We start from the raw sequence: 144,179 nt of genomic DNA, 5'->3' as shown, positions 1-144,179 counted from the left end.
TATCTTGTGTATATTTTTCACCTTGTGCAGAGCTAGGGGTTGGAAGTGCATGTTGGTGGAATCAGATGCTGTACCACCTACAACAAAATACAGAACAATACACAACTTAACCACCCCAATAATTGTATTGATCTATATAAGACTGGGTAGCTAAGCATACCTAACATTGCATTTCAATATTGTCAGCTTGCTGTTAGCTAACTAGCGTCACTAAATTGGCAGCAAGATTGCTAGCCAGCTAACACTGGCTGAGAACCAACTATAGACGATTTATACACATCATTGCTACCAACACAGTGTGAGTTAGCTATATCGACAATTCTATTTTTAGTAACGGAGGGTTTTCCAGACAAGGGTGGAATAGATGTCTACCAAATTGAGATAGCAAATATGAGTAACATTAGCTAGATGACCTGTCGACGTCAGTTTAACGTTACTCTGCTGAATGTTGCTATAATACCAGTCTAGCAGTGACTACCATGGCATAAGGGAAATTGATTGACAGTGTGTATACCAAAAGAAAGCTAACTTATGATTTAACTGATGGTTTTCAGAGTTCAATACAGGACTGTAACGTTAGATAGATAACTTACCCAGCTAGTCCAACTAGGCTAGCTATTAGGTTACCTCTAATTGAGAATCTTCCCTTTTGTCGTGAAGGAAAACATTCGATGGTATCGCATAACTTCTCACTATCACTATTGACTCCCGAGTGGCGCAGTGGTATAAGGCACTGCATCGCAGTGCTAGCTGTGCCACTAGAGATCCAGGCTTTGTCGTAGGCGGCCGCCACCGGGAGACCCATGGGGCGGCGCACAATTGGCCCGGCGTTGTCCAGGGTAGGGGAGGGAATGGCCGGCAGGGATGTAGCTCAGTTGGTAGAGCATGGCGTTTGCAACGCCAGGGTTGTGGGTTCATTTCCCACGGGGGGCCAGTATGAAAAAAATAAAATAATGTATGCACTCACTAACTGTAAGTTGCTCTGGATAAAAGCGTCTGCTAAATGACTAAAATGTAAAAATGTATCGCAAACCGGCACTAGCAGAATCGGGGTGAATCTCTGGTAAGTTAAGTTGAACGGTAACACATTTTCGCGCTTGTTTGTAATTAGCACAGCCAGGCACATAACACCACAAGGGCATGATGACAAACATTAGAGAAAAACAAAACGTAAAAAAAACTATTGCCTAGAGAAGATCTGAGATTACTGTGGTGGTCGTTCTTCTTCGATGAGGTTTATCGGCTATTGGCATCCAATAAATGTTGCATTACCGCCACCTACTAGACTGGAATACAACTCCCATATATTTTGCTTGAAAATATATAATACCCTACCATCTAACACTTCACTCACAAAAAATAAAATAATAATAATAAAATAATACCACCCTACTCAACTATTTAAATCTATTTAGTCCTACCTCAGACCAACAACTTGAAAGGATGGGACACCACCACTTAAAGATCAGCAGTAAAATAACAGTAGCGAGGCTATATACAGGGGGTACCGATACAGAGTCAATGTGCGGGGGCACAGGTTAGTCGGGGTAATTGAGGTAATATGTACATGTGGGTAGCGGTAAAGTGACTATATATAGATAATAAACAGAGGGTAGCAGCAGTGTAAAAAGGGGGGGGACAACAATGCAAATAGTCTGGGTAGCCATTTGATTAGCTGTTCAGGAGTCTTAATGCTTGGGGTTGGAAGCTGTTAAGAAGCCTGTTGGACCTAGACTTGGTGCACCGGTACCGCTTGCCGTGCGTTAGCAGAGAGAACAGTCTATGACTAGGGTGGCTGGAGTCTTTGGCAATTTTTAGGGACTTTGACACCGCCTGGTATAGAGGTCCTGGATGGCAGGAAGCTTGGCCCCAGTGATGTACTGGGCCGTACGCACTACCCTCTTGCGGTCGGAGGCCGAGCAGTTGCCATACCAGGTGGTGATGCAACCAGTCAGGATGCTCATGATGGTGCAGCTGTATAACTTTTTGAGGATCTGAGGACCCATGCCAAATCTTTTCAGTCTCCTGAGGGGGAATAGGCTTTGTCGTGCCCTCTTCACGACTGTCTTGGTGTGTTTGGACCATGATAGTTTGTTGGTGATGTGGACACCAAGGAACTTGAAGCTCTCAACCTGCTCTACTACAGCCCCGTTGATGAGAACAATCTACCATTTCCAATGAACCGAGCTAATTTCACTTCACCTACGTCTTTCTCTACGGCATTAGTTAGTCAGATAGGGTGTAAGTGAGGCCCTGTGGTCTCAAACACTATCACCACTTTCCACTCCAACACATCACTACTCTTGCTTCCTACCTTGGCCCTCTTTATGCTTTCTTTACTAGATGCTCCACTGCTTTCTGTATCATGATCTCTCTTCTTCCTATGTCTTTCCACTACCGACCATTCCGGTCCTTGACCGTCATCTTCCCGCTCCATACCATCAGAACTGACACCCATATTGTTTGCATTCCAGCACAGCTTTTGCTTCACCAACTTTTTCTCAATTTCGTCCACACTACTCGCCACCTTTTCCCATCCTCATCCAACCCGCCCCACGCTCTAGTACTGGCAGCCAGTTTTCAATGGAGCCTGTGTTGGTCGTTCAAAGTAAACAATGCTATTATTCCAGTTTGTGGCCACGCCCCCACTACCTAGCAGGCGGTATCAGCATTCACTATGATTGCCGGACTATGAGCAGACAAACACACAGGGAGTCGAAACTTCACGATTCTAGCAGTGAAATTAAAATGTGCGAGTTCTAGCTTGTGGTTTGGATAATTGTGATGTTTATGATAAAAACGTAATGTTGTTAACATAGTTATGACTATATGCCATTGCAGAGCCAGGGTGAAATTCCCATTTAATAGACTAATAAGAAAGAGAGTTCCAAAGCTCTCTGCCAATAACAGCACATGTTCAGTTTTCCCCTTCCCATTCAGACGACTCCCAGACAGCCTTAGCTAAATTCTTGCTTGAGAAAAGGCTCTCTGCTAAGAAGCTATTTGTTTCGTTTTTACAATTTTAATCGAAAACAATCACAGTAAGGTACTTACTTAATTCTTACCCAGAAATGATTTGATATTGAGATAAAAATGGCTGCATGGTCCTTTAAGCCAGCAGCATACCACCCTGCATCCCACAGCTAGCTTGCCTCTGAAGCTAAGTAGGGTTGGTCCTGGATGGGAGACCAGATGCTGCTGGAAGTGGTGTTGGAGGGCCAGCAGGAGGCACTTTTTCCTCTGGTCTAAAAAAATTATACCAATGCCCCAGGGCAGTGATTAGGCATTGCCCTGTGTAGGATGGGACGTTAATTGGTGCCCTGACTCTCTGTGGTCACTAAAGATCCCATGGCACTTATCGTAAGAGTAGGGGTGTTAACCTCGGTGTCCTGGCTAAATTCTCAATCTGGCCCTCATACCATCATGGCCACCTAATCATCCCCAGCTTCCGATTGGCTCATTCCTCTCCTTACCTGGTAAAATAAGGGTTAAAAAACATTATTTTAAATGTTCTGTTCCTCATGAGGGACGATAATGAAAGTTCACAGAATTAACAAGTAAAGGTATACCTACCAATCAGTTAGTGTTTTCAATGAATTATTAAGTGATTAAAACTCGTAATGCTCTTACCAAATCTAATCTACACTATACAGTATATACAAAAGTATGTGGACACCCCTTCAAATTAGTGGATTCGGTTATTTCAGCCAAACCCGTTGCTGACAGGTGTATAAAATCGAGCACACAGTTATGCAATCTCCATAGACAAACATTTGCAGTAGAATGGCCTTACTGAAGAGCTTAGTGACTTTCAACATGGCACCGTCATAGGATGCCACCTTTCCAACAAGTCCGTTTTCAAATGTCTGCCCTGCTAGAGCTGCCCCGGTCAACTGTAAGTGCTGTTATTGTGAAGTGGAAACGTCTAGGAGCAACAACGGCTCAGCAGGGAAGTGGTAGGCCACACAAGCTCACAGAATGGGACCGCCGAGTGCTGAAACGCGTGTCCTTGGTTGCAACATTCACTACCGAACTCCAAACTGCCTCTGGAAGCAATGTCAGCACAAGAACTGTTCGTCTGGAGTTTCATGAAATGGGTTTCCATGGCTGTAGAGCCGCACACAAGCATAAGATCAACATGCGCAATGCCAAGCGTTGGCTGAAGTGGTGTAAAGCTCACCGCCATTGGACTCTGGTGCAGTGGAAACGCGTTCTCTGGAGTGATGAATCACGCTTCACGATCTGGCAGTCCGACGGACGAATCTGGGTTTGGCGGATGCCAGGAGAACACCACCTGCCCCAATGCATAGCGCCAACTGTAAAGTTTGGTGGAGGAGGAATAATGGTCTGGGGTTATTTTTCATGGTTCGGGCTAGGCCCCTTAGTTCCAATGAAGGGAAATCTTAACGCTACAGCATACAATGATATTCTAGATGATTCTGTGCTTCCAACTTTGTGGCAAAAGTTTGGGGAAGGCCCTTTCCTGTTTCAGCATGACAATGCCCCCGTGCACAAAGCGAGGTCCATACAGAAATGGTTTGTTGAGATCGGTGTGGAAAAACTTGACTGGCCTGCATAGATCCCTGACCTCAACCCCATCAAACACCTTTGGGATTAATTGGAACGCTGACTGCGAGCCAGGCCTAATCGCCCAACATCAGTGCCCAACCTCACTAATGCTCTTGTAGCTGAATGGAAGCAAGTCCCTGCAGCAATGTTCCAACATCTAGTGGAAAGCCTTCCCAGAAGAGTGGAGGCTGTTATAGCAGCAAAGGGGGGACCACCTCCATATTGATGCCCATGATTTTGGAATGAGATGTTCGACAAGCAGGTGTCCATGTACTTTTGGTTGTGTATCTGTAACAGAATTACTGCAATTGAATTGGCTACAATGGAAAAGCATAGTAGTTACAAACCACAGTACTGGGTCACCTGTTACTGTCCTCCATTCCACTGGTACACAGTACAGTTATGTTCAGCTCATAACTGTTTTCTTTCTCTTTCTGTGGTCTGGTGGTCAAAGTGTGAAAACAGTCTGGACAACCCCTCCCTCTCTTTCCCTCTCTCTCTTTGCCCCCTTCTCGCTCTCAAGTTAATGTCACCTCTCCCGGCTCTTAATTACACTTCCCCATGATCCCCCTCTCTTCCCATTTACAATAACCAGCATCCTCACCCACTGAGCACCGACCGACACCGGACGTCCATGGACTTCGAAAAGTATTACAACTTTGGTCAGTCCTTGAGTTCAACTTCCACAGATGTTGATTTTGGTCTGGTCCAGACCGGCCTTGATTTGGCCCTAACATAGATGTCCAGGACCAAATCTGAACCAATCATAGATGTCTATGTTTCAAAGTTTGGACAGCACATTAGAGTACAGTACAGTAAAGAAAAGTAGAGGATAGTTCAGTACAGTAAATGTGGTCTTGTTTTTTGGGGCGGAGCTCCCTACATTAATATCCAGTGTGTAGAATAATACCCAAATATGCAGAGGAGGATATTGCATATTTCTACATTTGTGTACTTATTTAGGATACGTCACCATGAAGAGAATGCCATTCATATCCATAATTATGCATTTCTGTGTAGTACTAATCAGGGACCCATGACGTAATTCCGTCACCATAATTATGTTACCGGGTGTAAATCCACTTAACTTACTGTAGTTTAATAACCAAAATAGATTTTTTCAAGCTCAAGGTGTCATGTCATAGCTGACACCCCATTCTTTCTACATCTTTGAATCTTAATTCAGAGCAAATATATAAGAGTTTTTGGAAAATGTTATGTGGTTGGGATAAAAAACTGAGGGAGATTTTACCGTAATTCTGATACCAAACTTTGAATCTGCACAGTTCTTCAAGTAAATGTGTTTTTGTTAAAAATACATATTTTAAATTGTTGTGCATAGAGATGTACGGTTTGTTAAACTTTGAAATCAATGATTTGTTTGGCATACATTTTAAAGTGAAAAGAGTCTCAGCATAATTCCTTACCATGGAATTGCCCTGTAGTTCTAGAACAAAGATTCACAATTATTGGACCTGTGGCTGTGGGTCAGGGTGTTGCACACATTCCATTGAGAGCCATAGATGACATCGGAACAACTTGAAGTGGCTTCCTCTCCTTGTCTCCTTGTCACGTTCGTTGTGTAAAGGATCGGACCAAGGTGCAGCGTTGTATGCGTACATAGTCGTTTATTTTAATAAACACAGACAAAATAACAAAATCCAACACACCGTGACGTTCAAGCGGCTACCCATCAAACAAACCCAACAGAAACAAGATCCCACAACTAAGGTAGGCAACATGGCTGCCTAAGTATGATCCCCAATCAGAGACAACGACCGACAGCTGCCTCTGTTTGGGAACCACACCCGGCCAACATAGAAATATATAAATTAGATTTCACACCCTGACCAACTCAACTAGAGATCTCAATGTCAGGGTGTGACACTCCTCTTCTTCTTCTGCATAAGATAGATAACAAGCAACATGGTGGATGCCCTCTGAAAATGTATATTCTATTGCCCAGTTCTTTCATTTCAGAGCAGATGAAAGAAAGGAGACTAGTAGAATAAGCCTCTTTCAACCATTGAGATGCAATCTTAACCTCTGCATGACTGGTACAGCATCTGACAGCCTGTCACTTTAATAAAGGAGAGTGGAGTAATGGCAAAACACTAAACCATCCCTAGATGGTGCTGAATGATTGCCTGGCTACCCAGACTCATTGCTTCGGCCAAACGCTGCGCCCACAAACCGTTTCTTCTCTGCAATGAGTCTGCATTTGACTCCCTGACCATTTCTAGAATGCAAACACATTCTAACTGTTCTGATTGCTCCCAGAAACCAATGGGTTGGGCCAGAGCCAGAACACACGTGGGTAAAGCAGCATCTTGAAAATGTGTCATTGGCTTTACTCTGATTGGTTAGAGACGATCCAATTGCTGATTACTTTGTTTTGTACAACACCCCTCATTTTGACGTCCCCTCAAACGACTTCAACGATGGCAGTCTCAGAGTGAAGTATGCAGTGAATGATAGAGCACCAAGCAGAAGAATTCAGTTTAAATCGTCAGGCAAGCTGAATGAACGTAGTCTATGGTATCTTTTCATTAATGTTGTGGGGGTGTTCTTCAGATTGTCCTGGATTTCACATGAAGATTGCAGAAGGGTTATCACCAGATACTGGTCTATGAATGGTAAAATACAGTATATGTATATATGTATATATAAAATATAGTCTCATCACACTCTGTTGTTTGCAGCCACAGGTGACTTCATGCTTCAGTTCACAGGTTAGTATTTCCCCCTGTAATGGTTGAGGTTTAGATTGGAGAGAGATGGTAGCCCAACTGATCCTAGATCTGTGCCTAACAGCTATTTCTACTCTGTGTGAGTTCTAGACCCATCTTAGTAAAAATCTACAGTCCATCTATAGCTCTCCACAACCCTCTTAGAATTTGAAAAGGTGAACAATTTGTCCACAGATTTGATATACTCCAAACAGTGATTCAATGGTTTCACCAATCTTTAGCAATTGTTCACTCTAGTGTGTGTTTTCTGTCCAGTGCCTGAACCAGTGTCATGTGTGTAGCCTGCATTTTATCTTTCATTGAAAACCTCTGTCTACTCTCCTAGTGCCCTCAATACGGTGAACTGTACAGGTAAAACACACTTGCAGACGTACACTAACCATAACATTACTACAGTATCACATTACTTACACAGGTTGGTATTATATTACTACTAGCCTGTGTGTCTCATACAAGTTTCCTTTATTTACATTATGCTTGTTATGAGCAGACAATATACTTTGTTTGGGGCATAGATCATTGTAATCATGAAAAATATCCACTGTGTGGAAATAGCTGAATTTCAGTTCACCACTGCCACTGAATCATCTGATCAATAGAGGTATGACTCTCCAATACCACACCCCAGATGCCTCCACTGTACAGAAAAGGAGGGCTGTTCTGTCCCCATATTTCATAAGATCCATAGGTTTCTGAGCATGATCTATAGGGGCAGCATACAATCCATCTCGACAGTAGACACTGGGTACTCTGTCTCTGGACATTCTTTGCCCTTTGAAAACCTGATTAAAATCTCTATTTTGTGCAAGGCTGCCACCGGGTGGTCAGATGGGGTATTTGTTGAGCAGGTTGTCCTGATTTTATTTTGACTTCTCTGATTTGTTAGTACTGCTCTGAACAGTAATGTCAAAAGCAGAATATGTGACATAAATCAAATTTACACCTGGAAAAAACATATTGACAGACAACACATTCTATAAGCTCTAAATATGCTTCTAGTTGTTTTAGGATAGCCGTCAGAGGTGGGTGGTTGCAGCAACATTTCTCACACTCCACGTCTCCCACGCATGAATGCTTCATGCGAGGCGAGCATCAGAGGCATGACAATAGCGAATCGCTAATTTCTTAGCAAACTTGCCTTTTAAATTGTAATTTGCGAAATGACATTATAATGTAGGCCTACACAATATGATTTGGGGTCAACAGCGACAGTGAACTTATTATTTTAGCTTGCAGCATCGTTGAATATATATATATATATATATATATATATATGTGTGTGTTTTTTGTCAAGACAGAAACATAACTAGATGAAAGTAAAATTGGTTGGCGTGACGACACTTCAAACCACAGTAGCCACGGCGGTGACAGAAAACAACGCGCATATGGAACGCAAACAAAAAAGGAAGTGATCTCAACATGGTTTTAATTTCCTGTTGTTAAATATTCGCACTGTAGTTTTATCGCCAAAAACGTATACGGCAATTTATAGTTTTTACTTAAAGGACGTAGTTACCCATTTGCTACTCTGCTTGCTGAAGATAGCAAGCTCGTTTTCTGTCATGTTTTGGAGCTTTTATCCACACTTCTGGGCGGCTCAATTTTTAAACGAGCTATACTAGCAAGGTAAGCTACCGACGTACCGTAACTAACGCTAGATAAGTTAGCTAGTTACTATGCTGTAAACCAGCTAGCTAGGTGACAAAGGGTAGGACAATAAATTCTAGTTAGCTAATTGCAATCTGGGTAAATGCATTGTTACGTCCAAAATCTCAGCGTTAGGCTAGCTAACAAGTGGCTGTTTTCGTGCAACTAGATAGCTAGTTAGCGTTGGTTAACGTTACATAGCTAGCTGTTGGCTACAACATGGCCATTTCACTGAATTTCAAGCTAGTTAATTTAGTTGTTGACATTTTAGCTACTATCACATTTGAACACCATATCTTCGTAGTGCTTTTTGTTATACGATATATTGTTTTGATGGACAAACGACAACTAAAACATCACATTAACCTATATTGCAAGTGACATCTCACTCTTTGTTTTGTGGGTCCTAGCTGTGTGTGTGAGTGCCGTGTCGTCGTTACATAATCTGATAAACTCTGATCATATATATAATCTTGTCTCTTGGCGGCAGCACTTGGAGCCAGTTGGTCCCGTTTTGACCCCTTTTACACAGACAGATTGTGAGTAGGGGGTGTGTCCCTGTCCCAGCTGGGCTGGATGAGTCAAGGCAGATTTACTTTTCATCTAAGCCTCTTACACACGCACAAACACACACGTTAGGTAGGCAGTGTTCAATACACAACCATATGAGACCTGCTTGACTCTTTCAAACCAATTTTTCCTATGCAGAGAGAGAGAGAGTGCAGAGAGCAATCAGTCAGATGTACCACATCAAACTGAGGTAAAATTCGTTTTATATAGTGCATTCGGAAAGTATTCAGACCCCTTGACTTTTTCCACATTTTGCTATGTTACAGCCTTATTCTAAAATGGATTAAATTGTTCCCCCCCCACTCAATCTACACACAATACACCATAATAACAAAGCAAAAACTGTTTTTTAGGAATTCATGCAAATTTATAAAAAATAAAAAACGGAAATATCACATTTACATAAGTATTCAGACCCTTTACTCAGTACTTTGTTGAAGCACCTTTGGCAACGATTACAGCCTCGAGACTTCTTGGGTATGACGCTACAAGCTTGGCACACCTGTATTTGAGGAGTTTCTCCCAATCTTCTCTGCAGATCCTCTCAAGCTCTGTCAAGGTTGGATGGGGAGCATCACTGCACAGCTATTTTCAAGTCTCTACAGAGATGTTTGATCGGGTTCAAGTCCGGGCTCTGGCTGGGCCACTCAAGGACATTCAGAGGCTTGTCCCGAAGCCACTCCTGCATTGTCTTGGCTGTGTGTTTAGGGTCATTGTCCTGTTGGAAGGTGAACCTTCGCCCCAGTCTGAGGTCAGGAGCGCTCTGGAGCAGGTTTTTTTTCAAGAATCTCTCTGTACTTTGCTCCGTTCATCTTTCCCTTGATCCTGACTAGTCTCCCAGTCCCTGCCGCTAAAAAACATCCCCACAGCATGATGCTGCTGCCACCACCATGCTTCACCGTAGGGATGGTGTCAGGTTTCCTCCAGACGTGGCACTTGGCATTCAGGCTAAAGATTTCAATCTTGGTTTCATCAGACCAGAGAATCTTGTTTCTCATGGTCAGAGAGTCTTTCGGTGTCTTTTGGCAAACTCCAAGCAGGCTGTCATGTGCCTTTTACTGAGGAGTGGCTTCCGTCTGGTCACTCTACCATAAGTGGTGGTGGTTCCAAACTTCTTCCATTTAAGAATGATGGAGGCCTCTGTGTTCTTAGGGACCTTCAATGCTGCAAAAAAAAAGTGGTACCCTAGATCTGTGCCTCAACACAATCCTGTCTCGGAGCTCTACGGACAATTCCTTCGACCTCATGGCTTAGTTTTTGCTCTGACATGCACTGTCAAATGTGGGAGCTTATATAAACAGGTGTGTGCCTTTCCAAATCATGTCCAATCAATTGAATTTACCACAGGTGGACTCCAATCAAGTTGTAGAAACATCTCAAGGATGATCAATGGAAACAGGGTGCACCTGAGCTCAATTCTGAGTCTCATAGCAAAGGGTCTGAATACTTATGTAAATAGGGTATTTCTGTTCTTTTATTTTTAATACATTTGCAAACATTTCTTTAAAACCTGTTTTCACTTTGTCATTATGGGGAATTGTTTGTAAATTGATGGGAACATTTTTTTTATATAAATATATTTTTATATATACAGTATATATATATATATATATATATATATATATATATATACTGCTCAAAAAAATAAAGGGAACACTTAAACAACACAATGTAACTCAAAGTCAATCACACTTCTGTGAAATCAAACTGTCCACTTAGGAAGCAACACTGATTGACAATACATTTCACATGCTTTTGTGCAAATGGTATAGACAACAGGTGGAAATTATAGGCAATTAGCAAGACACACCCAATAAAGGACTGGTTTTGCAGGTTGTGACCACAGACCACTTCTCAGTTCCTATGCTTCCTGGCTGATGTTTTGGTCACTTTTGAATGCTGGCGGTGCTTTCACTCTAGTGGTAGCATGAGACGGAGTCTACAACCCACACAAGTGGCTCAAGTAGTGCAGCTCATCCAGGATGGCACATCAATGCGAGCTGTGGCAAGAAGGTTTGCTGTGTCTGTCAGCGTAGTGTCCAGAGCATGGAGGCGCTACCAGGAGACAGGCCAGTACATCAGGAGACGTGGAGGAGGCCGTAGGAGGGCAACAACCCAGCAGCTGGACTGCTACCTCCGCCTTTGTGCAAGGAGGAGCAGGAGGAGCACTGCCAGAGCCCTGCAAAATGACCTCCAGCAGGCCACAAATGTGCATGTGTCTGCTCAAACGGTCAGAAACAGACTCCATGAGGGTGGTATGAGGGCCCGACGTCCACAGGTGGGGGTTGGGCTTACAGCCCAACACCGTGCAGGACGTTTGGCATTTGCCAGAGAACACCAAGATTGGCAAATTCGCCACTGGCGCCCTGTGCTCTTCACAGATGAAAGCAGGTTCACGCTGAGCACGTGACAGACGTGACAGAGTCTGGAGACGCCGTGGAGAATGTTCTGCTGCCTGCAACATCCTCCAGCATGACCGGTTTGGCGGTGGGTCAGTCATGGTGTGGGGTGGCATTTCTTTGGGGGGCCGCACAGCCCTCCATGTGCTCGCCAGAGGTAGCCTGACTGCCATTAGGTACCGAGATGAGATCCTCAGACCCCTTGTGAGACCATATGCTGGTGCGGTTGGCCCTGGGTTCCTCCTAATGCAAGACAATGCTAGACCTCATGTGGCTGGAGTGTGTCAGCAGTTCCTGCAAGAGGAAGGCATTGATGCTATGGACTGGGCCGCCCGTTCCCCAGACCTGAATCCAATTGAGCACATCTGGGACATCATGTCTCGCCCATCCACCAACGCCACGTTGCACCACAGACTGTCCAGGAGTTGGCGGATGCTTTAGTCCAGGTCTGGGAGGAGATCCCTCAGGAGACCATCCGCCACCTCATCAGGAGCATGCCCAGGCGTTGTAGGGAGGTCATACAGGCACGTGGAGGCCACACACACTACTGAGCCTCATTTTGACTTGTTTTAAGGACATTACATCAAAGTTGGATCAGCCTGTAGTGTGGTTTACCACTTTAATTTTGAGGGTGACTCCAAATCCAGACCTCCATGGGTTGATAAATTTGATTTCCATTGATAATTTTTGTGTGATTTTGTTGTCAGCACATTCAACTATGTAAAGAAAAAAGTATTTAATAAGATTATTTCATTCATTCAGATCTAGGATGTGTTATTTTAGTGTTCCCTTTATTTTTTTGAGCAGTGTATATATATTTAATCAAGTTTAGAATAAGGCTGTAACGTAACAAAACGGGAAGGGGTCTGAATACTTTCTGAATATACTGTATATTCTGAATCGGGGGAGGATGGACATAAATACACAACTTTTTGTATTTTATTAGAATTGTATTAGTATTTTTTCAGCTTTCAATCTTCAATAGCTCTTACACATCGTGCCATGACTATGAAAATGATATTTTGTGAATCGGGGGAGGATGGACAAATATCCACAGGTTTTTTATTTTATTTATTTTATTTTAGAATTTGTTTGGGGTGCTTTCAATCTTCAATAGCTTTTACACAAAGCGTGCCATGACTACAGAATGAGCCCCAAAACATGCTTTGATTTATTGATTTAGATTAGATAACTGAAATCTTAAAAATACATTTGTCATGCCTACTAAATGGAATTCAAGTAATTGAACCGACGTTGGTCAATTAGTTGTTTAATAATCGAGGGGGGGGGGGGGAAATAATTCTGGGTAATCGCTCAGCACTGACAGCCGCTCATCTCTGTAATGCACCGCCCCTATTACACTCTCCTTTCACGCAAAATTTCAGCAGGTGTAGTTCACTCCACCAAAAAATTATCAATAACAATAAACCTTAAAGGGATGGTCCAGCCTATTTAGGTTTAGGTAAAATATTATTGTCCTCATAGGCCAGTAGTGACACCTCCCATTGTCAGCTTGGAGAGATGCGTGTGCAGGCTGTTTTACGGACGTGACATCACGCATTGATACTGACCCAAATATGTTTGATTTCAGTATGGAGTGTGTTTTAGATATCCATGTAGAATTAATTAATTCATATAAGCTATTGAAGATTAAAAGCCACAAAAAAAAGCAGTGGATTTTTGTCCATCCTCCCCTCATTCCGAATATATTATTTTCATAGTCATGGCATGCTTTGTATAAGAGCTATTCACAATTCCTGACATTTGATCCTAGTAAAAATTCCCTGTCTTAGGTCAGTTAGGATCACCACTTTATTTTAAGAATGTGAAATGTCAGAATAATAGTAGCGAGAATGATGTATTTCAGCTTTTATTTCTTTCATCACATTCCCAGTGGGTCAGAAGTTTACATACACTCAATTTAGTATTTGGTAGCACTGCCTTTAAATTGTTTAACTTGGGTCAAACGTTTCGGGTAGCCTTCCACAATAAGTTGGGTGAATTCTGGCCAATTCCTCCTGACAGAGCTGGTGTAACTGAGTCAGGTTTGTAGGCCTCCTTGCTCGCACACGCTTTTTCAGTTCTGCCCACACATTTTCTATAGGATTGTGGTCAGGGCTTTGTGATGGCCGCTCCAATACCTTGACTTTGTTGTCCTTAAGCCATTTTGCCACAACTTTGGAAGTATGCTTGGGGTCATTGTCCATTTGGAAGATCCATTTGCGACCAAGCTTTAACTTCCTGACTGATGTCTTGAGATGTTGCTTCAATATATCCACATAATTTTCCTTCCTAATGATTCCATCTATTTTGTGAAGTGCACCAGTCCCTCCTGCAGCAAAGCACCCCCACAGCATGGGGCGGCGCACAATTGGCCCAGCGTCGTCCAGGGTAGGGGAGGGAATGGCCGGCAGGGATGTAGCTCAGTTGGTAGAGCATGGCGTTTGCAACGCCAGGGTTGTGGGTTCGATTCCCACGGGGGGCCAGTATGAAAAATTAAAAAATTATGTATGCGCTCACTAACTGTAAGTCGCTCTGGATAAGAGCGTCTACTAAAATGTAAAATGTAATGATGCTGCCACCCCCGGGCTTCACGGTTGGGATGGTGTTCTTCGGCTTGCAAGCCTTCCCCTTTTTCCTCCAAACATAAGGATGGTCATTATGGCCAAACAGTTCTATTTTTGTTTCATCAGACCAGAGGACATTTCTCCAAAAAGTATGATCTTTGTCCCCATATGCATTTGCAAACTGTAAACTGCCTTTTTTTATGGCGATTTTGGAGCTGCGTAGTCCCATGGTGTTTATACTTGCGTACTATTGTTTGTACAGATGACCGTTGTACCTTCAGGCGTTTGGAAATTGCTCCCAAGGATGAACCAGACTTGTGGAGGTCTACAATTTTTTGGCTGATTTCTTTTGATTTTCCCATGATGTCAAGCAAAGAGGCACTGAGTTTGAAGGTAGGCCTTGAAATACATCCACAGGTACACCTCCAATTGACTCAAATGATGTCAATTAGCCTATCAGAAGCTTCTAAAGCCATGACATCATTTTTTGGAATTTTCCAAGCTGTTTAAAGGCACAGTCAACTTTAGTGTATGTAAACTTCTGACCCACTGGAATTGTGATACAGTGAATTATAAGTGAAATAATCTGTCTGTAAACAATTGTTACAAAAATTACTTGTGTCATGCACAAAGTAGATGTCCTAACCGACTTGCCAAAACTATAGTTTGTTAACAAGAAATTTGTGGAGTGGTTGAAAAACTAGTTTTAATGGCTCCAACCTAAGTGTATGTAAACTTCTGAATTCAACTGTATGTAAGGCTTAATAGCTTACTTTGATGTTTAGGGTATTTATTTACATTTTAGTCATTTAGCAGACGCTCTTATCCAGAGCATACATTTTCATACTGGCCCCCCGTGGGAAACGAACCCACAACCCTGGCGTTGTAAGCGCCATGCTCTACCAACTGAGCTACATTTAGTGTAATTTTCTTGTTTAGCATTCATACTCAACCAACTGAAGTCAGTTTTTAGCTTTACTAGCCTATTTACCTTTTGTCATTTTAAAAACGAATGCTGTTCCTCAGTTTGAAAACAACCCAAGTCTTGTTTATGGCCCTATCCTTGTTGTATTTAAAGATCTAAAGGGACAGGATAGGTGTGGGCTCCACCTAGCCATTTAATGGGCCTGGACTGGAGTAAAATCTGCCTTATTTCCTCCATACGCCAGGCTCATACAGCAGAGCTCTCCTCTGAGCCCCTCTGTGTGTGTGTTCTCTCACTGCCGAGTTCACAGCCGAGTTATATAGCACGAAGCTCCCTGCTCCTTTGTTGTTGTCCATGAAGTGTTGCATGATGGGGGTTATTCAGAGTTATATGAAAGGCAGTTTTTTCCCCTGCACCCCCTCTAGTCCAAACAACACCAATGTCCCCTGCAGCTTTACAATTTAGAAATATGTTTCTGTCTCTCTCACGGCCTTATGAATGAATGTACAGCATTTCTACAAACCAGGTGAAAAGGTTTTTAAAACATATTTTCTTCATGACGATATGCCTGACCAAGGAGCTGGGCTGATCATCAAATCATCTTACATTTTAGTCATTTAGCAGACACTCTTATCCAGAGCGACTTACAGTTAGTGAGTGCATACATTATTTTGTTTTTCATACTGGCCCCCCGTGGGAATTGAACCCACAACCCTGGCGTTGCAAACGCCATGCTCTACCAACTGAGCTACATCCCTGCCGGCCATTCCCTCCCCTACCCTGGACGACGCAGGGCCAGTTATGCGCCGCCCCATGGGTCTCCCGAGCCTGGATTCGAGCCAGGATCTCTAGTGGCACAGCTAGCGCTGCGATGCAGTTCCTTAGACCACTGCACCACTCAGGAGGCTTGAATTCCAAACAATAACTCATTATTAGGTAATCAAGATTAGCAAATGCTGCAACTGAAATTGACATCTTATAGTGCCTTAGCATTGTTGAGTGCAGAAAAAGGCAGATACTCTAGGCTTGTTGACTGAGGCTGTAGATTCTGAATGGGGGACTTTACAACGCTATGAGTAGGAGCAGTTCACCAGTTTGATAAGGGCGATTCCAGCATTATGGACATTACAATTGCATGCAAAATCACAACTTTAATGTCTCACAGAATTAAAATATAGGCTAAATTAAACTTTTAATGTGTGTGTCTATGGTACCCCGTGGGGGGAGTGTATACCTCAAAAAGCAGACTGTTAAATAGTGGCATGTTGAAGAAATAAAGAAAATAAGAAGCGTTATGGATGGTACATGACATGAACAAGCTTTTTGGGGAGATTGAACATAAAAGCAAACGTCTGAGGTTGTAAGTCTCGGGTCAAAACAGTCATTTTGAAGGAAATGCTTGGCTGAACACAAAAACATTTATTTTTAATATTGTCATTTCCATTATTACTTTAGAGACCATTATGGATGTTACGGAGTCTGAAATAGACATTCAAATCTGAAAGATTTCTTGATAAAAATCTGCCACAACACATTTGTTAGCATTTGGAATGTTTAAAAAATGTCAGCAAAAGGCATAGTGCCTTAGGATTGCGTAATTACAGGTAACCTGAATAGTATACAAGGCCAGGCACCACACCCTGAAAGGTATTTTTTTTAATCTTTATATATATATATATATATCAAAATTAGCCCCTACCAGGTGAATGTAGACACAAAAATATTTTTCGGTATTGCAATTTTTCTGAAATATTGTAACCAAATATGCAAATGAGACCATATGCATGTGCCTATACTGCCAATCCACTTTTCTGGACACCGGATGAAGTCAGTATATTTTGAAGGGCTTTCATTTTAAACTATTCATAGATTATCTAAAATACAGTACTGTCATGTATGAGAAATGCATTTCAGCATATATTTTCCAAGATAATCTTACCTAGAACACAATTTTCGAGATATCAAAAATTGCTTCAGTAAAAGTCTAAAGGATACATCTTGGAACAAGCACACAAAATCTGGTGAATGCACAAGTCTCTGAAGCTACGATTTGATAAATCAATATTAATCACATTCACAACTGTTATCGACTGTTACGGATATCATCATGCTGAAAAAGGGTTTTGACAATGAAAAGAAAGGACCCATTTATTGACCATATAAAACCTTTATGAAAGTTAGCTTTACAGAGAAAGTTTAAATAATCCAATGTAAGGTGCATGTTTTACAAAACTTTTTCTAAAAAACTTTATGGATTATACATTGCCTGTCCCAGTCAGCCCCCTACATTTACAAGACTGTAGAACATGCAAACAAAACAAGGCACTCAATTTGCTCTGTATTGCTTCATTAACATCTCATATTCCTCACTAACACTGGGGGAAGGTGTGAGTGGAAAAACAAGCAGTTTCTAAAAGCAATGAAATATGATTGACTGAAAGCCTTATTTGAGATTTGGCCTCCTACACTGTAATATAAAAAAATCATGCAATTCCTGCTTTAACTGGTAAAATAATGTCTGAACTCCAACATTTGGAAATTATTAACTTTATTTTTACATGCTCAGGTTGACTTTAGCATTGAATCACTGCCTTTTGGTGACACTGCATGTCTGGTCTGTCATCCCCTTTCTCTCTCTCTCTGTAGCGGGGAGCATGGACAGCTCCGTGACCCTGTGGCAGTTCCTTCTCCAGCTCCTATTGGACCCCACCAATGATCAGCTGATCTGCTGGACCAATGAGGAGGGCGAGTTCAAGCTGCTGCAGGCGGAGGAGGTAGCCAAGCTGTGGGGCACCAGGAAGAACAAACCCAGCATGAACTATGACAAGCTCAGCAGAGCCCTGAGATACTACTACGACAAGGTACACACACATGCATGCATAGACCCCTATAAAACCTGTAGTATTTTTTGCCCAATTCCATTTAGTTTTTTCCCCAAATTCTGTTTTCTCCGTTTTTGTTTTTCAGGGTTTCTGATTTGTCCAAGATTTCTTCAGGTTTTCGCTCTCAAAATCAGTTTTTAGTAGAAAAAAGAAAATAGGATGTTCTAAGTCCACAACAATGCTTAAACAACATCAGCAGACCACTTTTGAGGTCTGGGAAAAATCTAAGACGTTTTCATTTTTTAAATTTGTATAGATACCCTTTAATTCAAGTGCACACCAGCAAATGCACACCGTGTGGCTCAGTTGGTAGAGCATGGTGCTTGCAACGCCAGGGTTGTGGGTTCGATTCCCACAGGGGACCAGTATGAAAATGTATGCACTCATTACTGTAAGTCGCTCTGGATAAGAGCGTCTGCTAAATGACAAAAATGTAAATGTAAGAGACTTGTTTGGCTAGCGCTGTTTATGTAGTGCACATGTGATTGCAGAGTTTGCTAAACAAATACCCACTGGAATGGTGAAAATAATCATGATATAATTCTGCCAGGTAGGCATAGGCTACTTTGTAGTTAACATTTAATTGAGAAGGTTTTTTGGAAAGCCTTCCCATCTATCAGAATACACGAAGTGGGAGACAAACGTGCACCAAGACGGGCATTCCCGCGTTACCTCTTCAGAGAGTTGAAGGAAAGTAACAATCACTGATGAATTTTGTTCATGTCCTATGATAATCTTGGGCAAGTTAATACATTTTGAAATAAGTTCAATACATTTTTTTTACATTGTTGAATTCCATTTTGTCTGGATTCCGTGATCCCATCCAGTTCTCCGCATCACAGATTTTATAGGGCCCTACACACACACACACATACACACACACACACACACACACACAGCATGAATTACAACAAACTCAGCAGAATACTAATACTATGACAAGGTACACACACACACACTCCCACACAACGCATTAACTTTGACAAGGAGCCCCTTGATGAGACTTGTTGAAAATGAGTGCAGGGTTTAGTTTAATGCTGGGCTGGGTAGAGCTATGGCCAGGGAAGTTTCTGTTATGCCCTCCTGTGATGTCACCACACCACCCAGTCTCTCAAGAGTACTGCTGGGTTCATGTGTTGCTGTGTGTCTTGTCCACTCTGCCTGTGGTTTAGCCTAAAGACAGCCTGCCTCTGTCAGTGGGTGGGGTGGTGAGCTGTGTTTAGTTTGGGACAGACAGGAAGAATGGAACAGTCCCACGCAGTGGTTACTCTGTGGGCTGTTTTTGGAAGAGGGAGAGGGGGGAGGAGAGGGGGGAGAGAGTAGAGTGTCTGTCTTGTGTACATCTTTTTCCACATAGCGTAACATTTCTCGCTCTCCCCTACTCTCTTCTAGAACATAATTAAGAAGGTGAACGGGCAGAAGTTTGTGTACCGTTTCGTCTCCTACCCAGACATCCTGAAAGGGGATGCCTCTGCTCGGCTGGAGGGGGAGGGGGGTGCAGGGGGTAGCCTGCCGCTGTCCGAGAGGGGGGACAACACCTCCCAAGATGGTGAATGTGGGGACAGGGGTGAAGGTATGACAGCAACACAGGGGTCCAGTACTAAGCCGTCCAGCCGTAATGACTACATCCACTCTGGCCTGTACACCTCCTTCACCCTCACGTCGCTGCAAAATGGACGCCAGCTCTTCAAGTCCATCAAGATGGAGAACCCTGCAGACAAGATGGCCGACAGGAAGTCCAATACCCAGGCTCAAGACCCGCCCTCCCAGCAGCCAATGCTGTCGCCGTCAGTTATCAAGTTTGGGACCACCCCTCCCAAGAGAAGCCCTCCCCCTCCTCTGGTTACCATAGAAACACCTAATCCGCCATTGTGCTCTCTCCAAGTCCCGCCTCCCATGGGTGATGTCGTGATGACACACTCCGTCCTCCTGCCTCAGGCTGTGTGTGCGTTTGAGCAAGCCAAGCCCATGGAATCCTCGAGTCCTAGAATCCTGAATAGTTTCAGCCTATCAGAGTTGCCCTCTCGGAGCCCCTCCCCCACTATGGTGCCTGATTCCACCCAGGAGCTTGTGATTGACAGCGACATCGAGTCCATCTCCTCCCAGCCCACAGAGACGCAGATACAGGGGGTAAGGAAAACACACACACACACACACAACCTACTGCGACATGGAGACCATCTCCTTACAGTCCACAGAGATGCAGATTACTCAACATGAAGATGGATTTAGCATTCCTGTTTTTGCTTTCTGTGATTCAACTGCTTTCCCCTCCCCATCTCTCAGGTGCAGAGTTCTGGCCAAGTGTCAGGTGGTGAGGCGTGTGTAGAGAACAGGGACAAGGGAGGGAATAGGGAGATGAGTTTGTCTCCGTTGTGTGTAAGTGCCCATATCACAGGGGGCAAGGCCCGCAAGCCTCCTAAAGTCCTGGAGCTGTCCACTCCTACACTGGTGGTCACCACCTCTGACCTCTCACCTATGAACCTCTACAGCCCCTCCCTACCTACCGCCTCTCTCACACCAGCACTGCTACAGGTGAGACACACACACATTCATTTTTACGCAATCTTATACACTCCACACTCACTCAGAATTATTGTTTGAGATGTGTTCTTGATTAGGAGAAGAGACATTTACAATTCGGGACAAGGCTAAGTGAAATGTAAACACAGTTCATTGCTAATTTTCCCCCAGCAGATGGCAGCAGTGTTGTAGTTTTATTGAACACCCATTCTCCCAGTCTGAACAGAGTTACCATGACAATTACTATTTTCATTCATTTGGCCTGTCAATGGGATGTTGACTGTTTGACCACATGACCATGTGTTCCTGTTGTGATTGTAAGATTAGATCGACCTGACAATGGTCTCATTATTCTCTCAGATTCTCCCTCTATAGTTTAACATCTGTGTTACTTTGGTCATGAGACAGCACTGTTTGAGCCAGCCCCAGGCCAGCTTCTCCTCTGGGTTGACTTTGCCTTGGCCTGCTGGGAAACCATCAAAGCCTCCATTATGGATACAGAAGAGCACATATTTTTTCTTCTGGTCTTTATCAAGTCTGCACGAATACTTGCACTTAAAGCTGTAATTCCAGTTTTGAGAACAATTTTGTGCCATAATTTGAGATATTCCCAAATGACTATTTATGTGTCCAAATCTGTTGCTGACTAGCTCCTTGTGTGTTTTGTGTGTGTATTTACAGACACCCACTCTGTTGCTGACCCCCAGTCCCCTTCTATCTAACATCCACTTCTGGAGCACGCTCAGCCCGGTGGCTCCCCTCAGCCCTGCCACCCGGCGCCAGCAGGGAGCACACACCCTGTTCCAGGTCAGAACACACCCCCTCTCTCATCACTCTATCCCACTCATCCATGTCTCAGGGAACCCTTCAATCTCCACTGCACTTCACTGTCTTTCTCTTATTCCTCTTTCTGTCCTTGTCCTCTCTGTCAGTTCCTGCTCTAGCCTGTTCTGTGTTTCAGTGGGTATTTCTCAATATACATACTACTGTGCTCCGAGCATGGAACGGTAATCGGCGTACGAGTCCAAATCAAAGTATACGAAAGGAGCACGGATGGCTGTTCTCATATGCATACTTTGTTTGTACACATTTCTAAGTATTAATCGATTCAAGCTTCAATTGAAATATTCCCAGGATTGTTGGCGTAATAAGACGAGCCAAGTAAAAAACGACTCAATATTTCTTGAAAACAATGGCGGCGGGTTTTGAGCTGAAGTGAGAGAAAATTAACTCCGACTTCGGAATGAAAAGTTGCCCAATCACATCTCATGTTGCCTTGATACATTAAAAATGAATACGTACTGTGTTAATTTTGGCATGTTTAACTGCCTAGAATATCCACTGTAGTGTGCGTAGACCGCAGGCTAACTGACAGAATTGGTAGTTAACGTTGGCTATCTACATTACCTTTCATTACAACATTCGTTTTAGGTCGTTTTTTACATGTAAAACTAGCTGGCTGGCTAGATTAATACGTTTCACAAATAGCTGGCTGATAATTATGAAGTTACATGCTTGCATTTGCTTTATGTAGTTATCTTGTTTCGTCTGTATTGGTGAAAGGTAATGCAGTAGCAGGGGAGTGCGCAGTGCTTCTCAAAATGTTAATTTTTATGCATTCTCCTCACTCGAGAACGTCCTCGGAGAACGAAGGAGGAGCATGAGTGTAGAGCACGGTAGTATGCATATTGAGAAACACCCTGTGTTTCTACTCCATACTGCGTCTTCTGTTTCTGTCCTCTATTCTATGGACCCAAATTCTGCTCTTTATTTGAAGCGGTACTGTGTTCTCATGTGTTCTCTTATGTGTTCTCTTCCAGTTCCCCTCGGTGCTCACCCCTCATTTCCATATACCCACACACAGCCTGGATGGGACCAACACCCCCGGACCCCTCACCCCAGACCCTCATAAGACATAAGAGACCTTACCCTTGGAACCTGTGGAGCCCCCAGACACTCAGATGCCCTACTTCTGCTCCCCCCGCACCCCCCAAACAGACACAATACATGGGGGGGGGGGACAACTCCCCTAAAGAGGGCTTAGCCAGACTTTTTAGAATTGCCATGGTAACGGGTGCTGCAAAGTTCACGGATTGGATGCTGAGCAGTCATAAAATGAGCATCTCTACCTGGAACAGCCAATTGTGTCTCCACTCTGAGACCAATGGGATTACAGATTTTTTTTTAAATTTAATATGTGAACCTTCATCTTATTTCCTTGTTCTATTCTGTTTGATGCTGTGTTGTCAATTCCAACTAAGTTTTTAGATGTTTTTATGGATCATTTTCCTGTTATTTGTTGTATGTTTTAAACCAGGGGTCTCCAACAGGTCGATCACTAGCTACCAGTAGCTCGCAGACCACATATGAGTAGCTCGCCAAACAATTCTGAAAGTACATGCATTGACATTATCCCACCCCTGGTTAGCCACTATTGGCTTAAAAAGCCAAACCCAACACAATATCTGCCAATTAATTTCCAGCAATATTGCTCCTTTTCTGTCTGTGTGGTACGGGCGTTTGTCTATTACTCCGTGTGTAGCCAGTAGTGATGGGTCCTCAGTGCAGGAACAATATAATGAGGAGAGAGCGTCATTAAGTCTTACTTTTTTGGGGGGGCAGGGCATCTAATAATATAGTCAAAAAAAATAAATGGAACTCACATTTCACAATCTGATAAGCAACGTTTTAGGATTTAAATGATGGTTTTAGGTCAATTTCTAAGCATTACTGAGCGAAGAGTCGTTTGGGAGCTAAATTAACGGCTATTTCAGGTGAACGGCGCCAAATGATCCGGCTCACAGAAAAGACTCGGAATGTCCATCACTAGTAGGCAGTTGATGTGATAACCGTCTTGTGGGTTGACAGAAATACTTTCCCCAAAACCTTCTCAGTTAAATGTTAACTGCAAAATAGGCTTATCTGGCAGAAGTATATCATGAGTAAGTATAGCATTTGTATCTATTATTTGTTATTTGCAAAGGTTGCTATGAAATGAGCAGCAGCACTACAGAACCCTCGCTAGACTGGCACATTAGCCGGCACACTAGATGCGCAATTAAAGGGCCAGATGCGCAATTAAAAAAGGGGAATTACACTCAAATCTAAATTCTTCCAGACCTAAAACAAATTGTCTTCTGCTGTGATTTAAGCGTTGCATGGATTCAGAACATCCTATTTCGTTGTTTCTCTATGAACAAGTGTAATTTTGAGTGACAAACAAAATAATCTAAAACCAGGAAAAATGTAACTGAGAAAACTGAATTTGGGAAAATATGAAACCGAATTTGGGGAAAATGTTTTGGTTTTATAGGGGCCCTAGAGTTTTTTATTTAACATTATTTTACCAGGTATATTGACAGAAAACAGTACTCTTGTACACTAAAGATCTGCAGAAGAGTTGCAGGAAAAAAATGATTAGCTCTCATGCAACAAAATAAAGTTGGAGACCCCCTCAGATGGGAAATGCTTCAACTGACCTCTCCGCTTGCCAACACCAACTCTACCCTTACCATAACCCTCATCTGAAAGTTTACCCTCACGTAAACTGACAGAGAAAATGACAGAGAAAATAGTGATCTGAACTTCATGCTAGTATATATGAAGCAGTGTGAGGTCTGTCAGAAACATGTCCCTGCTCTCTGAAGTGTGTAACTGTTTCCATAATAGATTAATTCCTTACTGTAATACCCTCAGACCAGTAGGGAGGCCACATCAGAACAGAACCAAACCACCTCACACCCACCATTTATACTAGAGACAAACAGGCATATGTGACCTATGGGTTTGTAATGCTTGAATTTGTGTGAAAAAGCCCCTATCCCTCTGTGGGTCAATTTATGAGAAGCCATAACCCTTACCTTTACCCCAACCTTAAACCTAGCCTTAACCATATTCCAAACCCTAACCTACAAACTAAATCTAAACAAACCTGTGGCCTCAGGTAGGACAATGGACCGATTTATTATCACCTCCTTTGACAAATAGCCACTAACCTTGTGGAGATTGAGCAAATAAGGATCCTCACCCTAAACTAACCCTAAGGCTGTGCACTTCTGTTGATGTAAAGCCATAAGGAAAACATTAAATGTGTGAAGGAAAATCACATCTTGACTCCGAAGATAGAATTGATAAGTGAGGAGTACTTTCGCTGGCGCTAGTGTTGGATGGCAGGTTGTCCCTCTAACCTGCAGCGTTGCTCCATAAGACTCAGTCATGCTAATGTGGTGCCTTAACCCCAAGCCCAAGCCAAACATGAAGAGGAGGAACAACTATCCCTCCTCTCTCCACCGTATCCTACTCCCCTCTGCCCTGGTCTCCAGTGCCTATACGCTCTCCCTGGGAGGCAACTTCAACAGAGCACTAACCGTATTTGGTTTATAAAGTGAATTGAATACATAATGTAAGTATTATAGATTTCTACCGGTCCTTTACTCGTCTGTCTTATGTCTTTCCTCTCCCAGGTGTGGGTAAAATGACCCTTGCCTTGACATGGCCAGTGAATAGCCTGGGTGGTGCCAGTGTTTCTGCTTTGCAAACATGTCACCTTGCTAATACTGTTTGGGAATGGCAATGATGTGGCACAGTTGAAGGCAGAAGCAGGCTACTGTCAGAATACCCATACAGGGTGTTCACAAAGCCTGTCACAATAATGTTTTGTTACTTATTCTCATGACATTGTAATGTGACTTAACATTTACATTTTGGTTTGTATGATTCATGTTAGTCATTTAGCAGACGCTCTTATCCAGAGCGATTTACAGTTAGTGCATACATTTTTTTTTTTTTTTCATACTGGCCCCCCCGTGGGAATCGAACCCACAACCCTGGCGTTGCAAGCGCCATGCTCTACCAACAGATTTGCTTAGGTATTATGATTTGAATGACAGTCATCCTAAGTATGGAATATCTTCACCCACATTTGCAAGTCCTGTGAATGAGGAACATCATTAAGTTTTAATGTACCACAAATCATTTCTAGGGAGATTCTGCTAATCTCAATTTTTCACAAGAACTAAAACATGTACAGTACACATGTGTATGATTTATCAGTACACCATCAAAACTGTCTTAATCCCTCTCTTTGTGTCTATTTTATATGCTTATGAGGTGTCATACAATCATATGACAGAGAAAATAGTGATGTGAACTTCAGCTGACATGTATTTTCAATTAATTCCATCTACTCCTCCCCTATCACCCATCACCCTAACATTCTGAATTGTAATCTGTGTTTTTGTTACATGGCCAGATGCGAGGCTCCATGCTGTTCTGTAGTCTGTTTTTAATGCTGATGTCTGTGGATTTTACACAGATTTCTATACTCAGTGTTGGAAAGTGATGATGGCATTGACTATTTGAGCATCGAAGCCTTAAGGAGTGAAACTTAAATCCATGTCTTTGTTAAGTATTTTGATATTGTTAATATTGTCTATGTAGTTGTGTGTGTCTTAATGTTGGCACTTAGAACAATGGGGTGCCTGTAGTATCGGATTTTACAGCATCACTTTTCTGTTTTAAATTTGACTTTTTCCCAGTGTTCTTTGAAAAAGCTATATTGACCTAATTATAGCTGTAAATTAATATTCTGTACATTTCTATTTCTCAATCAACAGCAAATCTATGCACAAAGTACTTTATAATGCAAATCTAAGGTTTGAATCTTAAATGTTTATGTTCTAAGGAAGTGTGTCTAAAATGCATGACTTTAAATGAAGCAGAGTCCCTTTGTTTAGTTTGGCCTTATAACAGATGTGTATTTTCTCTTAACTAAAGAGTTAGATTTATTAACTTGATACAGTAGTCAGAAAGAGTTTTTTTTAAATATACAGTGGGGGAAAAAAGTTTTTAGTCAGCCACCAATTGTGCAAGTTCTCCCACTTAAAAGGATGAGAGAGGCCTGTAATTTTCATCATAGGTACACGTCAACTATGACAGACAAATTGAGAATTTTTTTCTCCAGAATATCACATTGTAGGATTTTTAATGAATTTATTTGCAAATTATGGTGGAAAATAAGTATTTGGCCACCTACAAACAAGCAAGATTTCTGGCTCTCACAGACCTGTAACTTCTTCTTTAAGAGGCTCCTCTGTCCTCCACTCGTTACCTGTATTAATGGCACGTGTTTGAACTTGTTATCAGTATAAAAGACACCTGTCCACAACCTCAAACAGTCACACTCCAAACTCCACTATGGCCAAGACCAAAGAGCTGTCAAAGGACACCAGAAACAAAATTGTAGACCTGCACCAGGCTGGGAAGACTGAATCTGCAATAGGTAAGCAGCTTGGTTTGAATAAATCAACTGTGGGAGCAATTATTAGGAAATGGAAGACATACAAGACCACTGATAATCTCCCTCGATCTGGGGCTCCACGCAAGATCTCACCCCGTAGGGTCAAAATGATCACAAGAACGGTGAGCAACAATCCCAGAACCACACGGGGGGACCTAGTGAATGACCTGCAGAGAGCTGGGACCAAAGTAACAAAGCCTACCATCAGTAACACACTACGCCGCTAGGGACTCAAATCCTGCAGTTCCAGACGTGTCCCCCTGCTTAAGCCAGTACATGTCCTGGCCCGTCTGAAGTTTGCTAGAGTGCATTTGGATGATCCAGAAGAGGATTGGGAGAATGTCATATGGTCAGATGAAACCAAAATAGAACTTTTTGGTAAAAACTCAACTCGTCGTGTTTGGAGGACAAAGAATGCTGAGTTGCATCCAAATAAATTATTTTTTTTTTCTCCAGAAAATCACATTGTAGGATTTTTAATGAATTTATTTGCAAATTATGGTGGAAAATAAGTATTTGGTCAATAACAAAAGTTTCTCATTACTTTGTTATATACCCTTTGTTGGCAATGACACAGGTCAAACGTTTTCTGTAAGTCTTCACAAGGTTTTCACACACTGTTGCTGCTATTTTGGCCCATTCCTCCATGCAGATCTCCTCTAGAGCAGTGATGTTTTGGGGCTGTCGCTGGGCAACACGGACTTTCAACTCCCTCCAAAGATTTTCTATGGGGTTGAGATCTGGAGACTGGCTAGGCCACTCCAGGACCTTAAAATGCTTCTTACGAAGCCACTCCTTCGTTGCCCGGGCGGTGTGTTTGGGATCATTGTCATGCTGAAAGACCCAGCCACGTTTCATCTTCAATGCCCTTGCTGATGGAAGGAGGTTTTCACTCAAAATCTCACGATACATGGCCCCATTCATTCTTTCCTTTACACGGATCAGTCGTCCTGGTCCCTTTGCAGAAAAACAGCCCCAAAGCATGACGTTTCCACCCCCATGCTTCACAGTAGGTATGGTGTTCTTTGGATGTAACTCAGAACTCTTTGTCCTCCAAACACGACGAGTTGAGTTTTTACCAAAAAGTTCTATTTTGGTTTCATCTGACCATATGACATTCTCCCAATCCTCTTCTGGATCATCCAAATGCACTCTAGCAAACTTCAGATGGGCCTGGACATGTACTGGCTTAAGCAGGGGGACACGTCTGGAACTGCAGGATTTGAGTCCCTGGCGGCGTAGTGTGTTACTGATGGTAGGCTTTGTTACTTTGGTCCCAGCTCTCTGCAGGTCATTCACTAGGTCCCCCTGTGTGGTTCTGGGATTTTTGCTCACCGTTCTTGTGATCATTTTGACCCTACGGGGTGAGATCTTGCGTGGAGCCCCAGATCGAGGGAGATTATCAGTGGTCTTGTATGTCTTCCATTTCCTAATAATTGCTCCCACAGTTGATTTCTTCAAACCAAGCTGCTTACCTACTGCAGATTCAGTCTTCCCAGCCTGGTGCATGTCTACAATTATGTTTCTGGTGTCCTTTGACAGCTCTTTGGTCTTGGCCATAGTGGAGTTTGGAGTGTGACTGTTTGAGGTTGTGGACAGGTGTCTTTTATACTGATAAGAAGTTCAAACAGGTGCCATTAATACAGGTAACGAGTGGAGGACAGAGGAGCCTCTTAAAGAAGAAGTTACAGGTCTGTGAGAGCCAGAAATCTTGCTTGTCTGTAGGTGACCAAATACTTATTTTCCACCATAATTTGCAAATAAATTCATAAAAAATCCTACAATGTGATTTTCTGGATTTTTTTCCCTCATTTTGTCTGTCATAGTTGACGTGTACCTATGATGAAAATTACAGGCCTCTCTCATCTTTTTAAGTGGGAGAACTTGCACAATTGGTGGCTGACTAAATACTTTTTTCCCCCACTGTACATAAGATATACTTAAACCCAAAATGGTTCTCCAGTAGATTGTTAAGAAAGGCTCATCCTTTGTTCAAAAATGGCATTTTTGCCTTTATACAGATTACAACTTCTCATTTCCGACTAATTGAAAATGAAATTATTTTTAAAGTATCGCCCTTTCTTAAACAAGCAATACAAAGCTGGTTACAATTTCAGTTTTATCCTTCAGAAAAGATAGAACAAATATTACAACAAATGTTATGGTTAAACTCAAATATACTGATTAATAAATAAACATTATTTATGGCAAAAATGTTTAAAATGTGTATTATATTTATTAATGATAGTATGAATAGAAACAGTGGAGTTATGTCACATATGCAGCTATCATGTTGGGCGATTTGGAAAGCCATAGTCAGTCAATCAATAATATAATAATACTTGTAGGAAAGGTTTTTATCTTTAGCTCACAATCTGTGGATACTATATGATTAGAAAGGTAAAAAAAATATATGTAAAACCTTGCATTGAAAAGTAAATGGCACATGGAAACCAAACGAGGGTGGTCTATGGTGATAGGTGGGATGGGCTGAGAGTGGCTGAGGGGTGCGATTAACCTCTTAAGGATATACACTCACTTTCACACATCTATATGCCGGGGCAGGGTGGGTGTGGAGCCAGAGACAGCAGGGGTTCAAACTGTAGAACCCAGTTCCTACATTTGAATATAAAAATTGATTTTATCAAACAACTCCTCCCTGCTGAATCCTCCTCCCCCTCCCTCCTCCCTCTCTGTGGATGACTTCGTCAACCATTTTGAAAAGAAGGTTGACAACATCCGATCCTCATTTACTAAGTCAAATGAGACCGCTGGTCCTGCTCACACTGCCCTACCCTATGCTTTGACTTCTTTCTCCCCTCTCTCTCCAGATGAAATCTTGCGACTTGTGATGGCCGGCCGCCCAACAACCTGCCCGCTTGACCCTATCCCCTCCTCTCTTCTCCAGACCATTTCCGGAGACCTTCTCCCTTACCTCACCTCGCTCATCAACTCATCCTTGACCACTGGCTATGTCCCTTCCGTCTTCAAGAGAGCGAGAGTTGCACCCCTTCTCAAAAAACCTACACTCGATCCCTCCGATGTCAACAACTACAGACCAGTATCCCTTCTTTCTTTTCTCTCCAAACCTCTTGAGTGTGCCGTCTTTAGCCAACTCTCTTGCTATCTCTCTCAGAATTACCTTCTTGATCCAAACCAGTCAGGTTTCAAGACTGGTCATTCAACTGAGACTGCTCTTCTCTGTGTCACGGAGGCTCTCCGCACTGCTAAAGCTAACTCTCTCTCCTCTGCTCACATGGTGGTGTGGCGAGAATCTGTCTCCGCACCACGTGCTCTCACCACTGGTGTCCCCCAGGGCTCAGTTCTAGGCCCTCTCCTATTCTCTCTATACACCAAGTCACTTGGCTCTGTCATATCCTCACATGGTCTCTCCTATCATTGCTACGCAGACGACACACAATTAATCTTCTCCTTTCTCCCTTCTGATAACCAGGTGGCGAATCGCATCTCTGCATGTCTGGCAGACATATCAGTGTGGATGACGGATCACCACCTCAAGCTGAACCTCGGCAAGACGGAGCTGCTCTTCCTCCCGGGGAAGGACTGCCTGCTCCATGATCTCGCCATCACGGTTGACAACTCCGTTGTGTCCTCCTCCCAGAGTGCAAAGAACCTTGGCGTGACCCTGGACAACACCCTGTCGTTCTCCGCTAACATCAAAGTGGTGACCCGATCCTGTAGGTTCATGCTCTACAACATTCGCAGAGTACGACCCTACCTTACACAGGAAGCGCCACAGGTCCTAATCCAGGCACTTGTCATCTCCCATCTGGATTACTGCAACTTGCTGTTGGCTGGGCTCCCTGCCTGTGCCATTAAACCCCTACAACTCATCCAGAACGCTGCAGCCCGTCTGGTGTTCAACCTTCCCAAGTTCTCTCACGTCACCCCGCTCCTCCGCACACTCCACTGGCTTCCAGTTGAAGCCCACATCTGCTACAAGACCATGGTGCTTGCCTACGGAGCTGTGAGGGGAACGGCACCTCTGTACCTTCAGGCTCTGATCAGTCCCTACACCCAAACGAGGGCATTGCATTCATCCACCTCTGGCCTGCTGGCCCCCCTACCTCTGCGGAAGTACAGTTCCCGCTCAGCCCAGTCAAAACTATTCGCTGCTCTGGCACCCCAATGATGGAACAAGCTCCCTCACAATGCCAGGACAGCGGAGTCACTCACCACCTTCCGGAGAGACTTGAAACCCCACCTCTTTAAGGAATACCTGGGATAGGATAAAAGTAATCCTTCTACCCTCCCCCTACCCCCCCCCCCAAAAAAAAAATTATATATATATTTTAGATATATTTTAAAGTGGTTGTCCCACTGGCTATCATAAGGTGAATGCACCAATTTGTAAGTCGCTCTGGATAAGAGCGTCTGCTAAATGACGAAAATGTAAGGTAAATGTAAAACTATGCTACATTTTATCTCTGGGACCCTTAGGATGACAAATCAGAGCAAGATTACTGAATGTAAGTACATTATTTACCTTCAGAGGTAAATGTATCAAACCAGTTGCGTGATAATTTTTGTTGTTGTTGTACAATCTCCTCAAACAATTATAGCTACTGTAAATTGGACAGTGCAGTTAGATTAACAATAATTTAAGCTTTCTGCCCATATAAGACATGTCTATGTCCTGGAAAGTTTGCTGTTACTTACAACAGTCATGCTAATCACATTAGCGCACGTTAGCTCCAAACTGGCACTATCTGGCCAGCAGGCCGACGGGTCCTATCTGGCCAGCAGGTAGACGGGTCCAACCGGTCAAACCTGGCCGGCCGACCGGTCCTATCTTGCTGGCCGACTACTATCTGGCCGGCCGGCTGACTGGTCCAAACTGGCTGGCCGACTGGCACTATTTGACCAGTAGGCCGACGGGCCCTATCTGGCCAGCAGGCCGGCCGGTCCTATCTGGCCAGCAGGCCGACCGGTCCTATCTGGCCGGCTGACTGTTCCTATCTGGCTGACTGATCCTTTCTGGTCAGAGGAGAAAGGGAGAGCGAGAGAGAGAGAAACATAGGAAAAAGAGAGAGACAGGAGAAAGGAAGAGTCAGAGGAGAGGGAGAGACAAATTAACATCAACATGACCTTTCATGATGTGATGGGGAAGATGGCATTGGTATGGCGCAACAACACCCATGTGTACACACGTTCCCCTTCGATGGAAATGTGAATCTCATATCTAATTCAATACATTTGAATTTGTCTGTTCATAGAAAGTTGATTTTTTCCCATTTTGCCGGCTGACTGGACCTATCTGGCCAGCCAACTGGACCCTCTCTGGACCTATCGGTCGACTAATCCTATCTGGCCGTCCGGCCGACTGGTCCAATATGGCCGGCCGACTGGTCACATCTGAAGTCCGACCGGTCCCATCTGGCTGGCCGGCAAACTGGTCCTATTTGGCTGGCCAACTGGTCCCTATCTGGACCTATCGGTCGGCTGGTCCTTTCAGGCCGGTCAACTGGTCCGGCCTACTTGTCCTATCTGGCTGGCCGGCCGACCGGTCCCATCTGTCCGTCCGACCGGACCCATCTGGCCGGCTGACCGGACCCATCTGGCCGGCCGACCGGTACTATCTGGCCGGCTGACTGGTCCGGCCGACTGGTCCTATATGGTCAGCTGACTGGTCCCATCTGGCCGTCCGACCGGTCTCATCTGGCCGGCCGACCGTTCCCATCTTGCCGGCTGACTGGACCTATCTGGCCAGCCAACTGGACCCGCTCTGGACCTATCGGTCAACTAGTCCTATCTGGCCGTCCGGCCGACTGGTCCAATATGGCCGACCGACTGGTCACATCTGGAAGTCCAACCGGCCCTATCTGGCCGGCCGGCAAACTGGTCCTATCTGGCAAGCCGACCGGTCCCATCAAACCGGTCAACTGGTACTATCTGGCCGGCCATCTGGCCCTATATGGCTGGCCAACTGGACCTTATCTGGACCTATCGGTTGGCTGATCCTTTCAGGCCGGGCAACTGGTCCGGCCGACTTTTCCCACCTGACCTAACTGGCCAGCCGACTGGTTCCATCTGGCCGGTCGACTGGTCCTTTCAGGCCGGTGGAATGGTCCGACCGACCGGTCCCATCTGGCAGACTGGGCCGGCCAACTGGTTCTATATGGCCAGCTGACTGGTCCCATCTGTCCGTCCGACCGGTCCCATCTGGCCGGCCGACCCGTCCCATCTGGCAGACTGGCCCGGCCAACTGGTTCTATATGGCCAGCTGACTGGTCCCATTTGGCCATCCGACCGTTCCCATCTGGCCAGCCGACTGGTACTATCTGGCCGACCGGTCCAATCTGGCCGGTCGACTGGACCTATCTAGCCGGCCGTCTGGTTCTATCTGACCGGCCAACTGGCCGGACGACTTTTCAAAATTCTTCAAGCTCTGTCAAATTGTTTGTTGATCATTGCTAGACAACTAGTTTCAAGTCTTGCCATAGATTTTCAAACAGATTTAAGTCAAAACTGTAACCCGGCCACTCAGGAACATTCACTGTCTTCTTGGTAAGCAACTCAAGTGTAGATTTGGACTTTGTTTTTGGATTATTGTCTTGCTGAAAGGTGAATTCATCTCCCAGTGTCTGGTGGAAATCAGACTGAACCAGGTTTTCCTCAAAAATTTTGCCTGTGCTTAGCTCCATTCCGTTTCTTTTTAGCCTGGAAAACTCCACAGTCCTTAACAATTACATGCATACCCATAACATGATGCAGCCACCACTATGCTTGAAAATATGAAGAGTGGTACTCAGTAATGTGTTGTATTGGATTTGCCCTTTCAAGACAGAAAGTTAATTGTTTTGGCACATTTTGTGCAGTGTTACTTTAGTGCAGGGTTCTTCAGTTCCTGTCCTGTAGGGCCGAAACACCTCTGTTTTTCATCCTCTCCTTCTAATCAGGGGCTAATTCAGACCTGGGACACCAGGTGAGTGCAATTAACTACCAGGTAGAAAAAAAAACAGAAGTGTTTCGGCCCTCCAGGACCGGAATTGAAGAACCCTGCTTTAGTGCCTTGTTGCAAACAGGACGCATGTTTTGGAATGTTTTTATTCTGTACAAGCTTCCTTCTTTTCACTCTATCAAACAGGCTAGTATTGTGGAGTAACTAGGTCATTGCCATTGTTATCAACGTTCCACAGACGCCGCAGCCACATTGATGTCCAAAAGTAGAACGGGAGCTAATAACTGTTTCGCCCAGTGATGTAGTCGAGTCACTAAACCTCGAGTTCGAATCGAGTCCCAAGTCCCCTGTGTCCGAGTCCAAATCAGAGTCAACAATTATCGAGTCACGAGTTGAGTTACATGTCCCTATGGCTGAAGTCACAGTGCTCAAATCCTGGTCCGAGTGCTCAAATCTGAGTCACTTGGTCCACATTAACTCAAAATGAAGATATAGTGTAGTGGCAAGAGGGATTTAGTTAATAAATTGTTTGCTATCAATTTTCCTTTCTTTCTGTGCCACAAAATGTTTGCATATAGGCTACTGGTAATGTTACCAGGGCCGCGCTCAGTTGTAAAATGTTCTTGAATGTTGCAGATAGAAATACCATGAATAGAGCCTGCTGAATGCACAACATTGTTGTTAGCTGGAGCTAGCTTATGAGGTGCGGTCTGCAAATAGCCTAGTTTTAGAACGGCCCGCGATATGCTTTGTGAATGTAAAATGCGGCCCACCAATGCACGATAGAAAGAAAAAAAATTCGCGCCGGTATTATGGCTAGAATCTCAGAGGAAAAGAGGGAGAGTTGGCTAGTTCGTTGGCTACAGAACCTGGCTATGACAAGCAGTGGGGAAAGTGCGAGGGTTGATAGAGACTACAAATTCTAAAACGTTTCTACACTCAAGGGACAGAAACATAGCTAGATTAAGTTTAAGAGTAAAACAACAATGCTGCTATTGTTTTTAATTTCTTAAAGCAACTTGTGTTTCTTAACCAGGCTGCTGGTGACTGGTTAGCTACGGGGAAGTACGAGAGTCGCCTAAGCGATGTGTATAATAGGAGGCGGAGGCGGACCCTGTCTGGTCACGCTCATCGCTTGCTTCCCAGCAGCTCACCAGCTGATGTAGGCTGTGTGTGCCAGGTTTGGCGCTTCCTTCCCACTGCTGAACAGAACTGCGTTGCGCATCTGTGCTGCAAATAATAATTGTGCTTATTACTGAAAAGCTCTCAATCGCTCCAAAAACTATTGTCCAGTCCACTCAGTAGTCAGATTTTAGTCACAGATAATTTAGTCTCCTCCAGTTTTAGTGAACAGAAAGGAAAAATAATTTTCGTTTATTTATAGGTTTTTCTGGATCTATTTAGTCAGTTATAGTCTCCTCAATTGCCACTGAAAAATAGATGTTTGACAAATATTTTAGTCACTATTATGTTTAAGAAATTAACACTGCCCATAGACCTGGGCATAGCCATATGACACGCCATCATCCTGGGCATGGGGCTGCCATACAACACTGTGAGAAAGAAGGGAAAATAGCATTGGTTACAAACAAAGGTACAGAACACATTTATGGATAAACACTGGACATTTTACACATGCAACACAGCTGGAAAACTGCAGCTCGCAGTTACCGCTTTGCGCTGGGATAGAAACAAGAGGTGGGGGAGAGGTAGATGGTAAGGTAGGAGAAAGGAGAGAAAGAGGTTGAAGGAGTGGGAGCGAAGTAGCAGGTAGGGTGGGGGAGAGGAGAAAGAGAGGGGATGAACATGGAGTAAGGGAGAGGTAGAGGGTAGGATGGGGGAGAGAGAGAGGTTTAGACGGTGGAGTGGAGGGTCGATGATGGGATGGGGGTACCTACTAAATGTATCAAATCATACTACATGGCTGAAATGCATTTAGAAGTGAAGGCACAGTTTCTGTTAAGTTGGAGTGTCATGACAGCCTTGCCTGTAAGTGGTGGCACATTCCCTAAATGCATCTGACCAAGGCCTGCACAGTGTAAACATAGTTTATTTTACCCAGTGTCCTCTGCAGGCTTGAGACTGAAGCTCAGCTGGTTCTCAACAGGCTGCTTGCCAGTTCACTAAGCTCTCTGTGTCCCCTGAGCTCTGAGAGAGGAAGAGAGAGAGAGACCGATGGACATACAGACAGACAGAGAGATACAGTGGGGAAAAAAAGTATTTAGTCAGCCACCAATTGTGCAAGTTCTCCCACTTAAAAATATGAGAGAGGCCTGTAATTTTCATTTTTTGGTCAATAACAAAAGTTTCTCAATACTTTGTTATATACCCTTTGTTGGCAATGACACAGGTCAAACGTTTTCTGTAAGTCTTCACAAGGTTTTCACACACTGTTGCTGGTATTTTGGCCCATTCCTCCATGCAGATCTCCTCTAGAGCAATGATGTTTTGGGGCTGTCGCTGGGCAACACAGACTTTCAACTCCCTCCAAAGATTTTCTATGGGGTTGAGATCTGGAGACTGGCTAGGCAACTCCAGGACCTTGAAATGCGTCTTACGAAGCCACTCCTTCGTTGCCCGGGCGGTGTGTTTGGGATCATTGTCATGCTGAAAGACCCAGCCACGTTTCATCTTCAATGCCCTTGTTGATGGAAGGAGGTTTTCACTCAAAATCTCACGATACATGGCCCCATTCATTTTTTCCTTTACACGGATCAGTCGTCCTGGTCCCTTTGCAGAAAAACAGCCCCAAAGCATGATGTTTCCACCCCCATGCTTCACAGTAGGTATGGTGTTCTTTGGATGCAACTCAGCATTCTTTGTCCTCCAAACACGACGAGTTGAGTGTTTACCAAAAAGTTCTATTTTGGTTTCATCTGACCATATGACATTCTCCCAATCCTCTTCTGGATCATCCAAATGCACTCTAGCAAACTTCAGACGGGCCTGGACATGTACTGGCTTAAGCAGGGGGACACGTCTGGCACTGCAGGATTTGAGTCCCTGGCGGCGTAGTGTGTTACTGATGGTAGACTTTGGTCCCAGCTCTCTGCAGGTCATTCACTAGGTCCCCCCGTGTGGTTCTGGGATTTTTGCTCACCGTTCTTGTGATCATTTTGACCCCACGGGGTGAGATCTTGCGTGGAGCCCCAGATCGAGGGAGATTATCAGTGTCTTCCATTTCCTAACAATTGCTCCCACAGTTGATTTCTTCAAACCAAGCTGCTTACCTATTGCAGATTCAGTCTTCCCAGCCTGGTGCAGGTCTACAATTTTGTTTCTGGTGTCCTTTGACAGCTCTTTGGTCTTGGCCATAGTGGAGTTTGGAGTGTGACTGTTTGAGGTTGTGGGCAGGTGTCTTTTATACTGATAACAAGTTCAAACAGGTGCCATTAATACAGGTAACGAGTGGAGGACAGAGGAGCCTCTTAAAGAAGAAGTTACAGGTCTGTGAGAGCCAGAAATCTTGCTTGTTTGTAGGTGACCAAATACTTATTTTCCACCATAATTTGGAAAATTGTATACAGTCGTGGTCAAAAGTTTTGAGAATGACACAAGTATTGGTCTTCACAAAGTTCGCTGCTTCAGTGTTATGAGATATTTTTGTCAGATGTTACTATGGTATACTGAAGTGTAATTACAAGCATTCCATAAGTGTCAAAGGCTTTTATTGACAATTACATTAAGTTTATGCAAAGAGTCAATATTTGCAGTGTTAACCCTTCTTTTTCAAGACCTCTGCAATCCACCATGGCATGCTGTCAATTAACTTCTGGGCCACATCCTGACTGATGGCAGCCAATTCTTGCATAATCAATGCTTGGGGTTTGTCAGAATATGTGGGTTTTTGTTTGTCCACCCACCTCTTGATGATCGACCACAAGTTCTCAATGGCATTAAGGTCTGGGGAGTTTCCTGGCCATGGACCCAAAATGTCGATGTTTTGTTCCCCGAGCCACTTAGTTATCACTTTTTCCTTATGGCAAGGTGCTCCATCATGCTGGAAAAGGCATTGTTCGTCACCAAACTGTTCTTGGATGGTTGGGAGAAGTTGCTCTCGGAGGATGTGTTGGTACCATTCTTTATTCATGGCTGTGTTCTTAGGCAAAATTGTGAGTGAGCCCACTCCCTTGGCTGAGAAGCAACCCCACACATGAATGGTCTCAGGTTGCTTTACTGTTGGCATGACACAGGACTGATGGTAGCGCTCACCTTGTCTTCTCCGGACAAGGTGTTTTCGGATGCCCCAAACAATCGGAAAGGGGATTCATCAGAGAAAATGATTTTACCCCAGTCCTCAGCAGTCCAATCCCTGTACCTTTTGCAGAATATCAGTCTGTCCCTGATATTTTTCCTGGAGAGAAGTTGCTTCTTTGCTGCCCTTCTTTACACCAGGACATCCTCCAAATGTCTTCGCCTCACTATGCGTGCAGATGCACTCACACCTGCCTGCTGCCATTCCTGAGCAAGCTCTGCACTGGTGGTGCCCCGATCCCGCAGCTGAATCAACTTTAGGAGACGGTCCTGGTGCTTGCTGGACTTTCTTGGGCGCCCTGACACCTTCTTCACAATTGAACCTCTCTCCTTGAAGTTCTTGATGATCCGATAAATGGTTGATTAAGGTGCAATCTTACTAGCAGCAATATTCTTGCCTTTGAAGCCCTTTTTGTGCAAAGCAATGACGACGGCACATGTTTTCTTGCAGATAACCATGGTTAACAGAGGAAGAACAATGATTTCAAGCACCACCCTCCTTTTAAAGCTTCCAGTCTGTTATTCTAACTCAATCAGCATGACAGAGTGATCTCCAGCCTTGTCCTCGTCAACGCTCTCACCTGTGTTAACGAGAGAATCACTGACATGATGTCAGCTGGTCCTTTTGTGGCAGGGCTGAAATGTAGTGGAAATGTTTTTGGGGGATTAAGTTCATTTTCATGGCACATAGGGACTTTGCAATTAATTCCAATTCATCTGATCACTCTTCATGACATTCTGGAGTATATGCAAATTACCATCATAAAACTGAGGCAGCAGACTTTGTGAAAATTTATATTTGTGTCATTCTCAGAAATGTTGACCACGACTGTAGTCTGAGGGAGAGAAAGAGATAAGAGGAAATACAGGGTTTTGAGAGAAACATGTGGACCGTAACTTAAGAATACCGGTAGTTGTCTTGCAAATACGTTAGGACCTTAACAGTGTCCTTTGGGGCACTCTGCTTAGAACATTGACATGCTGTATGTTAAACAATATTAAAAATGGATGGCGCTGGAGGGGATAGCTGCCGTTTTACGGGTTCCTGATTTAATTGTGCTATTTTGTGTGTTTTTTAGCATTGATTTTAACTTTATTGGTACGTAATGTTTCCACCATTGTTTCCTATGAAATATCTTCTGGACATCAGAACAGCAAGTACTCACCTCGATCTGGACGAGAATGTATTCCTCAATGTGAAGGACATACTGCTCTCCCCGGACCAGGCCCAAATCCCCGTCATTTGTAAGAAGAGGCCGGCGAGTGGGATACCTGACGAGTGGATAATCTGCCTTTGCCCTCTATTCCACTGGCAAACATGCAATCACTGGAGAGTAAACTGGATGAGCTCCATTCGAGAGTATCCTATAAACGGGGCATTAAAAACGGTAATATCCTATGTTTCACAGAGTCGTGGCTGAACAAGAACATGGATAATATATAATTTGCTGGGTTTTCCGTATATCTGCAATACAGAACAGCAGCCTCTGGTAAAATCAGGGGGGTGGGGTGTGTCTCTTTGTCAACAGCAGCTGGTGTGCGAATATTAAGGAAGTCTCAAGGTTTTGCTCGCCTGAGATAGAGTAACTCATCGATAAGCTGTAGACTACACTTTTTTACCAAGAGAGTTTTCATCTATATCTTTCGTAGCTGTCTATTTAACAACACAAACCGATGCTGGCATTAAGACTACACTCAACGAGCTGTATAGGGCCATAAGCAAACAAGAAAATGCTCCTAGTGGCTTGGGATTTTAACGCAGGAAAACTGAAATCTGTTTGACCTCATTTCTACAACTGTGCAACTACAGGGAAAAAAAACTCTAGATCACCTTTACACAGAGACGCATACAAAGCTCCATTTGGCAAATCTGACCATAACGCTATCCTCCTGATTCCTGCATAAAAGCAAAAACTCAAACAGGAAGTATCAGTGACACGCTCAATATGAAAGTGGTCAGATGAAGCGAATGCTAAGCTACAGGACTGTTTTTCTAGCACAGACTGGAACACACACACATGCATATGTTCCGGGATTCATCCGATGGCATTGAGGAGTTTACCACATCCGTCACCAGCTTCATTAATAAGTACATCGACGATGTCGTACCCACAGTAACTGTACGTACATATCCCAACCAGACGTCCAGCCACACAGGCAACATCTGCACTGAGCTAAAGGCTAGAGCTACTGCTTTCAAGGAGTGGTTATAAGAAATCCCACTTCGCCCTCCAACGAACCATCAAACAGGCAAAGCGTCAATACAGGACTAAGATCGAATCCTACTACACCGGCTCTGACGCTCGTCGGATGTGGCAGGGCTTGCAAACTATCAGGGGTTACAAAGGGAAACCCAGTCGTGAGCTGCCCAGAGACGCGAGCCAACCAAACAAGCTAAATGCCTTCTATACTCACTTCGAGGCAATTAACACAGCACCAGCTTTTCTGGACGACTGTGTGATTACGCTCTCCGTAGCCGATGTGAGTAAGACAGGTTAACATTCACAGGGCCAGACGGATTACCAGGACACGTACAGTTGAAGTCGGAAGTTTACATACACTTAGGTTGGAGTCATTAAAACTCGTTTTTCAACCACTCCACACATTTCTTGTTAACAAACTATAGTTTTGGCAAGTCGGTTAGGACATCTACTTTGTGCATGACACAAGTAATTTTTCCAACAATTGTTTACAGACAGATTATTTCACTTATAATTCACTGTATCACAATTCCAGTGGGTCAGAAGTTTACATACACTAAGTTGACTGTGCCTTTAAACAGCTTGGAAAATTACAGAAAATGATGTCATGGCTTTAGGAGCTTCTGATAGGCTAATTGACATCATTTGAGTCAATTGGAGGTGTACCTGTGGATGTATTTCAAGGCCTACCTTCAAACTCAGTGCCTCTTTGCTGGACATCATGGGAAAATGAAAAGAAATCCACAAGTCTGGTTCATCATTGGAAGCAATTTCCAAACGCCTGAAGGTACCACGTTCATCTGTACAAACAATAGTACGCAAGTATAAACACCATGGGGCCACACAGCCATCATACCGCTCAGGAAGGAGACACGTTCTGTCTCCTAGAGATGAACGTACTTTGGTGCAAAAAGTGCAAATCAATCCCAGAACAACAGCAAAGGACCTTGTGAAGATGCTGGAGGAAACAGGTACAAAAGTATCTATATCCACAGTAAAACAAGTCCTATATCGACATAACCTGAAAGGCCGCTCAGCAAGGAAGAAGCCACTGCTCCAAAACCGCCAGAAAAAAAGCCAGACTACGGTTTGCAACTGCACATTGGGACAAAGATCGTACTTTTTGGAGAAATGTCCTCTGGTCTGATGAAACAAAAATAGAACTGTTTGGCCATAATGACCATCGTTATGTTTGGAGGAAAAAGGGGGTTGCTTGCAAGCCAAAGAACACCATCCCAACTGTGAAGCACGGGGGTGGCAGCATCATGCTGTGGGGGTTCTTTGCTGCAGGAGGAACTGGTGCACTTCACAAAATAGATGGCATCATGAGGAAGGAAAATTATGTGGATATATTGAAGCAATATATCAAGACATCAGTCAGGAAGTTAAAGCTTGGTATCAAATGGATCTTCCAAATGGTCAATGACCCCAAGCATACTTCCAAAGTTGTGGCAAAATGGCTTAAGGACAACAAAGTCAAGGTATTGGAGTGGCCATCACAATCCTATAGAAAATGTGTGGGCAGAATTGAAAAAGCGTGTGCGAGCAAGGAGGCCTACAAACCTGACTCCGTTACACCAGCTCTGTCAGGAGGAATGGGCCAAAATTCACCCAACTTGTTGTGAAAAGCTTGTGGAAGGCTACCCGAAAAGTTTGACCCAAGTTAAACAATTTAAAGGCAATGCTACTAAACACTAATTGAGTGTATGTAAACTTCTGACCCACTGGGAATGTGATGAAAGAAATAAAAGCTGAAATAAATCATTCTCTCTACTATTATTCTGACATTTCACATTCTTAAAATAAAGTGGTGATCCTAACTGACCTAAGACATGGAATCTTTACTAGGATTAAATGTCAGGAATTGTGAAAAACTGAGTTTAAATGTATTTGGATAAGGTGTATGTAAACTTCCGACTTCAACTGTACTCAGAGCACACGCAGACCAGCTGCCAAGTATCTCTCCGACCCAGTCTGTAATACCTACGTTTCAAGCAGACCACCATAGTCCCTGTGCCCAAGAAAGCTAAGGTAATCTGCCTACCGTTCCGTAGCACTTGTTGTGTCGAGAAAACGTTGCTAATTATGCTGTGAGACCAAGGAGAACCGCTGACGCTGTATTTTCATCATAAAGGTTTATTCATAACAAAGGGTTACAGCGTCGATTTACAGATACCTGCAGATATCTGGAGAATAATCGCCCCATCTCAAATATGATTATTCTGTCCTCCTTTGTTCAAAACATGGTATTTATATCCTATGCCCTATGTAATATAATATGGGTGGTTTTTCCCTACCAACCAATCCCAGGAGGCCACCTAACAGACTTCCTCAGCTTTATGGTGCCCCTATAGAACTACTCCCCAGATGCTCCCTTTAAGCTGAGTCAACATCCTCTAAAACAATTTGAAACCATTAGCAAAGTCATAAATTCCTCAGATACTACATATTCCCCCATTCGAGACAAATTAAGTCTCGAAAACAAAAAGAATAGGATTATGACAAGTAACAATCTCTCTTATTGAGTATTTTTAACAATAAACCAAAAACACATTTTTCTATGGAGTGTAAATACATTTCTATGAAATATGAACAAATCTTTATGGAGTGTGAATACATTTCTATGAAATATGAACAAATCTCTATGGAGTGTGAGAGCGAAAAACCTGTCTGGCAGCTTTCTTTCCAAATATCCCTCCATCAATCAAGACAGTAAAATTCTATCAAGGCCCCTCTGCCCCAGGCAACCACTTAAGTACTCCAGATCAATTCATAAATCTTTATCAATGCATCTTAACCTATGATGCAATTTGAATACACATGAAAGCCTCAGCAAACAAAATACAATCCAAAACGTCCACACTCAGGCTGGTCGACCCATCGGACCCTCCTGTGGATTCTCTCTATCCCTGCCTAGACCCAATATCCCTAAGCATTCACGAAATAAACAAAAACATCTGAGATGCCCACATGTACCCAATAACAGCAAATATCATTCTACAAAAATTAATACAGAAAGAATATGACACAAATTATGTATTACACATGCAAATATGTCTATATATCATTGCAGACACTGGAATGTAGTCCACTACACTTCATCTCCTCAGCAGTGTCGACTTCCAATGCAACGTCGATGATGGAATCGGAACATTTCCACACCTTCCTTGTTCCACTTCCTCCAGTCCATTCATATTCTCCTTTCATTTTGTCCCTTCATATTGTCCTTGTTTGAGTATTTGAATCCCCTCTACATATTCCCCCATATGCTTCTGGAAGAAAAGAAAATACCAAACAGTATCTTTTGCAAAACAACACATTCAAATTAAAACATCAATATCAACTAAAAATATAAAAATGATATATAAAATGAATCACATTCTATTTCCCCCCTTTGATTCATAACAAAATACTAAAATCACACTAATATTTAAACCTCTGAAAAATTATCAGATATTCAAAATTGATATCTATCTATCAATACTCCTTTGAGTCTTGACAGAAGGTTAAACCCTCTTATCGTTTCATTTGCAAAACCCTTCAAATTATAGGTAATATTATCTATATGATCTTCTCAAAATTTTACACCATACCATGGAAAAATCCCTACTACTCTCCTAGACTTATCCTCCAATGGTAGGCTTCCCAGACTATGAAACTTCTCTCTTTCAGAATCAGATTTATCTCTTTCCCCTTGCTACCCCTCTTTTAATTTTAAAACCTCATATGGAAGCTTCAACATCAACATGTAACAACATCCTATCCATCCATAGGGTAAGAATATATTCTCTCACCACAAACCCCAGATGTTTCTAAAATCCCCCAATAGTCACATTACTATGCAAAAACTTCTCTCCTTACTAAATGAAACCTCAAAAGTTACATTATATTTCTCATTACTAACCTTATGTTCATGCTTACCCCAAATCATCATATAATCATCACAATCTGATATTCCCCTAAACATCCCCTTTCCATCATATGTTTAATTAGAACAAAAACAGCTTTTAGCCCTCACTGGTTTCACCTCCAATGCTTCATGAAGCGCTATTAACTGATTTTCCTTCCTATCTAACAAATTCACATAGGGTAATTCATTTAACCAATAACACTTAAACCTAGGCCTAAACAAATGTTTCGACAACTACATTATTTTCTCTCTTAATGATTGCTGCTGATACAACATCCCTTATAAAACATAAGATTTACACATACTTGATAGAAGTTTAGCTACCTTCTAAGATTCAACCCCATTTTCTTTATGCTGAAATTCTCAACAGACATTTACCCTCAAGATTCCTCACCGATCTTACAGAATGAGGTAACTCCTTGAACTAAAGATTCCTACCTGCCCATCCATCTTTAATTTCCAAACAGAAGAATTAAATCCATATGCCTTCCATTTAGTTTCTCTCTTCCCTAACGAGCGGTACTGATCAAATATATCTTCTTGTCTTTCATTAAAATCAAAGAACTCATCCTGTACCTCCATGATAGTATCCTGCACTATTTCAGATGAATCTGCATAATTCTCTACTACCATCTGCTCTCCTATCTCAACACTATCCTTACTACCATTGACAGCACTCTCCATCCGTATCATAAACTCCTGAGTCACTTGCTACATCCTTTAGTTTCAGAAAAGTTGTTGTTGGTGTCTGTGTCATATTTCCTACATTTGTTATTGCCGTCGTACCATTAACCTCTTTCAAAGTTACTATTAAAATAGTTGCTTTAGTTGATTTATTAACACCCTTAACTATTTCCAGTGGAAAAGTTACAGATATCCTCTGTGTAGTATTTACTGTTGGAGTGGCTACTGTAATATACTTATCTTGAACTCCCTTGGTGACTGTGGAAGCTTCAACAGACTTCAAATCTTCCATCATGAGCGTCACCTTACGAGTTACATAGCCTTTTAACCAATAATTCTTAACCGGAACAAATTTTAATGCTTGCACTAGATAAGTACACATAAATTCTCCCTGATCTTTCCATGTAACATTACTCAAAATAAGTCAGCAATCACTCATAACCCTCTTCCACTTCATATCGTTGTACAAAATATACTCCCTTTGACTATGGGGCACAGCTTCTACTTCTGGTCCTGATAACAACACTTCTTCTCCATAATTATCTCTCCACATGAGAGGAATCTCACCTCTACACATTCCTTCTCTCACATCTACAAGGAAGATGAGCTGTATCACCCATCCTAACCCTAATGACAGTCTTTTCCTCTAAAATTGGTGCTGGAGCGATTGGCTCCCTTGTAATCAAATGTGATATATTTATAGCTTTAATAACTGTCAATGTTGAAAGAGTTAAATTGCTGTTATAATATGCTGAAGTGTTGATGTCATTGTTGTTGATTCATCTATTTTCCCTAAGGCTTTGAACTCTTTACTTGTATTTCCATCTATCACCACTAGTGTCACTACATTAACTCTCAGTCCCACCTCTAATCCCTCACTTTCAAAATGTTGATTATAAAAAATACACTTATAATCACCTTGATCTTCCTGCTGGGAATTGTAAACATAGATACTACAATCACCCTCAATCTTCTCTTATCATTCAGCAACGCATACTTTCTCAATGCAACTGCTCCTAACAGATCTAAACTCCTACCATATCTATCTTCCCACTGAACTCTAAATTTCCCTTCACCACTGTTCTCTCTCTCTCTTACTACTAACATTGAAGCTTAGCTGACTGTCCTAGAGTTCCTTCAACCCTAGTTTTCTTAACTTTTTAAATCTGACTTTTCTCCTAACTTTTTCAAAAACCATTTCACTGATTTATCCACAAATTCCTTTCCCACTAATTTTAGAAAAACCATTTCACTGATTTATTCACAAAATCCTTTCCCACTAATTTTAGGACATGTGATCGGGTAATCCCCACCTGCTTATGACTTCTTTACACACAGACTTGGCAAACAATTGAGCATCTTTTAGCCTAGTTTGACATCTTATTCACCTCTTGGTGTAGGAATGTAACCAAGAATAACAGTCACCCCCTGTAAACATTATTTTTCAGACAGATTGTCCTCCTTCCTATGATATAATCAACCCTTTCAAGCAAATATGATTCCCAAAAACCATACTCCTTTGTAATCTTTCTCCTAACCTTAGCCTTCTTTCAACATTAGCTAACCCCTAGCTTCCTAAATCATCAGACCTAATAGGTCCAGAGGCGCTACTATCAACCCCTCATGGTTTCTCCCCAAAACAACAATTGATTCCTACTCTAACGATTTTTTCTATTGTCTTCAAAACACCTGCTTTTGAAAGTCCTTCCATTTCTGGTTCAATCCCTTGAATTGCTTCATCTTTCAAATGATACTCATTCTTCCAAGGAGGTCTTCCTCCTCAAAATCTTCACTGAGATTTCCCATCCAGAATACTGTAGACAAATCCATCTCTGTCATCATCAACCATTGGTAAACATTTTCCTTTGGCACTTCTACCAGACAGCCGTCTGGTGTACATCTTATTGTACAGTTCAACTTACACAATGCATCTCTTCCCAACAATGCAATAGGTATATGTTCTGATACCAGTATGGGTATTGTAATATTTTTTTTTTTATAGCAGAGATCAATTGGTTCCTTAAGAGTAATCAACTGTTTCACTCCCTCGAATCCCTATCCTAATTAGTTGATTTTACATAGTGAGATGTGTAGCCTCTTCAGGCCGAACACAGATAAAAGCAGTTCCACTATTCACCATCACTTCCCATAGTCCATTGTTTATTTTCACCTCAATTGTTGGATATTTTTCCCCTAACTGGTGCTACCAGCTGACACCCCCCTTTCCGATCTTCTGGGCACCCCTAGAATCCATGCTCCTTGTCCCTATAAGGGTTCACCTGTCCTCCAGATGATCTTCACTTGCTCCTGTATCTTCCTCTGAAATTCTTTCTTTCCAGAAACTATCTATGGATATGAAACAACTTGTACCACTAGTTGTGGCTAGTACAATTGCATTTGACCTTGTTCAGTTGAAGCTGTGGCAGTGATTGTTGATTTGGTGCACACTGATTCTTCATAACCAAAGCTTTTCTTCTCCTTCTTCTTCTCCCCGAGTTGTATTTCATCAAGTTTTCTGAGAGTTTCTTGGTCCTGTTCTTTCTAGTTCTAGGCTCTGTCCTCGAAATATCATCTTCCATCATCTTCTTACTGGTGCCCTTTTTCCTTGGCCTCAATGTATACTTCTCCAATTCTTGGGATCCTTTTCTCAGCAGTTTTTTCCTCTTCTCTTCTGTATCTTCAGCTTCTTGAGTTGTTCTTCCAGTTCTCTTTGTCTCTTCTAAATTATTCCCCTTATCCAGGCATAATACGCATCAGTCTATATCTCTTTCTATTTCTTCTTTGCTAATCATTGTAGAATAAAATCCTCTTGAATATGAAGCACCTTTAATCTCCAAATCTTTATCGCTGTCTTCATCTTCGCTTTCATCAGAACTGGAATAACTTGTATTCTTCTTCTTCAAACATCCATCACCCCTTCTTTCCGCTCTGGCCAACCTCCGTCTGATCACAGGGTCATATCCACCCATGATCTCTTCTCATCATCATCATCTTCTTCTTCTTCATCTTCAAGTTCCATCTTCCTGAACCTTATTCCACCCTTAGTTTCCAGACATCTCGGTTTTCTTCCTACTTTTGGAGTTTTGGATTCATCTTTATGGTCGTTTCTGCTTGTCCTCTCTCTATTATTCAATCACTTTCATCATGTTGATGACGTCAGGGTTAAGATTCCCTTCCACTAGCTATGGTTGTTCAATGTCAGGCCAACGTTTATTCCCTTTTCCAGATAACCTTTAGTTAATGGTATTGCAAGGTTTACTATTTTCAACTATATCAACAGGTGTATTTACTTTCATAGTTCTGATGTCCTTTTTCCCCATTGTAACAACAATTTTTTTATATTCCTTTATTGTGAATTATTTTTATTTTAGACTATATAGCTTATAGTTCCCTTTTTTTTCTTCTCCCCCCCCCCCCCCAATTAATTAATTAATCAATTAATTTATTCATCAATTTATTAATTTTTTCATTTTATTTTATTTTACCAAATTATTGATTAGTGGCAATCTTACCACATCCAATCAAGAAATTAAATGAAAGTAGTCAACTTCAGAGCAATCCAAAAAATAAAGACATATAATCCTGCAACACTACAGTACTCACAAAACAATTGCTTAATAAGCACCCAATTACCTTAATTGTACAGAATAATGTCAGTACTCGATTCCCCCACTCAACTCTAATCAAACCCACTCATGCACAAAAACTCCAATATGCAATTCTTATTTTCATCAATTGATCAGTCTTTTGCCAATTCCTTGTCAAATTGTCATAACATCAATTATGCTAGGCACACAAAATATCCTGTATGGGAAGGTACGTTTTGTAAATAGAACAGTACTGGCCTTGATTTGACTGGATCCTGTTGCAGCAGACTCTGTCGCGTCACACCCTGTCGCGTGATGCACTTCCTCTCTCTCTCTCTCTCTCTCTCTCTCTCTCTCTCTCTCTCTCTCTCTCTCTCTCTCTCTCTCTCTCTCTCTCTCTCTCTCTCTCTCTCTCTCTCTCTCTCTCCCTCTCTCTCTCTCTCTCTCTCTCTCTCTCTCTCTCTCTCTCTCTCTCTCTCTCTCTCTCTCTCTCTCTCTCTCTCTCTTTCCTCTTATCATCTCTCATATGACAGAATAACAAAGAAACAGACAAGACTTTAGTATTTTATGCACACACTGAGTTATTTCAACCATTCAATATTTCTCTAGTCACATTCGCGCTAAGAATTAACTCAGGAATAGTATAAATAGCTCAATAACATTTAAAAAAATATATATTTTATTTTATCCGTCAACATATCTCTAGTTTATCAATTCGATAGGTCTCAAGAAAACAGTTTCATCATTAAACAACAGCCTATTTAACAAACAGAATACACTATTAGTCTCCAAATCTTCTCTCTCTTCGTTCGTCTGCGTCTCCCCGCAGCTCAGTGTAGGCAGGGGAGTGGCACATTTACCCCTAAGTAACTCTAAAGTCATAAAATCACGCGCATGCGTAGTCCATACACCAATACGATTTCACAGTGGATGGAGCTCTCTCCCAGCTCTCTCCAATCCAGACAACAGAAAGTTAACAGTCCCGCTGTACTTCCTCTCTTTTACCCCTCATAGACAAACAATAACACTTAACAGAGCTCACAAACCATAGGACACAAATCCTACACTATTCTACACAGTTTAAGAGGCTTAATCCATTCATATTGACCTCTAAGGTAGCATGCAGCATGTATCATGTATCATGTAGCATGTTACCTCCACTGCGCCGTATAATTCCTTTGTTCTAAATTTGTGCTACCACGAGGTCCGCGGAAATTCAATGAGCGGTCACATCAATCATATAATTCGTCAACCACATGTTGAGCGGTAACTTGCAACCGAATATATATACCACAGCCTCAAGTCTCCTGGACTCACCTAAATACACCTAACGTGTTTTTAGGATTTTCGGCCCATCCTAGTGATCGCCTCATTAAGAGGGCTAACATAGATTCGCAATGGCTCTAATTTGTACACATTTACCGTAGTTCCTGGCCTTATTCCTTCTATTCTTCAATAGTTATAGACACTCCCCCCTTTTTGCGTTGTTTACCAGCGCAAACAAATTTAGAACGGACTCCTATCCCACAGCAAATCAGCAAAGCACACACGCAAGTTCTTAACGGTGCATTCATTCAACGTACACACACAGACACACGAACTAACCAGAGCCCAAAGTGGTGACAAAACTCACCCTTATCTGCCGGACTCCGGAGCGAAAGTCAGCTCGGCGCCCATGAATGAAACGCTGAGAAAAAAACGCAATACCGTCCCAAATTCCTCGTCGCCATTTTGTTGTGTCGAGAAAATGTTGCTAATTATGCTGTGAGACCAAGGAGAACCGCTGACGCTGTATTTTCATCATAAAGGTTTATTCATAACAAAGGGTTACAGCGTCGATTTACAGATACCTGCAGATATCTGGAGAATAATCGCCCCATCTCAAATATGATTATTCTGTCCTCCTTTGTTCAAAACATGGTATTTATATCCTATGCCATATGTAATATAATATGGGTGGTTTTTCCCTACCAACCAATCCCAGGAGGCCACCTAACAGACTTCCTGAGCTTTATGGTGCCCCTATAGAACTACTCCCCAGATGCTCCCTTTAAGCTGAGTCAACATCCTCTAAAACAATTTGAAACCATTTGCAAAGTCATAAATTCCTCAGATACTACACACTCACATCTGTAGCCATGAAATGCTTTGAAAGGCTGGTCATAGCTCACATCAACACCATCATCCCAGAAACCCTGGACCACTCCTATTCACATACTACCCCAACAGATCCACATATGATGCAATATCTTTTGCACTCCACAACTGCCCTTTCCCACCTGGACAAAAGACCTATGTAAGAATGCTGTTCATTCATTACAGCTCAGCGTTTAACACCATAGTGCCCTCCAAGCTCATCACTGAGCTAAAGACCCTGGGACTGAACACCTCCCTCTGCAACTAGATCTTGGACTTCCTGACGGGCTGCCCCCAGGTGGTGAGGGTAGGCAACAATACATCCGCCTCGCTGACCCTCAACACAGGGGCCCCTCCTGTACTCCCTCTTCACCCACAACTGCGTAGCCGCGCCAGCCTCCAACACCATCATTAAGTTTGCAGACGACACGACGGTGGTAGGCTTGATCACCGACAACGATGAGACAGCCTATAGGGAGGAGGTCAGAGACCTGGCAGTGTGATGGCAAGACCACAACCTCTCCCTCAACCTGAGCAAGACAAATTAGCTGATCGTGGACTACAGGAAACAGAGGGCCGAGCACGCCCACATTCACATTGAGGCCCCCCCCCCCTTATAGGTTAAATGACACAAACTGACCGTTTGCTTCTACACTTCTGTTCTTGTTTTGTTCACTTCTGTAAATTGTATTAGTTCAAAATGCTTTTTATATGTTTACAAGCTACTTGTCTTGGAGTGGCACAGCCGTGTGTGTATGTTTGAGAAGTAGGAAGTGTTTATAACACAAGAGACTATAAAATAAAACAAATATCTCTAGTCACCCTGTCTGTGTTTGCTTAGCCCTGGAAGGCTAAGCTTCTCATAAATCAACAAGATATTTGGAAGGATGCAGCCACAAGACTAGTATTTGAGGTAACAGGGCCGGCCCTAGCCTTTTGGGGGCCCTAAGCAAGACTTGGTTGGCTAATTGAGTGACTGACATAAGAGAAACTGCTGATGCACAACCAAATCTCAAAAGTGCACCATTCTACTAATCTAACTCAACAGTACGTTGAGACCCTGATGGAGTTCCCCAAAAAATTCATACACTTTTAGTTTTTGTCTAGGGCCAGCCCTGTGAGGTAACCTAACCCCCACACCTTGCTCACACAGCAACACCATCTGTCCTCATGTCATTGCTCCACCTGAGTCACACGGGTCATTGTCTACATTAAAGCTCTTTATAAGACACTGGGAGCAGTCACGGATCCAGCAGGATACCAGCTGACGTGAGTTTATATAAGCAGCATGACTCCTGAGTGGCGCAGTGGTCTAAGGCACTGCATCGCAGTGCTAACTGTGCCACTAGAGATCCTGGTTCGAATCCAGGCTCTGTCACAGCCGGCCACGACCGGGAGACTCATGGGCGGCGCACAATTGGCCCAGCGTCGTCTAGGGTAGGGGAGGGAATGGCCGGCAGGGATGTAGCTCAGTTGATAGAGCATGGCGTTTGCAACGCCAGGGTTGTGGGTTCGATTCCCACGGGGGGCCAGTATAAAAAAAATATGTAATCACTAACTGTAAGTCACTCTGGATAAGAGCGTCTGCTAAATGACTAAAATGTAATGTAAAATGTAAATGGAGGAGGCTTTAGTCTCAGCCTGTTCATGGCTTTACACTGTCATGGTCAGACAGCATTTAGAAAGACAAAGACATGAACAAGCAATGCTTTATCAAGACACAAACAAGCAAAGTTAACATCTACTCTCCAACTCCTGCTTTATGAATGCCTCAGTCAGTCAGACAGCTACTGCATAACACATAACATTTCCCAGTTCTAACATACAAAAATAAATCTTAAATTCATAATTCCAAACAGACGATTTCTGAGTGGCTAGATTATTGTAAGTATCTATAGCCAGCTAAATCTGAATAATCCGTCTAAGTTTGTGTTTGATCTGAGGGTGGATACTGGGTAACAAGGGATTGTCTTTGGGTTGAACTTGATTGTCTCTGGGTGTTGAGGAGAAAGTCTGGTTGAATTCCAGTAGTTGCTGCCTCTCCTCCAGGCATTTTAAACAGTTGGGTCATCGCTGTGCTTTCCCTTTACTCTGTCTTCATCTCTCTGTCCCTTGTTTCATCCTCATGGCCTCTCTCCATCACTCGCTCAAAGGCTTCTCCGTCATGGCGATTTCCTTACTAGCACGTTTGGCTGTGGATAAATAAATAAGACAGTTTAAGTTTACTAAAATAGTTTCCTCATAACCTGTGTGTGTGTGTCTACCTGCTTGGGAGCTCCTGTGTAGGTGTTGAATGTAGAGTAGGCCGAGGAACACAGTGAATCCGATGCAGGATGAGATCATACCAACCAACAGGAAACTATAACTGCCTTTACTGTGGATCAACTGAAGTGAGAAACACATTACACCTACAGTAAACACAGTCTATTCATATAAAGCAGTCACACACACACACACACCCTCCTGTGTTCCTTACCTGTCCTGTGAGAAGCTGCAGCACCATCTCTCCTGTCCCAGCACTGGTCACCAGGACAGTAGTGACACAACCTGAGGGAGGGAGAGGAGACTATCTATATCAACTCAAATACAAGCATTCTTACTGTGTGTGTTTGTACCTTTATAGTTGACCATATCTTCTGTGAGGGCCACCATGCAGGGGAACACACTGCTGATGAAGAGGCCTAACATACACGTTCCCATGAAGATGAACACATGGCTGGAGTACAGGATCAACAGCAGACACTGCACCACTATCACCCCCACCTGAAACACAGAGAGACCAAGAGAAAGAGAGGGAGAGCAGGAGAGAGGTAAGATTATTTATTTTGGCATAGTTATCATATGTCCATGCCCTTCTCACTAAATAAAGTTGTAAGGAGGACATCAGCATATTTACCACCTGTAATCTACCTGTAAATGCTTGGTTTTGCTGTAACATTCTAATGCATATATTTATAACTTTATTTGAATTATTTATTTGAATTCAAACTGGGTTTCGTGCTCTTCACATTGTATGTGTGTGTGTTGTACAAGTGTGCAAAAGACATCCATGCAGCCACCTGACTGTTTTAAAACACACCAATCTCAAATATCTGATCATCTCCAATAATGTCTGTTTCTCAGACGCGTCATCTTAGGCAGTTTCACTTCTCACTTCAACACTCACACGCTACTAGTATGTAAAAACCAAGTGTGTGTCTGTACCAGGCTGACATTGATTAGTCGTTGTTGTGTGTATCTGTATGACAGATATATAGATGCCAGTCTGCCCGTAGTAACAGATGCCCAGAACACACTGGTCAGATAGCCAGCCATCTTGTGAGGCAGAGAGAGTGGAGGAGACACTGCGTAGGTGTAGATGAATCCTGTGTAGGAACCCTGGGTTAAACAAACAACAGGAATTAGTAGGTTGACAGTGAGCAGTCGTGTCTATGTGGGTGTGTGTGTGGCAAAGTTCAGTCTCACAATGATGCCATCGGTGATGAAGAGCACGGCTCCGCCCAGAATGTAAAGGAGGAAGTAGGAGGCGGGGCGATCCTTCACATCACCATAGTTACAGCAGCCAAGCAAACCCCCGCGACCTGGATTTATAGTACAGAATGACATGTTTAGTTCAGGGTTCTTCAACCCCAGGCCTGGACAGCTACAGAGTGTTCAAGCTTTTATTCAAGCCCCGCACTAGTGATGTTTTAGTTGGTGAGAAGTTTGGAGATTGGGCTGTAGTGTCTATGGGGTTCCACCCTGGCAGCTGTTGTGGATATTTTAGGGGGGTCTTACATTGGGTTGGGTGAATGTGTGAGGTGTCTTACCCTGTGAGGTGTGAGGGGACTATTGTTAGACTTACCCTGGGTTGGGTGAGAGGTGTCTTACCCTGGATGTTGTGGTCCTGTTGGTTCTTCTCTGAGTTTTTCTCCTTGTCCAGCAGACGAGGGCTCTGGTTGGAGCAGGGGAACAGCCGCTCACGGTACATCAACAAATACACTGCTAAAGGCACAGGCAGCTAGAGAAAGAACATACACAATTGAAAAAATAAAATACAAAATCTCTCTGTGACTCCCTGGTTACTGTCTATGCAAAAGGGCCATCTTTCTCAGTGATCTCGAGGAAGCTTGCCCTGTGGTACAATCTCCCTTTTGTTTTGTTATTCAAATCAACCAGCCACTACTGCTAACCTGCAGCTACTGTATCAACCACAGCTACAACACCACAATCTAACTGCTAACAAAGTGCTTATACACTTACATTGATAAAAGACATGATCCAGAATGCGTAGGAGATGTTGGTGGTGATGATGCCCTCTGTGTGGAGGTGGTAGTGGTTGGATACGTTGTGCAGGGGGGTTGTCCCTTTGCCTGCCAGGGAGCTGCGAAGGTGATGGAGGTCAGTGGAGGAGTTGGCTGTCATGTTCCCCCCCAGAACACAACTCTCCTCAGACAGGAACGGGTCTGCTACCAGGGGACTCACCAACGCACCGAGCCCTGTGAATAAATGCAGGACCTGAGGAGGAGATGGGAGGGGAGAATCATTTTTGTGCAATTTGTGATTAAAATACCCCTGACCCCTCTCACTTTCTCCTCCCCTCCATCCCTCCTCCTTCCCCCTCCCTTACTCCCTCCTCCCTCCCTCTCTCTCTGACCTGTAGGAACACTGCTGAATCTTTCTGGTAGAGCTTCACCAGCTGCTGGTTGGCGATGGTGTCAATCACCCCCATTGCCGTGCCAGATATTGCCATGGCAACGGCAAGCATCAGCACATGGTGGCATAGTGGGATTATGGCAAAAACCACAGAGATGACAAGACTAGAGACGAAGAGAGCTGAGAGGGCGCAGCGGAGCCTGGAAAGAGGAGGGAGGGGGACAGATATTAGAGCACTCTTTTGGGTAACAGTGGCTTTGGTAAAGAGAGAAATTAAAACAGTTAACAACAATTTATAGCTCCCTCTGTTTAAGGTAATTGAGCCCCCTTGCTGGCCCTCTCGCTCCACTTCCAGTCACATCTGGCCTGCTTAGCTCTCCCCTCTCTGGTCTTAACCCATGGCTAGAGGCAGCTCCAGGTAGGTAGGGTAGCTGAGGGGCTGTTTCTCCAGCTCTACTAGCATGGGCAGTATTGTAGCAGGAATGTCACCTTGACCCAATCCCCATTGATTAGTGCTACGGTCGTATTTACCCTGTTTGTCAGAGTTTATCAGACCCCCTGAGGCACCTAGTGTACAGCGAGCCCCGCCTTATCTCTACCTCCATTCCGCCAACTTCCCACTCCCTCGCTCTGAGCTGGTTTGAGAACTAACATTCCATTAGACTGGGTCCCTAATAAACACGGCAAGTTGCAGATAACACCAGAATACGTCCATCTCTCTTTTTCTCTCTCTCACTCTCCCTACCTCTCAATCTCTCTCTCTTCCCATCGCTCTCACTCTCTCTCCCTTCCTGTTTCTGCCAAGGAGTATCACAGTTTTAAACAAAAGCAAAGCACTTTAAGCCTTGTCTGGTCTGTCAAGTCTGTGGTATAACTGTATATTCTTGACTTGGGCAATTCCACAGCAGCAGACATTTTTTTGTTATCTCAGATTGCTCTGGCAATTCTCACATAGAAACTTAATTGGGAGGAAAGTTGTTTAACATGCTTTTAACGTGTCACAAACCTGTTTTGAGAAAATCATGATGGAATTGGCAATTTTAGGCCCTTTTTAGACCTATACATGCCTCCTGTAAGACCCTATGATCTGTGAACTGTACATGACACAGATAATATGTTGGTGTCATTATACTCCTTATAGTGTTCTCTCAAATATGCAGTATGTCTAGATTCTGATATACACATTTTCACAGTCATTTATTCAACATAAAAAACATTTATATCTCATTGGACAAGGTATGACAACAACCCATGCTTTGGTTTGTTTACCTGGCTGCTGTTACCTTTTTTGCATTTGTCACACAAATCCAATGCAAGTCAATGGTACCTAGATTTGCATTTTCACGCTTCATATCCAAATCATCTCAAGTAACATAATTGAGTTACAAGATACTTTAGGATGATTTGAACACAAAATGCTAATATAGGTACCACTGACTTGCATTGGACTTGCGCCACAAATGCTAAAAAGTTAGCATTTGAAACAGTGGCCAGGTAAACAAAACCAAAGCACAGGTTGCTGTCATACCTTGTCCACAGACTGGTTACAGGGTAAGGAAACCAAAATGTAATTTAATAATTTGGGTGAACTATCCCTTTAACATTGAGGGGGGGTTCTTAAAAAAAAAAGACGAGCAGGAACAGCACCATCTAGGGGTCAGAACCTGGTAATACCAGGATGTAGGATAAGACATAAACCTAACAACTTCAATGACTAATTTCTCTGAACACGGGAAAGAACCATCACCAAATTCACTGGGAATGCATTACATAGGATGAGGAAACAATAGTCCGAGCCGCAGCTCCATACCACTCGTCAAACATAGAGAACTGATAATGTATACTCGTTGTTGGGATTGGCGTGGGGTGTGGGGGGTCCGTGGGTGACTTTTGTCAATTTCTTTGGAATCCTCATGTCTTACTCATTAGCTAGGTTTCCATCCAATTGGCAACAGATTTTCATGCAAATATTCGAAAATCTGCATAAAGAAAATATGCAAATTTTTCCACCCGTGGTGCATTTCCACCAAACTGACTTGTTGCGGATAAAAATTAGTGCGTGATGATGTAGTGCACACAACATTTTATTTTTCGCTTAAGTTTTCAAGTGTTTCCATCACATTTTCAACTCTACCGATAGTTTTGTCACAAATATGTTGCATTAAATAGCAAATGTGCCTTCTCTGGTCTTGGCACGTGCTAGGTATGCTAGTCTACATGATGAGATTATTGTGGATATTTTTATTTGTCAAATGGCAGTCAGGCATCGATCATCATGTCACCAGAATAAGACCCTTGATATTTATTAGAAAGGAGCATCAAGATCACTGTGCACGTTCACCACCCTGTGAAGTTCATCATAACATATTTCATCTGTAGCCTAATAAACTGCTTGGTTTCCAGAGTTGTAGAGGGAGGACCACACACCATATCATTGCGTGACTCCAAGTCTACTTCGATATGATGGTTATTATGTCAATATTTGTGCATAAATGAGTTTTTTTACAGACCCCAAAAGATCCCAGCACCTTGTATAGCGTATTTTGCTTTGTTGACATTTGGAAAGTTTACAGACAAATTTGCATCAGGCCTGTCATGACATTTTTTATCAGACATGTGGTTGGTTGCACAACCTGGTCTCCGAGCATTTCGTATTATTCTGCACTTCTATCTGAGACAATCCATTAAGTATGATACATTACATTTCGTATGTTTTTTTTTTAAATTTATGGCTGTCCATCACCTATTCCGTATGATATGTTACGAATTTGCAAAATGTATGATATATTAGGAATTCTAGCTAGGTGGCTAATGTTAGCTAGCTCGCTAACGTTAGCTAGGCTAGGGGTTAGGAGTTAAGGTTAGGGGAAAGGTTAGCTAAAAGGGTTGAGGTTAGGGGAATGGTTAGCTAAAAGGGTTAAGGTTAGGTGAAAGGTTAGCTAAAAGGGTTAAGGTTAGGTGAAGAGTTAGCTAAATGGTTAGGAGAAGGGTTATCTAACATGTTAAGTAGTTGCAAAGTAGCTAAAAAGTAGTAAGTAGTTGAAAAGTTGCTAAAATGCTAAAGTTGTCCGTGATGAGATTTAAACTCGCTACCTTTGGGTTGCTGGACCTTCATGTTATACGCCTACCCAACCACCCTACTTTTGATTTTGCCTTAAGTAACCATCTGTCTTATGTAACCATACCAAATGTAAGATACTGTATCATACTTAATGCAGTGTCTCGGATTTAGGTACAGAATAATATGAAACCAGGTTGGTACTTTACACACATAAAAATGTTGGATGGAAACCTGGTTATTGAAACGTGCATGTCGTTTTAGTGACGCTGTCAGCTAACCCGACTATGGTCATTGTCATTTCAATTCATGATATACCCATTAGTTCTTGAATAATATTGCTAATATACAGGGGCGCAACTTTGGCTTTAGAAGTGGGGGGACAATCATTATTTTTATTTTTTCTCAGTCAGATAAACACTCCAAACAGCCTATCCGACCGCTCGGAGGCGTCCGCATGGTTCTAAAGCACACCATCGCCTCGTTTTGTATCCCATTCCAATGACAAAACTGGTGGGGACAAAAATGCAATTTCAGAATGTGGGGGGGACATGTGAAATTTGCACCCCTGCTAAAATATGCCTCAAGAGCTTAGCACAACTGTCTTACCCCATATCATAAACCACAATATAAAGCGTTATTACTCCATCCTTTGTTCACAAATAACAGGAACTTAAAGGACACAAATATATAGTTTCAAAACTATAAATGATGTTTAAAACTAGTCTACCATGTGGATGTTATGACTGTCAGTCCTTTGCATCTAGGGCACTGTCAATGAATTAGAAAGGTTACATCTCCTCAATCCCTCAGCTGCACACCAAAACAAGTGGAGGGGCTGCTGTTAATTGCTGTTGCTGAAAAACAAATCCCAGGTTGTAGTTTCAAAATCACTTGAAACTAAATTTACCCCAACCCTGACACACATTGGCCACACCAGTAGCCAGACATCTGACACTCACGTCTTCTTGAAGAGTCCCCCTAGGGCGCTCCCCAGCATGAGGAAGAATTGTTGGGCGAAGAAGACCCAGGTGATCTCCTGCAGAGTGGACTGGGTCTGACACCTCAGGTCCAGGATGGTCGGCCCCAGGAACGCGATACAGAGCCCGAAACTGAAGAACACGCTCCAGTAGGTCAGTGTGTGCCGCCAGTGGCGCTTGAACAAAGCCCAGACCAGATCATCTACAAACATCATCTCGTAGTCGCCGTGACAAGCCCTGGAGCTGTTTAAGAGAGGGAAACCATCTAATTTAATTGAGACGAAGGTTATAAGGAGACCTCGACGTGCACCGACAACAAAACCCCTGAAGTTATTTATAGTTGGCTGGCGAAGTTGGGATGCCTGCATATGGTTGGTAGGTTGAGTTAATAAACTGTTGTTTGCCTCCCAGTCACGTCACACTGATAGACCTGTCAAACTCGCAGTGCCCTCCTCTTTCCCCTGGAGACTGATGTCCATCATTGAACTCAACAGTGCTGCTCGGTAGGAGAGAAGGGCATCTTCCAAGGCTAGATTTTCCTGTTTAGCTATAATCTATGTTATGTGAAGTGCCATTGTCGTTATTTTCCGTGTAATGCATTTTAATGGAGGGTTTTCCATTTTCTGGATCTGTCCATTGAATAGGTCTATTTGGTCTGTGTTGCGCCTCCTGTCGGTCTTCCTCAATCTCATTATGAGCACGAGATTCATGATATTAATAAATAGGTTATGGTCAATATCATACAGCGGATCATGAGTGACAAAATATGGATGATTAGATGTCCAAGGTAGTATGAAAGGCCAGATTTGGAAGTGTGACACCTATTGAACACTTTACATTTTCTTGCTTTCTATTTAATTTCAGTATAAGTACTGAATGAGAGCCGGTCATTGTGCTACAGAGTGATGTAATTTATTCATTTATCAGTTATTTATTATTTGATCACTTTTGGCTTCTTGGCAGTCACAATACATTCAGTTTCTAGTTTTAATAATAGCGCAGTAGACAAATCACACAAAATATTGAATATCACATTTTATACAAAATCTAAATATACTTTATATCTTTTATAAAACATTTAGACATCATCTACAGTCATTTAATACAGTCATGTCTTGTATCATCTGGCATAAAATTCACTGAGAAAGAAGAAAAACATCTCTTAAAGGTCCAATGCAGCAGTTTCTATCTCAATATCAAATCATTTCTGGGTTACAATTAAGTACTTTACTGTGATTGTTGTCAATTAAAATGGTAAAAAAGAAACAAATATCTAAATAACCAGATAGCTTCTTAGCAAAGAGCAATTTCTCAAGCAAGAATTTTGCTAAGACTGTATGGGAGTGGTCTGAGTGAGGGGAAAACTGAAAACTAGCTGTTATTGGCAGAGAGGATTGGAACGCTCTTTCTAATTGGTCTATTAACTTATTTACCGCCGGACAGTAAACAGGTAGTATTTTCAAACAGCTCTTATACTAAAAGGGCATTATCATTTTTTTTTTTTTTTTATGTGACTGCACTGGGCCTTTAAAGTACATATATATTATTTATTTTCATTACAGTACAGTATTTAAAATATCTTAATTTACCACAGCAAAACATATACAGTAGGCTAATACTTCTGCCCCAGAGGTTGCTAAAATAAACAGAGGGGAAGTTTAAATGTGTAACACACAGATCGCCATCTCTCCCAGTGGGTCCCAATGCTTTTGGCTTCCCTTCCTTACCTTATTTCCGTCATGGCCACTGATAGGACTGGATAAGTGTCCACCATATTGCTTTTACCTGTCCGTTTTTTCAGTTTGGTGGTGAGGAAGTAAAGGAGACAAGGAAAGTTAGCTCTATAAGATTATTGGCTTTGTCTCCAGTGTGGGGTAGAGAGAACAGCATCTGAGTAGTCTATAGTGGCTCCCTCTCCTTGTTCCCTTTCCTTCATCAGATGTGAATGTGCTGGACACACAGAGGTGTAAGCAGCTTGATTCCCAGTAGGCTTACCCAAAATTGCTTTTCAGTGACCCTGTCTTTTTATAACAGTTTATATGAATGAGAGGAGAAGAGGAAGCCCCTCAAGACTAGATGCACCCTAGGTTAGGAGAGAGGTAGGTGAGAGGAGGTTAGGTGAGAGGTAGGGGAGAGGACATGAGATGAGGACAGATTAGACAGTGATGTCGTACATGTCCAGATTATTCAGGAAGTAGCCTATATCTGCTCTGGGAGCCAAATGGAATTCCCAAGCCCATTTCCCAGGGGGAGGGAACAAGTGCACACTTCAGAGAGAAGTGGGGGAAATCAGAATTTGTGTTCCAGTGAATGGAAGTGAATAAACCAATTGGAATAGTCGGTTCCAATATGCAATTCCAGGTTCATTATGTAATGGTCTTTGTCTAATCATTCTTCATCTTAATCTAGAGCCAGTCCAGGAACACTCTTCAGATGTGACTTCAGGTTTGTGCAAATAGGAGACTCAGAGATACGATCACTAAACTTGTGTTATTCACTAATGCAAAGTAAATGCCCACAACACATACTGTAGGTTTCTATATATCATATTTTGAAGAAAGAAATCTCTAGCACATTTTACTAAGGCAATTTCAAAAACGTGAGAAATGTACTGTAATACTGATTTTAATGAAATCCCCACTAGGTGAAATCATGGGGTGGTTATGTAGAGGCAGGTTTGTCGGAAATGGACTCTTCCCCAACTGTTCAGATTTAGTTTGGATTTAGAGTTTTGGTCTCAGATGGTGGTTGTGTTGCAAGGTGCTAACTCTGTGTTATTTTATTACAAGGGGACATGAACAGAAGGAGAGGAGGAAGGGAAAGCGAGAAGTGGAGATCAGTGAAACATGCAGAGTGATTGGTTAGCTTGAGTGTCTGCAGGGGACTGAGTGTGAAGGGGATTGGGTAAGAGAATGGGAGATAGTTCCTAGTCAGTCCCCAGAATCATGAGAGTAGAATGCTCATATAGAAGGACCTCGGCTCTAAGCCGTTTGAGGTGCAGTGCTAGTTCATTCTCAGAAACCCTGTCTGTATCCATCCTCTGTTGTGTGGAGGGAGAGGGTTAGATGTGTGTTTGTGTAAATTTAACTTTAACCTTTATTTAACCAGGAAAGACCTTTGAGGTTAGACTGATGTAACCTGGATGTTTGTGTTTGCATTTGTATTTCTGTTTGTATGAGGGATTGGAGTGCGTTTGTCTTCAAAGCCGATTCCTCCTTGAGGCTTTCTCTCCCTGTCTGCACTCCTTCGGCTGGTCTTCCTTTAGAATATGCTCTGCCTTCTGTTCTTCCCCCGACCTGGATTTGGTAAAGAGAACAGGAGGATTACATTTACATTTTAGTCATTTAGCAGACGCTCTTATCCAGAGCGACTTACAGTTAGTGAGTGCATACATTTTTATTTTTTTATTTTTTTGTTTTTTTTCATACTGGCCCCCCGTGGGAATCGAACCCACAACCCTGGCGTTGCAAACGCCATGCTCTACCAACTGAGCTACATCCCTGCTGGCCATTCCCTCCCCTACCCTGGACGACGCTGGGCCAATTGTGCGCCGCCCCATGGGTCTCCCGGTCACGGCCAGCTACGACAGAGCCTGGATCACATGAATGAACTGAACATGTTTCATGGTTTATTTGCAGTAGTTGTTTTTTGTGTTATTTGATGGTTTATGGGATTAGTAAATAAAGGTAAAAATATATATGTATATATATATATATATATATATATATATATATATATATATACTGTATTTGTTGTATTGTACCTGGAGGCTGGAACACTGAGCTGCGGTGGCCTGGGTCTTTCTGCAGTTTAATTTCTCTGAGGGAAAACACTGATGAGGCTAGAGAGGGGGGTGGTGGTGAGAGAGAGAGAGAGAGAGAAAGAAAGTGAGAAGGAGTGAGAGAGAACAATGAGAGAGAGAGAGGGAGTGAGAGAGAACAGAGAGAGACGAGAGAGAGAGAGAGAGAGAGAGAGAGAGAGAGAGAGAGAGAGAGAGAGAGAGAGAGAGAGAGAGCATAAAGCACAACACATAAATTGCCACTTAATACATCATCCTCACCACATGATTGAAGTCAAATACATTTCATGTGTGTGTCTTACTGTCTGCGAGGCTGTGGATGTTCTCTCCCAGACTGAGGAAGTAGGGGTGTCTAAGAGATGCTTCAGCTGAGACTCTGGTCCTAGTGTCATACTGAAATAACACAGGGAAATACACACAACACCAGAATAAAGGTTTGGTATTTAACCTCTACGGGATCGGTGTCTCGTATATACGAGACGGTTGAGCTAACGTGCGCTAATGTAATTAGCATGACTGTTGTAAGTAACAGCAATCCTTCCAGGACATAAACATGTCTTATATGGGCAGAAAGCTTAAATTCTTGTTAATCTAACTGCACTGTCCAATTTACAGTAGCTATTACAGTGGAAACATACCATGCTATTGTTTGAGGAGAGTGCACAACAACAAAAAACTTATCACGGCAACTGGTTTGATACATTCACCTCTGAAGGTAAATAATGTACTTATATTCAGTAATCGTGCTCTGAGTTGTCATCCTAAGGTCCCAGAGATAAAATGTAGCATAGTTTTGTTTGATAAAATCAATTTTTATATTTAAATGTAGGAACTGGGTTCTACAGTTTGAACCCCTGCTGTCTCTGGCTCCACACCCACCCCGCCCGGCCATCTAGATGTGTGAAAGTTAGTGTATAAGCTAATGATCCATCATGTATGACATTCCTGGGAGTGTGTAAACTTACATTTGGTATTACCATATAATTTTTGTATGTTCTCTATAGTTATGTACTTGAAAATGTATCAATTGATGAATTCGGCACATTTGGCCAGACTTGATACATAATAGTCCAGTATTGCAACGCTTCACTGGATCAATCTGAAACTTTGCACACACACTAATACCATCTAGTGGCCAAAATCTAAATTGCACCTAAACTGTTATATTATATTGTGGCCTTTCGCTTGCATTTCAAAGATGATGGAACAAAAAAACAAAACATTTATATATTTTTTACAAGATCTAATGTGTTATATTCTCCTACATTAATTTCACATTTCCACAAACTTCAAAGTGTTTCCTTTAAAATGGTATCAAGAATATGCATATCCTTGCTTCAGGTCCTGAGCTACAGGCAGTTAGATTTGGGTATGTCATTTTAGGCTAAAATGGAAAAAAAAGGGTCAGATCCTTAAGAGGTTAACACTAGTGGTTACAGGTTGGTGTGGATGTGTTTCTTACCAGGAGTAGAGCAGTTAGCATGTCAATCCCCTCAGTATCCAGCCTGGAGAGGACAGTAGACTGTGGTTATGTTACTGGGTTGTGGTTTGTGTTACCTGAGCTAGTGGTTGGTGAGTGGTCTTATTGCAGTAATGCTGTGGTTGTGTTACCTAGGCACGTGGTTGATGAGTGGCTGAGGTCTGTACTCAGGGAACATGTAGGATCTGAACTCATCATTATTGGAGATACCTGGCCAGCTGTCCTCTTTTGGGGTACCTGAGAAAGAGAGAGAGAGAGAGAGAGAGAGGGGAGAGGTTAATGTAAATGCTTCATATTCTATGTCTGTATGGGGGGTTGTATCTGGTTACCCCAGCAAGATTGCCCCCTGTGCTATAAATGAAAGAGTAGAATTACCAATGAGTCTGAAGACTAAGTGCAGCTCCTCCTTCACTGAGGAGCCGGGGAACATGGGACGACCCGTCGCCATCTCAAATAGAATACAGCCCACGCCCCTTTACCACACACACAGGAAGCACAGACACACAGGATTGCAATGAAAAGTGAAAGGGCGTGTTCGACATAGCAGATTATTTGTAGATCAGTCAGTCACAATTGACCCATGATACATCACAGTATTGATGCTCTGGAACACGTCCAACGTGATCTTTGGAGACTAATGCCTGAAAGGAGGTGGTAATGCCTCACAGTGTGTATGGAAATAACAAACCCCTGGAGCCGCACACACACTCACACTCTTATGGACTCACATCACATTGTCCAGACCATCATGCACACACACACACACACACACACACACACACACACACACACACACGGGTAAACATTTCACTTTTAGTCTACACAGCATGTGACAAATAACATTTGATTTGATTTGACATATAGCGGGAGGTTTGTCAGTAGAACAGAGACACACACACAAATCAAAGAGCAGGCCTGTGTACGAGCCAGGGTGTAATAGAGTACAATGATTTCCTTTGTTTATCACTAGGGGTCTCTGCTCCGATGGAGCATTTTTCCGATTTTGTTGCCTTACAACCTGGAATTAAAATTGATTTTTGGGGGTTTGTATCATTTAATTTACACAACATGCCTACCACTTTGAAGATGCAAAATACTTTTTATTGTGAAACAAACAAGAAAGAAGACAAAAAATGGAAAACTTGAGCATGCATAACTATTCACCCCCCCCAAAGTCAATACTTTGTACAGCCACCTTTTGCAGCAATTACAGCTGCAAGTCTCTTGGGGGTATGTCTCTATAAGCCTGGCACATCTAGCCACTGGGATTTTTGCCCATTCTTCAAGGCAAAACTGCTCCAGCTCCTTCAAGTTGGATGGGTTCCGCTGGTGTACAGCAGTTTTTAAGTCATACCACAGATTCTCAATTGGATTGAGGTCTGGGCTTTGACTAGGCCATTCCAAGACATTTAAATGTTTCCCCTTAAACCACTCGAGTGTTGCTTTAGCAGTATGCTTAGGGTCATTGTCCTGCTGGAAGGTGAACCTCCATCCCAGTCTCAAATATCTGGAAGACTGAAACAGGTTTCCCTCAAGAATGTCCCTGTATTTAGCGCCATCCATCATTCCTTCAATTCTGACCAGTTTCCCAGTCCCTGCCGATGAAAAACATCTCGTTTGGTGTTCTCGGGGTGATGAGAGGTGTTGGGTTTGCGCCAGACATAGCGTTTTCCTTGATGGCCAAAAAGCTCAATTTTAGTCTCATCTGACCAGAGTACCTTCCTCCATATGTTTGGGGAGTCTCCCACATGCCTTTTGGCGAACACCAAACGTGTTTGCTTATTTTTTTCTTTAAGCAATGGCTTTTTTTCTGGCCACTCTTCCGTAAAGCCCAGCTCTGTGGAGTGTACGGCTTAAAGTGGTCCTATGGACAGATACTCCAATCTCCGCTGTGGAGCTTTGCAGCTCCTTCAGGGTTATCTTTGGTCTCTTTGTTGCCTCTCTGATTAATGCCCTCCTTGCCTGGTCCGTGAGTTTTGGTGGGCGGCCCTCTCTTGGCAGCTTTGTTGTGGTGCCATATTCTTTCAATTTTTTAATAATGGATTTAGTGGTGTTCCGTGGGATGTTCAAAGTTTCAGATATTTTTTTATAACCCAACCCCTACAACTTTGTCCCTGATCTGTTTGGAGAGCTCCTTGGTCTTCATGGTGCCGCTTGCTTGGTGGTGCCCCTTGCTTAGTGGTGTTGCAGACTCTGGGGCCTTTCAGAACAGGTGTATATATACTGAGATCATGTGACAGATCATGTGACACTTAGATTGCACACAGGTGGACACAACTAATTATGTGACTTCTGAAGGTAATTGGTTGCACCAGATCTTATTTAGGGGCTTCATAGCAAAGGGGGTGAATACATATGCACGCACCACTTTTCCGTTAAGTAATCTTTTTCATTTCACTTCACCAATTTGGACTGTTTTGTGTATGTACATTATCCAAATAAAAATAAATTTAAATTACAGGTTGTAATGCAACAAAATAGGAAAAATGCCAACTGGGAAGAATACTTTTGCAAGGCACTGTATGTTGCTGTGATGATGTATAGTGTGGACAACACATCTAATCAAAACATGGTTTCCCTCATTTAGGTTTCCACTGTTGTTAATGAAGGTTAATCAATGTGACAGACACGTAGAGGAGGTTTGCTAAAATGCCTCTGTCTCTGTGAGTCAGAATGGAGGTGTGTGCGTGTGTGTCTGTGTGTGTGTGTGTGTAGTGTACTACTCACCACATGTCGATGGGTGTAGAGTACTCTGTGGTACCCAGAAGTACTTCAGGGGGGCGGTACCATAGAGTCACCACCTCGTTGGAGTAGGTCTTAGTGGGCACAGACTTGGCCCGTGCCAGACCTGACCAATCAAACAAACAGTCATGAGCTGGATCTCCGAGAGGGAATATTATCTACTGATCTGGTCTACTATCTACATGCAGGATGGGTGTTGAAAAGGTTAGGGATAATATAGAGGGAGACCTGTTGCTAAGTTACCAATGTCTGTGTATCCATCTTTATGGGGAGACTATCTGATGTATGTGCGTGTGTGCATGTCATACCAAAGTCAGCTAGTTTGAGCTCTCCCTTGTCGTTGATGAGCAGGTTCTGAGGTTTGAGGTCTCTGTGAAGGATCTTCCTCTTATGGCAGTAGGACAGACCACGTAACAACTGGAACATAAAGATCTACAGAGACAGAGAGAGAGAGAAGAAGAGAAGATGATGATGATGAACTGTGTTCAGTAGGGGTGACCAGAGCCATATATTTCGAGAGTTAGGACATTGAGGGTTCTGCATTATGATGCATTTACATGACACAGTACAATCAAATAATTCCATACGGCAACCATGTTAGCTCCCCATGGGCAGTATTGACCAATAGCAATTCATGGATTTTTTCTTAATTTTAAACAATGCTATGTTACTGAACTTCTAAAATTAGAATCCAAATACTTGTCATGAATGGATAAATGGAATGCTCAATGGCAGCAACATGGCGTCCATTCTAAAAGGTGGCCGAACTCTATATATATACAGTGGGGAGAACAAGTATTTGATACACTGCCGATTTTGCAGGTTTTCCTACTTACAAAGCATGTAGAGGTCTGTAATTGTTATCATAGGTACACTTCAACTGTGAGAGACGGAATCTAAAACAAAAATCCAGAAAATCACATTGTATGATTTTTAAGTAATTAATTTGCATTTTATTGCATGACATAAGTATTTGATACATCAGAAAAGCAGAACTTCATATTTGGTACAGAAACCTTTGTTTGCAATTACAGAGATCATACGTTTCCTGTAGGTCTTGACCAGGTTTGCACACACTGCAGCAGGGATTTTGGCCCACTCCTCCATACAGACCTTCTTCAGATCCTTCAGGTTTCGGGGCTGTCGCTGGGCAAAACGGACTTTCAGCTCCCTCCAAAGATTTTCTATTGGGTTCAGGTCTGGAGACTGGCTAGGCCACTCCAGGACCTTGAGATGCTTCTTACGGAGCCACTCCTTAGTTGCCCTGGCTGTGTGTTTCGGGTCGTTGTCATGCTGGAAGACCCAGCCACGACCCATCTTCAATGCTCTTACTGAGGGAAGGAGGTTGTTGGCCAAGATCTCGCAATACATGGACCCATCCATCCTCCCCTCAATACGGTGCAGTCGTCCTGTCCTCTTTGCAGAAAAGCATCCCCAAAGAATGATGTTTCCACTTCCATGCTTCACGGTTGAGATGGTGTTCTTGGGGTTGTACTCATCCTTCTTCTTCCTCCAAACACGGCGAGTGGAGTTTAGACCAAAAAGCTCAATTTTTGTCTCATCAGACCACATGACCTTCTCCCATTCCTTCTCTGGATCATCCAGATGGTCATTGGCAAACTTCAGACGGGCCTGGACATGCGCTGGCTTGAGCAGGGGGACCTTGCGTGCGCTGCAGGATTTTAATCCATGACGGCATAGTGTGTTACTAATGGTTTTCTTTGAGACTGTGGTCCCAGGTCTCTTCAGGTCATTGACCAGGTCCTGCCGTGTAGTTCTGGGCTGATCCCTCACCTTCCTCATGATCATTGATGCCCCACGAGGTGAGATCTTGCATGGAGCCCCAGACCGAGGGTGGTTGACCGTCATCTTGAACTTCTTCCATTTTCTAATAATTGCACCAACAATTGTTGCCTTCTCACCAAGCTGCTTGCCTATTGTCCTGTAGCTCATCCCAGCCTTGTGCAGGTCTACAATTTTATCCCTGATGTCCTTACACAGCTCTCTGGTCTTGGCCATTGTGGAGAGGTTGGAGTCTGTTTGATTGAGTGTGTGGACAGATGTCTTTTATACAGGTAACGAGTTCAAACAGGTGCAGTTAATACAGGTAATGAGTGGAGAACAGGAGGGCTTCTTAAAGAAAAACTAACAGGTCTGTGAGAGCCGGAATTCTTACTGGTTGGTAGGTGATCAAATACTTATGTCATGCAATAAAATGCTAATTAATTACTTAAAAATCATACAATGTGATTTTCTGGATTTTTGTTTTAGATTCTGTCTCTCACAGTTGAAGTGTACCTATGATAAAAATTACAGACCTCTACATGCTTTGTAAGTAGGAAAACCTGCAAAATCACTTGTTCTCCCCACTGTATGGCTCTGGGGGACTAACCTTGACATTGTTCATGCTCATCAGGTTTCCACAGTTGTCCAGGTACTGTTTCAGATCACTGTCCTGAGAGACACACAGACAAACACAAACACACACACTATTTCAGAACTTTAACATGAACATGAAGCTATATAAAAAAGCAGATATAACACTGGTTATTAAACTGCTCATAAAGTATTTGAAAGATGTTTGAACTACTCACCAGGTACTCAAAGACCAGAGTGAGGGAGCGTTCTGTGTGTATGATGTCATGCAGTGTGACAATGTTGCTGTGTTTTAGGTTCTTCAGTAGAGACACTGCAGAGACACAGAGAAAATGGTTGGATGCAGCTCTGGCTGCATGGAGGACATGGTAATGACATTTTAGCTCCACTGGGTGGCGTCACGCCCATTTCTATGGGCATAAGCACTGTTCCTGACACAAACTGTTCACACCCCTCTTGTTGGCAGAGCGAAAATGTTGCATGTTTAAAGCTATTTTCTGCAATTCTACACATTTTGCCATGTCTTATGTGTGTTCATGTGATATTTGAGTAACTCAAACATTATATCAAATTCTATGGGCTAAAAAACCTAGCTAAAAAACATTAGCTGACATGGGCTAGTTGAGCTGGACATTTCTGACAAGTTATAAATAGCTCTCTAAAGTATGCAGTGACTGACATGATGATGCACTACCCAATTAAAAAATTGCACCTTGTGCATTCTACTATTCCAACTTTCTAGAGTAAGTAGAAAGCCGGACTGAGTTTCTTACATTTGTATTTATTTATTTGGGGGGACCACTGAGCTACTGTAGTAAATCTCAGCCCTGTTGGAACACTTTTTTGGGTATGTGTGGTGTGAGGAGGGGTGAGCAGAGGTTAGGAGAGAGGTTTGATGGTTCTATAGGGTGCTGTGTGTTACCTTCTCTGATAGCTGTACAGGGTGCTCCCTCCTCATGTTCTAGCCTAATCTCTTTCAGCGCCACCAGGTTCTCTGTCAGTTTGCTCCGACCCTTAAAAACGGTGGCATACGTACCCTACACAGGAACAGGAAGTAATTGAAACAGGAAATAGGAAACAGGAAGGAATAGTCAATCACATCAGTCAGTTTTCTTTCTCACATATAATGATCGTCACTTTCTGGCTATGCCAAATGTCTAACCCTGACCCTTTTAACTACTGAGCCTAACCCTTCCCCATAACCTTACCCCTAACCATAACCCAAACCCTAACCTATTAAGAATAAGGTTAATTTGCTTTATGTCATTGCTGTCTCTCTCTTGAAACACTGGCTTGTTTCATTGCAGGATGTAAGGTATTTAAAGAGGACCACCTTGTTATGTGGAGGAGCAGTCATGGTTGACCATTCATTGGTTCTGTTAGTTTACTGTAAACACATGTCTTAACTCCCCCCTCTGGTTTGAGATGACCTAGACTGCAAAACATTCCAGAACACTGCTCCCACCCTGATGCTGCCCATGTTCACTCCCCTTCACAGATCTGGCAGGACTGAATAGGTGTAAGAAATATGAAGGAAACTAAGTAGGGGGATTGCTTACACCTATCCAGCTATTGTAGATTGGTGAAACCCAGTAGGTCCCCAGAGACTGTGTTGACTCACTTGTCTCCTGTTAGACTTTCTTAAGGGAGCTAGATGAGGTAAAAGGGAAGGTGAATACCCACACACTGGGAATACCCACACACCTTTACTTTCAAGTTTCTCCTTTCTTTTCACATGCTATTCTCTGTATCCTGCACCTATTAAATCAGCTGGATGTGTGCCTTGAACTGCATCTGAAAGAGCATAACCATAGCGACACACACTTACCTCTCCCAGTTTGCCAAGTTTCACGTACGTCTCCAGCTTTCCAAAGCCAATGTCAGACTGCATGGAAAAACACATAAGGTAGCCTACTATAGTTAGGTCAATAGGGTATTATTACAGTATTGGGATATTGGTTAGTTATGTGTAGGGTAACTGTGCTGTAGGGTTATGACTGGTAAATTGATATATGTATGGTTATGACCATATGGTTTAGGGATCATGGTATTGGGATACTGTGATATTGGGTATAGGGGGTAGTCTACTGGGTATTGGGGTATGGGTATATTAGGCTATTGGGGTATGGGGGGTACAGGGTACTGACCAGTGATGCCCGTCAGGACATGCGTCTGAGGAGTTTGCAGGGAGGAGAGTTGTTCTCACTCGCCATCTCCCTCTCCATCTGCAGCTTCTTGAGGAACTCTGGAGGCAGGCGGATGTCCATGGGTATTGACGTATGGGTGTATTACGGTATATAGGGGTACGGGTATGTGATACTGACCAGTGAAGCCCGTAGGGACATGCGTCTGAGGGGTTTGATTTAGGGTATGGGTGTATTAGGGTATAGGGGTATGAGGTATAGGGGTACGAGGTATGGGGTACTAACCAGTGAAGCCCGTCGGGACATGCGGCTGAGGGGTTTGCAGGGAGGAGAGTTGTTCTCACTCTCCATCTCCCTCTCCATCTGCAGCTTCTTGAGGAACTCTGGAGGCAGGCGGATGTCCATGGGCAGAGACATACGCTTACTCACGTCCTGCAGATAATCAATAATCAGTCATCAATATGCAATACTCACACATAATCAATCATTATTTGTCAATATACACACATCATAAATGGGCAATATTCTCACATGATTAATGACACATTGCACCAGAACGTTCATCGCCAGACAAAGGTTATCACAGTGTACAGGTGAGGAGAGATTGTGGCTATTTAAAGCTAGGGATGATTAGACAAGCATTGGTTTGAGAATGTAATCTTCTCTCTGTGGGTCTATTCTGTATGAATGGAGACCTGTTTGAATGTAGGGCGAGATTTATCAAACCTCTTTTAAATTAATCTCTTCTCCCAGTCTCTCACCCTCTGACACAGTTTCTCCTGTGAGTGACTTTCTATCTCACACTTCCCCCTGTAATACATGTCTGGAACTATCTAAAATAAAGTTTTTGTGTGTATGTGAATTTCCCCAGGGTGTGTGTGTGTGTGCTCATTTCTGCGTGCACAAACATATGTGTTTGCAGTTATTTTTGTTGAAAAGTAAGACAGCTGAATTCTCTCACTAAAGGTATCTGGCATGGCTGGGTTTAGTGGAACCAAAAAAGAAGAAGAAGAAGAAAGAAAGCGAGAGACGGTAAAGAAAGAAAATTCAGACGATGGCTTGTAATTCCCTGTGGGCTGTGTAGCAGCTACTGCTGCTCTGAGGCTGAGAGGATGTTAAGGCCACTCAGCTTGGAGAGGGAGGAGAGGAACCCAGTCAGTAGCTCTTATGATGTCATAATGGTGTTATGACTGGTTTCATAATGGTTTTATGAATGCCTTATGTATACCCCCTTCAAGTAAAGTGTTATCTAATTTGTACAGGAGGCTATATTTACTTAGTGTCTCTCTCAGTATAGCAGTTCCTTTCAGATTGGTGTTTTGAGCTATACTATACTAATTGGCCTGTCAATATGAAAATCTTAACTCTCCCTCCCTGTTTCACCTCCATAGAGAAGCGTCGGTGTGGTGCTTTGCTGCGGTACTGGAGCTGGGAGGGGGACTGTGCTCCGGGCGTGGCTGGCTCAGGGCTCACTGGACTGGGACTGGCCTCAGGGTGTAGCGACGGCAGGGTCAGGCTGTCTGGAGTCAGTGCTGCAGGTTAGACAGAGAGATAGACAACATACACTTTAGTGTTATAGAAAACGTAACACAGATACTGATAAATACTTATTGTAGCCTCACACACACACACACACACACACACACACACACACACACACACACATACACACACAGACAGGCTTGCTTTAACAATCTATCCTCTTCAGTGTTGTACACAGCAGATTGAGTGGACAATTACTCTTTACGAATCAACAATACAGCACTCTTTCAGTCTGGACACTACACAAGGCTGCATCAGCTATACAGTGCGGAAGTGTGTGCATGTGTAACTGTGTCAGATCTTTGAACAGCTCATGGTGGAGTGTTTCAGCCCTGGTTTGATCCTGTGTGTGAATGGATTGTTGGTCTCGCTGCTGTTGGGTGTGTTTGGAGTGGATATGTGTCTCTTCCACCACATACCGACTGACACCTATGTGTATATGTGTGAATGTGGATACGTGTGTGCGCCTATGTGTGTATAGTGATTTGATGTGTGTGTGTGTGTGTGTAGCAACGCGCATGCCCCGCCCACTTGAGGATCTGTCTTTTTCAGCCATTTATTTCCTGTGTTTGAGGGGTGCAAAATCCACTTGTCACTTAAATCTCGCTGGATTGATTGCTTTCATTTTACTCCTGCGACTCTGTATTTTTTCCCCGTTAACGTTACGACCGCAGAAATGTTTGTAATGACCTGTCAAACACAGCCCCCGGTAATGGCTGAAATGGGCTCAATGGAATACATTGGCTTTCCATTGAATCTATAAGAATGCTCATGCTTTGTATGGGACTTAACGCACCGTCTCGACACTTACATCACAAGAAAGAGAAGATAGATACCTTTGTTTTGATGGGTGTTCATTTTTTGTGGAATTGAAAAAAGTAATGATTTAATACAGTTGAAATGTTTACAAATTAGATGCGCTGAAATGAAAGCAAGTTCCGAAAATCAACACTCGGATTATAGTGATATTATGTCTGATCTCGCAAACAATGTAAAGTTTGTATAGACAGGTGTAATCTAGAGCCAAGCGTATTGATGTTTAATCCGAGGGTATCCTGCTATTGACACACTTGTTGAATTATGCAAGAGAACATGACAACAACAGTAATTAATGAGGCAACCTAGATAGAGCAAGTGTTTGGTGGTTGTAGCTCTGTTCCTCCCCTTTATGTTAATGTTTTCATATATGCCAATACAAATGAGGCACATATAATTTTCCTTATTTTAACACAAAACATCAAAAAATACCTTGTACAAAAAAACTATAAATATATAAGTGCATAACTTTTTTATTGTGCAATTTGACAATAAATTGAATACCTGAATTCTCACTAAAATCCCTGAACTCCATTCATTATTTGTCTGTGCCAGTAAAATGTCTTATGTGCTATATTTCAGTCAATAGCTGATGGATTATAAACATAAACAAATGTAGTCCCATGTGGCTCAGTCGGTAGAGCATGGCGTTTGCAATGCCAGGGTTGTGGGTTCAATTCCCATGGGGGACCAGTACGAAAACGGTATGAAAATGTATGCACTCACTACTGTAAGTCGCCTGGAAAAGAGTGTCTGCTAAATGACTAAAAATAAAAATGTACAAATGAGTATCATTGTCCAACTGTTGCATTTATTAGGATTGTTTTAAAAATCTTTTAACAATTTCGATGACCGTTGCTAGTGTGTGTGTGTGTGCCTCGGCACGTTCGTGTGTATGTGTTCAGACGTTTGCCTCCTGGGCTGTTTGATGTAGTCTGCAGTGAGCTCTTTAACTCTTTGTTTCCATGGGGACACTGATTGCTAACAAAAGCATGTGAGGATAGGGCTAAACAGAGAGAAATATCCTCTCTCTCCGCCCCCCTCTCCTCTCTCTCTGTCTCCTCTGTCTCCTTCTCTCTCTCCCCCCCCCCTCTCTTTCTCTGTTTCCTTCTCTTGTCTCCTTCTCGCTCTGACAGATAGCTCAGCCATTAATATTTATTCCTGCACCCACAGCCTTCCTTTTATTAGTAGATATTCAACAGTCCTGGCTACTCCTACACACAGACACACACACACACACTTGTGTCTGCAAACACAGATACCATTTCTGGTGTACATACACACAAATGATGATGATGGAGATTTAGATGGTAGATTTGAGTTTAACTAAAAGGTAATTATTCATAGGCAGGAGGCAAGTACCTAACCAGCTCACTTAACAGTGTTAGAAAAATAAGGTGACAAAAATAAATAGGGCAAAAGAGCGATAGAGAGATGGAATAGAGATAGAGAGATCAATGAAGGCGAGAGAGAGGGAATTGGATGGAATTAAGCAGTGATAGATGAATGGTGAGAATGATAGCTATCATGACATCTTAGTTTGATTAATATTCCTGCTATGAGTGGGCACAGAACGATAGAAAGAACGGGAGCTGGCTCGTCATTTAAATATCACAGTTACAGCAACCCTTTGATCTGTCTGCTTGTAACTGGGGTCAGGGCATGCGAGACACGTGCACACACACACACACACACACACACACACACACACACACACACACACACACACACACACACACACACACACACACACACACACACACACACACACACACAAACACAAACACACAAACAAACAAACAAACACAAAGATATAAGACAGCTTGTTTGGAAAAGGACAATCCAATAAGTGGACCACAAGATGTCAATACCTGTCTTTATGTAAGGCCATGTCCCCAAAGAAGGAGAGAGATTGAGTGTGAGCCAGTTTGTTTGTAGTTGTGTTTTTGTTTGTGTGCAGGTTCAGGAGGAGGAAAGCAGTGTTCACAATAAAATTGTTCTTTATGATGAGAGGGTACAGAGACATCAACCTATGTGTATCTTTAAAATAATGTGTGTTCTAGTCCTATCCTATCTAAAATGGGAGATTATATAGGACATATGATGAAGTGAATAATGTATTAAAGGGCAGACTGAAAGGCTCTTACATGGCCAGGTAGGAAACTCTAACTCAAGACAGGAGCTGTCTGCTGACTGTTGTCCTCTCAGAGTGGCATTTCTAATGAAGCTTATGGTTGTAGGCTACTACGATGTTTTCTACCGATGGGGCATGCATTCTTCTCTCACTGGCCCTGGTCAAATTTAGTATGACAGTGTTTGATGTGATGATCAAAATTATTTAATTACATTCATCTTTCCATCAGTACACTTGTTAGCGTATCAAAATGATGATTTCATATAGTGAAGCTGCGCTGGATATAAACTAGGTTGCTGTATTAGATTGACTTAAAGATTAGACTGGCAGGCGGACGGGTGGCCTCCCTGATACACACGCGTGTATGTGTTAGCCTGTAAGGTATGATAATGAATTCATCAGCCTCACTCAAGCGTGACTTATTGACTTTTTCGTTTTTTAAAGTATGACACAGCTGCTTACCTACTGAGACAGGCGACTGAAGGGGATATTATGTTGATAAAGCTGCCTTAAGGATATACACCTTGTCACGTTGTATAATGAATAGAAGACAGGCGCAGGAATTCGTATTAGGGGTTTTATTTACTCCACCCAACACAAACACGTACAGTATATATATATCACACCGGGATGTAACCCAAACAAAGAGCGAGGTGTAACCTCTACACAATACACGGGACGAGACCCGTAAACAACGAGCACTATCACCGGTACTTACGAGACCAACGGACATGGGACAATAATCGACAAGAACAACGGGGAACAGAGGGCACATATATACACATACTAATCAGGGGGAATGGGAACCAAGTGTGCGTAATGAGACAACACAGTCCGGGGTTGGTGGTAATAATCCATGTCAGTGACGCCTAGAAAGCCGGTGACGTAGACCTCCGGAGCTGGTGAACGGAATGAGCAGCAGTACCGGGGGGATCTGTGACACACCTATATATAGTCATTCTGATCTGTGAGCTGATTGTGTTTCTCTTTTTGTTTGCAATAAAGATCTATTAGAAACAATAAATACATGACCACTGTAAAGACAGCTGCTCTGATGCATGTGACAAGCTTGTTGTGTGTTCTGGTATTTCAGTGTCAGGGAATTTGATTGTTTTTTTCACATCAAGATACAATTCATTCTTTGAGAGTCTAGGAAAGGTTGTGTTGCTGATGTTGTATCCCAACCTCATTAGGAGTTGAAAGGAATGTTAGGTAATGTCCAGGGAATGTGGTTAATCCTGGGAAAAATGTCAGCCAAGTCCGTCACTCTCCAAACATGGACAGAAAGTTGGACAGCATCGCCCTGATTCACTGTGGCGGAAATCAATGATTATTTCATGAAATCTTTGTTCAGTTATTGTCTGAAAGAGGCCGTGGTGGAAGAAGGGGTTGTGAAGGGTAGAATGTCTGGATTGACAGAGAGCCTAAAGAACCCCATGAACACCAGAACACAATGGTTAAAAGGTTTTCTTTCACCGTTGCAGGGCAGACTAGTGCCAGATGAAAGGATGGTTGTTACTCTGACACAGTGGCCCACAGCGAGGGAGATGGGCTTGTATAAATGTGTCTTGAACACTGCTAATCCCCATCAGCCTCAGCTCCCAGCACCCCCTCTCACTCTTCCGCCCCTCTCTCTCTTTGTCTCTCTCTCTCTCTCCCTCTCTTTCTCTCTCTCTCACTCTCCTGTCCTCTCTCACACACCTCTCTTTCTCCTCCTCCTCTCCTCTATCTCTCCACTCAGAGCTTGTGTAAATGTGTGTCATAACCTCATCAAACTGCAGCCTTCCCTTAGCTGGAAATTTGTGCTGTACAGGCTGTAGGGACAGAGTGGGGCTGGTACAGAGATGACTGGGCTGGTGGTTTGTTTGATTACAAACTGATTTAAGAATGGCCTGATCAATTAATAAAGGGATGAATAAATAAATGCAGGGAGGGATGGAGGAGGAAGTAGTATAATGTAATGTAAGATCTGGGATCAGGACTTTGAGCTTCCTGTTTCTAAATATAGTCCCAATATGCTGTCATTCATTAGCAACGCTCATAACAGCAAGACCCACTGGAGACAAGGAGGATAGAGGAGAGGATTTGCTGTGCATCATTGGACAGTGTTGGACAGGCAGTGTTGGGCAGTGCAAGGCAGTATTGGGCAGTGCAAGGCAGTGTTAGAGGTCTTACCCTGAGTGTGTTGGATGTTCAGCTGGTTGATTTGCTCAGTGAACTCGTTCTCCTCGATGGTCTCGGTGCGAGGGATGGACAGAGAGAAACGTCGCTTAAAGTTCTTCATCTTGTTCATGGCGCTGAGGACCAGTACCTGAGAGAGCAAGAGAGAGAGAGAGAGAGAGAGAGAGAGAGAGAGAGAGAGAGAGAGAGAGAGAGAGAGAGAGAGAGAGAGAGAGAGAGAGAGAGAGAGAGAGAGAGAGAGAGAAGAGAGAGAGAGAGAGAGAGAGAGAGAGAGAGAGAGAGAGAGAGAGAGAGAGAGAGAGAGAGAGAGAGAGAGAGAGAGAGAGAGAGAGAGAGAGACGGTCAGACAAGGCATACATGTATGTAAATGACTGGGTATCGAACCCTGTTTTTTGCTGTGTATCACTCCAGACCATGCAAGCCCACTGAGGTAAAAGTCAAAGCCCTGGGAGCTAACACAAGTTTTCAGATCCAAGGCAAAGTTACTCAAACAACACCATGTCCCACTCTACAGGCTACAACCACATTATACGATTTGAACCACTAACCATAACACCTGGGGTGAAAGAGCATAACGATCAGACTGTCTGAACAGAGGAAAGTGAATATGTAACTACCCTCTGCTGAACCAATGTTCTCTAACCTAACGGCATGCCCTCCCATGGCACACCAAACAGAACAGCTCCAGTTAGTGATTGGGTTGTGGTCTTTGGTTGAGGTCAGGAACAGAGAGACAGAGAGGCAGTCTCTGTGTGTGGTGCTCCCTGGCTGTTAATGATGCTAACCTCGGATCACTGATGGATGGAATAATGAAGCAGAGAAACAGCAGGAGAGCATTTAATCAATACAGTCACCTCTCTGGCACGGCCCAGACACTGCAGTGTCAATACATCACATAACCATATAACCCTCTCCCCCCACTCATTACATCGTTCTCTCTCTCTCACTCTCTCTCACCGAGCAGCAGTGCAGGTTGGTTGCTATGGTCTCCTACTCTCTAATTAGTCTCCTGTCAGACTGTGTGTGTGATGTAATTATTGTAAGACCTGAGAGTAGGCAGAACTATGTTCCGCAGTCGTACACATGTCCATGCATGCTTGTGTGTGCCTGTGTGTGTGTAACGGACATCACGCTGCTTGCTTAGGGAGTACCGTGTCCTCCTAATTTGGCTCACACTGAGGCTTGAACCCAGGACCTCTGCATCTTACCAGTTGGCGCCACTGAAAAATGTACAATTCGTCTGAGTCATTGCTTATTCAATTTTTCTGTTATTGGAACCTGAAGACGCACACTTCCCTTTAAAGTGACAATCAGCAGTAGAAACAATATAGTATCCTCCCTGCCCCTGTTTTGGTAAAAAGCTGAGGGATGGGCCTGGAGAAATGTAACCACTCTCATACAGAGCAATGGATGCAAGGACTGACCATCCATGATATCGACATTATAGTTTTGACCATGTTTTGAGGCTATATAGTATTTGTTTACATTTACTTTGTTTACAAACATTGGATTAAAACAAGCTTATATTTTGGGTTCTGATGGGGTACAACAGTTTAACTAAGCTCATGAGGCATTTATAAGTTATATTCTTTAAGAATCAATGGGTACATGCCATTAATTTATAAAAATTGATGTAGCAACTGGTGATTTCCCCTTTAAAAGCAACATCTGTTAGGCAGATGACCAGTGTTATGATGAGTTTCTGGTACTGAGAAGTTCAGGATGCAAGAGAGCAGTCGACACTCAGCTGGAGATTTGATTCATATTTATTTCAGTACTGGATTCAATGACAGGTGGTACGGACGTAGCCTCTTGTCATATGAATGACTTCCATACAAAATCTCTCAATTTATATAATGCCCTTCCGATCTACTTCTGTCCCACACAGTTGCCAACCATTATTGAGTGTCACTCATCCACTACAATAGCATCCACATACTTGGTATCATGTGTCACCCTATCCAGGCCAGTCCCTCACGTACCCCTCCTAAGATTAGCAACAGTGGCCCCCAATCTATCTTGGCACACCGACTCTCTGACACTAACCCGCAACATCAATAACACATGGCGTGTCCTTGTCCTCTGTCCCACCTGCAGCTTATGAGTTTTACATACATTAATTAATCTTGTATCACAAGTCGTTATATCAATTCCTCATTTTCTTTCTATTTGTTGTTGCAAGGAGAATTCCATTAATATAACATTAATTGAACCAAACAAACAAAACATACAAATTAATTCCTAACCTCTTGACATCATTCCAGAAAATACCTTGATTCATGACAATTTGTAAGTTACAATAGAATGGAATGGAAATGGAAATTATAATATATTCAAATGAATATATCCCAATAAAAATAACTTCAGTCTTGCCATCCATGTTCCTATTGAAATATCACTAAAAACCTTGAAAAGACTTCAACAACGTTCAAATTACCATATTCCCCCACAATCTTTGCATCTCTATTCATACTCTTAATACCTTCCTGTATGTATCTAATATTTCCCATAGCTTTAGTTCAATTCCTACGACCTTGTCACGCCCTGGCTCTGGGGACACTGTTATGTTGAGCCAGGGTGTGTAGATCTATGTATTCCATTTCTATGTTGGCCAGTGTGGTTCTCAATCAGAGGCAACGAGTGTCAGCTGTGGCTGGTTGTCTCTGATTGGGAACCACATTTAAACAGGCTGTTTGCCCACAGTGGTTGTGGGATCTTGTTTCTAGTTGGTTTGTGTTAGACCGTGAACTGTCACGTTATCGTTTTGTTTAGTTTGTCGTTTTATCGCTAATAAAGAGTATGTTCGTCTGCAACGCTGCGCCTTGGTCCTCATCTCTTACCGACGATCGTGACAGAAGATCCCACCAAGACTGGACCAAGCAGCGTGTCCAGGAGCCATCGCCAGGGAGATCTCTAGCAGATCTCCTTCGCCTCCTCGACTGGGTCAAGCCGGGTGAGGAAGAGAAGGGCCGGACTTGGAAGCAGAAGGGCGAAAGTCTGGCGAAGGACATGGAGACCTGGTCCACGGGTAGGAGAGACGCCCAGAAATTTTTTAGGGGGGGGCTAACGGCGTGGACGACGGGCCAGCAGGAGACCGCGACAGAGCGGCCCAGCGGGTTGGCAGAGGAGGCCGCCAGGTTACGGGGGCCACTGGTCGAAGAGGGGATGGAAGGTGTAGAGGCACGGCGAGAGGTACTGGGGTGTGTTACCAGTCCGGTCCGGCCCATTCCAGATCCCTGCGTAGGGCCAGTGGTGTGTGTCCCCAGTACGGTCCGGCCTGTTCCTGCTCCCCGCACCAGGCCAATGGTGCGAGTCTCCAGCCCGGTCCGGCCCGCTCCTGCTCCCCGCACCAAGCCTATGGTGTGCGTCGCCAGCCCGGTCCGGCCTGTTCCTGCCACTCGCACCAAGCCAGGGGTGCGAGTCGTCAGCCCGGTCCAGCCTGTTCCTGCTCCCCGCACCAAGCCTATGGTGCGCGTCGCCAGCCCGGTCCGGCCTGTTCCTGCCACTCGCACCAAGCCAGGGGTGCGAGTCGTCAGCCCGGTCCAGCCCGTTCCTGCTCCACGCACCAAGCCAGGGGTGCGTATCGTTAGCCCGGTCCGGCCCGTTGCTGCTCCACGCACTAAGCCAGGGGTGCGCATCGTCAGCCCGGTCCGGTCTGTTCCTGCTCCACGCACCAAGCCAGGGGTGCGCATCGTCAGCCCGGTCCGGCCCGCTCCTGCTTCCCGCACCAAGCCAATGGTGCGCGTCGCCAGCCCGGTTCGGCCCGCTCCTGCTCCTCACACCAAGCCAGTGGTGTGCGTCGTCAGTCCAGCACGGCCCGTGCCTGTTCTCCACACCAAGCCAGTGGTGGGCGTCGTCAGTCCGGCACGGCCCGTGCCTGTTCCACTGGTGCCTGGTCCGGCACCGGTCAGATGCGTTACGCCGGAGCTAGAGCAATCCGCTCCATCAGTGTGCAGTCCAGCTCCGGCCAGCGGGGCCAGACCGGACCAGGGGTACTTTGGGGGGTTGGAGAGGGAGTGGGGATCAGGCCCGGAGCCGGATCCGCCGCCAAGGCGGAGTGCCCACCCGGTCCCTCCCCTGTGGTATTTAGTTGGCGCGGTCAGAGCCCGCACCTTTAGGGGGGGGTACTGTCACGCCCTGGCTCTGGGGACACTGTTATGTTGAGCCAGGGTGTGTAGATCTATGTATTCCATTTCTATGTTGGCCAGTGTGGTTCTCAATCAGAGGCAACGAGTGTCAGCTGTGGCTGGTTGTCTCTGATTGGGAACCACATTTAAACAGGCTGTTTGCCCACAGTGGTTGTGGGATCTTGTTTCTAGTTGGTTTGTGTTAGACCGTGAACTGTCACGTTATCGTTTTGTTTAGTTTGTCGTTTTATCGCTAATAAAGAGTATGTTCGTCTGCAACGCTGCGCCTTGGTCCTCATCTCTTACCGACGATCGTGACAGACCTTCCTCATTCTGATGGCAATTATGTACAACATGCATCTCCCCCTATAATCGCATACATTCCACCTTTATCTACTATAATAGCATCCAATGCTATGCAATTCTCAATTGCATATTGTCCAATGAGTGACATCTCAGACCCAATTGCTTGAAAATCCAAGACTGTTAATAGGTACCATCTTCAACTCTGTTCAACCCTGACTCTGTTCTGATAATATGTCTGAGGAGAGATACCCAGGATAACACTCTGGTTTCAGTCCCTGTTAAATCAGTACAGTCTTGGACTAGTTAAGATTGAGGAATTCAACCAAAGGTCAGATCAGATGAACATAGCATAAACATTCCTATGTCACAAATACCAAACCCCATGATAGGAACCAATTGAGTTCTTTCCTAGCATCAGAGATATGTACCACTCTAAACATCCCTATCACTACCACTCAATACTTCAAATGTATATAGTGACTAATATGTGAATACGGTAACTTAATAATCAACATATTCCTGATTTCAGTCACAATCCTCACATTAACATTTCAAACAGTAAGATTCAAAAATGTCTACTCGAAATAAATCATATAAGTGTATCCTAAGACATTACCATAATGTATCGCTGTTTTAACCATAATATCTATAGAAGACAGTTATCTCAATTGTACAAGGAATACTCTTCATGCTGAAAATAGTTAGTTACTAATATATACTAATGATTTACTTAAATCACTCAGTCATCTTATCACTTATAACCAAAACCAAATTACTTAACCAAATTTAGAATGACAATTCTTATTGATTCACTTGCCCTTATCAATCAAAGTTAAAACCCTCAACTTTATCACCCATTACCATGTCCCAACTTCAATGTCTCATCGAGTCACCACCATCTCTACACCCCATTATTTTAATTTTTAATTTGATTTATTTCACCTTTATTTAACCAGGCAAACCAGTTGAGAACAAGTTCTCATTTACAACTGCGACCTGGCCAAGATAAAGCAAAGCAGTGCGATATAAAAAAAAACCCACTGAGTTACATATGGGGTAAAACAAAACATAAAGTCAAAAATTCAACAGAAAATATATATATACAGTGTGTGCAAATGTAGCAAGTTATGGAGGTAAGGTAAAAAATTCTAGTCGGGTTTGCGGGTACCAGCAGCGTTCGATTGAAGAGCATGTATTTAGTTTTACTAGTGTTTAAGAGCAGAACTGGTCTTCTAGTGCGTTGGGTACAGAGAAGAAAAGGTGCAGATTTCCGGGCATTGTAGAATAGATTCAGGGCATTATGTACAGACAAGGATATGGAAGGATATGAGTACAGTGGAGGTAAACCTAAGCGTTGGGTAACAATGAGCACCGATTGAGCCAGTCTCCACGTGTATGGAGGTGGAACAAAGGAGCTATTTGAGGCAGTTTGAGAGGGACTTGGGGCTCTACAGTGAAATTGTATAATAAGAACTAACTGGAACAGCAATAGGCAAGGCATATTGACATGGGAGAGAGGCATAAAGCAATCACAGGTGTTATTCGAGAGAGCTAAGACAACAACTGGCAATGGCGATGAAAGTTTGGGCTGAGGCTAAACAGATAAAACAGGACAGGGTACTGTGTAAAGGCACAGTCCAGCAGGCATCAGCTGTGCAGCTGAGTGATCATAAGGTCCAGTGAACAGCAATGTTCGAATTGGTGCTACAGCACAGGCGATCAGGAAGCACGGCTGTTGAATTGCGTGTGCTAGCGGGCCGGGGCTAGCAGATGGATCTTCGTGATCGTCGCAACGGGAAGCCACAACATGAGAAATGTTGTATTTGAACCGATCTTTCTCCATTCTCACTCAATGGTGGACTCTTGTCCCACTCTCTCGATATAAAAACATGAGAAAATCAATTGATAACTTAGATTGGCTGTTGTACGCCGGTACAACAGTTTGGCCTAGAATGGTGTGAACCTTAAAATTTTGTTTGCCTATTTTGTCTTTGGTGCTATGATTCAACAGGCTCACTTGTATCTGCTCTGAGTCTTTATGCAGTATGATTTATTGTTCTCTCTCTCTTTCCTGACCATTTGGAGTAATTCACACAGGACTAATTCTCTCTTCACCACAGTACTCTACCTCTCAGAGGATTAACCCTCCTTAATTTGTACACATCAAGGGCCTTTAATCCAATAATTTATAATGCTTTTAAACATTAAGGGCCTCAAACCCAATCATTTATAATGCTTTCAAACATTATGGGCCTCAAACCCAATCATTTATAATGCTGTTAAACGTTAAGGGCCTCAAACCCAATCATTTATAATGCTGTTAAACATTAAGGGCCTCAAACCCAATTATTCATAATGCTGTTAAACATTAAGGGCCTCAAACCCAATCATGTTAAACCCACTCTCCTTCTCCTCTGTTGTTTTTGGTCTTTACTCTGAACAAACCCTGCTTAGAATAATAGCACCCTATTATTGTCTAATTTTATCCTTCTCCTTACATCCCTTGCATATCTCAACACCACTCATCGTCCCCCTTAAAAATATTGATTTTTTAAACGTTCGTTACAGCTTAGCTTTACCAAAGATAAGCAGAATTTGACATAATCCCAAAAATGAAAGTCTGCTTACCTGTTAGTTCGGCTATAAACTGCATCCTGTTCGTTTAGACGCCAATCTGTTATGATGAGTTTCTGGTATTGAGAAGTTCAGGATGCAAGAGAGCAGTCGACACTCAGCTGGAGATTTGATTCATATTTATTTCAGTACTGGATTCAATGACAGGTGGTATGGACGTAGCCTCTTGTCATATGAATGATTTCCATACAAAATCTCTCAGTTTATATAATGCCCTTCTGATCTACTTCTGTCCCACACAGTTGCCAACCATTATTGAGTGTCACTCATCCACTACAATAGCATCCACATACTTGGTATCATGTGTCACCCTATCCAGGCCAGTCCCTCACGTACCCCTCCTAAGATTAGCAACAGTGGCCCCCAATCTATCTTGGCACACCGACCCTCTGTCACTAACCCGTGACACCAATAACACATGGCGTGTCCTTGTTCTCTGTCCCACATGCAGCTTATGAGTTTTACATACATTAATGAATCTTGTATCACAAGTTGTTATATCAACCAGGAAACTTGGTGTTGCATTAAATATTTCCCCTCAAAGGATGGGAGAGACAATAGATTGATAGTTCCATGTCCTTTCTATTCATTGCTCTCCTCAGAGATCTATATATAATGACGAGATGCTCATGTCTCCGCCCTAACAATGGAAGTCGTTGTACCAAAGGCGGCAAGACAGGCGACAAGCTTAGATCCAAAATAAGCCCATAGAAACGCATTTGGCTTTTTCTGGAAAGATTTGGGCGAGAGTGAAACCTCTCGCTTTGCCTTTTCCTCTCTGCTCTCCTCCTTTTTTTCTCTTTTCAACTCTCAAAAGCAGCTTAATTGTGTGTGTCGTAAAGGAAGTATTTTGTATTTTTTACGGATCCCCATTAGTTCCTGCCAAGGCAGCAGCTACTCTTCCTGGGGTCCAAAAAAGATTAAGGCAATTACATACAAAATCACACAACACATTATTACACACTACTCTACCACAACATATCTACAATTCAAAATCCATAATACAGCAATATAACAATATTACAATGTATGTGTGTGTAGAGTGCGTGTGTTCGCATGTGTGTGCGTATACGTGTGTGTGTGTGTGTGCCTGTGTGTGTGTGTGTGTGTGTCTCTTCACAGTCTATGCTGTTCCATAAAGTGTAGTTTAATATTTATGTTTTAAAATCTGATTTTACTGCTTGCATGAGTTACTTGATGTGGCATAGAGTTCTATGTAGTCATGGCTCTATGTAGTACTGTGAGTTTCCTATAGTCTGTTTTGGACTTGGGGACTGTGAAGAGACCCCTGGTGGCATGTCTTGTGGGGTATGCATGGGTGTCTGAGCTGTAGTCGTTTAAACAGACAGCTTGGTTTTTCAACACGTCAATACCTCTCAGAAAGACAAGTAGCGATGCAGTCATTCTCTCCTCTACTTTGACCCAGGAGAGATTGACATGCATGTTATTGATGTTAGCTCTCCGTGTACATTTAAGGGCCAGCCATGCTTCTCTGTTCTGGGCCAACTGTAGTTTGCTTATGTCTCTTTTTGTGGCACTTGACCATATGACTGGGCAGTAATCCAGGTGTGACAAATCTGTCAACTTGTTTGTTGATAGTGATGTCAGGAAAGCTGAGCAGCGCTTTATTACGGAGAGACCTCTCCCCATCTTAGCTACCGTTGCATCAATATGTTTTGACTATGACAGTTTGCAATCCAGGGTTACACCAAGCAGTTTAGTCTCCTCAACTTGCTCAATTTCCACATTAGTCATTACACGATTTAGTTGAGGTTTAGGGTTTAGTGAATGATATGTCCCAAATACAATGCTTTTGGTTTTTGAAATATTTAGGACTAGCTTATTTCTTGCCAGCCATTCTAAAACTGACTGCAGCTCTTTGTTATCTTTGTTAAATGATGCAGTAATTTCACTTGCTGTGGTAGCTGACGTGTATAGTGTTGAGTCATCAGCATACGAAGTGTTCCTGAGCACAGAGTAAGTGTGTGTGTGTTTTGTCAGGGAAGTGTTACCGATGGTGGTGTGCTCCATGTATCTTGTTTACAGACAACAGATCCCTCTGTTTGGAGCAGGGTGCATTCTGGGAGCTCTATGCTCTCAGCCAATAGGATGGCGTTAACACTGTCAAAGAACATGCCGTCAGGCTCAGTATATGTACAGAATGACTGTATGTGTGTGTATGGGGGGCAATGCAGGTTACACAACTACAGAAGACCAGAAGATACAGAGAGCAGAGAAGATAAGAAAAATAAGGTATGAGTGTGTTCTATGTTTGATTGGGAACACAACCCCCCCCCACACACACACACACACACACAGCGAGAGATAATGAGACGATTAACACACACACTATCAAAGGGCATCTGGTCATGTAGGGGTGCCAGCAAGGCTCAGTCCTGCCTTAATGGTGCTACCCTGATCTCTCTCTCTCTCTCTCACTCACTCACTCACTCACTCACTCTCACTCACTCACTCACTCACTCACTCACTCACTCACTCACTCACTCACTCACTCACTCACTCACTCACACACTCACACACTCACACACACACACACACACACACACACACACACACACACACACACACACACACACACACACACACACACACACACACACAAGAGAGCACTAATAGTTGTTAACTGTCTCAATAATGTCTCTGATCCATTCCAGCAGTACTCTCTCCTGTAAAGTTCTTAGGAGGCATTAGAAGAGTTAGAAAGGGAAAGTCGAGGCTATTAGCTGCTTGTTGTGTTTTTTATCACTTCTGTCTTAAATTGATTGAATTAATCATAATGATCCATCTTACTATTGTTCAAATAGTATTTCTAGCAAAAAGGACTTCCATAATAACTCCTGTCACATACTGTAAATCCACAACCCAAATGTCTGTATAAATCAACCAATGTCCTGGACTAAGCTTCTCTCTAGAATACGGCCTACTGAGGTAGATGATGTGTTGGTTGTTCACTTTGGCTTCATGGGTTTATGCAGGTCAGTGCACATCAGGAACATGACACACACACACACTCTCCAGCCCACAGAAATATCCCGAAGCCACCTGAAATAGCCTGGAATAGGCTGAAATGTGTGTCTGGGCTCAGTGGTAGGAAAAGCCATTACAGTGGGAAGCAGTCTAATCTGACCAGTGTGATTTTCCAATCAGACCTCTGAACCTGGCAGGTCACCAGAGAGGAGACAGCAGTCACAAACAGACAGATACACAGAGATTTCAATGGAAAAAGAAAGGATGAGAACATTGAAATAGACGTTCAAAGTACCATGGCAAATATGCATCACAATCCTGAATACATTTTGGGTTGCCATTCACATGGTTTGATGGATTTTGTCCATTCTAGGAATTTAACGATGAGAAAGAGGACTTTAAAAAGAAGATGTGGAAAGCAGATGAGCATGCAGTAAGAATGTAACTTGATGTGAGGAGAGGGGGATGTGAGAGGAAGAGAAAGAAAGATTGAGCACTGGTTTATTTTTTATAAATGGATTTAAGGAAGAACAATGAATGAGTGTGTGTCTTTGTACTGTGCAGACTTTGTTACTGCTCAGTAGTGAGGCCAACTCTGGGCCTGTGGTCACATTACCTCTCGCCCCAACAGTTCACATGCACCGAAAGACTGCTCATTCAAGCGCTGCCTGTGTAACCGGCGGTAGCTCTCCAAAACACACACAAATAAACATACACACACACACACACATTGCAAACTCGTTGTCTACAAATACACACTTAACAACACATACACTCTCTGTCTCTACACACATACTTAACATTCTCCTACAGAGAATGTCCCCACAGGACTGCAGACAGACGGCACACACAGAAACATTGAACATCTGTCCCCCTTGTACCAGAGAACAGAAGCACATATGCACCAATGCACACAAGCACGTACACGCACGAGCAAACTCACATCCAAACACACATACAGCTGTTGACCGGTCCAGTGCAAAGTTTGTTATTTCCAGGTGCAAGAGAATAAAAGACAACCTACTCTCAAGACACAAAACAATCCATTATGCACAAAGAAAACAGATAGAATTGGAAGCACTGATTTTCTTCAGTGACATTTTTTGTGGTAATTGTGTGTGAGTGACTGCAGATAATATCAGTACAGTACAGTGGTGAAGGACTTCTCCTCCGGTCATGTTCCATAGGGACTGTTGTCATGTGTTCAACATTACAATCACACGTCTCATGGACTCAAGAGACGCACCATGCATGGTGGGAATTTCCCCCCGCTCTCTTCCTCCTCCCCTCCTCCATCCATCCCTCTCTCCTCATCTGTGGTGAGACAATAATAAAGATAACCTTTTGTATTTTTCTCGCCAGCAGCAGAGAGATGCTTCGTAAGACAACAAATGCTCCTTTCTTTGGTCTCTCTCTTGTCCCCCCTCTCTGTCTCCCCCTCTCTCTCTCTGGTGTGTGTGTGTGTGTCTGGTGTGTGTGTGTGTGTGTGTCTGGTGTGTGTGTGTGTGTGTCTGGTGTGTGTGTGTGTGTGTGTCTGGTGTGTGTGTGTGTCTGGTGTGTGTGTGTGTGTGTGTCTGGTGTGTGTGTGTGTGTGTATGGTGTGTGCATCTGTCTCGCCGTCGCTCTCTCTGAACAGAAGGCTGACTGTACACCATGGGCCTAAGTGAAAAACAAATATTTCACTCTGCTGGGTCAACATTAGAGTGCTCCATTGTGTTCCAGGCTTGGCCATGCAGCTTTATGTAATAGGACATTTATGTTACACATTCTTATCTTGTTTGTCATTTTCTTTTTGGTTATAGTCATATTGTGCTTGTAATTACAAAGTCTTTGTGTGCACTCAGTGTTTGCAAGTGTATATTGTAGAAGTGTGTGTTAGCATGAGTGTGTGTGTGTATGCTTGTTAATGTGCTTATGCAGGTGCATGTGATGTGATTGTACCTGGAACATCAGATGTCGACCTTGGCTGTGTTGAACTAAGTGTGCTGCAGAGTGTATGACTGCAGTGGCAATTACTATGTACTGTACTCACTCACGCAGGTGTTTTTGGGATATATACAGAAAGCAGAGCAGGCTGGCCATTTCACTCTGTCTGTACTTACAGTAAACACACCTACCCAGAAGACGAGTTGACTGAAACTATAACAGTTATTGAAGGATAATGTCTGTTTTGTCTCTACACATAACCTTTGGAAGGTGTCTCAGTGAGTTAGATATCTAAAGGAAGAGTGGAGAATCAGGACATATTTAATCCACTGCTGAGGTCATGTTATGGTTAAGATAAATGTTATTTACATCATGTACTGTCATAGCCGCAGGAAGTAGGGGGAAAGAATCACTGGGCCTTTAATAGTCATGTATTAGCGGATCCCCCCGTCGACAAAACAATAAATGATTCATTTAATTGAATGTGCTGCGCATAGCCTATATATTGTTGTGTGTGCTCCGTGGAGTTGACCAGCCGTCTCCTGTTGCTTTACCACAGTTGTTGGCTAATGGTAGCTAGCTACTGTACTGTAGTTCGATCAATGATCCTGGACCCCTGTCAACTCCTTGTTGCTTGGAGGCGTGGAAAGAAGGCCACAACAACCTTCTCTCTTTGGGCGTTTTATTACCAACTTGTAAATAATACAATGCACTAGACCGACTAGCTCCAACACGAGAACTAGCTTGGTTCCGTGCTGGGGTAATACGTCAAGTCAAATTCCGACGCTTAAACCAGCGCGCAACAAATATAACTGAATAACTCTCACGTGATTCGCTGGTAATCACTCATACAGTAACTATGTAGGCGGGATCTCCACTTACAACACCACCCCCCTCCAACAGTGCCGAGTCCCTTGGGCAACCACAATAAAAAACAATTTTCTCCACTCTGAACAAACATACTGGTAAAAGTTAAATGCAAAGTTAAATGCATTTAAAACATTTGAGTGTCATCAGTAGTAACAGCAAACAAGGTAAGTATATATTTTCTCTTTATTTTTTTATTTTTTTTTAACTGAACAAGTAAGTACCTTAACTGAAGGTGAGTGTTAATGTCCTTTTCACAACTTCACTTTTAAGAATGACAGTAACAGTTCCCTTTCACTGGAAAACGTGAGCAACTACAGTCCTACCTTTGACAACGATGAGACAGCCTATAGGGAGGAGGTCAGAGACCTGGCAGTGTGGTGCCAGGACAACAACCTCTCCCTCAATGTGAACAAGACAAAGGAGCTGATCGTAGACTACAGGAAAAGGCGTGCCGAACAATCCCCCATTAGCATCGACGGGGCTGTAGTGGAGCGGGTCGAGAGTTTCAAGTTCCTTGGTGTCCACATCACCAACGAACTATCATGGTCCAAACACACCAAGACAGTCGTGAAGAGGGCATGGCAACACCTTTTCCCCCTCAGGAGACTGAAAAGATTTGGCATGGGTCCCCAGATCCTCAAAAAGTTATACAGCTGCACCATTGAGAGCATTCTGACCGGTTGCATCAACGCCTTGTCTGGCAAATGCTTGGCATCTGACCGTAAGGCACTAGAGAGGGTAGCGCGTACGGCCCAGTACATCACTGGGGCCAAGCTTCCTGCCATCCAGGACCTACAGTGGGGAGAACAAGTATTTGATACACTGCCGATTTTGCAGGTTTTCTTACTTACAAAGCATGTAGAGGTCTGTAATTTGTATCATAGGTACACTTCAACTGTAAGAGACGGAATCTAAAACAAAAATCCAGAAAATCACATTGTATGATTTTTACGTAATTAATTTGCATTTTATTGCATGACTTAAGTATTTGATACATCAGAAAAGCAGAACTGAATATTTGGTACAGAAAACTTTGTTTGCAATTACAGAGATCATACATTTCCTGTAGGTCTTGACCAGGTTTGCACACACTGCAGCAGGGATTTTGGCCCACTCCTCCATACAGACCTTCTCCAGATCCTTCAGTTTTCGGGGCTGTCGCTGGGCAATACAGACTTTCAGCTCCCTCCAAAGCTTTTCTATTGGGTTCAGGTCTGGAGACTGGCTAGGCCACTCCAGGACCTTGAGATGCTTCTTACGGAGCCACTCCTTAGTTGCCCTGGCTGTGTGTTTCGGGTCGTTGTCATGCTGGAAGACCCAGCCACGACCCATCTTCAATGCTCTTACTGAGGGAAGGAGGTTGTTGGCCAAGATCTCGCGATACATGGCCCCATCCATCCTCCCCTCAATACGGTGCAGTCATCCTGTCCCCTTTGCAGAAAAGCATCCCCAAAGAATGATGTTTCCACCTCCATGCTTCACAGTTGGGATGGTGTTCTTGGGGTTGTACTCATCCTTCTTCTTCCTCCAAACACGGCGAGTGGAGTTTAGACCAAAAAGCTATATTTTTGTCTCATCAGACCACATGACCTTCTCCCATTCCTCCTCTGGATCATCCAGATGGTCATTGGCAAACTTCAGACAGGCCTGGACATGCGCTGGCTTGAGCAGGGGGACCTTGCGTGCGCTGCAGGATTTTAATCCATGACGGCGTAGTGTGTTACTAATGGTTTTCTTTGAGACTGTGATCCCAGCTCTCTTCAGGTCATTGACCAGGTCCTGTCGTGTAGTTCTGGGCTGATCCCTCACCTTCCTCATGATCATTGATGCCCCACGACGTGAGATCTTGCATGGAGCCCCAGACCGAGGGTGATTGACCGTCATCTTGAACTTCTTCCATTTTCTAATAATTGTGCCAACAGTTGTTGCCTTCTCACCAAGCTGCTTGCCTATTGTCCTGTAGCCCATCCCAGCCTTGTGCAGGTCTACAATTTTATCCTTGATGTCCTTACACAGCTCTCTGGTCTTGGCCATTGTGGAGAGGTTGGAGTCTGTTTGATTGAGTGTGTGGACAGGTGTCTTTTATACAGGTAACGAGTTCAAACAGGTGCAGTTAATACAGGTAATGAGTGGAGAACAGGAGGGCTTCTTAAAGAAAAACTAACAGGTCTGTGAGAGCCGGAATTCTTACTGGTTGGTAGGTGATCAAATACTTATGTCATGCAATAAAATGCAAATTAATTACTTAAAAATTATACAATGTGATTTTCTGGATTTTTGTTTTAGATTCCGTCTCTCACAGTTGAAGTGTACCTATGATAACAATTACAGACCTCTACATGCTTTGTAAGTAGGAAAACCTGCAAAATCGGCAGTGTATCAAATACTTGTTCTCCCCACTGTTTATACTAGGCAGTGTCAGAGGAAAGCCCAAAAAATTGTGAAAGACTCCAGTCACCCAAGTCATAGACTGTTCTCTCTGCTACTGCACGGCAAGGGGTACCAGAGCGCCAAGTCTAGGACCAGAAGGCTCCTTAACAGCTTCTATCCCCAAGCCATAAGACTGCTGAACAATTAATAAAATGTTCACCCGGACTATTTATATTGACCCCCCCATTTGTTTTTACACTGCTGCTACCCGCTGTCTATTATCTATGTATACTCACTTTACCCCTACCTACATGTAGAAATTACCTAGACTAACCTGTACCCCCGCACATTGACTCGGTATCGGTACCCCCTGTATATAGCCTTGTTATTGTTATTTTATTGTGTTACTTTTTATTATTTTTTACTTTAGTTTATTTGGTAAATATTTTCTTAACTCTTTCTTGAAATGCATTGTTGGTTAAGGGCTTGTAAGTAAGCATTTCACAGAAAGTTCTACACCTGTTGTATTCGGCGCATGTGACAAATAAAGTTTGATTTGATTTGATTTTATGTCTCTTTGCTTGTTTTGCAGTTCTGCTGTGTGAAGCCAGATGTCCTGCAGTTGATACACCTCTCTGCCCAGCATCATTTTGTTGGGTGTGAACCCCATTGTAGAGCGTGGGACGCTGCGGTAGACAGCAGTGAGTAGGGGTAAGTGCTGGTCCCAGTTCTTTTGAGTCTCATCGACATAGCAGCGGATCATCTGCAAGAGCGTGGAATTAAAGCGCTCTACCATTTGAGGATGGATGGTAAGGTGTGGTTCTTGTTTTTGTTATCTGCAGTAGGCAGCACACTTTCTGGAACAGAAAGCTTTGGAAGTTTCTTCCTTGATCTGTGTGGAGTTCGAGGGGACTTCCGAAGCGAGCAATGAACTCCATGACCAGGGCTTTTGCTGTGCTCTCTCTACTGTTGTCTGGGAGTTGGTAGGCCACGACACTTTTTATTTATTTTTATTTCACCTTTATTTAACCAGGTAAGCCAGTTGAGAACAAGTTCTCATTTACAACTGCGACCTGGCCAAGTGTGTGAAGTGATCAATGATTACCATGATGTACTTGTTTCCATCTTGAGATACAGGAAGGGGGCCAAGGACGTCCAGCTGTAAGCGCTCCATGGTTGATCCTGCCTGTTAGTTCTGTAGTTTTGCCTTTGTTGAATTACTAGTTGTTTTCTTTGCTTGACAGGTGGAGCATTTCTGGATGAAGAGGCGGCATCTCCACCCATTCCATGCCAGTGATATCGTTGCCTGAGCCGCTGGAGAGTTTTTCTTTCTCCTAGGTGGCCACTTTGAGGAGGGTCATGACATGCCTGTATTGTCTGTTTTTGTAGCGATACAGGGACCAGCAGCACTAAGAAGGGTTCTGACCCATCCTTCCCATCTGTAGTAGGACTCCATTGCATCACTCTATTTGTGTCCAGCATAGCTAGTACTTTTCAATGCTGGGCTCTCAAGGATGACTTGTTCTTTGGTAGGTAGGATGTCTGTCTTTTTCCAGCGATGCAACACTGCAAGATCTGGGTCTGCCCTTTGCTCCCTCGCTAGCTGCTCGAAGTCCATGGGCTGCATCCAGTTTGCAGATAGCATGTTGTGGCCCAAGATGACGATGTCGTCGAGGTAGATCAGGAGTGTCTACCACTGCAGTCCATGTAGCACCAGATCCATTGCCTTCTGGAAAGTGCTTGGAGCATTGCACAATCTGAAAGGCATTCTAGAGTACTCGAAACAGTCCACACTTGGTGACGAATAAAATTTTGGGGTGATCCTTTTCATCAACCTCGATCTGCCAGTATCCACACTGAAGGTCTAACGTTGTGAAGACCTTGGTGCCTCCGAGAATGTCCAAGCACTCCTCAATTTTAGGTAGGGGGTAGGCATCCTTTACTGTCAGACTGTTCATCTGCCTATAGTCCATGCACCACCTCATCCCTACATATTTTTTGCACACCAACACCACAGGTTGAACGTGAGATCACCCTAGATTGCAGCTTGAAGGTGTTTCTCCTCTTCTCCTTGGAACCCCAACGGTGTCCGGTGGGCAGGTTGACATACAGGTCAGCTGGTGCCTGTGTCAATGGCGTGGGTGACTGCAGAGAATGGCCCAGATCTGTGTCACTGGAGGCAAATAGGCTTTTAAACTGCATCAACAAAGTAGTAAGCCATTCCTGTTGCTCTGTGCTCAGGCCCTCATTGGAGGAGGCGTAGAGGGATTGAAGATGCTCTGGAAGGTCCAGTACACTGAGGGTTTGCACTCTCCCGATGCTGGCCTGGGGGATGGGCTCTGTTTCTGTTTGTGAGGGGGAGTTCTTTCCTCCTTACTCCATGTATGTTTCGCGGCATGTTAAGCTGGTCTGAGGCTGGAGTTTGGGGGGTTCAGGATAGACCTCAATCAGAATTCCAAGACACACGCCTTTAGGAAGTGCAGTTTTTGTTGCTGAGGTTGCAAACTCTCATAGGAACTTGTGGTTCCAGATGAGACATCCTCTGCAATGTTCACTGGCTCTCAAATGGCGGGAACACCAGGCTTGGGAGAGTCAACCGTTCCCCAGATTAAGCACTCATACTCAGAACGGATGATGGTGTCTGTCTCCAGTGTGACTCTAGCGACAGAGTACAGTCGTGGTCAAAAGTTTTGAGAATGACGCAAATATTAATTTTCACAAAGTCTGCTGCCTCAGTTTTTATGATGGCAATTTGCATATACTCCAGAATGTTATGAAGAGTGATCAGATGAATTGCCATTAATTGCAAGTCCCTCTTTGCCATGAAAATGAACTTAATCCCCAAAAAACATTTCCACTGCATTTCAGCCCTGCCACAAAAGGACCAGCTGACATCATGTCAGTGATTCTCTCGTTAACACAGGTGAGAGTGTTGACGAGGACAAGGCTGGAGATCACTCTGTCATGCTGATTGAGTTAGAATAACAGACTGGAAGCTTTAAAAGGAGGGTGGTGCTTGAAATCATTGTTATTCCTCTATTAACCATGGTTACCTGCAAGGAAACACGTGCCGTCATCATTGCTTTGCACAAAAAGGGATTCACAAGGCAAGGATATTGCTGCTACTAAGATTGCACCTAAATCAACCATTTATCGGATCAACAAGAACTTCAAGGAGAGAGGTTCAATTGTTGTGAAGAAGGCTTCAGGGCGCCCAAGAAAGTCCAACAAGCACCAGGACCGTCTCCTAAAGTTGATTCAGCTGCGGGATCGGGGCACCACCAGTGCAGAGCTTGCTCAGGAATGGCAGCAGGCAGGTGTGAGTGCATCTGCACGCCCAGTGAGGCAAATACTGGATGGCCTGGTGTCAAGAAGGGCAGCAAGGAAGCCACTTCTCTCCAGGAAAAACATCAGGGACAGACTGATATTCTGCAAAAGGTACAGGGATTGGACTGCTGAGGACTGGGGTAAAGCCATTTTCTCTGATGAATCCCCTTTACGATTGTTTGGGGCATCTGGAAAAAAGCTTGTCCAGAGAAGACAAGGTGAGCGCTACCATCAGTCCTGTGTCATGCCAACAGTAAAGCATCCTGAGACCATTCATGTGTGGGGTTGCTTCTCAGCCAAGGGAGTGGGCTCACTCACAATTTTGCCTAAGAACACAGCCATGAATAAAGAATGGTACCAACACATCCTCCGAGAGCAACTTCTCCCAACCATCCAAGAACAGTTTGGTGACGAACAATGCCTTTTCCTGCATGATGGAGCACCTTGCCATAAGGCAAAAGTGATAACTAAGTGGCTCGGGGAACAAAACATCGACATTTTGGGTCCATGACCAGGAAACTCCCCAGACCTTAATCCCATTGAGAACTTGTGGTCAATCCTCAAGAGGCGGGTGGACAAACAAAAACCCAAAAATTCTGACAAACTCCAAGCATTGATTATGCAAGAATGGGCTGCCATCAGTCAGGATGTGGGCCAGAAGTTAATTGACAGCATGCCAGGGCGGATTGCAGAGGTCTTGAAAAAGAAGGGTCAACACTGCAAATATTGACTCTTTGCATAAACTTAATGTAATTGTCAATAAAAGCCTTTGACACTTATGGAATGCTTGTAATTGTAGTTCAGTATACCATAATAACATCTGACAAAAATATCTAAAAACACTGAAGCAGCAAACTTTGTGAAGACCAATACTTGTGTCATTCTCAAAACTTTTGACCACGACTGTAGTCTGGGCCTGCTCCCCCCACGATCTGCACCGGGACTGCCTCTCCATCAATGAAGACAAGTCAGGCTTCGTTGATTGGGGCCACGTACACATCCCAGTCCATTTCTTTGAGCCCAATATTGAACCTCACCTTGAGCCCACTGATGGCTGACATCTCTTTTCCTGACTCTGCATTGCAAAGGCTGGCTTTGGAGAGACATGCATTGCTTTGGATGGGGAGCAGCTTGCAGGTTTTCTTCGAGATGAAGGTGGCTACTGCACCAATGTCCACGATGGCGTTTATAGTGACCCAATTTACAGTTGAAGTTGGAAGTTTACATACACTTAGGTTGGAGTCATTAAAACTCGTTTTTAAACCACTCCACACATTTCTTGTTAACAAACTATAGTTTTGGCAAGTCGGTTAGGACATCTACTTTGTGCAATTTCCAACAATTGTTTACAGACAGATTATTTCACTTATAATTCGCTGTATCACAATTCCAGTGGGTCAGAAGTTTACATACACTAAATTGACTGTGCCTTTAAACAGCTTGGAAAATTCCAGAAAATGATGTCATGGCTTTAGAAGCTTCTGATAGGCTAATTGACATCATTTGAGTCCATTTGAGGTGTACCTGTGGATGTATTTCAAGGCCTACCATCAAACTCAGTGCCTCTTTGCTTGACATCATGGGAAAATCAAAAGAAATCAGCCAAGACCTCAGAAAAAAAATGGTAGACCTCCACAAGTCTGGTTCATCCTTGGGAGCAATTTCCAAATGCATGAAGGTAACATGTTCATCTGTACAAACAATATTACGCAAGTATAAACACCCTGGGACCACGCGGCCGTCATACCGCTCAGGAAGGAGATGCGTTCTGTCTCCTAGAGATGAACGTACTTTGGTGCGAAAAGTGCAAATCAATCTCAGAACAACAGCAAAGGACCTTGTGAAGATGCTGGAGGAAACAGGTACAAAAGTATCTATATCCACAGTAAAACAAGTCCTATATCGACATAACCTGAAAGGCCGCTCAGCAAGGAAGAAGCCACTGCTCCAAAACCGCCATAAAAAAGCCAGACTACGGTTTGCAACTGCACATGTGGACAAAGATCGTACTTTTTGGAGAAATGTCCTCTGGTCTGATGAAACAAAAATAGAACTGTTTGGCCGTAATGACCATCTTTATGTTTGGAGGAAAAAGGGGGTGCTTGCAAGCCGAAGAACACCATCACAACCGTGAAGCACGGGGTTGGCAGCATCATGCTGTGGGGGTGCTTTGCTGCAGGAGGGACTGGTGCACTTCACAAAATAGATGGCATTATGAGGAAGGAAAATTATGTGGATATATTGAAGCAACATCTCAAGACATCAGTCAGGAAGTTAAAGCTTGGTCGCAAATGGGTCTTCCAAATGGACAACGACCCCAAGCATACTTCCAAAGTTGTGGCAAAATGGCTTAAGGACAACAAAGTAAAGGTATTGGAGTGGCCATCACAATGCCCTGACCTCAATCCTATAGAAAATGTGTGGGCAGAACTGAAAAAGCGTGTGCGAGCAAGGAGGCCTATAGACCTGACTCAGTTACACCAGCTCTGTCAGGAGGAATGGGCCAAAATTCACCCAACTTCACCCAGCTTGTGGAAGGCTACCCGAAGCGTTTGACCCAAGTTAAACAATTTAAAGGCAATGCTACCAAATACTAACTGAGTGTATGTAAACTTCTGACCCGCTGGGAATGTGATGAAAGAAATAAAAGCTTAAATAAATCATTCTCTCTATTATTATTCTGACATTTCACATTCTTAAAATAAAGTGGTGATCCTAACTGACCAAAGACGGGAATTTTTACCAGGATTAAATGTCAGGAATTGTGAAAAACTGAGTTTAAATGTATTTGGCTAAGGTGTATGTAAACTTCCGACTTCAACTGTACTTAGACTGGGATCTGAAGGCTTGGGCCATGGCTAGCAGCTCACCCTAGACTTGGGACTTGTTCATGGTGGTGAGGTCTGGAGTTGGGTGGCTGTCTGGAGTTCTGGATGGATTGGGGCTAGGAGACCTTGAGCATTGTCTTCTGAAATGCCCCTCCTCCCCACACTGGAAGCAGGTGGCATTGGCATCTTTTTTGGGGCTTGGGGACCGGACATGTAGACAGCTCTGGGTAGCTGTTGGGGCCGGACATGACAAACTTAGGGGGTGCAGGTTGTTGTTTGAGGCTTCTCAGGTCCACCCGCAGCTGTTTCATTTATTCCAGTAGAGACTCAAACTTAGGATCAAACTGTTCCTGTGTGACATATGTGTGCCCTTGAACCCTGTATGTCACTGGTTGTTCTTCTGAGTTGGACCACGATAGGCATTAAGCCCTGTGCCTTGAGTCGCTGTCACGGCCAACAGTTGCCTTGAAGTTGTGCTCATGCACCTCCACAAGTTGCTGCGCTTGAGCCAGGGTCCCAGGGTCACGGTTTATCACCTCGTATGCCACCTTTTGGTTTTTAAGTCCTTTAAGGAAAGCGTCAGTGGCAAGCTGAACCTGAAGCACCAAGCCAACCTCAGGATAGGCAAGAGAAACCAGGCGGTTGACCTCCTCCGCAAACTCAGCAGATGTTTCCATCCCCTGCCTAAACTCCCCCAGCTTCCTCCTCAGAGTCGTTGGTGGTTCCTTCTGACCAAACCTGGTCAGCAGGTGTGCGACCAGCTGGTCGTAGTCCTCCCTAACGTACTCTGGGAGGGAGCACACAAAACGGATGGCATGACCACTCAGCCTGTCATGTTTCTCTTCTGAGTTCCAGTAGTATTTCCGTGCTAGACGTTCAAAATGAATTATGAACGACCCCCAATCCTCCTTCCCCTCGAACGTAGCCAGCTTGGTCTTCGAACCATCACCTTCATAGAAGCGGCCCTCCCTATTGAAGTCAGTACTCATGGGGTGCACGGGCCTGCGCCTCTCCTCTGTGTTTCCTTCCCCTACCTGCTGACTGGCCACGGAAGATCTGGATGTGGGCCTATGGGCACTTTCAGGGACGTGTCCAGCTATGTTGTGTTTGAAGGCCATGGGAGGATTCTGTACAAGCCTATAACCGGGATGAGGGGACTTGTGCTGTGGGCATACTGGTCAATGACATGAAGTTCTGCTGCAAAGGGTGATGTGTTTGATGGGGCCCCACTGAGAAAGGGACCAGCTGCAGCACCTTGATAAGTGAGGTTAGGCAGAGCAGACTCACATGAACTTAGGCTCCCCAGCCTCATCTCCATCTTCAGACTCATCCCTCATTCTTAGTTAGAAAATGGACTGAGTTTATGGGTATAAAAATATTGAAAAAGTAGTTGGAGAGGAAAAAAAGTATATATTTCTGATATATTCATGAAAGACTTGGGCTCAATGTCTTAAAAATTAAACAGCACATGCCTTTAAATTGCACAGTGATTATGAAACTGAAAAAATACTGTATATACTGAGCTGGAAAAGGAAAAACAATATCTCACTCTGTATCCTGATGCACTGATTTTTAAGCATTGAGACAATTGAGGCATGGATTGTGTATGTGTGCCATTCAAAAGAATGGGCAAGACAAAATATTTAAGTGCCTTTGAACGGGCTATGGTAGTAGGTGCCAGGCACACCGGTTTGTGTCAAGAACTGCAACTCTGCTGGGTTTTTCACACTCAACAGTTTCCCGTTTGTATCAAGAATGGTCCACCACCCAAAGGACATACAGCCAACTTGACACAACTGTATTTGTATTTGTATTTATTATGGATCCCCATTAGCTGCTGCCAAGGCTGCCAAGGCAGCAGCTACTCTTCCTGGGGTCCAGCAAAATTAAGGTAGTTATACATTTTAAAAACATTACAATACATCCATAACAGATTTCACAACAGATTAAGTGTGTGCCCTCAGGCCTCTACTCTACTACCGCATATCTATAACACAAAATCCATGTGTACATGTGTGTATAGTGCGTATGTTATCGTGTGTTTGTATGCATGTGTCTATGTAGGAAGCATTGGAGTCAACATGGGCCAGGTTCCCTGTGGAACACTTTCGACACCTTGTAGAGTCCATGCCCTGATGAATTGAGGCTGTTCTGATGGCAAAAGGGGGGGATGCAACTCAATATTAGGAAGGTGTTCTTAATGTTTTGTACACTCAGTGTATACTGTTTAAAAATTACACTTAACCCTACAGCCCTACCATCATACACCCTAAGTCACTACACTAACTCACTAACATAGAGTAAGTACACACACTAATGCAATAACAGGATAACACAGGTAAATCCAATCACTCAACACATGATAGCATGAAATAATTTCATGCTATTCTACACATTTTGCCATGAGGCTGAGAGAAAGGTTTGCAGTTTTAAAGCTAATTTCCTATCATTCTAAACATTTTGCCATGCGTCCTACGCCACTGCACACACACACACACACACACACACACACACACACACACACACACACACACACACACAGAAAGGCTAGATTAGGCCTAGCTGAAGGCTGTTTGTGTAGATGGAATGAATTAAATTACTCTACCAGGTCTTAAAGGGTACTGCCTAGTTAAACCTTGGGTACGATGTTGTGGTGTGTGTGTTTGTACGTGTGTGTGTACGTATGTGCGTGTGTTCAGCAGTGTGCTTGAATTCCAACTACAGCAATCACTGCTATTACTCTAAGTCAGTTTCCTCCTAGGTCTGAGGTCTCCATCATATTCCGCATAATATCATTTTTCTCTTCGTTCTCCTGAACTGCACAAAACTGGGTGCTACACATCAGCAAGTTCCCCCATACAATACAAATCACTATTAGTTCAAGTGAAAGGAGCTTCACAATCGAGATTAGTTGCTTAGCCCGTCAAATACAGAACGTTTTAATTCAAGGCAGGATTTCAGTTATAACAAGTCAGAGCCTTGTAAATGGGTAATTCTTGAAATGTGGTGGCAAATAGTTACACATAATACATGTTTTGTTTATATTGAACTGTTTATCAATGATAAAACATAATAGAAGTCATTTACAGTATACTACAAAACTGTATGTCTATGCATTGTTTAAAGTAATTAGGGCAAGCAAATTGGCTTGTCCCAGGAGTGATGATTAGAGTTCTCGTGACATGTTTTTGTAATTTAGATATATCTATCTATTCTTTTCAATGCAAGAAAGTAAACAAAATTATTTAATATATTATATAGATCCATTTAAACAAAGAGGGCTATTAAAATACCTTGTTTTAATAAATATATGTTTTATCAGCCAGTATTAAAATCAGCCAGTATAAATATTTGTCAGCCAGTATTAAATATTTGTCCAGGTCCCCAGTATGTCGGGAGATGCCTTCAATACTGTCCACTAGGGGCAACATGAGCGCTTATTGCCATGTAGTAGACTCGCCGCTTGCTAGGATGTTGTGGATGGGAACAGAGGAGTGGCTTAAACCGCGAGCTACAGCTCCGAGGATCGCGGGTTCAATCCCAGTGCTAGGCGCTCATTTACATTTTTTCTGTTTGAACCCTATCCCAAACCTTAAAGACATGCTCTGGAACTTTGGTGAATACAAAGTATTTTTGAAACCTCCCGCTTTGGGCTGGATGTGTCAATGTGTAGTTCATACATGATCAGAATTACTATCTTACCTCAATTAGCCACGAAATCCCTCGTTTTTTGTTTTGTTTTGCCATTATCCCTAAATATTCCCCCATGTGGGCCTGCCCCCTAGCAATTCGATTTCTAGCCAAGAGCTTCAGACCCTCGCCATTTGAGTGATAGCTAGCAAGATGCACACACAGCAGAGCAAGAGAGAGAACAATGACATGATGCACATATATACACATATATGACATATTACGCAATTTTGAAAAATGAACTATGCCCACATGCCACTGCAATTCAAGAATGACCAAAATATAACAATGGGCTGGGAATGCCTTAAGCAAGCTGAATTATTATCTTTCATAAAGTATTCATGAGCCAGGCCCTCTAAATAGTACTGATGATGTCATTGATGATGTCACCAGCCTGACTTGTTGAGTGGTTGCAGTGATATCATGATGTCCCGGACATCTGAGTGGTGATGTATTGGCTCTATTGATGGCTTCATCTGGCCCTGATTTCAGAGTACTCTCAAATTACTCATTGCTGTCTGTCCCCCAGCTCTATCACAATCAATACCCTCACACTGTGTGTGTGTGTGTGTGTGTGTGTGTGTGTGTGTGTGTGTGTGTGTGTGTGTGTGTGTGTGTGTGTGTGTGTGTGTGTGTGTGTGTGTGTGTGTGTGTGTGTGTGTGGGTGTGTGTGGGTGTGTGTGGGTGTGTGCCTGCGTGTATAGAGGCCAGAGAAGGTTGACGCTGACTGCTGACCTTTCGCCCATACGTCCGTGCCTCAGAGAGCAGAAAATCACCACTACTCATATCATGGTTGAGGAGTGACCGCCACTACAGGTCTCAGGGCTAAGGCTAAGACGACTAATAGTAAGCTGTCAGCAACAAGCAGACCCCTTCGACATGAGGCACAGAGGAATGTGTCTTATCGTCTCTGTGAGACAGTGTATCTTTACCAAGGAACAAGGGCTTTTACATTGTGTCAACTAAAGACACAAACAGAAGCTACTGCCAAACTATCAAAGACTCTCAAAGTCTCCTCAGCCTAAAACAAAAGTATTTTCTCAAGAACAGATGTCTTCTCGCTCTCCCTTCCACAGTGTTGTATCTCTCTCCTACCTCATGAAAAAGTACTACTGAATTACTACACAAAACATATTTGTGCAGTAGTGACTATGTAGAGACTTGTAGGGATTGTGTAGTGCACTACTCAGGATACACAAATATAGTTTTGTGCTCAGTAGGAAAACAGTAGTGTTTCCAGTAGTAATCAGGTAGAGATTTTAACTACTTGATGTTGGTTGTAAATAAGTAGTAAAAACACTACAGCTTTACTACACACAGGCTTGTCAATAGTAATCAGGTATTGATTTTAATACTTGATGTTGGTAGTAAATAAGTAGTCACTACAGCAGAAGAAGACAAAACAGGAAGTAGATAGTTGTTGTTAGCTAGCTACTGTTTTTGACAATACCGAATGAAATCATCTTCCGTCGTTTGTCATCCTCTCTTCCATAGCCCTTTTGCTGGCACCATCTGTAAGCTTAACTTTCCTTTATGTTTTCCGAATACTATCATGTCGTTGTTAACCTGTTTAAATAACTTTTTATCAGATCAAAAAGATTGCTAACCAAAACAGTCTAGTGTTTAGCCTAGCTGTTTGCTATCCCCATTGAAATGTAGCTATGTAGCCTATGTTTTTGTCATGCTAGCTAATAAGTATGTGTGTTTGTATGCAAATGTACAGTATGTTCATATTGGTATACTTATCTATTCTACTTACCTATTTTGACCTGTTACCAAGGAGGCCCTCGACATAAGACTGGAGGCCATTTTTGGTAAGATTAACATTGTTTATCAAATGTTTTTCTGTGTATGTGACCTCTGTTAGCAGATGATTGATAATGGCTTATAATTGGTTGTCTCTTGTGCTTGTCTTTGTTTTCTAAAAAGTTATGTGGTGGAGAAATGTGGCTGCAACAAAAAAGAGGATCTGAATATTTACTGAACAAAATATAAACGCAACATGTAAAGTGTTGGTCCAATGTTTCATGAGCTGAAATAAAAGATCCCATGGGTGCTGAGTAGTATTTTTGTCTGTAATAAAGCCCTTTTTGGGGGAAGAACTCATTCTGATTGGCTGGGCCTGGCTCCCCAGTGGGTGGGCCTCGCTGCCAAGTGGGTGGGCCTATGCCCTCCAAGGCACCCCTGCCCAGTCATGTGAAATCCATAGATTAGGGCCTAATTTATTTATTTAAATTGACTGATTTCCTTATAAGAACTGGAACTACAGTAAGTAATATCTTTGAAATTGTTGCATGTTGCGTTTATATTTTTGTTCAGTATAGTTAAGTCAAAGCTGAATGAAGACAAGGCCACAAAGGGATTAACACAAGTGTAAATATGTAATTTAATATGTAATTAATTTCATTTAAAAAATGCATTTACATTTGTATAAGCTTACTATTTATTTTTTGATGATATAACTACAATTCGAAACTTGAGGAAATAACATGTGCACTAGTCTAGTCCTTCAGACGTCATGGCAGTGTAATTTATATTATTTTATTTAACCTTTATTTTATGGTAATGTAACGACATGATACATACATAGTCCTGATAAAGGCAGTTCTCTTTATAGAGTTATTAATAGTTGTCTGTCTGTCTCCCTCTGCCCTGCTGACAGTCTGCTGCCACAGAGCTTCCACACAACACACTGATGAAGGTCTGAAAAAAAAGGGAGGTTCTATGTTGATTAGGTGATGCATAATTGCGATAGTCCCAGTCGGTATTTGATAGAACATCGCGGCCACACCCACCTGTGGGGAAAACAACCTGTGGTTACCTAGGTTACCCCATTGGCTCACAACAAATACTTGACGTTTTTCAAATGCAATTTTCTTGTTGTCTGCTTGTTTTAGTCAATTACAAAACTACATTTAAGAAAAGTACAACATGTCTAATCCTTAAGAGTCTATTAACGCACCCGTGCGTCAATCTAAGGGTGTGTTCGTAAATTCACTCTGGCTATCTACTCCGATTTCAGAGCACTCTAGTCTGAGTGTGCCAGAGCGCAGAATAACTGGCAACACTTTCCATGACATAAACTGACCAGGTGAATCAAGGTGAAAGCTATTATCCCTTATTGATGTCACTTGTTAAATCCACTTCAATCAGTGTACATGAAGGGGAGGAGACAGGTTAAATAATCATTGTTAAGCCTTGAGACAATTGAGACATGGATTGTGTATGTGTGCCATTCAGAGGGAGAATGGGCAAGACAAAATATTTAAGTGCCTTTGAACGGGGTATGGTAGTAGCTGCCAGTCTCACCGGTTTGAGTGTCAAGAACTGCAACGCTGCTGGGTTTTTCATGCTCAATAGTTTCCCATGTGTATCAAGAATGGTCCCCCACCCAAAGGACATCCAGCCAACTTGACACGTCAAGGAAGTGTTCTTAATATTTTGTACACTCAGTGTAGATGGATATTTTTTTAGGGGTTGATACATTTTTCGTAAGGGAAAATCAAGTCTGAAATGTCAAACTTCAGAAGCCTTTTTAAAGCTCAAATACACTACATGTTTAACATTTCCTGTATTGCATGAAAGTTCTGCAACAGGGTGATCAAATTAAGATTCTACATCTGTACACACTCACACACACACCTTTTTCGTAAGGGAAAATCAAGTCTGAAATGTCAAACTTCAGAAGCCTTTTTAAAGCTCAAATACACTACATGTTTAACATTTCCTGTATTGCATGAAAGTTCTGCAACAGGGTGATCAAATTAAGATTCTACATCTGTACACACTCACACACACACCTTTACGCTCTCTGTTTCTTTCTCAGTGATTCCATCTTCACTCTCAGAGTGAGACAGTGTCTTTAATTAGCTATTAAACAGCTAGCTTTAGCCTAGTGTCTCTGGAGAAACAAGCTGGCAATTATCTAAAATCACCTCATCAGACTGCCTCAGAACAGCCAGACAGATCAGAATACAGAGTCTACCAGACCAGCAGGCAGAGGTCTCAAACTCAGAGGAAAAACACCAGAACAAGACAAAGAGACAATTAGCGGAAATAAATCCTTATTTTCAAACATTGTTATTGTACAAGAGTGCCAGAGATGAAGATGTGTCACTGCAAAGATCATTGTCGACAATTTGTCGCCTCAGAATTCATTAGAAGTCGCTGAACAAGACTAGAAAGATAGAAGGCTAGAAGCTCTGACTATCAACAACTATGTGTCTGGATTTAGAGGAAAAACACCTCAGCGGAATAAGACATTTTTCTCATGGTAGAAGACATTAGGCGGATGGTTTCTGTGAAAACACTGTAGCTTTCAGGAATAAATGACTGAGTGATTGTCCTACTGGAGTAAAGTGGACCCCATGTGAGGGTTTTGTGAATTTAGATGCCTGATGTTATCAGCAGCACATCTGATCTGCTGTCTCTTCCAGGGCCTCAGAGGAGCACATGACACACAGCAGCAGTAGGGGGGAGGGGGGTTAGCACACCATGATCTTTGTGCCTGTGTCATTTTCTCACTCATCAATATTCACGATTCATTCATGATTATCCATAATCATGGTAGCATCCACATTAACGCAGAGGTGTTCAGAAACATATTATTTTCTTATTAACAATCAAAGTTACTCCAAAATGAAACAATTTACCATTCACTTCTGTTGGGCACAACATAATCTGAAACACAGCCAAAACAAACTGAAAATGCATCCAACAACTTTGTAGAGTCACAAGCTTGATGTAGTCATTGCGTGCTAGGAATATGGGAACTAATACAACAAAACCTTTGACTACTTTAATACATAAGTGAATCTGTCCAAATACCTATGACACCTTCAAATGTGGGGACTAGATACAAAGTGCTTTCATTTGCAAACGGTAAAACAGATATGTATGAAAGATACAGAGAGAAAGAGATACAGAGAACGTGAGAGATACATAATGAGAGATGCAGAGTGAGAGATGGAAAAAAAGAGAGACAGCAGCTGCAGTTGTACTTACAGGAGAGAAGAGGTCGTCCGCGAAGGGAAACAGAAGCCTCTCTCCTTCTGTTTACGGTGTCCAGAGATTTCCCAGGTGTGTGTGTGTGTGTGTGTGAAAGTGTAATTCTGTGTTTTAGACAGATAATCCAGAGCTGCAGGACTGTTATTCTGATGGAAGCAGGCAGAACACAGGCAAGAGAGAGAAATAGAGAGAGCGTAGTAGCGAGAGACAACCACTCCAGTCTTCCCCTCTGACAGCGCAGGACTCAGCCACTCCGTCTGCCTGCATGCGATGCTCTGCTGCCTGAAAAGTAATAAACTGCCTGAAAAGTAATAAACGGAAGAAAAAAAAACGAAATCCGAGATTAGGAGAAGAGAGGGAACGCTACAGAAGGTTGTTATATTCAACCTCTCTCTCCGCCCCCCTACCGCTTTCACCCCGCCCTCATTGTTATAGCAACGGCCAATCATAGCTCAGCATCGCACAAGCGTTCCTCAGCCAGCAGTGTTGACATGATTCTCACTTTAACCAGCTAATGCAGTATGCCTGCTAGTCTTTGTGTTTGAGCAGTGTTGACATGATTCTCACTTTAACCAGCTAATGCAGTATGCCTGCTAGTCTTTGTGTGTGTGTGTGTGTGTGTGTGTGTGTGTGTGTGTGTGTGTGTGTTTGTGTGTTTGTGTGTGTGTGTGTGTGTGTGTGTGTGTGTGTGTGTGTGTGTGTGTGTGTGTGTGTGTGTGTGTGTGTGTGTGTGTGTGTGTGTGTGTGTGTGTGTGTGTGTGTGACAGAAGATAACTGTTTGAACTAGTGACTGGTGATGTTTGAAATGGTGATAGTGGTAATGATATAACATATATTAGTGACGTGTTATGTCATTGTTATTACAGTGATTATGTGTTAGCCTTACAGGGGAGGATTCAAGTAAATGATACAGTTAAAAAACAGTTTGTCCAGAGGAGGACAGACATTTTTTGGAAACAGGTTGTAGCAACTGAACAGCAGTTATGAGAGCAACCCATGCACCTATTAGTCTTCTAAACCCAACCCTAGGCAAAATCAGTGACTACCCAGCAAACCGGGAACATTTCCAGAACATTAGCTAAGATTCCCATTAAGTTCTAGTTGGGGTATTATCTTGAGAGAATGTTTTTGACAAAGTTTATTTATTTATCAAACATGTTTTAGATGAAATATCCTTGGAATGTTCTCCTAACATTCACTAAAATGTTGTGCACAACATCTGTAACAACCACCAAAGAACATTCCCTAAAGGTTTGTATGTTTGTATAAAACATGTGCCTGATGTTGCAAGAACGTTCCTGTAACACATTTAATCTGTTCTTTTATGGTTCCCATAATGTTTCATTAGGTTGTGGGAACAGTCTGGTGGGAACATTGTGGGGACATCACAAAATATATGTTCCCAAAACACAAAAACTGTCCAGTTGTGCAGATGATTCTGCAATGTTTCTTTTAGAGTGCAGAAAAACATTCACCTGATGTTACAAAAACGTCCCCAAAACACATTTTGTCTGTTCTTTAAAGGTTCCCAGAATGTTTTATTAGGTTGTGGTAACATTGTGGGGACATGACAAGAGATACAAGAGATACATTCCCAAAATGCTAAAACTGTCCAGTTGTGCTGACATTCAGATAATTTCACGGTAAGATCTACACCTGTTGTATTCGGCGCATTTGACAAAATATTTTTGATTTGATTTGATTCCTTTGATGTTGCAAGAATGTTGACAAAACAGCCTTTTTCAGTCCTTTAAAGGTTCCCAAAACATGTAAGTACAGTGCATTCGGAAAGTATTCAGAACCCTTGACTTTTTCCACATTTTGTTACGTTACAGCCTTATTCTAAAATGGATTAAATTGTTTTTTTCCCCCCCTCATCAATCTACACACAATACCCCATAATGACAAAGCAAAAACAGGTTTTTAGAAATTTGTGCAAATGTATAAAAATAAAACCCGGAAATATCACATTTATGTAAGTATTCAGATCATTTAATCAGAAGCACCTTTGCCAGCGATTACAGCCTCATGTCTTCTTGGGTATGATGCTACAATTGCTGTGGGGATGTTTTTCAGCGGCAGGGACTGGGAGACTAGTCAGGATCGACTGGGAAAGATGAACGGAGCAAAGTACAGCGAGATCCTTGATGAAAACCTGCTCCAGAGCACTCAGGACCTCAGACTGGGGCGAAGGTTCACCTTCCAATAGGACAACGACCCTAAGCACACAGCCAAGACAACGCAGGAGTGGCTTCGGCACAAGTCTCTGAATGTCCTTGACTGGCCTAGCCAGAGCCCAGACTTGAACCCGATCGAACATCTTTGGAGAGACCTGAAAATAGCTGTGCAGCGACGCTTCCCATCCAACCTGACAGAGCTTGAGAGGATCTGCAGAGAAGAATGGGAGAAACTCCCCAAATACAGGTGTACTTAACTTGTAGCGTCATACGCAAGAAGAATCGAGACTATAATCTGTCACGGTTTTCTAAGCCAGAACCCAGAAGCAGACCAGGACGAGGTGAGTTGAACGAAGGTGAGTATTTATTAACAGATTCAGAAAACGATGCAGAATAATCCAGGGGACAGAGCGGGCGGCGGAGATGAGTTGGTGGAGGTGAAGTGGCAGATCCAATGATGGCTCGGCAGCCGCCGACAACCAGGCAGGAGTTGGGTGAAGGTTCCGGGAGAATGACTGTAGATAGAAACAAACGGAGGTAAGTACACGGCAAGCCAACAAGGTGCAAAACAACAAAACTAACGCTAGTAACTCAGAGGCTGATACGCTGACAAACATACTGTTCATGGCTAACGATCCGGCAGGGAATGGATGTCAGGTCAGAGCTTATGAAGGGTGATGATCAGGACCAGGTGTGCAAATAGCTGATGAGATGCAGGTAATCGGGAGATCTCCCGCCTAGCAACGTTGCCCGGCAACCAGGCAGGGAGCGTTCAAGAACCTTCAGGAAACAGGAGATTCAGAGCAGAAAAACGGCAACACAGGCAGGAACCGACTCAGGACGCAGGGTTCATGACAATAATCACTGCCAAAGGTGCTTCAACAAAGCACTGAGTAAAGGCTCTGAATATTTATGTAAATGTGATATTTCAGTTTTGTATTTTTTATAAAGTAGCAACTTTTTCTAAAAACCTGTTTTTTGCTTTCTCATTATGGGGTATTGTGTTTAGATTGACGAGGGGGAAAAACAATTGAATCCATTTTAGAAAAAGACTGTAACGTAACAAAATGTGAAAAAAGTCAAGGGGTCTAAATAATTTCTGAATGCACTGTATATAATTTTCAAACATTCAGTCACTTGTTGATATTTTGCTAACATTATAAAATAAATCTGAACTAGAGGAGACAATTGCCTGTGCTTAAACGTTTTTTTTTTTAAATTCCAGGTCATCAGTTAACATTGTGTTACTTTCGTCCCACCTGTCTCTCCTATAACTTCTCCCAGGCTAACACCCAAGACTAGGTAGCATGATACTTCAAACCTATGCTGTCATTTAGTCACTAGATGGGTTAAGAAAATTACGTTTGGAAACATAAACAACTAAACACAACTCTACAACCGAACACGTCCGGGTCCATTTCTTTTTTTACTGATAGTGCCTTCAGAGTATTCACACCCCTTTACTTTTCCGACATTGTTGTTCTACAGATATTTTGTCTCTGGCCTATACACAATACCCCATAATGTTAAAGTGGAATTATGTTTTTCAGATTTTTTACAAATTAATTTTTACAAAAAAGCTGAAATGTCTTGAGTCAATAAGTATTCAACCCCTTTGTTATGGCAAGCCTAAATAAGTTCAGGAATAAAAATGTGCTTGACAAGTCACATAATGTATGTTGCATGAATTCACTCTGTGTGCAATAATAGTGTTTAACATGATATTTTTATGACTATTTCATCTCTGTACCCCACATATACAATTACTGTATATGTTAGGTCCCTCAGTAGAGCAATGCATTTCAAACACAGATTCAACCACAAAGACCAGGGAGGTTTTCCAATGCCTCACAAAGAAGGGCACCTATTGGTAAATGGGTAAAATACAGACATTGACTATCCCTTTGAGCATGGTGAAGTTATTAATTACACTTTGGATGGTGTATCAATACACCCAGTCACTACAAAGATACAGGCCTCCTTCCTAAGTCAGTGGCCGGAGAGGATGGAAACCACATGGATTTCACCATGAGGCCAATGGTGACTTTAAAACAGTTAGAGTTTAATGGCTGTGATAGGAGAAAACTGAGAATGGATCAACAACATTGTGGTTACTCCACAATACTAAGCTCATTGACAGAGTGAAAAGAAGGAAGCCTGTACAGAATACAAACATTCCAAAACATGCATCCTGTTTGCAACAAGGAACTAAAGCAGTAATGCAAAACAATTCACTTTTTATTTTACCCCTTTTTCATGGTAACCAATTGGTAGTTACAGTCTTGTCCCATCGCTGCAACTCCTGTACGGACTCGGGAGAGAGCTGTGCATCCTCCGAATCACAACCCAGCCGAGCCGCTTCTTGACACAATGTCTGCTCGGAGGAAACTGGCGACTGTGTCAATGTGCACTGCACCTGGCCTGCCACATGAGTCACTAGTGCGCCGGCCAAACCCTCCCCTAAGATGAAAGATGCTGGGCCAATTGTTCTTTGCCAGCTGCGACAGAGCCTGGACTCAAACCAGGATCTCTAGTGGCACAGCTATCACTGTGATGCAGTGCCTTAGACCACTGTGCCACTCAGGAGGCCCTGCAATTCATTTTTTGTCCTGAATACAAAGTGTTATGTTTGGGGCAAATTCAATACAACACATTACTGAGTACCACTCTCCATATTTTCAAGCATAGGGGTGGCTGCATTATGTAATGGGTATGCTTGTAATCGTTAAGGACTGGGGATTTTTTCTGGATAAAAAAAAAAGAAACTAAGCACAAAATCCTAGCTTTCCACCAGACACTGGGAGATGAATTCACCTTTCAGCAGGACAACAACCTAAAACACAAGGCCAAATCTAAACTGGAGTTGCTTACCAAGAAGATAGTGAATGTTCCTGAATGGCCGAGTTACAGTTATGACTTAAATCTACTTTAAAATCTATGGCAAGACCTGAAAATGGTTGTCTAGCAATGATCAACAACCATTTTGACAGAGCTTGAAGAATACTGAGAAGAATAATGGACAAATGTTGCACAATCCAGTTGTGGAAAGAGACATAAACAGAAAGACTCACAGGTGTAATCGCTGCCAAAGGTTATTCCACAAAGTATTGACTCAGGGGTGTGAATACCTATGTAAATGAGATATTTCTGAATTTCATTTTCAATAAATTTGCTAAAATGTCTAAAAACATGTTTTCACTTTGTCATTATGGGGTATTGTGTGTAGATGGGTGAGAAAACAAATGTCATTAATCCAGGCTGTAACACAACAAAATGTGGAATAAGTAAAGTGGTATGAATAATTTCTGAAAGCAATGTACATCACTTAAAACCACTTTTTGTTGATAACTCCGCAAAACATGGTCGGAGTGGGCTGTTTTTTTTTGCAGGGAGCTTGTCCTCTGCATTAGGAACATGCTGACTTCACTACGTCATTTTAGCTTCTGTGTCATTTGAGAAAATGTCTGTGTTACTTTTGTCCCGGTTCTCCCTACTTGTAACACTGTATTTTATCATTTTCTTCCTTCATCACGAGTTGAAACTCTTATGAAATGTGATTTTAGTTTGATAGAGCTTCCTTTAATTAACTTGTAATCTTGTGTATTCAAATGCTTCTTAAATACAGACTCAGAACATTCAAACTAAATACAATATTTTTTTACCTTTTCTTAATTTCAAAATCACATTTCATAAGACTTTCAGCATGTGAGGAAGAAATAAAATCATAAAACACAGTGTTACAAGTACACCGTATTCTGGGAACATTTAAAGTACTGAGAAAGGCTTTTCTGTCAACCTTCTTGAAACATCAAATGAATGTTTTGTGCACCCTGATACAAACATTATCTGAATGTCAGCACAACTGGACAGTTTTATTGTTTTGGGAACCTATCTCTTGTCATATCCCCACAATGTCCCCACAACCTAAAGAAAGGTTTTAGGAACTTTTAAAGAACATAAAACATTTGTTCTGGGAATGGTCTTGCAACATCAGGCAAATGTTTTTTGCAACCTAATAGAAACAGTGTAATAATCAGCATTCTGATTGGCTGGGCCTGGCTCCCAAGTGAGTGGACCTATGCCCTCCCAGGCCCACCGATGGCTGTGCCACTGCCCATTCATGAGAAATCTATAGATTAGGGCCTAAATCATTTATTTCAATTGACTGATTTCCTTATATGAACTGTAACTCAGTAACATCATTGAATGTTGCATTTATATTTTTGTTCAGTATAGTAGCTAGCAAGATGGAGATCACAGATATTATTTTGAATGAGTGCATTTCGCAAATGGCTAGTTTGTACCAAACTCAAACCACTGCTCACAAACTTTGGTTTTGAATCGGGACATTCTGGCATGTCTGCCTCGTGATTTGTTGGGAGGCTCCCTGGAATTTTATCGACGGAGGCAGTGGCAAAAAAGTCCATAATTGAAACCAGACCGTAGTCACTGCTTTTGCCTAGGGTTGGGTTTACGAGGATGCACCTATCACCTGAATAGGCAGTGTAAAAGCTATTTTTTCCAAGGCAAACGTGTTGAACCACTTTGCCCCGAGATCTCTCTCTCTCTCTCTCTCTCTCTCTCTCTATCACTCCCTGAATGTTGTTGTTTCAGTTTCAATGCCACGCTGCCTGTGTCTCGACCAAAGCAAGAATATAATTGTATATAGACTATTGAGACAAAATGTATGACAAAATGTCTCACCTCAGGGCCATAGAAGCTAGAGCCATGTCAAGAGTGTGTGTGTGTGACTGTGTGTGAGTCAGTGGAGGCTGCTGAGGGGAGGATGGCTCATAATAAAGGCTGGAATGGAGTTAATGGAATGGTATCGACCACATGGAAACCACGTCTTTGATGTGTTTGACACCATTACATGGACTCGATTCCAGCCATTATTATGAGCCGTCCTGCCCTCAGCAGCCTCCACTGGTGTGAGTAAACATCTATTTTTGTTGAGTGGTGAACTCAGTGACATGTAGTAGTTGTCTGAGCAATCCTCGCCTGATGAGTAACCCTGCCTGACACCTGAAGAGCCAGGTTAACCCTTAAAAGCTTACATCTAGGCTTCAGCTCAGCTGGCTAATGTGGTCTTGAGTAGTGCAGGCAAGTTTGAATGGTCACATATGAGAGCAGAAGCCAGATAGCTTCTATCACAGTTAGTTAGGACAGTAAAGCTGTATCATGGTCATGAGTTAACCAAGCCACTGAAAGGAGTCATACAATCATTCACAATGTCTGTAGAGAAGTGAGGGGTTACCAAACCTGGCCCTGAATGGAGAGAGAGCGCAAATAAAGTGCTGACTGTTATCTGTAGAGCTTATATTGCTTTAGCATAGAAGTGAACATTCCTCAGACAGACATGAACTACTCTCCCAGCATCTGACAGGGTTCAGGCCCTTTTGCATTCCATTGGCATGGCAATGCCCACACCAACACAGATGTTTGATGCCAACGCAGGACTACTCGTCTGTGCCTGCTTCTGTCTATATTTGCCTGGTACAGTCTATTGGACAACAAACGAACAACATTAATAGACGGTCAGATCAGAAGGTATTAAAGAACTCTGTGACCGGTTGAACCTCTCTAATGGAGGAGTAGCGGTGTGAGCAGTGTTCTTTACAGCACATAAGCTTGTTTTGTAACTGATGGCAATGGTACTGAGGGGTCAGAGGTCAGGATCAGAGCGCTGGTGGGCCCAGAATCAGGCCAGGAAACAGGAAGTAGGGTAACAAAGGCCCGCTGATGATTAGATGATTATTTGGATTAATTGGCTTGCAGTGGAATTTGTAGAAATCCCTCCAACTGTAGCTGGCCTCAGTCCACTAGGCATGGCTGGAAAGAAAGGAGAGCGAGAGGGGGAAAGAATCTCTCCTATATTATCTACTACTGTTTACTTCAGTAGGTACAGTATGTGTGGCTGTGTTTGTTTTGTTTTCATATTCTGCATAACTGATCTGCATCGGTGCGTTGCTGCTCCGCCTCTGCTGGTGAATTATCAACACAACCATCTCTCAATTATCACACCTTCCACCTCACCCTCCACAGCCACCTCACCTTCCTCAAAATACCTGACCTCATTTTACCCTCCACAGCCACCCACCTTCCTCAACTACCTGAACTCACAGCCCCCTCACCTTCCACACATTCTCTGTTCACCCAGGGTCTATCTGACCCACTCTATGGGAGGTGTCCTCTTCAACACCGCTCACACCACAGGTAGAGGTCACAGAGGGAAAATCTGCAATGACAACTTATACCCCAAGTAGACTACTTCCCTGAAGGAATAAGGTGCTGTTTGACTTGAGAGACAGTCAAAGTAAATACACAGGTATGATCTTGCATTAAATACGATGTTTGCTAAATTTGTCGTTAGAGCAGAGAGAAGGTTATGCTCATTAAATATTTATTAAGGCCGATAGGGTGGCCCTCAAAGCGTCTCTCTATCCCAGAATAGTTCATTATATTCTCTATTTAGAATCGTCACTGTTTGGCCACGTAAAGAACATAATAGCATTAGGATCAATAACTTGGTCTTATAATGTATATCGAACAGAAAACTCAATTGAAACACAAATAAACAAATTCATGAGATTTGGTCTCTGTCTCACACACACACACACACACACACACACACACACACACGAGTAGCACTGTGCAGCATGGAACAGCAGCCAGAAGCTCGGCCTGGAACATTCTTCAGACTGATTAGATTGGCCGTGTCCGTCAGTACAGGGTGCACACTCACACACACGCAAACACACATTAACACACACGAACACACACACACACAGGAGCACTGGGTGAGGAGAAGAACATACAAGAAAATTAAAATCTATTCCAGGGAGATGCTGGCACCAAAGTGGTGGTTTAATATTTAATAAAAAAAACAGAGATCAGGGTCTCTCTCTCTCTCTCTCTCTCTCTCTCTCTCTCTCTCTCTCTCTCTCTCTCTCTCTCTCTCTCTCTCTCTCTCTCTCTATATATATATATATATATATATATATACTACAGGTCAAAAGTTTTAGAACACCTACTCATTCAAGGGTTTTTCTTTATTTTTACTATTTTTTACATTGTAGAATAATAGTGAAGACATCAAAACTATGAAATAACATATATGGAATCATGTAGTAACCAAAAAAGTGTTTAAAAGTATTTGAGATTCTTCAAATAGCCACCCTTTGCCTTGATGACAGCTTTGCACACTCTTGGCATTCTCTCAACCAGCTTCATGAGGTAGACACCTGGAATGCATTTCGATTAACAGGTGTGCCTTCTTAAAAGTTAATTTGTGGAATTTCTATCCTTCTTAATGCATTTGAGCCAATCAGTTGTGTTGTGACAAGGTAGGGGGGTATACAGAAAATAGCTCTATTTGTTAAAATACCAAGTCCATATTATGGCAAGAACAGCTGAAATAAGCAAAGAGAAACTACAGTCCATCATTACTTTAAGACATGAAGGTCAGTCAATGCGGAACATTTCAAGAACTTTGAAAGTTTCTTCAAGTGCAGTCGCAAAAACCATCAAGCGCTATGATGAAACTGGCTTTCATGAGGACCGCCACAGGAAAGTTCATTAGAGTTACCAGCCTCAGAAATTGCAGCCCAAATAAATGCTTCACAGAGTTCAAGTAACAGACATATCTCAACATCAACTGTTCAGAGGAGACTGCGTGAATCAGGCCTTCATGGTTGAATTGCTGCAAAGAAACCACTACAAAAGGACACCAATAAGAAGAAGAGACTTGCTTGGGCCAAGCAACACGAGCAATGGACATTAGACCAGTGGAAATCTGTCCATTAGTCTGATGAGTCCAAATTTGAGACTTCTGGTTCCAATCGCTGTGTCTTTGTTAGATGCAGAGTAGGTGAACGGATGATCTCTGCATGTGTGGTTCCCACCGTGAAGCATGGAGGAGGAGGTGTGATGGTGTGGGGGTGCTTTGCTGGTGACACTGTCTGTGATTTATTTAGACTTCAAGGCACACTTAACCAGCATGGCTACCACAGCATTCTGCAGCGATACGCCATCCCATCTGGTTTGTGCTTAGTGGGACTATAATTTGTTTTTCAACAGAACAATGACCCAAAACACACCTCCAGGCTGTGTAAGGGCTATTTGACCAAGAAGGAGAGTGATTGAGTGCTGCATCAGATGACCTGGCCTCCACAATCACCCGACCTCAACCCAATTGAGATGGTTTGGGATGAGTCGGACCGCAGAGTGAAGGAAAAGCAGCCAACAAGTGCTCAGCATATGTGGGAACTCCTTCAAGACTGTTGGGAAAGCATTCCAGGTGAAGCTGGTATGAAAAATGTATGCACTCACTAACTGTAAGTCGCTCTGGATAAGAGCGTCTGCTAAATGACTAAAATGTAAAATGTAAAAATTTTTGAGAGAATGCTAAGAGTGTGCAAAGCTGTCATCAAGGCAAAGGGTGGCTACTTTGAAGAATCTAAAATATAAAATATATTTTGATTTGTTTAACACTTATTTTGTTACTACATGATTCCATATGTGTTATTTCATAGTTTTGATGTCTTCACTGTTATTCTACAATGTAGAATATAGTAAAAATAAAGAAAAACCTTTGAATGGTACTGAATATAACTCTTTCTTTCTTTCTCTCTCGCTCTTTCTCTCTTTCCCTTTCTCTGTCTCTGAATCACTTTCTATCTATCATCTATCTATCTATCTATCTATCTATCTATCTATCTATCTATCTATCTATCTATCTATCTATCTATCTATCTATCTATCTATCTATCTATCTATCTATCTATCTATCTATCTATCTATCTATCTATCTATCTATCTATCTATCTATCTATCTATCTATCTCCTTCTGTATCTCTCTCTGTTTGCTCACATATTTTAGTGGTCCAATGTGTGTGGAGAGGGGACAATCTGTGTGTTTTTGTGTTCAGAGAATGTGCCCAATGCAGGAGCTGAATCCAACACTTTGAACCAACCATGTCAACTGCGCCAGTTGGATAGCCTGTTAAATGTGAAGCTAATGTCCAGTAGTTTCAAGATTGGATGTGTTGTTGCGCACACGTTCTTGGGAGATCACACACACATGCTCTCACACACATCCCATGCACACACAAACATGCACACATGCAGGTAAACAAACCTGCGATATTGTGGTTTGCACATGGATTACTCAGAGGTCTTTGAGTTCTGAATGTGGGAGTAGTCTCACACTGGCTGTGCTCGAACTGACTTTATTGAAACATATACAGTAGAGTTCACTAGTGCCTGTCTCCTGCTTCACACACACACACAAGCACACACACATACACACACAATTTTGGTGAGCAGAGGCAGATGACTAGCATCACATGAAGCTCGCAGGCAGAGGAAGGAACCCTCCACCCCATACCAATTACCTCGTCTCTTCAGAGAACAGAGGAGAGTTCCCCTCCAACAATACATCCAGGGGAGAGATAAACTCAGCAGGAGTATAAACGCATCTCTCTCTGTCTCTCTCTCTCTCTCTCTCTCTCTCTCTCTCTCTCTCTCTCTCTCTCTCTCTCTCTCTCTTCTCTCTCTCCCTTGTTGTTTTTTCTTTCAGTAGTTTAGTTTCTCATTAGGATTATATAAGTACTGACAGATACTTAATCATGTAATCACTGTATGCTTAAAATATTGTCTATTTATACAATAGTGTAACTCTCTGACAGCTACATACTGGAGAACCTCACTGTACTTTTCTTGTCCATTTGATGACACCAAACACTATAGGAAAGAGCGCAGAGGGACTAGACAATTATTACTCTGCTCTGTGTGTATGTCATCCAGTCTGCCCCATTTATACAAATTCAATTCTCAGTGATTAAACAGCTCTTTGAATTATGCAATCCAGATAGATAGGCTTTAGAAAACAGAGAGATGAAAGGAGGAAGAGGAGAGTGAAAGGACCGTTCCTCAGACAGAAAGAGGGGGGTAAAGAGCAGGTAGAGAGAGAGAGAGAGAGAGAGAGAGAGAGAGAGAGAGAGAGAGAGAGAGAGAGAGAGAGATTTAGAGAGAGAGAGAGAGAGACGAGAAACCCAGACAGACAGACAGACAGACAGACAGAGGGTTGGTACGGTACGGTTGCCAGGCAGTGTTGGCGGTTTGTGTTGGCATACCGTATCTGGCATCTTTAATAACAGTGCTATGCGTGGTGGTTGATTATAGCAACTCTCTCAGACTCTTGCCACTGCCGTGTCGTTGAGCGACGTTAAAATGCCTATTTACTCTGTTCCATCTGACTGCGCAACCCACTGTCTCATCAGCCCAGCCTGGCAATTTATGAACTTGATCTCCACTATAAAATGCATCTAGACATTATCTAACATTTCTTTTAGACTAACATTTAGTTTTCAACAGCGGAGATTTGTATAGACCTTGTTGTCTGTCTCCCTCAGCCAGTCGAAATCATGAATCAGCTGGCATAATTTTTATGGATATATACAAAGTAATGTCAATTGAAAAAAGGTAAAACGAAACGAAGTGCAGCTAGTTTGCAGTCTTTCCAGCTTCAGTTTGAAGTGATTGTGTTAGCTGTGTTGTTGGCTAGCTCCTCTGAACAACAGTGTCCTGACGAGTGAGCACATTTTCCATGCCAGGCGAAATCGCGTCTCATTAGCTCATTTTTATGGATGTATCCAAATAAATGTCACTAGAAAACAGTTTAAACAAATGCAAATGCAGCTACTTTGCTGTTATTCTGGCTTCACTTTTTGATGTGACTGTAAGTTAGCCGAAGTTGCTAGCCAGCAAGGGATAAGAACGTTGCCAGCCAGTATGGCAATGGAACATTTAGAACAAACGACTGGGTCGCATCCATAGATACAGAACAAAAAGACTGAACGGCTGGGTCGCGTCGTGAAATCGTATGAAAAAATTCATCAAAATAATGTTTTTAATGAAAATATGTCAATTATTATTTGAATATGTTGGTAACCCATTGTATAAAAGTGATAATGCCCTCGAAGCCTGTGTTTGGAGGATATATTGGCACGGTTTGCACCCGTACCAATATATCCTCCAAACACCGGCTTCTCTGGCATTATCACTTAAATATGACAATGTAATAGAATATGATATAATGTAATCACATTATATTAGAACAGCAGGGAGATGGTATTCCCTTGCAGTACTCAGGCAGAGTACTCAGGCAGCCCAGTATGTTGAGTTGGGTAATTGCAACTCCTCTCAACTCCTCTCCATATGTATCACTTTAACATGTATTCAGTGTGTACCTACAAGATCCTCTACAATTGATGAAATGTTAACCTGTTCTATAGTTCCTTATTGACATGTACTATAACATTATGTATAATCGTACACAAACATTATATACTGCATAGGATAGGTTAAGTTAAAATCATGTAAATCATTCTTTGCTAGGTTTTCAAGGGTAGGTTAACATCTCTCTCTGTCTGCTGTGGTGAGGCTCAGGCTGCCAAAACAGGTGACTGATCTTTCGTCTGCCTGCTAAATGTACTCCCAGAGAGGTGACATTAATTAGGCAAACTGACAATTGGATATGATGGAGGCTCAGGATATTACCATTAATTATCATAATTGACTGTAGAATATGTGTTTTCTGGCTGTGTTTGGACCGCTCTGTCCGTGCCAGCTGCAGAAGAGAGGTAGAGAGCTGAGGGGAGAGGGGGGAAATTAATACTCCAGAGAGGAGCAGGTAGATATATGGGCCATTCTAGCACAGAATGGCTGCCATGCCATGCAACACCCAGGTAAGGTACTTGGAGAACCATGTGAAAAGCACTATGTAAATGTTATGTAATCCATTATTATATGGAGAAAGGTTTATGAGTACCCTAAAAGACGTAAGGAAATACTCTGATTCCTCTTGTACTTGTTCTTACCCCTTCGTTACCGCTTAAAACTGAAAACCAAACATCCCCCAGTCGTACTCATGTTATTTCACACTTCCGAGAGCTAACACTCTTAGCACTAACTAGTGTATAATTCATCATACGCGCTATATCGTGTTCTGTTCAGAATGGCTGCATGGAACATTGTGAGCTGTGGCGTATTGTGTGTTACAAGCCTGTTGTTTTAAATACACCTCATTAACGTGGCGTGTTGCATATGTACAGTGGGGAAAAAAAGTATTTAGTCAGCCACCAATTGTGCAAGTTCTCCCACTTAAAAAGATGAGAGAGGCCTGTAATTTTCATCATAGGTACACGTCAACTATGACAGACAAAATTAGAAAAAAAAATCCAGAAAATCACATTGTAGGATTTTTAATGAATTTATTGGCATATGATGGTGGAAAATAAGTATTTGGTCAATAACAAAAGTTTCTCAATACTTTGTTATATACCCTTTGTTGGCAATGACACAGGTCAAACGTTTTCTGTAAGTCTTCACAAGGTTTTCACACACTGTTGCTGGTATTTTGGCCCATTCCTCCATGCAGATCTCCTCTAGAGCAGTGATGTTTTGGGGCTGTCGCTGGGCAACACAGACTTTCAACTCCCTCCAAATATTTTCTATGGGGTTGAGATCTGGAGACTGGCTAGGCCACTCCAGGACCTTGAAATGCTTCTTACGAAGCCACTCCTTCGTTGCCCGGGCGGTGTGTTTGGGATCATTGTCATGCTGAAAGACCCAGCCACGTTTCATCTTCAATGCCCTTGCTGATGGAAGGAGGGTTTCACTCAAAATCTCACGATACATGGCCCCATTCATTCTTTCCTTTACACGGATCAGTCGTCCTGGTCCCTTTGCAGAAAAACAGCCCCAAAGCATGATGTTTCCAACCCCATGCTTCACAGTAGGTATGGTGTTCTTTGGATGCAACTCAGCATTCTTTGTCCTCCAAACATGACGAGTTGAGTTTTTACCAAAAAAGTTATATTTTGGTTTCATCTGACCATATGACATTCTCCCAATCCTCTTCTGGATCATCCAAATGCACTTCAGACGGGCCTGGACATGTACTGGCTTAAGCAGGGGGACACGTCTCGCACTGCAGGATTTGAGTCCCTGGCGGCGTAGTGTGTTACTGATGGTTGGCTTTGTTACTTTGGTCCCAGCTCTCAGCAGGTCATTCACTAGGTCCCCCCGTGTGGTTCTGGGATTTTTGCTCACCGTTCTTGTGATCATTTTGACCCCACGGGGTGAGATCTTGCATTGAGCCCCAGATCGAGGGAGATTATCAGTGGTCTTGTATGTCTTCCATTTCCTAATAATTGCTCCCACAGTTGATTTCTTCAAACCAAGCTGCTTACCTGTTGCAGATTCAGTCTTCCCAGCCTGGTGCAGGTCTACAATTTTGTTTTTGGTGTCCTTTGACAGCTCTTTGGTCTTGGCCATTGTGAAGTTTGGAGTGTGACTGTTTGAGGTTGTGGACAGGTGTCTTTTATACTGATAACAAGTTCAAACAGGTGCCATTAATACAGGTAACGAGTGGAGGACAGAGGAGCCTCTTAAAGAAGAAGTTACAGGTCTGTGAGAGCCAGAAATCTTGCTTGTTTGTAGGTGACCAAATACTTATTTTCCACCATAATTTGCAAATAAATTCATTAAAAATCCTACAATGGGATTTTCTGGATTTTTTTTTCTCAATTTGTCTGTCATAGTTGACGTGTACCTATGATGAAAATTACAGGTCTCTCTCATCTTTTTAAGTGGGAGAACTTGCACAATTGGTGGCTGACTAAATACTTTTTTGCCCCACTGTAAGTAACACATTGTCTTTTATCAACACAGCTCTCTCCTTCACACCTCAATAGGCTTAAGCCTCCCCCGTATCCGCCATTCCACCTCCTTCCCCTTCCTCCCCGCCTCCTTCTTCGTCCCAACTCCCTTCTTTTTTTCTCCTGGCCACAAGCCAAGCACATAAGACTGACCTTACAGAGACGGAGGGAAGGAAGGAAGGAAGGAAGGAAGGAAGGAAGGAAGGAAGGAAGGAAGGAAGGAAGGAAGGAAGGAAGGAAGGAAGGAAGGAAGGAAGGAAGGAAGGAAGGAAGGAAGGAAGGAAGGAAGGAAGGAAGGAAGGAAGGAAGGAAGGAAGGAAGGAAGGAAGGAAGGAGAGAGGGGCCACAAATGGAACAAACAAGAAGCCTCAAAAGTTCAAATTGGTATACTATTAAGGATTTAGCTCAAAAGTGTCAAAAATACTTAAATTCAGAAAATAATCAATTGATCAGCATTGCAATAAATTGTGGGGTCTTCTTGCCACACTCAAATGTAATTATCACATTAAGCCTCAGTGAAAGTAGTTGAGAAGGGGGACATTATACTATGTACTTCCCCAACACACCAGTAGGAAGCAATGTTTACCCATTCTTTCAGCCCGAGGAAAGACCATTTCAGATTGGAGCACAATAATCTTATTTAAAAGAACAAGCTTTTATTGACCATTTAAAAGAACAAGCTTTTATTGACCAGTTAAGATCTATCTCCTAAGATTTCAGAGACATCCTAAAATTCTCAGTCAGGTCTTGTGTTTAGCTATTGATGGAGAGAAGGCAGACATGTTCCAGATACAATACTGTAGTGGCTTTGCCACTAGGTGTAAGAACAGAGGCATATCTCTGTCAGAGCTGTAAGCCACATTCACAGAGGACAGGAATACTCCTCTGCTCTGCCACACTCATTCCTAGTATCAAACCTCAACAGAAAGGGCATTCCAGCAAAATCGTTTAGGTAAAAAAAATGATTTAAACAATACCAAATACATTTGTTTCACAGTTTTGTGTATTGACTACAGAAGTTTGTTTAACATTTTCTTATAGAGTATCACCGATATGTAATGACGATATAATACCATTCCCTTTCAGATATATCAGGGTATCCAAACACTTTGTATTGCTCCTTTTGACTCCTTTGCACCTTCAGAACCACGTAATCAGGAGTGCATTCTTATTTTGAGTCCTATGTCGTAGGCACTGGCAGTACAGTATATTTTCATGCCAAGAGCCTCCTCTCATTTGACTGGTTAAACCTTCATCTTGTGGCTATGAAAAAAATAAAAAATAACTTTGCCCAGTATTTCTCATACTGTACCTTCTTTCATTTGAATTGTTTCAAGTATTAAGATGTCTTCCTCAAAGAGATTGTATATGTGCATATTGTGAATTGAACAAACATACAAATGAAATAATTCACACTTTATTTGTATTCATAAACTATGATAATAATTATTGCATTGAAGAAAACAAAGTGAAACATCAAAAAGTTATCCTTTTTAGATAAAACTATACTAAATATATTCATGTCACCAAGTAATTGATTAAAACACACTGTTTTGCAATGGAGGTCTACAGTAGCCTCAGCAGCACTCTGTAGGGTAGCACCGTTGTGTAGCCAGAGGACTACTAGCTTCTGTCCTCCTCTGGATACATTGACTTCAAAACCAAACCAAGGAGGCTCTAGGTTCTCATCCCCTTCCATAGACTTCCATAGTAATTATGACAACTTCCGGAGGATGTCCTCCAACTTATCAGAGCTCATACAGCATGAACTGACATGTTGTCCACCCAATCAAAGGATCAGATAATTAATCTAGTACTGAAAGCATAAGCTACAGCTGTGAGGAGTACTGAGTATACGAAGAGGCAGGACGCAGACGCAGGAATTAACAAGGTAAAGGTTTACTTAATAATGACAAAGAGAATAACAAAGAGAGAGTAAACGACACAGCGCTAACAATTACTCACAACAATGAACTAACAGTCCAGGGCTATATAGTGGTGGTGATGAGATGAGGTGCAGGTGCACTGGAAGTGATTAGGGTGCGTTGGGTTTCCATTCCTGTGTTTGCCGAGGTGGTGCGCTCAGACCAGTGGCTCAGTAGACCGGCGAATCAGAGCGCCGGAGGGGAGCAACGGGAGGAGACGTGACAGTAGCCCCCTCCTCCCGCCGCAGGACGTCGCCAGCCAGGAGGACAACCCCGAGGACGAGCAGCGGGCCGGTCAGGGTGGTGAAAGTCCCGAATTAGATTGGGGTCCAGAATGTCCCCAGCCAGAACCCAGCTCCTCTCCTCAGGGCCATCCCAGTCCACCAGGTAACAGAGCCGTCCCCCACGGAACCAGTGATCCCTCACAGCATATCCCTCACAGCATATGCCGGACTCCCATCAATGTCCAGGGGCGGAGGGGGCGTACCCCGGGGGATGGCATCCGCCAGAGGACCAGGAACCACCGGCCTGAGGAGAGACACATGAAAAGTAGGTGAGACACGGTAGTGAGGGGGAAGAAGCAGCCGGTACGACACCTCATTAATCCGCCGGAGGACCTTAAACAGCCTCACAAACAGGGGGCTCAGTTTCTTGCAGGGTAGGTGGAGAGGGAGGTTTCGAGTGGACAGCCAGACGTGATCACCAGGCTGGAATACGGGAGCCTCACTGCGGTGGCGGTCAGCTTGGTCCTTCTGCAGCTACGAGGGTACACCACCACCTGATGTACACCACCACCTGTCTACTCAGCATGTCCCGGAACAAGTCATTGACGAAGGACTGGAACACAGAAGGTGCGTTGGCGAGGCCGTAGGGCATGATGCAGTATTCATAGTGGCCTGAGGTAGTACTGAATGCCGTCTTCCACTCGTCTCCTTCCCGGATTCGGATCAGGTTGTAGGCACTCCTCAGGTCCAACTTGGTAAAGTACCGGGCCCCTCGTAGCTGCTCGATGGCCGACAGAACCAGAGGGAGGGGGTACCGGTACTTGGTGGTGACTGCGTTCAGCCCCCTGTAGTCAATGCATGGTCTCAGTCCTCCGTCTTTTTTGGCCACGAAGAAGAAAATGGCGGAGGCAGGAGAGGAAGAGCGTCTGATGAACCCCTGTTTCAGGGTCTCCGCCACATACTTCTCCATGGCCTCAGTCTCCGCCGGGGGGTGTTGTCCCTCCAGCAGGTCAATGGCGCAGTCCCAGGGCCTTTGAGGAGGGAGACACATAGCCTTTAATGAAGAGAAGACATCGGAGAGATCTGCGTACTCACGTGGAATGTTGGGCTGGAGGGCGGACTCCGGACTCTCCACTGACGTGGAACAACAAACCACCGGCAGGCAGGTCTTCCGGCATGAGGTGGACCAGGCTGTGATCCTCTTGGTGCTCCAATTGATGGTGGGATTGTGTAGTCTGAGCCAGGGCAATCCCAAGACAATCCGGTGAAGAGGGGACGTGACGATGTGGAATGACAGCTCCTCGTGGTGCTCCGGTCGTGTGGGAATGTTGATGGTGATGGGGCAGGTGACGTGCGTAATGGTGCCTGATCCAAGGGGTTTATTGTCCAGTGAGGTGACGAATAGCGGAGATAACAGTGGCATGGTGGGCAACCCCCATTCAGAGACCAGCTCCCTATCTATAAGGTTCTCCGCTGATCCGGAATCTATCATTGCAGTAGAAATGGAAGAGAAGGAATAACCAGTCACCGTTATGGGAACTAAAAACAATGGTTTTGTGATAGGAGCTGACGTAACACTCACGGAGCGGCGATGGGAGTCATACAGCCTAGATAGGGAGCCACCAGAAGATCTGTGGTCTGTGGTGGTGTAGGGGGTGCTGCCCACCTCCTTGGGTGAGGACTCGGAAGCAGGGCGGTTTCCATAGCTCAGATGGGATGAGCGTCAAGGCTCCGGGAGGTGTTGGGAACGCCGTCTCCCTCTCAACATGTCGTCGATATGGATGGACGTGGTGATGAGGGTATCAAGGTCCATCTCGTCATCCCAACATGCGAGTTACGTCTTGATGTCCTCCCGTAAGCCTCTCCTGAAGGCCGTGCGCAGAGCATGCTCATTCCAGCCGGAAGACGCCGCCACCGTGCGAAAGCTCAGAGCATACTCGGACGCGGGCCCCTCTCTCTGTTGTAGATGGAGGAGACGCCCACACCCGTCCTTTCCCTCTGTGGGATGATCAAATACCGCCCTGAACCGAGCGAGGAAGGTGGGGTAGGGAAGCGCCACTGCCTCCTCTCCTTACCAGACTGCCGTGGCCCAATCCAGCGCCTTTCCTTTAAGGAGGGAAATCACCAGCGCTCTCCTGGCTTGGTCAGATGGATTTGCCCCAGGCTGACGCGCCAGATAAAGTGAAACCTGTAGCAGGAAGCCGCTACATTTAGTAGTTTTACCGTCATAGCGCTCCGGTAGGGCGAGGGTTCCCGCAGAAGTGGGTGATAGCACGGGAACAGGTAGATCGGAGGATTTTCTAGAACCTTTACTGCAAGTAAAGATGTTTGCAGAGACAGTGTAAGAGGCTGTATAGGCAGCAATGGCTACAGGAGGATATGCTTCACCCTCAGGTGAGTACTGGACAGATTACATTTAGCAGCATGTTAAAATGTATGGATATAAAAGAGACACATACTGTAGTCCCAAAGTACTATAACATTAGGCTTACTTGATTTATGAAACTATTCTTATAGTTTTGTTGGTAAAGATTTGTGTGGGTATCATTTCCTCTCTCTGAAACACACACAAACACATACACACAAGGCACTCTCCTTATGTTATCAGAACTGAGGATTGTGCTGCTGGGGCTGAGACAACTTGGGAAGAGTTCATCAGGAAACACCATCCTTGGCAGAGAAGCTTTTACCTCAAGGGCAACACTTATGTGTGTGAAGAAACAGGGAAGAGTAGCAGAGAGGCAGGTCACTGTGTTAGACACTCCTAGCTGGGTAAAAAACTCCCTCTTGGAGAATACTCCTGAACTGGTGATCAAAAGAGACATTGTGTGCAGTGTGTTTCAGTGTCCCCATGTTTTCCTTTTGGTCATAGATGTGAAGAGCAGTAGAGGAGCACTTGGAGCTTCTTGGGAGACAGTCTGGAGTTACACTACAGTGCTGTTCACTCATGGAGACTTGCTGGGAAGCAAAACTCTTGAGCAGCACATTGAGAGTGAAGGGAAGGCCCTCCAGTGGCTTGTTGAGAAATGTGGAAACAGGTATCATGTCTTTAACAATAAGAAAGGGGTGATGGCACTCAGGTCACAGAGCTGCTGCAGAAGATAGAGGAGATAGTGGAAGGAAACAGAGACCAACATTATGAAATTGACAGAAAGATTTGATAGGAAGTTGAAGAGAAGATGATTTTACAGGAAGTTGAAGAGAAGATGAAAGAAGAAAACAAGAGAGCAACCGAGAGGTGGAAGAGGCTGCAGCTTCAGATTTGTGTAAATATATATATACACTACCGTTCAAAAGTTTCGGGTCACTTAGAAATGTCTTTTTTTTTTTAAAGAAATTCTTTTTTTTTGTCCATTAAAATAACATCAAATTGATAAGAAATACAGTGTAGACATTGTTAATGTTGTAAATGGCTATTGTAGCTGGAAACAGCTGGTTTTTAATGGAATATCTACATAGGCATACAGAGGCCCATTATCAGCAACCATCAGTCCTGTGTTTTAATGGCACGTTGTGTTTGATAATCCAAGTTTATCATTTTAAAAGGCTAATTGATCATTAGAAATCCCTTTTGCAATTATGTTAGCACAGCTGAAAACTGTTGTGCTGATTAAAGAAGCAATAAAACTGGCCTTCTTGAGACTAGTTGAGTATCTGGAGCGTCAGCAATTGTGGGTTCGATTACAGACTCAAAATGGCCAGAAACAAATAACTTTCTTCTGAAACTCATCAGTCTATTCTTGTTCTGAGAAATGAAGGCTATTCCATGAGAGAAATTGCCAAGAAACTGAAGATCTTGTACAACGCTCTGCACTACTCTGCACCCTGAGCTTTTGCGCAGTGTGTCACTATGTCCTCCGGGTTCCCATGCACTCCTCCTGGTCATAGATGCAGGCGCTTCATTTAAAGAGGTACTGTACACAGAAGAGCAGTAGAGGAACACCTGGAGCTTCTCGATGACAGAGTCTGGAGTCACACCATAGTGCTGTTCACCTCTTTTCAGTGGCAGGGAGACAAAACCATTGAGCAGTACATAGAGAGTGAAAACGAGGTCCTCTAGTGGCTTATTGAGAAATGTGGAAACAGGTGTCTTGCCTTCTACAACCTTCAAGTCGGAGATATGCTGGAGAAGATAGAGGAGATAGTGGCAGGAAATCAAGGCAGAAGAGATGAAAAGGAGAGAAGAAGAGAATGCAAAAACAAAGACTGAAAGTCGTGCAGAAACAGAGAAAGATCCAGAGTGCACAGATGGGTAAGTTCCACATTGCATTCAAATAGAGCATCTATGGTAGGCTATAAACTGTTGAGTTTAAAAGGGTGTGGTTGTTAAGATAGAGGTATGGAATTATGTATTTCTTTTTTTTTGATAAAGTATATCAAGCTGGCTTTCTTTCATTCAGGTGACTCCTATCTCTCAGAGCTGAGGATTGTGCTGTGGGATACAGAGCTGGGAATAGTTCAGCAGGAGATACCATCCTTGGCAGAACAATGGGTCTATACCCACCATTGACTGTTTAATGTGTGAAGAGACAGGGGAAAGTAGCAGCGCAGCTAGTCACTGTGGTCAACACTACAGGGTGGAAGAGGGTAGGCCTCATGAAGAAAGATCCTGAGTTGAAATTGGATAAGTAGGAGCATGTGCGCACTGTCTCTTTGTCCCCTAGGACCCCATGCTTTCCTCTTGGCCATAAAGATGGACTATGCATTCACTAATGAAGAGAGAAGAGCAGTAGAGGAGCATGTGGAGCTTCTTGGCAAGCAAACCTGGAGTCTCACTATTGTCCGGTTCACTAATGGAGAGTGGCTGGGAGATGCAACCATTGAGCAGTACATTGAGAGTGAATGGGAGGCCCTCCAGTGGCTTGTTGAGAAATGTGAGAACATGTATCATGTCTTCAAAAACCTTGGAAGTGATGATGGCATTCAGGTCACAGAGCTGTTTTGCAAGATAGAGGAGATGGTGGTGAAGAGGGAAACCTGAAATCCATGGAAGTACTATCAAGCAGCGTTGGACTCTCGTTCTCAGTGGCCGACATGAGTAAGACATTTAAGCGTGTTAACCCTTGCAAGGCTGCCGGCCCAGACGGCATCCATAGCCGCGTCCTCAGAGCATGCGCAGACCAGCTGGCTGGAGTGTTTACGGACATATTCAATTTCTCCCTATCCCAGTCTGCTGTCCCCACTTGCTTCAAAATGTCCACCATTGTTCCTGTACCCAAAAAAGCAAAGGTAACTGAACTAAATGACTATCGCCCCGTAGCACTCACTTCTGTCATCATTTTGTGCTTTGAGAGGCTAGTTAAGGATCATATCCTGTCATCTTGTCATCTCCCGTCTAGATTACTGCAACTCGCTGTTGGCTGGGCTCCCTGCCTGTGCCATTAAACCCCTACAACTCATCCAGAACGCCGCAGCCCGTCTGGTGTTCGACCTTCCCAAGTTCTCTCACGTCACCCCGCTCCTCCGCACACTCCACTGGCTTCCAGTTGAAGCTCGCATCTACTACAAGACCATAGTGCTTGCCTACGGAGCTGTGAGGGGAACGGCACCTCCGTACCTTCAGGCTCTGATCAGTCCCTACACCCAAACGAGGGCACTACGTTCATCCACCTCTGGCCTGCTGGCTCCCCTACCTCTGCGGAAGCACAGTTCCCGCTCAGCCCAGTCAAAACTGTTCGCTGCTCTGGCACCCCAATGGTGGAACAAGCTCCCTCACGACGCCAGGACAGCGGAGTCACTCACCACCTTCCGGAGACACTTGAAACCCCACCTCTTTAAGGAATACCTGGGATAGGATAAAGTAATCCTTCTACCCCACCCCAAAAAATAATATATATATACATATATTGTAAAGTGGTTGTCCCACTGGCTATCATAAGGTGAATGCACCAATTTGTAAGTCGCTCTGGATAAGTGCGTCTGCTAAATGACGAAAATGTAAATATCACCTCTACCTTGTCTGACACCCTAGACCCACTTCAATTTGCTTACCGCCCCAATAGATCCACAGACGATGCAATCGCCATCGCACTGCACACTGCCCTATCCATCTGGACAAGAGGAATACCTATGTAAGAATGCTGTTCATTCACTATAGCATCAGCCTTCAACACCATAGTACCCTCCAAGCTCATCATTAAGCTTGAGGCCCTGGGTCTGAACCCCGCCCTGTGCAACTGGGTCCTGGATTTCCTGGGACCGAGAGACTGAAAAACAGCTTCTATCTCAAGGCCATCAGACTATTAAATAGCCATCACTAGCCGGCTACCACCCGGTTACTCAACCCTGCACCTTAGAGGCTACTGCCCTATATACATAGACATGGAATCAATGGCCACTTTAATAATGGAACACTAGTCACTTTGTTTAGTGTTGTGAATTCTTAGATACTACTGCACTGTTGGAGCTAGGAACACAATATGTGTATGTGACCAATACAATTTGATTTGATTTGATTTTGACTAATTCCTCCATGTAGTGGGTTTTTAATAGATTTGCCCATAGTGGCAGAAAAATATAACTTGATTGGATTATATCTATAAATAACCTATAAATTGCATTACCCAAATGTAAGCATGTTGTTTATTGTCAGGGACACACTTTTATTCTTAGCTTAACCACAATCTGTGTTTACAGTGCCTTGCAAAATTATTCAGAGTCCTCTGATTTCTTCACATTTTATTGTGTTACAAAGTGGGATTAAAATTGATTTTTATGTCAACTATCTACACAAAATACTCTGTGGAAGAAGTGGAATATGTTGTTTCTATTTGTTTTTAATGAATAATAATTAAATAAATACAATATGGTCGTTGCATAAGTATTCAGCTCCCTGAGTCCATACATGTTAGAAACACCTTTGGCAGCATTTACAGTTGTGAGTCTTTTTGGGTAAGTCTCTAAGAGCTTTCCACACCTGGATTGTGCAACATTTGCCTATTATTATTTTCAAAATTCTTCAAGCTCTGTCAAAATATTCAAGTCTTACCATAGTATTTCAAGCATATTTAAGTCAAAACTGTACCTTGGCCACGTAATAACATTCACTGTTGGCCTGCTGAAAAGTGAATTCCTCTCCCAGTGTCTGGTGTGGAGCAGACTGAAGCAGGTTTTGCTCTAGGACTTTGCCTGTGCTTAGCCCTATCCCATTTATTTTTATCCTGAAAAACAGGGTTAAAACAGTTACATCACAACAGTGAGGTGTTGTTTTATTAGTTTTTTTTAATCAGATTTCACTGCTCGCTTGAGTTACTTGATGTGGAATAGAGTTCTATGTAGTCATGGCTCTATTTAGTGCTGTGTGTTTCCCATAGTCTGTTGTGGATTTGGGGACTGTGAAGAGACCTCTGGTGGCATGTCTTACATTTACATTTTAGTCATTTAGCAGACGCTCTTATCCAGAGCGACTTACAGTTAGTGAGTGCATACATTTTTCATACTGGCCCCCCGTGGGAAACGAACCCACAACCCTGGCATTGCAAGCGCCATGCTCTACCAATTGAGCTACAGGGGACTAGTGGGGTATGTAAGGGTGTCTGAGCTGTGTGTTAGCTGTTTGAACAGACAGTTTGGTGCTTTCAACAAGTCAATAACTCTTACAGAAACAAGTAGTGATGCAGTCAATCTCTCCTATACTTTGAGCCAGGAGCGATTGACATGCATGTTATTGATATTGGCCCTCCATGTACATTTAAGGGCCAGTCGTGCTGCTCTGTTCTGGGCTAACTGTAATTTGCCTATGTTCTTCTTTGTGGCACTTGGCCATATAACTGGGTGGTAGTCCAGGTGTGATAAAACTAAGGTCTGTAGTACTTGTTTAGTTGATTGTCATGTCAAGAATTTAGAGCAGCACTTTATCACAGACAGACCTCTTCCTATGTTAGCTACCGTTGCATCAATATGTTTTGACCATGTCAGTTTACATTCTAGGGTTACACCAAGCAGTTTAGTCTCCACAACTTGTTCAATTGCCACATTGTTCATTGTAAGATTTAGGGTTTAGCAAATGATTTGCCCCAAATACAATGCTTTTAGTTTTTTAAATAGGACTAGCTTATTACTTGCCACCAATTCTAAAACAGACTGCAGCTCTTTGTTAAGAGTAGAAGTGACTTCACTTGCTGTGGTAGCTGATACATATAATGTTGACAGTAAAATACCGGCATAACACATTTTAGCAGCAGACTATAAAGACTGATAAAGTCTAACAAAACAGCTCCCACAATCTTATTATTATCAATTTCTTTCAGCCAGTCATCAGTCATTTGTGTTAGTGCCGTACATATTGAGTGCCCTTTCCTATAAGTGTGCTGAAAGCCATCCACAGCCCTGTACAGTGTATAATATTCCAGACAGTGCTTTCACAGCCCCAGGCTGGTTACACTTCCATGGTATAGGCCAGAGAAAAGGAGAAGAGCTGTGAGACATCACACCTTCACACCTCTCTCTCCTCTCTCCAGACTCCTGTCTAAAACCAGGTAATCAGAAACTCATTACCCTCCACAGCCACCCCATGATACCTACCAGCCCAGTGGAGCTATCCCTAACTTTATGGGACAATACCATGACACAAGAAGAGGGAATCTGCACTAGTGACTCATCACTCACATTTTACATATGTCCAATAGATTGATTGATTGATTTTGATAATGATTATTCACATATAGGGATTACATCTCAATTTTGTTGTACACATATTACTGTAATTGAAGAGAATTAACGTTAATTTACATTTACATTTTAGTCATTTAGCAGACACTCTTATCCAGAGTGACTTACAGTTAGTGAGTGCATACATTTTCATACTGAAATACCTCACCTTTCGAGGAATGTCAATGTCAAGTGTCATAGCATGGTTATGTTATTGTTAATACTGTGTGTTCATATCATGCTATAACATGTATGCTGGGAGTCAGGAAGCAAGAACAGGGAGTGAATTTAATAATAAATGAAACATGGGACAAAACAAGAAACACGAGTAGCATACAGACATGAAACACAGGAACATAATCCATAACGCCTAAGGAAGGAACCAAATGGAGTGACATACACTTGGGAGAACAAGTATTTGATACACTGCCGATTTTGCAGGTTTTCCTACTTACAAAGCATGTAGAGGTCTGTAATTTTTATCATAGGTACACTTCAACTGTGAGAGACGGAATCTAAAACAAAAATCCATAAAATCACATTGTATGATTTTTAAGTAATACATTTGCATTTTATTGCATGACATAAGTATTTGATCACCTACCAACCAGTAAGAATTCCGGCTCTCACAGATCTGTTAGTTTTTCTTTAAGAAGCTCGCCTGTTCTCCAGTTATTACCTGTATTAACTGCACCTGTTTGAACTCGTTACCTGTATAAAAGAAACCTGTCCGCACACTCAATCAAACAGACTCCAACCTCTCCACAATGGCCAAGACCAGAGAGCTGTGTAAGGACATCAGGGATATAATTGTAGACCTGCACAAGGCTGGGATGGGCTACAGGACAATAGGCAAGCAGCTTGGTGAGAAGGCAACAACTGTTGGCGCAATTATTAGAAAATTGAAGAAGTTCAAGATGACGGTCAATCACCCTCGGTCTGGGGCTCCATGCAAGATCTCACCTCGTGGGGCATCAATGATCATGAGGAAGGTGAGGGATCAGCCCAGAACTACACGGCAGGACCTGGTCAATGACCTGAAGAGAGCTGGGACCACAGTCTCAAAGAAAACCATTAGTAACACACTACGCCGTCATGGATTAAAATCCTGCAGCGTACGCAAGGTCCCCCTGCTCAAGCCAGCGCATGTCCAGGCCCGTCTGAAGTTTGCCAATGACCATCTGGATGATCCAGAGGAGGAATGGGAGAAGGTCATGTGGTCTGATGAGACAAAAATAGAGCTTTTTGGTCTAAACTCCACTCGCCGTGTTTGGAGGAAGAAGAAGGATGAGTACAACTCCAAGAACACCATCCCAACCGTGAAGCATGGAGGTGGAAACATCATTCTTTGGGGATGTTTTTCTGCAAAGGGGACAGGACAACTGCACCGTATTGAGGGGAGGATGGATGGGGCCATGTATCGCGAGATCTTGGCCAACAACCTCCTTCCCTCAGTAAGAGCATTGAAGATGGGTCGTGGCTGGTTCTTCCAGCATGACAACGACCCGAAACACACAGCCAGGGCAACTAAGGAGTGGCTCCGTAAGAAGCATCTCAAGGTCCTGGAGTGGCCTAGCCAGTCTCCAGACCTGAACCCAATAGAACATCTTTGGAGGGAGCTGAAAGTCCGTATTGCCCAGCGACAGCCCCGAAACCTGAAGGATCTGGAGAAGGTCTGTATGGAGGAGTGGGCCAAAATCCCTGCTGCAGTGTGTGCAAACCTGGTCAAGACCTACAGGAAACATATGATCTCTGTAATTGCAAACAAAGGTTTTTGTATCAAATATTAAGCTCTGCTTTTCTGATGTATCAAATACTTATGTCATGCAATAAAATGCAAATTAATTACTTAAAAATCATACAATGTGATTTTCTGGATTTTTGTTTTAGATTCCGTCTCTCACAGTTGAAGTGTACCTATGATAAAAATTACAGACCTCTACATGCTTTGTAAGTAGGAAAACCTGCAAAATCGGCAGTGTATCAAATACTTGTTCTCCCCACTGTATATAGGGGAGGCAATCAGGAAGGTGATTGAGTCCAGGTGAGTCTGATGAGGCGCTGGTGCGCGTAACGATGGTGACAGGTGTGCATAATGATGAGCAGACTGGTGACCTCGTACGCCGGAGAGGGCGTATACGTGACACATGCATTTATTGGGCTCATGTTTATATCACCACAGGGGGGACAATACAGTGTACCTCCCAGACAGAACTGCATGATACTGATTATTTCTACAATGCAATCAGACTTTTGAAAAATATTGAAATGGAAATCCTGTATTCAGTAGAAAACTGAAATGTCATTGCCATATGAAGTTTCATGGTCATGTATTTATGGAGTAATCAGGTCTGGTTTGTACGGTGGCCTGTAAGGATGAGGTGGTGGTGGTGTGTGATAATATTCATACAACTGTAATCTGAAGTGTTTGTGCTGTCTGGATATCTGAAAGTAGAGAAAGAGAGCAACACAAATAGAGATTGTGTCTACAATCTTGTGTATGTATACTTTCTTTTTTATTTGGTGACTGCTCTTCTTCATATGATTATTATTGCTATTGTTAACTGTAATGATGTTGTTCATTTTGTTGTTGTTGTTCTTAATGCCATAATTTGGTTTGCCGATGTACTTAAAGGTCCCTCACTTTTTATACCAACAAAGGTTTTAGAACAGATTTGAATTTAACTGAATGCAGTTGAATTGAATTGATTAGAATGGATAGAGGGATAGATAAGGACAGACTGTACCATGCTCATTCCTATTCTGTTTGAGGAACAACGGCAAAAAGACAAATCCATGCAGGTGCAGGAAAAACGCTAACGGGGAGGAGGTGTGTGAGAGTGAGATAGATAGAGATGGAGCTATCTGTTGTGCACGTATCAGGAGTCGCCTGCATTTCTGTCTTTATGAATATAGAGAAATGAGTCAAATGAAGCCAGATAAAGAAGCAGGCGTGAGACATATTCAGAAAACTAGAAGAGAAGATTAAGAAAGACAGGGTGGACAGAGTGAGAGAGGAGGGGGAAACAGAGCAGGAACATGAGGTGACACACTCCTCTATGCCCACGTTGTGTGTGTGTACGGGCTCACCCACCCAAGTCCCTCATCCAGGCTATGACACAGACAAACTGGGCAGAATGGGATGATATTTAGAGTGGAGGAGGCACAAGGGAACTGGTTGATGCACTGTATCTGTGCATGTGTGATGGTGATGATGATATTTCATGTGTGATGGTGATGATTATGATATTTTTTGTGTCATGGGGGGGGATTTTCTAGGGTTTAAAAATGTCATGATATTTGTGAGTGTGTGGGGTTTTGGAAAGTGATGATTATATCATATTTCTGTCCATTCTACACTCTCACACTCAACTTTTCTCACTCATACTATCATAATTCTCCCTGTCACGAGTTTGTAGGTGCGCTTGTGCGCGTGTGTGTGTTACACTAACTGTGTGGAACATGGATGGTGTAACTAAAAGGGCTTGCCTACTAAAAGGGCTTGCCTATAAGAGCGGCAGGTAGCCTAGCGGTTAGGGCATTGGCCCAGTAACCAAAAGGTCGCTGTTTCAAATACTCAAACTGAAAAGGTGAAACATCTGTCGATGTTCACTTTGAGCAAGTCACCTAACCCTAATTTGGTCCAGGGGTGCCATACTACTATGGCTGACCCTGTAAATAAATGTAAATATAATACTTTGAGACAAGATTTTTTTAAACTCTGAAATGTTTCTGTGTGGCATGTGTCATTCCTGAATTAGGCACTGTTCCTGGCTGCAAAACCATTAACTTCTGCTAATTACACCCTAGACAGCACCATTCATGTGTAGCATGAAACAGACTAGTGTGGAGAGGAAAGCAGAGAGAGGAGAGGAGAGTAGCAGCAGAGCAGAAAAGGAGAGAGGGTGACTCATGCATCTTAATTAGCCACTAACCGTGTTAGTGTTAGTGAGGAGAGGAGAGGCTGTCACTATGTATCACCACAGAGCGCTCCCTCTGTGGTAAGGTAAACACCACACACACACACATACACATACACACAGACCCAGAGCTGAAAGCCCAATTAGCTCCTTGAGAGAGAGAGAGAGAGAGAGAGAGGGAGAGAGAGAGAGAGAGAGAGAGAGAGAGAGAGAGAGAGAGAGAGAGAGAGAGAGAGAGAGAGAGAGAGAGAGCGAGTTGCCTGGTTGCATACTCAAATCAAATCAAATCACATTTTATTGGCCACATGTGCCGAATACAACAGGTGCAGACATTACAGTGAAATGCTTACTTACAGCCCTTAACCAACAGTGCATTTATTTTTTTTATAAAAAAGTAAAATAAAACAACAACAAAAAAGTGTTGAGAAAAAAAGAGCAGAAGTAAAATAAAATAACAGTAGGGAGGCTATATATACAGGGGGGTACCGGTGCAGAGTCAATGTGCGGGGGCACCGGCTAGTTGAGGTAGTTGAAGTAATATGTACATGTGGGTAGAGTTAAAGTGACTATGCATAGATAATTAACAGAGTAGCAGCAGCGTAAAAAGATGGGATGGGGGTGGGGGGGCAGTGCAAATAGTCTGGGTAGCCATGAATAGCTGTTCAGGAGTCTTATGCTTTGGGGGTAGAAGCTGTCATTTGGACCTAGACTTGGCACTCCGGTACCGCTTGGCGTGCGGTAGCAGAGAGAACAGTCTATGACTAGGGTGGCTGGAGTCTTTGACAATTTTGAGGGCCTTTCTCTGACACTGCCTGGTATAGAGGTCCTGGATGGCAGGAAGCTTGGCCCCAGTGATGTACTGGGCCGTACGCACTACCCTCTGTAGTGCCTTGCGGTCGGAGGCCGAGCAGTTGCCATACCAGGCGGTGATGCAACCAGTCAGGATGCTCTCGATGGTGCAGCTGTAGAATTTATTTGAGGATCTGAGGACCCATGCCAAATCTTTTCAGTCTCCTGAGGGGGAATAGGCTTTGTCGTGCCCTCTTCACGACTGTCTTGGTGTGTTTGGACTATGATAGTTCGTTGGTGATGTGGACACCAAGGAACTTGAAGCTCTCAACCTGTTCCACTACAGCCCCGTCGATGAGAATGGGGGCATGCTCAGTCCTCTTTTTTTTCCTGTAGTCTACAATCATCTCCTTTGTCTTGGTCACGTTGAGGGAGAGGTTGTTATCCTGGCACCACACTGCCAGGTCTCTGACCTCCTCCCTATAGGCTGTCTCATCGTTGTCGGTGATCAGGCCTACCACTGTTGTGTCGTCGGCAAACTTAATGATGGTGTTGGAGTCGTGCCTGGCCATGCAGTCATGGGTGAACAGGGAATACAGGAGGGGACTGAGCACGCACCCCTGAGGGGCCCCCGTGTTGAGGATCAGTGTGGCAGATGTGTTGTTACCTACCCTTACCACCTGGGGGCGGCCCGTCAGGAAGTCCAGGATCCAGTTGCAGAGGGAGGTGTTTAGTCCCAGGATCAGCTTAGTGATGAGCTTTGAGGGCACTATGGTGTTGAATGCTGAGCTGTAGTCAATGAATAGCATTCTCACGTAGGTGTTCCACTTGTCCAGGTGGGAAAGGGCAGTGTGGAGTGCAATAGAGATTGCATCATCTGTGGATCTGTTGGGGCGGTATGCAAATTGGAGTGGGTCTAGGGTTTCTGGGATAATGGTGTTGATGTGAGCCATGACCAACCTTTCAAAGCACTTCATGGCTACAGACGTCAGTGCTACGGGTCGGTAGTCATTTAGGCAGGTTATCTTAGTGTCCTTGGGCACGGGGACTTTGGTATTACAGACTCAGTCAGGGAAATGTTGATAATGTCAGTGAAGACACTTGCCAGTTGGTCAGCACATGCTCGGAGTACACGTCCTGGTAATCCGTCTGGCCCTGCGGCCTTGTGAATGTTGACCTGCTTAAAAGTCTTGCTCACATTGGCTACGGAACGCGTGATCACATAGTCATCCGGAACAGCTGGTGCTCTCATGCATGCATACTGTGTATGTTTGTGTGTATGACTGAGTATATGTGAGTACATCATTTTTTTTGTATCTATAGCTGGGTGTGTGTGTGTGTGTGTGTGTGTGTGTGTGTGTGTGTGTGTGTGTGTGTGTGTGTGTGTGTGTGTGTGTGTGCGTGTGCGCGCTCTACCTCAGTTTCTCATAAAGGGAACCTATATTTTCTAATGCCATTACTGCCACACACATCTATCCAATGTTTGTCATCCAAATGGCTGTTTGTGTCTCTGTGGTCTATCCAGTGTTAACCATTCCAGTCTCACCTGATATACTGGAATATTACTGATGTTTGGGTTAGTTCGTCTCCAAGGTAACAACCTGGCTGTTTGTTTTGCTGGCGTTGGCGGTCAGTGGCATTTGGGGATGACGTTAATGCCACAGGGACAACATGACCTTAACAGTGGGGGGGACTGACCCATCACCATCACCATCACCTCACCTTAGCATCAGCCTGACATACACCAAGGAAACACACACACACACACACAGGAAAAATACACATACACCAAGGAAACACACACCAAGGGAACACACACACACCAGGGGAACACACACACACCAGGGGAACACACACACACCCCAAGGGAACACACACACACCAGGGGAACACACACACACCCCAAGGGAACACACACACACCAGGGGAACACACACACACCCCAAGGGAACACACACACACCACGGGAACACACACACACCCCAAGGGAACACACACACACCAGGGGAACACACACACACCCCAAGGGAACACACACACACCAGGGGAACACACACACACCAGGGGAACACACACACACCAGGGGAACACACACACACCAGGGGAACACACACAAACCAAGGGAACACCCCCCCCCCCCCCAAGGGAACACACACACAAACACATACAAGAAACAAAAGACATGACGCACATAGAGCCACGTCTAACCAAGCTTTGCAATCCTATCTGGAAAGATTCACCATGAGCTTGAAATACAGCACCAGCATCTTCTCCATCCCTTCCCCACTCCCTTTCTCCATGCTTTCTTACTTTCCTCACCCACCCCTCCTCCTTTCCACTCTCCCCTCCTCTGTTCCCCTACTCCCTTTCTCTCTCTTCTCCTTACCTGTCTTCCCATCCCCTGTCCCCATCACTGAATAGCTGAGATGTATCCCCCTCTCCTCTCCTCACCACCCCCCCACCCTCCGCTCCCTGCCCCCTCGCTGTTACACTTGTAGAAATGACCTGACAGATCCAATCTGATGTTATTACCCTGCTAGACGCATCCAGCTGACTCACCTCACACACAGCCCCAGCATGTTCCCACATACCATGCACCCCATTACAGGACCCAAATGAAAATGAATTATGTATTTTATCCTGCCACTTGTAGAAGTATATGATACATCCCCTATTTTCCACACAAATGCACCGGCACAGGACATTGAACCACTCCTCAATGTCCTGTAGTTTTTGATTAAACTGGTAGTTCCACGTTTTCACTGCTACCTGTTATCAGAAATGTCAACCTGTTATCTATAAAAATGAAAACACACAGAGACAAGTGGTCAGACTTTGTGTGTGTGTGTATGGTAGTGCGTGCCTCAAAATGCTTTATATTGTGCTACTGCTTGCTTCTCCATCCTTTTCAATCCTCCTTTATCCTCCTCCTCCCCTCCTCCCCCCTCCTCCCCCATGCCAAGGTCATTGCCCTCCCTCCTGGTGTTAGCATTCCCCTCGTATCCCCATAATCCTCAGTGTTTGAGCCGACAAGTGTGTGTGCGTGTGTGTGTGTACAAGCCTTTGTGTCTAACACCCCTCAGAGTGTTTAGTATTCTCTCCGACACGCGTCCTTGCATCCCTGTTCTGCTCTTTGGGAGGAGAATACCAGCACTTGACAGAGGAGAGGGAAGGAGAGGGGGAAGAGCAGGAACATTTTAAAATATAATTCTTTCCACTTTTCCAGAGGGACTGTTATTTTCCCTGGTGTCCAATAGGCCCCCCTTCATCCACAGTGTTTAACTGATGCCCAGGTCTCCAGCATGAACTGTGTGACTCACTAAATAGCTGTTGGGCTGTTTGGTTTGGTAGGACTGTTCCATTTGGGTAATGGACTGTGGCAGGGCTTACTATAATGGGAAGAGTGTGGATATGGGATACGGTTCATGAACTAGATATTGGGTTGGGTTTATAGGGAATTGATATGGGATTTGGATTGGTGAATATTCGTAAGTAATGGGTATTGCAGAGAAAATAGGAATTTGTGGTTTGTATTTAGAGTACATTCACCTCAGGCATCTCATTGTGCATCTGTGTGTGTGTGTGTGTGTATGTGTGTGTGTGTGTATGTGTGCGTGTGTGTGCGTGCATGCATGCAGGGATATGTGTTTGCATGTGAGTGTGAGCTTGTGAGTGTGTGTGCTGAATGTGGCTGTGCTGCGGGCTACTCTAGTGTGAAATCGTGTGGCGGTTCCTCCATTCCGCCCCATTTAGCCACACATCACCCATCTCCCATTCCTGACAAGTTTCTTAACTGCTACAAAACGCAAGTGCCTCGGGGTGGGTGGCGTGGCGTGGCGTGTGTGTTTATGCGTATGTGCTTCTGTGTGTGTGTTGCTGCAACAAGATCTCACGGTCTCACTTCAGCATTCAACGTTTGGGGGGTGGGGGGATCAGTGAAGCTTTGCTTCTTGGAAGTCCAATATAAGTCCAAAGTAAGTTAAGGTT

General features: G+C 43.3%; 3 protein-coding genes across 3 annotated transcripts; 1 reads left to right on the top strand and 2 right to left on the bottom strand.

The window, feature by feature from the left end:
- The first annotated feature begins 8,697 nt into the window (after positions 1–8,697).
- LOC121577673 (ETS domain-containing protein Elk-4) lies at positions 8,698–24,937 on the top strand. The gene is made up of 6 exons (XM_041891444.2): positions 8,698–8,945; positions 18,074–18,288; positions 19,702–20,439; positions 20,596–20,844; positions 21,514–21,639; positions 22,653–24,937. Exons 2-6 carry the CDS (start codon positions 18,082–18,084, stop codon positions 22,749–22,751), a joined length of 1,419 nt encoding a protein of 472 aa, XP_041747378.1. The 5' UTR covers positions 8,698–8,945; positions 18,074–18,081; the 3' UTR covers positions 22,752–24,937.
- A 27,584-nt stretch (positions 24,938–52,521) lies between these two features.
- On the bottom strand, positions 52,522–59,997 carry LOC121578543 (major facilitator superfamily domain-containing protein 4A). Its single transcript, XM_041892910.2, has 10 exons — positions 59,480–59,997; positions 55,461–55,659; positions 55,067–55,321; positions 54,695–54,824; positions 54,290–54,405; positions 54,029–54,202; positions 53,440–53,587; positions 53,301–53,371; positions 53,089–53,209; positions 52,522–53,016 (listed from the first exon to the last, which is right to left on the bottom strand). The coding sequence occupies exons 1-10, from the start codon at positions 59,863–59,865 to the stop codon at positions 52,964–52,966; spliced, it is 1,653 nt and encodes a 550-aa protein (XP_041748844.1). The 5' UTR covers positions 59,866–59,997; the 3' UTR covers positions 52,522–52,963.
- An 852-nt stretch (positions 59,998–60,849) lies between these two features.
- LOC121577675 (cyclin-dependent kinase 18) lies at positions 60,850–109,165 on the bottom strand. The gene is made up of 16 exons (XM_041891445.2): positions 108,782–109,165; positions 78,706–78,841; positions 73,422–73,570; positions 72,324–72,470; positions 71,723–71,779; positions 70,817–70,931; positions 70,113–70,207; positions 69,911–69,973; positions 67,827–67,950; positions 67,504–67,624; positions 65,152–65,249; positions 64,908–65,013; positions 64,759–64,801; positions 63,599–63,689; positions 63,261–63,338; positions 60,850–62,793 (listed from the first exon to the last, which is right to left on the bottom strand). Exons 2-16 carry the CDS (start codon positions 78,821–78,823, stop codon positions 62,759–62,761), a joined length of 1,440 nt encoding a protein of 479 aa, XP_041747379.1. The 5' UTR covers positions 78,824–78,841; positions 108,782–109,165; the 3' UTR covers positions 60,850–62,758.
- Positions 109,166–144,179: the final 35,014 nt, after the last annotated feature.

Source organism: Coregonus clupeaformis, chromosome 12 (genome assembly GCF_020615455.1).
Source record: "Coregonus clupeaformis isolate EN_2021a chromosome 12, ASM2061545v1, whole genome shotgun sequence".
NCBI lineage: Eukaryota > Metazoa > Chordata > Actinopteri > Salmoniformes > Salmonidae > Coregonus > Coregonus clupeaformis.
The sequence above is the reverse complement of the archived record's forward strand: the minus strand, read 5'-3'. Positions and strand labels throughout refer to the sequence as shown.

Bases quoted from the DNA above. Each gene is read 5' to 3' on its own strand.
- LOC121577673 (XM_041891444.2), top strand. From the start codon at position 18,082: ATGGACAGCTCCGTGACCCTGTGGCAGTTCCTTCTCCAGCTCCTATTG. The intron at 18,289-19,701 runs GTACACACACAT...ACTCTCTTCTAG, and splicing joins TGAGATACTACTACGACAAG to AACATAATTAAGAAGGTGAA. The intron at 20,440-20,595 runs GTAAGGAAAACA...CCCATCTCTCAG, and splicing joins CAGAGACGCAGATACAGGGG to GTGCAGAGTTCTGGCCAAGT.
- LOC121578543 (XM_041892910.2), bottom strand. From the start codon at position 59,865: ATGCAGGCATCCCAACTTCGCCAGCCAACTATAAATAACTTCAGGGGT. The intron at 53,588-54,028 runs GTACAGACACAC...TCTGTGTTTCAG, and splicing joins GACTAATCAATGTCAGCCTG to GTGGGGGTGATAGTGGTGCA. The intron at 53,210-53,300 runs GTAAGGAACACA...TTCTCACTTCAG, and splicing joins TGCAGCTTCTCACAGGACAG to TTGATCCACAGTAAAGGCAG.
- LOC121577675 (XM_041891445.2), bottom strand. From the start codon at position 78,823: ATGAACAAGATGAAGAACTTTAAGCGACGTTTCTCTCTGTCCATCCCT. The intron at 65,014-65,151 runs GTAATTCTACTC...TCTCTTTCTCAG, and splicing joins CTTAGTCTTCAGACTCATTG to GTACCCCAAAAGAGGACAGC. The intron at 64,802-64,907 runs GTAACACAACCA...TGTCCTCTCCAG, and splicing joins CTCATCAACCACGTGCCTAG to GCTGGATACTGAGGGGATTG.